Source organism: Sapajus apella, unplaced genomic scaffold (assembly GCF_009761245.1).
Source record: "Sapajus apella isolate SASKATOON/1434 unplaced genomic scaffold, GSC_monkey_1.0 scaffold184, whole genome shotgun sequence".
Taxonomy (NCBI): domain Eukaryota; kingdom Metazoa; phylum Chordata; class Mammalia; order Primates; family Cebidae; genus Sapajus; species Sapajus apella.
In genome coordinates, this window is record NW_022437124.1 from 515,545 (window position 1) to 659,723 (window position 144,179).

Here is a 144,179-nt window from a genome sequence, read left to right on the forward strand (position 1 = left end):
TTAGTCTGGAGAGACGAGATTTCTACATTTTTGAATGTTCCTGTTCATAAAAAATGTTATGTCTCTTTATTTAGTTCAACTTTAATACCTTTAAGTTTTACAATTTTCTATATAATAATCTTCCACATTTTTTGTTAGATTTATTCCTAAATTTTATATCCTTTTGTTGCTGTTACATTCTTTTATTGCCATTGTGAATTGTATCTCTTTTTATAATATCACTTTTTTTTGTTTGTTTTGGGCTGGTAATTAAAATGCAATTGGTCTTTGAATATCACTTTTCCATCTGTTAAACTTGCTAAACTCACATTAATTGTAGTAATTTATGTACAGTTGTTTTTTTAATGTAGACAATCATATCATGTTAATAAGAATAGTTTTACTTCTTTTCTAATTGCTTCACATTTCTTTCTTGTGTTATTGTGCTAGTTACCCCTTCTGATGAATAGATGTAGCAAACACCTCTTTTATGTATCCAATTGTAACAGGAAGATTCACCTTTGGAATATTTGTTGTAGGTTTTACAGATGCTGTTTTATTAAATACAGGGAATTTTATGTTATTCACTGTTTGCAGGGAATGCTTTCCCTTTACATTTTTTTTTGAATGCATATAGTATTTGCAAAACATCAATATTTTTTGACTGATGACTGCCTCCAACTTTTTAATTTAATTATATTTGATTATTTTGAATGAATTTGATTTTTAATTGCTTTATTTCAGTCATGAATATTACTCATAACATTTAGAGATGTTAATAGAAATAATAATGATGATAATTATGATAGATAACCTTCATTTATTGATTTTCTGTTTTATGCAAAGTATGGTGGGTGGTTTCATTTTGCTGCATGATTTATTCCTAATTTTTTTCAATCATCTCCAAGTGAGACTCAACAAAGTAATATACATTTGCTCCAAGTTCTAGGTAGTAAGTGAAGTTATCTTGATATGAATTCAGCATGGTATAATTATATAACTTGTGCTGGCTAAAGAATGCAACACTTAAAAAAATAAAAAATAAAAAGAATGCAACACTTTCTCACTTGAGAGTTATGACATCCTTTATGCTCTACAGATATCAACTTCATGTTTTTTACTATTCTATCCGAAAACACACAACACCTCAGCCCAAAAGCACTCCTGATTTTCTTTTGTGTATTCTCCTAAAGATTGTATTTGTCACACTTGTTCTTTTTTCTTTGCCATAGCCATTATCCTCAATATATGATTTTGCAGTTTTAGCTGTGCATTCCTGATACTATAGTTGCTGAAAGAAATGGTATTGAAACTGGAAAGTAGAGTAGAAAGCAGACATGTCTAAGGAAAAAAGTAAGATGTGCTTTCAGTATGACAATCTAAGACGTAAGTGAATGCATTGTGTAGATAACAAAAAATGCACCATTTTGCTCAGTGGACAAAAGGCAAAATAATAGAGATGCTGTGTTCCAATAGTGTTCCAGATGGACTGCACAGCCCATGACCAGCTGATGTCAGACTGATAACTAGAGTAACCAAACTGACCCCATTGGTCATAGAGACGGTATGGTACAACAGGAGTCTGATTATAAAAGGATTTACCAGAACCATGAAGATGTAAGGTTCTGAGCAGATATAACATCACATGTAGGTTCACTGTTTAGACCAGAGTGTGCATGAAAAACCAGCCAAGCTCCAGAGAATGACCACTGCCATTTAGTCAAGTCTTCTATTTTAAGACTTAGGCTTATTCGGTGTTTTTGCTTGACAGCTACCCCTGAGTCATCAGAATCCCTACTGGACGTTGTGAGCTTTGAGGGAGGGTGTGAATCTGAAAGACGCTTCCTCTGCCTAGCCCATCCTGGGCTTTCTGTAGGTAGGAAGACTAGAGACAGCTTTCCTATGACCACAGTAGGATTGTGCCCTGGAGTTCTCTGACATATAACCCAGAATCAGAGCCTGCATCCTGCTGAGTTGTCATGTGACTGATTATTAACAACATTGTTCATAGCCTTATGAAAACAAGTCTGAAAATAACGTTGTTTTTTTTTTTTTTTTTTTTTTTTGCTTGTTGTTTTGATTGAGAGAGAGTCTTGCTGTGTCATCCAGGCTGGAGTGTAGTGGCATGATCATAGCTCACTGTAACCTTGAACTCCTGGGCTCAAGGGATCCTCATCAGCCTCCTGAGTAATTAGGACTACAAATGCATGCCACCATCTCCAGCTAATTTAAAAAAAAAAAAAAAATTTGTAGAGAAGAGGTCTCACTTTGTTTCCCAAGCTTGTCTCAAATTCCTGGACTGAAGCAATCCTCTGGCCTTGGCCACCCAAACCACTGGGATTATAGGCGTGAAGCACCACGCCTGGCTAAGGATACTTGTTAAAGCAGAAATGTGTATCCTGCCTTCTCTGATGATTCCCATAGCTAAAACAAAGCAGTTTAAAAATCAATCTTATTCAAAAGGAAAATGTAAATTTTTTTTTAAAAGGTGGGTATTACAACCTAAGTCAAGGAAATATCTCAATTTATATTCAAGGGTTTAATCACAGAGGTGAAGAAAAGCTGGATTGTTATTCTTTCTACACAGAGACAACTTAGCATGTAAACAACTCATGAGCACTTTAAATAAAGTTAAACATTAAATTGCAAAACCAAGTAACATTTTCTGACTTGGATAATTCAGGGTCAGAAACATTTCCCGTGATACGTGAATCCTAAAGTTGATAATTATTTATCCCAGGGTCCAGAGTCCTTCAGAAATGACTCAGGGGAAAATCTTTTATATAGAAAGGTGAAATTGATACTACACCCACACCACAATGGACTTAAATTTCCCATACTTAAATTCTTAAAGTGCAGATAGAAGAAATCTGTTTTTTTCTTCTATTTTATAAAGAATATAAGAAAAGTTACCTGAAAGCATTGTAAGGATGACACGTAATAAATGCTCAGCAAATGGTAGCTCGGACTCCCCAGGACCCAGGCTCCTGCTTCTGAATTCTTGATCTGTGATATATCCTGCCAGACTCCCACTCTTCAGCCAGGGTGTTAAGAGGTTGTTTACTCACTCTCCTCTCACAATACAGATCAAATAGGTATAAAGAGTCAAACTGAGAATCTAAAGAAGATCTCCTGAGGGCCATAAGGTAAGTAAGAAAAGATTTATAGTCAAAGTAATGAATATGAGCTAAGGCCAGGAAAGTCGTGAGAGCACAGAACAAGGTTTAAATTTTCATGGTTGACTCTAATGCTCATATAAAGAAAGGAGTCTGGATTATGAACCCAGGGCATTCAGGGAGCTAGAAATAAACTACAGAAAGCTCGGAGTCTGAGGGCTTTGCCCCATCTATGAGACAAGGACAAGAAGAACTATATACAGGTTTGGAAAGCAGTGACAGTGTTGTTGACTTCATGGGTGTTAGCAAGAGTTAACCACAAGAAATAGAGAGAGTTTGGCCTTCACTGTGCACACACAGGTATACCAAAGTTATGTTACTTATTTTCCAAAGTGGTTATAGAATGACCCATAAATGCTACAAGGTAGCATGTGTGCAAATTTAGAAATAATACAAAGCATTATTATATATAGTTTGTGAATACTCATATAAATAATGGAGAAATAATATTATATTTATGTCAGGCTTGTTTTGTTTTTTTTTTTGATTTGATGAGGAAAGGACAAGGACCCAGGGAAAGAGAAAACAACAGATTGAATGAAGTTCAAGTTTATCCATAACATTACAATTTACATATTTCAAATAAAAACATTAACAAAATTTCAAAGAAGGGGAAAACAAAAATAGCAAAGAAAAAAACACAAAAAATACTGAACTCTTATATTTAATTATAATTTATCTGTTTTTAACCTTTTCAAAACAGACTAATGATATTAAACACACCACAAAGCAAAGCAAAATAACTACCTGCAAGTGTCAGCACCTTTGAGGTCCTGAGGAGACACTCACAAGGGTAAGGTGGAGAAGCTTACATCAGCCAAAAAGCAGAAAGAACTGCAGAGGGGGTTGGGCTGTATTTCTGAATGCTTCTTCAAAGGCTATTTGGCAAGAAGCCCTTCTCAGTCAATTCTGTGGTTCAATGACTTTTATTAATGATTAGCAATTTAAGCCCCTGATTGGCAAAGAATCCTCCACTCTCTGCTCCAAAAGGTCCAAGGGAGCAAGCTTGGAGGAAACGCTGGGTTCAACGTGAAGCCCTTCTGCAGACATTCAGTAGGTAAGTCACTTCTCTTGGTGTTGAGATGAAGACCTCCAAGACTCTTTTCTGCATAACAACTGACAATTTTTATATACCCCCAACCCAAAGTTTCCTCATATGATAAAAATATAAATGTAAAAATCCATATTAACAAGACCAACAAAAGTGAGGGAGAAGTGGCAGGAAGCTGAAGCTTTGTATCTGATCATCCATATGCTTTGAAACTAGTTAGTGGAGACAACAGCAGCTACGAAAGATAATTCCAAGAAACAGGCACTCTTATGAGGCATTTAAAAGCAAAATTTTGCAGGTGAAACTGGCTATGAACAAATATCATCTGTTTCATTTACCAACTGGGTGATCTGGAGGAAGAGGGTGAGTAATATCTCCATCTGGGATTGATGTAAACTGGCTGGTGCAGTAGTTTATAACAGTAGCTATAATAATTATTTCTATTATACCAAGGGCTAGGGTGGCTTTTGTCCAAGAAAGCACTGGGGAAATGCTGCATGAAAATCCTGTGAGTTGGTGTGAAATTTAACCAAACTGAAATAGTGAGGGATAGGAGAGGAAATGGAGAGATGAGGCAATGGGACAGTCACGAGTCAGCAGAAGATAGTAGGTAGTCTGAGGGCAGTGGGAAGGAGGGAATCGGGGGTCCTCAAGGTCAGAATGGAGAAGGTGCAACTTTTTGTGGCAGTTGCAACTTCACCGATGTGTGGGAGGATGCTATTAGTAGAACACTCCCTGCCTTTAAACTATCTCTACTGGAAGGTCCTTGTCCTTTCCTCACCAAACCAAACCAAGCAGAACAAAACAAGCCTGACATAAATATAAATGAGTCTTTCTGTCTCAGTGTGGTTCCCTATAAACACTGCTTTGGACAAGAAACTTCTCACAGTGCAATATATAGTTTCTGACCCAGATAACCAGCACAGTTTTCTAGTGGAAAATAAAGAGAGCTGTTTAAACAAAAGGGAGTTACGTGGAGTAAAGCCATGATGTAGAAAGGCCACCAGTCTGATTGGAAGGGCACATTTAAGAGAAGATAATGAGACTGCATTTCTTATGTTGTGCTACTTGAGCCTGTTCTTGGCTCACCCATGGGTGCCTTGGAATCTCCCTCTAGATTACTTCTCTTTCATCTACTCATAGCCCCAGGCTGTGGGAAGGGTCAGCAGGGCCTGAATCCAGTGTTTTAAGTCAGTGAAATGTTTTGAGGTTTCCATGGCAGTAGGCGTCTGTCATGGTGAGGTGGGTGGACAAGACCTTCTGGCAAGAGAAGATGTAACAACCTGGTTCATTTGGGGTGTCCAGGAGATAGATTTGTACAAGCTGTATGCAGATGATAGACTGTCATGTGAAGCCTTAGATAGCTTTGAAAAGTATTAATATTTTCAAAAGTCAGGAGACAAATGGGAAGATCAGCATGGAATCAGGGGACTCCTGTCTGTGGAAACTGGAGAGCATACTGATGAATAGAAGCAGTGGCAACACAAATGTAGGGCTGAATATGAAGGATGTCCATCTTAGCAAGAGTACCTACGCTTTGCAGAAGAAGTCGTATCATTGCAAAGGAAATCAGCGGGAAGTGAAGTCTGGCTCATGTTTCAGGGTTTTCATGCCTGGCTCATGTTTCTGGGTTTCATGTATATGTAGTATACATATGACATATCTATTTCTACATGTACATGTAAGTTTGCGTGTGGGGATATAGATATGTAGTGTGTATACAAACACACACGCATACACACACACTTAGATGAACACAGTGTGATAAATTTCTTAAGTTCAGGGAGTCCATAAAACAACAAATTAAGCCCTAATTTGTAGCCTTTGCCTTTTCTTTGGCCGGTGGTGGGGGGTGTTAAAGCTCCTATCATGGCCAATTCCAAGGTACCACCATGACATTACTGAATTTAGAGTTGGGGAGAGATATGCAATAACACATCTTTATACAGTATTCCCACCATATAGATACAAGAGATGTAAAAAGCCTCAAGAGCAGAGCTTACAGTAAAATGTCATGAAATAATTAAGTGATAAAGTAAAAATATGTGTTAGCTTTTAAAAATATAACTAGCTGAACTCTAAATTCATATCATTTAATAGTTAACAGCAGTGTTCAACAACTAGTTTGAAAAATGTCTAAAAACATTAATAATGAGCTCTTTTAACCCCAAGTGAGTTGTTTCCAGTACATCATTGCCCTACTGTGCAGTATTCTTTCTGAGAATAGTTTTAATTCTCTAGCTTAATTCAGGTTATTCCATGCCTTCATCTATTTAAAAAATGTTCCCCTTTGATACAACTTAATATAACTGGAGATGTCTGTTTGGTTGTCTCATTTCTCTTTTCAGGATCTTTATTTAACTGTAGAAAACAAAAAGCCAACCATTCTTCCCATCAAGCAGCTATTTAATTTCTTGGATTGAGACAACAGTCAGATGTCACATAGCCCCATCCAACTTATCTAAGGAAGAGGAAACTAAGAACCTATTCCAACATCAATAAATAGTTCAGAGAACTCAGTGTCTTAAGCCACCATTCTTGGCTGCTAACATGGAGTATATTCAAACATGTGGGCATCATTTCTGAACATCATGCTATGTGTCAGTTGAAAGCAAGTTTACAAACACAACAACCTGTTACTAAAATAAGAGGCTATAAATTTAACCAAACAGATCCTGTTTATGACAGAAATACGGTTCATTTCAGGGAGTCATCAGTCTATGTTGCAGGGGCCTCAGCTGACTATCGTTTTCTCACTAAGCACTTCTTCCTGGCCAGTGGTTGATGGTGCAGCACCCAGCCTTTCTGTCATTAACCAAGCTCAAGAATGCACAGGCTGATGTGCTATGAAGAAGCCATAGATCTGGGCATCTCCCTCTGCCACTTAATTCAGGATAATTTTGGGGTGGCTTCAGAATGGAAACCTGACATTTTAAAATGCTCCAGTCTAAGCAGAGCCCCATGATAGGGGTGTTAAAGTCTCAACGCCATAGAGTCACATTACATTGACATCATAAAGGAGCAGGGGAGTGAGAATAAACATCATTCAAAGGAGAAAAATTGTTAATGGAAACATCGAATTCCTGTGTAGCATTGCCATGTTGCACAAAACAGTGCAGGTTGACCCATCTTTGTCATTTGGTAAAATATCTCCTAGACAATCTTTGAGTAAAGAATCATGGCAATTTCCCTAGAAACAGAGACTTATTTTTGAAATGTCCCGGCCACACCATGGAATTAGAATACCCAATGCCAAGACTTGACGAGACATTAATACCACATTTATCATATGATCTAGATATTTCACTTCTAAGTATTTAAGAGAAATGAAAGCAGACATCTATACAAAGACCTGTACATAAGTGTTCACAGCAGCTTTATTTCTAATGGCGAAAATCTGTGACAATGCAATTTTTAATTAAAAATAAATGGATAAATTGTGATATAGTCATGGAATGGAATATTATTTAGTAATAAGCAGGAATGAACTATTGATATGTACAACAACAGGGATGAATTTCAAAATAATTATACTGAGTGAAGTAAACCAGGAGAAAAATGAGTTCCTACTTTATGATTCCTGATATGATTTGGCTGTGTCCCCACCCAGATCTCATCTTGAATTGTGGTCCCCATAATCCCCAAGTGTCAAACGTGGGGCCAGGTGGAAATAATTGAATCATTGGGGCAGTTTCCCCGATACTGTTCTCATGGTAATGAAGTCTCATGAAATCTGATGGTTTTATAAATGGGAGTTCCCCTGCACAAGCTCTCTTGCCTGCTACCATGTAAGATATATCTTTGCTCCTTCTTTTTGCCATGTGTGTGAGGCCCCCCCAGCCATGTGAAACTGTGGATCCATTAAATCCCTTTTTCTTTATAAATTACCCAGTCTTGGGTATGTCCTTATTAGAAGCATGAGAACAGACTAATACAGTAGCGTAAATTGGTTCCAGTAGAGTGGAGTGCTGCTCTAAAGATAACTGAAAATGTGGAAGCAACTTTGAAACTGGGTAACAGGCAGAGGATGGAACAGATTGGAGGGCTCAGAAGAATATAGAAAAATGTGGGAAAGTTTGGAACTTCCTAGAGACTTGTTGAATGGCATTTGACCAAAATGCTGACAGTGATATGGACAATAAAGTTCAGGCTGATGTGGTTTCTGTGCTTTCAGATGGAGATGAGAAACTTATTGCAACTGGAGCACAGGTGACTCTTGCTCTGCTTTAGCAAAGAGATGTGGCTTTTTGGCTGTGCTGTAGAGATATGTGGACCTTTGAACTTGAGAGGGATGATTTAGGGTATCTGGTGGAAGAAGGTTCAAAGCAGCAAAGCATTCATAAGGAAGCAGATCATAATAGTTTGGAAAATTTGCAACCTGACAATACAATAGGAAAGAAAAACTCATTTTCTGGGAAGAAATTCAAGCCTGCTGCAGAAATTTGTATAAGCAGCAAGGAGATGAATGTTAATGACTAAGACAATGGGGAAAAATACGTCCAGGGCATGTCAAGAGACCTTTGTGACAGCCCCTTCAATCACAGGAACAGAGGCCTAGGAGGAGAAAATGATTTCCTGGGCCTTGGCCCAGGGACCCCCTGCTGTGTGCAGCCTAGGGACGTGGTGCCCTGAGTCCCAGCCACTCCAGACAGCTCAGGCCGTGGCTTCCGAGGATGCAAGCTGCAAGACTGGGCAGCTTCCACATGGTGTCAAGCCTGGTGGTGCAAAGAAGTCAAGAATTGAGGTTTGGAAACCTCCACCTAGACTTCAGAGGATGTATGGAAACGCCTGGATGTCCAGGCAGAGTTTTGCTTTAGGGATGGAGTCACGGAGAACCTCTTCTAGAGCAGTGTGGAAGGAAAATGTGGGATTGGAAGCCCCATTGGGGCACTGCCTGGTGGAGCTGTAAGAAGAGGGCCACAAACCTCCAGACCGCGGAATGGTTTATTTACTGACAGCTTGCACTGTGCACCTGGAAAAGCTGCAGATACTCAATGCCAGCCCATGAAAGCAGCCAGGAGGGAGATGTACGCTGCAAAGCCACAGAGGCACAGCTGCCCAAGGCCATGGGAACCCACCTCTGGCATCAGTGTGCCCTGGATATGAGACATGGAGTCAAAGGAGTTCACTTTGGAGCTTTAAGATTTGACTGCCCTGCTGTATTTTGGACTTGCATGGGGCTTGTAGCCCCTTCATTTTGGCAAATTTCTCCCATTTAGAACATGTATATTTACCCAATACCTGTACCCCCATTGTATCTGGGAAATAACTAACTGGCTTTTCATTTTACACATTCATAGGCAGAAGGGACTTGCCTTGTTTCAGATGAGACTTTGGACTGTGGACTTTTGAGTGAATGCTAAAATGAATTAAGACTTTTGGAGACTGTTGGGAAGGCATGATTGGTTTTCAAATGTGAGGACATGAGATTTGGGAAGGGCCACGGGAAGAATGATATGGTTTGGTTGTGTCTCCACCCAAACCTCACCTTGAATTGTAGCTCCCATAATCCCCGAGTCTTATGGGAGGGACCCAACGGGAGGTGAATCATGGAGGTGGGTCTTTTCTGTGCTGTTCTCATAATAGTGAATAAGTCTCATGAAATCTGATAGTTTTATAAATGGGAGTTCCTCTGTACAAGCGCTCTTGCTTGATGCCATGTAAGGTGTATGTTTGCTTCTCCTCTGCATTATGCCGTGATTGTGAGGCCTCCCCAGCCATGTGAAACTGTGAGGCCATTAAGCCTCTTTTTCTTTATAAATTACCCAATCTCGGGTATGTCTTTTTTTAGCAGTATGAGAACAGATTCATACAATTCCATTTCTATAAAATTTCTAGAAAACATAAATTATATCAGAGAAAGTATATTATTGCTTGCCAGAGGTGGTGAGGCAGGATAAACGAGGGAAATACTAGGAGACTCTGCAGGAAGACATTACAAAAGAACACGAGGAAACCTTTGGGATCCACAGGGGACTGGTTCTAAGATGCCCTCAGATACCAAAATCCACAGATATTGAAGTCCCTGATATAAAGTGTCATATTTGCATATAACCTATATACATCCTCCAGATTTGCTTACCTGGTACAATGTAAATGCCAAGTAAATAGTTATTACACTGTTTTTTTTTTTTAGTATTATTTTTTATGATTGTATTGTTATTTTTATTTTTTTTCCCTCTGGATTTTTGATCCATGGTTGGTTGAATCTGCAGATGTGAACCTGAAGATACAGAGGGCCAATTGTATATTGTTCACTATTTTGATTGCATGAACCATCTCACAAGTATATACATCCTTCAAAACTTAGGAATTGTACACTTCAAATAAATGTGGTTCATTGTATGTCAGTTATATATCAATAATGCTATTTAAAGTTATTTTAAATGGCTAGACATAGGAGATATCCAAAGGCCACACTCTGAACCTGATCCCAAACCAAGTAGGATTATTTCAGCATTAAAAGAAAATATTAATCACATTTAAATTGAGCCATTTTAAAACCATGATCCCATAATGATTGTCTAAAAAGGAGACATTAATGTAAAAAGGTACTAATACAAGGAGGATGACATTACTAAGGATATTCTAAAAATAAATTTGAATATGTAGAGGAGAATAGAAGGATGTTCTGTGCTTTGTTTTAAAGTACACATGCCTATTTATAAAATTTATTTTCATAAAGAATGGATGGATTTGGGTTCTGGAGGTAGCGCAAGAAGTTGAGGAAAAGTAAGATCCAAGAAGAGAAAAGACCAACCACATATAGTAACCACACACTATTGTGAAGTGGCAAAGAGAAGCAACACTAATTGTTACAGCAGCCAGAGAGAGTTTAACTGCATGTCCTAACAAAGGGGCACACTGCACAGGATCAAGCCATCCTCTCTTGGTGAAACATACCTCTGAAAAATAAAATTTTTATTATAAAAACATATTTAAAAGTTATTCCTTAGTTTGCAACAATGATATCAGGCCAGTTCTGGTTAAGTACTAGTGTTTAGATTTTTTTTTTATTATTATACTTTAAGTTCTGGGGTACATGTACAGATCATACAGGATTGTTACATAGGTGTACACATGCCATGGTGGTTTGCTGCATCCATTGCTCTGTAACCTACATTAGGTATTTCTCCTAATGCTATCCCTCTCCAATCCCCTCACCCCCTTCTATCCCTCCCCTAATGCCCCCACCCGCCAACAGGGCCTGGTGTGTGATGTTCCCTTCCCCGTGTCCATGCGTTCTCATTGTTCAGCACTCACTTATGAGTGAGAACACGCAGTGTTTGGCTTTCTGTTCTCGTGTCAGTTTGCTGAGAATGATGGTTTCCAGCTTCATCCATGCCCCCGCAAAGGACATGAACTCATCCTTTTTTATGGCTGCATAGTATTCCGTGGTGTATATGTGCCACATTTTCTTTATCCAGTCTATCACTGATGGGCATTTGGGTTGGTTCCAAGTCTTTGCTATTGTAAACAATGCCACAATGAACATACGTGTGCATGTGTCTTTATAAGAGAATGAATTATAATCCTTTGGGTATACACCCAGTAATGAGATTGCTGGGTCAAATGGTATTTCTATTTCGAGATCCTTGAGGAATCACCACCTGGTCTTCCACAATGGTTGAACTAATTTACACTCCCACCAACAGTGTAAAAGTGTTCCTATTTCTCCATATCCTCTTCAGCATCTGTTGTCTCCAGGTTTTTTTTTTATGATCGCCATTCTAACTGGCGTGAGATGTGTTTAGATGTTTAAGAGGATTTAATTTACTAAGCCGAAAAGTTTGGTTTATTAGTGGTAGAAGCACTTATACATTTTGACACTTTTTCTTTAAGAGATCCATACATTTAATAATATGAGCATTAAACATAGCACAAATATTACAGCTCTACATATAGTAACACATAAAAATCTCCACTAAAGATCCTAGTATTGTAATGTAGTAATGGTTCTTTTTAGTTTTCTTATATGCAAAAAGGTTGCAACCTCCATGTTATTTCAAGAATTCTGTAGACACAATACCAACCAATGGACAATAATAATATGAGATTTGAATGTTATCTTCTCATTATGCAAATTTGGTTCCCAATTATGAGTGACACACATATCAGCAATACTCGCAGTGAGTCAAATGAGGAAGCAGTGTGGGAGTTGTCAAGGGCAGTAGAAGCCAGGTTCTCAGGTACAGGTAGAGGATTCCAGAGGAGCATAGCTCTGAGGTGACCCACTGTTGTGGTAGCTCCAGTGATGATGACAATCAACTGTGGGTATCTGTCAATGTTCTAGGCATGTGCAATCTGTTTAAGCCTACAGCAGCTTATTGATGAAGATGTTGTTATTAACAACAGATGAGGAAACTGAAACACACAAATGTGCTCCTAGTGCCACTTGGCACAGTAAATCATGAACCTGGATTTGAACTTGGGAATGCTTAACTCCAAAGCCAGTGCTCATAAGCTGGCACATTGAGAGCACTCTAGATCCTAATGAACAATTTCAAACCCTAGGTGCAGTATGCCTGTTGTGTTGAGCCAAGAGGGAATAATGAGCCTCCCTGTCCCCAACCAGACGGAATGGATCAGCTTTTGTTTTCTTGATACCCCTGTTTAAATATTTTAAAGGGGAGTCCTTTTCTCTCAACTGATGTGTGTGAACTATGTATTCCTCTGATAGGTGAAAACCATTCACCAATAGAGGAGAAACACAATGGCCACCAAGACAGAGTTGGGCCCCATAGCAAGGGAGAGGAAGTACGCCCAAGATAAGCAAGTGGATGAGGGACTCATACCCAGGAAAGGTAAATTCAACCTCAATTGCTTGGTTTTAGGGTTTTACAGTGAGTTCTTTTTGTCAACATATTACTATAAAAAATGAATTTGTAACTTTTAAGTTGTTTTAATTCTTTTTATAAATCCGGTAAAATTAACATATTTTACAAACATGAAGGAAATAAATATTACTAAAAAGTAGAGTTTTGTTTTTGACAGTTGCCTTTCAATCTTTATCTATATGCGTTTACATTCTTGATAATTGCTACTGAATTGTCTACACATAGTATTATGTGTCTTGCTTGTTATTGCATGTAATATTTTAAACATAATTGTATTGCTTAACTTAAAAAAGAAAAACTAATCACAGATACTTCAAAAAACAAGAAATAAAAAGATTTGAATAAGCTTAATTCAACTACTATAATTTAATGTTATTGCCTTTATTTCATATGCATATTTTGCATAGTTCTATACTTTATATATTGTGTTGTGTATTTTTTAACTTGACAGTATATACTTTTCCATATTGCTTTATAAGATTCACAAAGTGTGAATTTCTTTGTGAACCTTATAAAACAATATAGATTCTTAAAGGATACATATTATATTCCAACATATCCAATAGATTCCAACATATCCAGTAGATGAAGTATTATTTAGCTGAAAAATCTTCTTGTGGCTGGATATTTAATTTGTGAGGTTTTGTTTTGTTACTCGGTTATTATATCTATATATGGACTATATATGTTACTTGGTTATGAGATGTATATAAACTATGTATGTCAGTTATTATACAATCTATAAGTTGATAAGTGAACACTATTTAACATAACACTAGTCCACATTTGGAATTATTTCTTCAGAGTTTATCCCCAAGAAATGCAAATTGCAAGGTAAAGAGTTTACACATTTCATTTCCTTTGGCCACTACAGAGACCTCAGTTTTTAATCCAAAAATAGAATCACATGGAGGATTTTGAGCAGAAGAGGAGGTGATTTTATTTGTGGTATGATGAGAATACTCCAACTGCTGTATTGAAAACAGATTAAAAGCAAGGAACCAAAGCTAAAGGTTACTGCAGAAATTCAGGCAGGAGATATTGGTAGCCAAAACCACATGGAATCAGCTCCAAGCCAAAAAGTAACCGTGGCCCTTGTGAGAAGCTGTTGGATTCTACACACATTTTGAATATGAAGACAATGGTGCATTCCAGATCAAAAATTGCAAAGTGTTTGGAAGAATGAGATTTCCATCAATTGAATCGGGAAAGACTCTGGGCGGAAGTTTTGAGGTGGTAGAGCTCAAGAGCTTAGTTTCAGACCTATTCAGTTTGATGTGTTAATCAGTTGATTAATTGATTTTTAGTGGAACAAAAATAAATGTATCAATGGTGACTTAAATTTGACAAAATGCAGTATTATTGCATTATTATCTGTGCTTTCTTTTAATTTAAAACATGATATTGCTGCAATTTTATTTTCCATTTATGTCACCAATTATCTCAGCAGTACTAATTACATCATCTAGTTTTCTCCCATTAATTGCCACATCCTTTACACATTGCATGATTCTTTTGGATGTTTTTCCATTGTTCCTTAGATTTTTCTGAGTATTCTTATTCTTCAATACAATAATGTCTTATCTTTACTCTCACGATAAATTTTGTAATGCAAGCATTTTTCAATACTTACTCCCCGCCAAATTCTTGTATAGTCATCCAACTAGCCTTTATTATTTTTTGCCAACTGTATTCATTTTCTATTTCTGCATGCATATTACCATAAACATAGTAGCCTGAAACAACACACGTTTATTATCTTACAGTTTCTGTGGCTCAGAGCTCCAGGCACAGCTTGGCTTAACTGGTTCTACTTCTCTGGGTCTCACAAGGCTACAATTGGGTGGTTGATCAAGTTGTATTCTTTTATTAGTTTTTTATTTATTTATTTATTTTTGAGATGGAGCCTGCTCTTGTTGCCCAGGCTGGAGTGCAGTGGTGGGAATCTCAGCTCAGTGGAACCTCTACCTCCTGGGTTCAAGCGATTCTCCTGCCTTAGCCTCCCTAGTAGCTGGGGTTGCAGGCATGCATCGCCACGCCCAGCTAATTTTTTTGTGTTTTTAGTAGAGACGGGGTTTCACTGTGTTGGCCAGGCTGGTCTGAAACTCCTGACCTCAGGCAATCCACCCGCCTTGGCCTCCCAAAGTGTTAGGATTACAGGCGTGAGCCACGGCGCCCTGCCTCAGGTTGCAATGTTATCTGAAGGGTGGACTAGGGAAGAACCTACTTTCAGGCTTATTCGGGTTGTTAGAAAAATTCATTTTCTTATAGCTGTTTGACTGAGGGCTCTGGCTGTTGGCTGAAGGCCATTCTCAGGTCCTAGAGGATGTTCATGGTTCCTTATTATGTAAACCTCTCCAACTTTCTGCTTACTTCATTAAGCCCACATGAAGAGTGTTTATCTTTAGTCTGCTAAGATGGAGTCTTATATAACATCATGTAATCATGGGAGTGACATCTTGTCACCTTTGCCATATTCTGTTGGATACAAGCAAGTGAAATGTCCTGGCCCCATACAAGGAAAGGGAATTATATAAAGGTGAGAATACCATGATGTAGTAATCACTGGGGCCACGTTAAGGTCTGTCTGGCACATCAAGTTAAGAAACAAGCTTCCTGGATTCTGAGTACAGTAGTATTGAATTCATTAATATAACCTCTCAGGTTCAAAAATCTATGATTTCATGGTGTCAGTGACCTCTTCCAGTAGTTAAATAGAATACCCTTAGGTGCTTCTTAATTTACACTTTCTCACATGTATACAGACCCACACATTCTTGTATAGCTAGGAGTGACCACAAAAAATTGAACAGACAGCACATCACTGGCACCAATCTATTAGGGTAGGCATAACTGGTACAGTTCATTCAGAATGAACACAGGACACAAGTAACTTCTGAGGACAAAAATAGTCAACTGCAGGAAACACTTAATATCTAACAAGCACCAGGCTAAGCCTTTAAAATATACTCTCTAGTTAATCTTTCAGCACTTTTATGAGGCAAGTGTTCAACCTCCTCATTTGTAAGCCATTAGTCTGTTGGTTTTCTGATACCCTTTTTCGTAGCCTTTGGTACCTAGGATTCCAAAGGAACTTGGGAAAATCAGAGGCCACAAGAACTCACAAATTATTAGTCAATTCGATTGACAGAGGAAGTCACCAACAGTGCTAAATCAGATTTAAAAAAAAAAAAAAAAAAAACCTTACAAAGATATTATATCTGAGTTTATTCACTACAAAGACATGTACTTCTTCAATAGAAGATAGCATAGCCATAAGAGGAATCCTCCTTTGTTAATCTCAAGGAACCTCTTTATCCCACATCACAGAGCCACATAAACCCTACAGCTGAGTGCACTTGGGCTGTATTAATAGCAGAAGTATTCTCATGGAATCATCTTGGACAAAACAGAAGCCACCATATATATGTGGTACAGTGGTGAAAAGCACAGACACCTGAGCTACTTTGTGAGCTGGTCTCTGTGCCTGTGTTTCTTCATCCGTAAAATAGTAGTAATAGCTGCCTCATTGTGCGGATTTGACAGGCATCATCTTACATGACCTAACAGGAATATCTGAGGCACCTACTGACTCCCTCTTCCCTGAAACTCTTGTCCCTTGGCTTCCAGGACACTGCATCCTCCTCGTTTTCTTCTTACTCCACCATCAATTCCTTTTCATTTTCCTTTAAACAAAGGAAAGTCCAGGCTTGTTCTCCTCCATCTATCCAACCTCCAAACACTGGAGAGCCCCAGAGTTAGTCTTTGGTTCTCCTCTCTATTTATTTTCAGGCTTGCTCTCCCCCATCTATCCAACCTCCAAACACTGGAGAGCCTCAGAGTTAGTCTTTGGTTCTCTTCTCTATTTTCATTTCCCAATTTTTATGGCTTTAAGTACCCTCTATAGATTATTAGCTCTCAAAGTTATGCCTCAACTCCTACCTCTCTTCTAAACTTAAGAATTGTATATCCAACAAGCTCAACACCTTCTCTTTGGTGCCTAAGAGGCATCACTGTTCTAACATGTGCAGTAACAAGTTCTTGATCAACCGACCTCCCAAACCTGCTCCTTCCAAAGAGCTTTCTTCCTGGGAAAGTACAACTTCCTTCTTCTTGTTGTTTAGAACAAAAACCTCTCCAATTCCCTTTCTCCTTGTCTTTCATCCACCTGTAAAACTGAAACTCGTATTTGGTGTTTTTTCCATGCTAGGATTTATTTGCGGTCTGACCACATATTAGCTACTGCTATGACCCTAATCCTAGATAGCTTCACTTCTCTTCTGAATGATTACAATAGCTTCCTACCTGCACTTCCTCCCTATTGTTTTGTTCTTCTTTCTGCAGCCAATGAGATCCTTTCAAAATGTAAGTCATATCAGGTCTCACTCCTGCTGACAACCCTCCAGTGGCCCCCATCCCATTCAACATAAAAGCCAAAATACCTGCAATGGCCCATGTGTCTTGAACAATTCAGTCCCCGTGATCTAGCTTTCCTGACATCTCTTCTTGTACCCCTGGCTTACTCCATTCATCATAGTCGCCTTTGATTCTTTGAACATACCAGGCACTCTCCAACCAGCCTCAGGGCTGTTCCCTCTACTTTGTATGTTCTTTCTCCAGATGGCGGCATGACCACCTCTCTGGAATGTCATTACGACTTCCCCCTTTCTTGCTTTATTTTCTCTACAGCATTTATCACCTTCTAATACATTATTTGATTTAGTGTTTGTGTTGCATATTTTGTGCTTCTCTCTGGAATGTCAGGTTCCCAAACACAGGGCTATTTGTCTGCTATGTTTGCTGCTACACTTCCAAGGCCCAATATTGGAGGTGATTGATAAGTGTTTTCTTCAATAACTGAGAGAAGATGTAAAATCTGGACTAGAGGACATGGCCTAGAAGAGTGGTCAATCCAGCTCCCTGCTACTTCCCTTGCATTGAATAGATTTATTTCCCCAGGCATAAGGTGAACTGGACAAGTCCAGGCTTGCTCTGCTAAAGTAACTGCATGGCAGGAGAGTAGACAGCATAGCTTCCAGGCAGGCTGGAGAAGATACAGAGCTATACATCCTCGATTTATCTACCCAATCTCATTGGTCTAAATCCCTTTTCTTCCCATGCAGAAAAAAATGAAAGGGTGGAGAGAGTTCCAAAGGGCTATTCTGCCTGAAGTCCTTGAGTAAAAAATCTGAGCCCAGATAAATACAGCTTCTTGCTTCACACATTTTATTTGCTCTTCAAATTAGACTGTTAGCTGTGTTCTGCCAGGATACCTTCTACTCACTTAATATAATGCTCAAGACTTTTTAAGAAGCTGAGTAGAAACCACACCTTTGAAACTTTTGTACCATTCAATTTCATCTAACTGATTTTCCCCCAGATTTTAACTTCTGAAGAGTTCTTTAATTTCAACCACAAATGCAGACTGCTCTATGTTCTACATTTTTTGGACAGTTTAGCCAGGATCTGGAAGAAGGAGAATGAAATTTCTGCATTTAAACTGCCATCTCTCCTGGACGTACAAACACAGATTATTTGAATGCTTGCTCATTTCTTTTTCCACCATTTTTCACTTTATTTTTTCATAGTCTGTGGGTGTCAATTTCTCTAATGAGAGGATCTTCCTAAGAGTTTAATCTCAAAATTTAAATGAAAGTATATCTTCAATGCTTGAAGATATGAATGGAATACATCTATACCAATGGACAACTCTCTTCAAAGTGTAAATTACATTACATTAACATATATGAAATTTATACATATTATACATAATATATAGTACATTATGAATAGACATGTCATATATAAATTATATGCTATATATTTATACATAATTATACATACAAATTATATGTAATATAAATTACATGTAGCAATTAAATGTGTACATACTTATATGTATATATTTTCTTTTAATATATATGTGTTACATATATGTACACACACACATATGTATACATATTTACTTGTGAGTAATTTCATCAACTGTAGAACATAATGACCTAGGAATGAGAGAGACAAAATTCTGGGATGAACAGAATGGCCGAGACGAAGTCAGGCTCTATAAAGCTATGGTATAAAACATCCTTTTACTCAACTCAGTGATCTCCTTCTTTTGTATCTTCCTTTCCTAAAGCCAGTAGAAGTGTCATTTAAGTACTGATTTAAATCGTTAGGTGATCAGGTACTTTTAAAATTATATCTTGTGAAAAACTAATGTTAGCTCAATTTTAAAAAGTACTAACATGATGTCATAATATTTCCAGTTCCTATTGTATGTTCTACTCGCTTTGGAATAGCCCTCATCTTACATTTCTGCAACTTTATAATGATGGCACAAAATGTCATTATGAGCATCACCATCGTAGCCATGGTCAACAGCACAAGCCCTCAATCCCAGCTCAATGGCTCCCCTGAGGGGCTGCCTGTTGACTCATTTGGTGACCTAAATAAAGCCCCAAAGAGTCTTCCTGCAAAGGTAAGCAATACAAGATATAAATCTGTGCTTTTCTTTTTGCTTTTTGTTTGGATATTTATTTTTCTAGAGTATGCGTTTTTAAAAACTTTAGTAAAGGCAAAGCGTGGTGGCTCATGCCTGTAACCCCAGCACTTTGGGAAGCTGAGGTGGGTGGATCACCTGAGGTCAGGAGTTCAAGATCAGCCTGGCCAACATGGTGAAACCCAGTCTCTATCAAAAATACAAAAAAATTATCCAGGTGCAGTGGTGGGAACCTATAATCCCAGCTATTCTGGAGGCTGAGACAGGAGAATTGCTTGAACCTGGGAGGCAGAAGTTGCAGTGAACCAGGATTGTGCCATTGCACTCCAGCCTTGGCAACAAGAGTGAAGCTCCAACTCAAAAAAAAAAAAAAAAACACCAAAGAAGAAAAATAGAAAAACAAACAAACAAAAAACACCTTAATGGAGAAAATAGTGATTTGAAAGCAAGTAAAATGTCTAAAGAAGCTTCTTAGGGTATGTAAGAATCCTTCTATATAAGGTTTATGACAACATTCTCTGTTTCTCTAAGGCTCCTGTGTATGAGTGGTGTCCTCAAATCCAAGGCATCATCTTTGGTGCTGTCAGCTATGGTGCCATACTGACAATGGCTCTCAGTGGATACCTGGCTGGAAGAGTAGGAACAAAGCGAGTGGTTGGCGTTTCTTTGTTTGCAAATTCATTTCTCATTCTGTGCATCCCTCCAGCAGCTGACTTTGGAACAGCTTTCCTCATTGTAATTCGAATAGCCCAGGGCCTAAGCCAGGTACCCGATATTTTATAAATCTGAGCTGGATATGAATTTCTACATGGCACCACACATTAAGAACTCTAATCATTTTAATTTCAGGGCTCAATACTTGGGGGTCAGTTTGCAATTTGGGGGAAATGGGGCCTTCCGCATGAACAAAACAGACTCTACAGCATTGCCTTATCAGGTAAGGACATGTAATCCAAATGGGTACACTACAATCAAACATTCTCCCACTGGGTACTTCACAACTTTTCATTGCATGATTCTTCAACTGCTCAATGTCAATGAGGTATTTTTAAGTTAAAAAGACTAGTCCTTTGCCTGTAACATGACTTTCAGTTATTTTCCCTAGGTTGTCATTTGTGGCATGACTTTGCCTAGTCTATGACTTGGAGCATTTAAAAAATATTTTTATGTGGTCAAATTGATCATTTTTATGGCATCTGGATTTTGAGTTATAAATGGAAAGGTTATTAAAAAAAAACTCCATGTTTTTTTCTTCAGCTTGTATCGTTTTATCTTCATATGTTAATTCCTGACTTACAGGAGTTTATACTATTTTGCAATGGAAGGTAAAGATTCAACTTAATCTTCTTTGGATTTGCTCTCAATTGTCCTGAGAACTTCTTTCTGATAATGATCTGCCTGGACAGTGTGCTCTGGATGAATATTCTGGATGAAAAAGCCTAAGTTATAATGGAGAAGTGTGGAAAATGGACGGTGTAAGGTTAAGAAACAGGAGATTGCTAAAGTGGGTGCTGGATGAGGAAAAAAAGGGTAACTCTCCAAGTAATTAATGAGACCAAGAAGGCAGGGACCGTTCAAGTCCAGAAAATAAGCCACACCCACACCGTGACTGACAGCACGCTCTAAAGCCCTCACAACTCTGAAGGATTAGTCTTTGCCATTTGCAGTTTGGACTAAGAAAGTTCATTTCGTTTATTGCACTGAGGGATTATCTCAGAATACAGCACAAGAAAATCAGGAGATGGAAAGCATGAAAGAAAATTAAAAGACTTGGACTGAAGACAGTGACCTTGCAGAAAGTGGCAACTCCCTTTCCTCTCACTTCTGAGAATATAGAGACTGAACAACCAGAATTGGTCAAATGACAATATCTAGAGGAATCTCAGTAGCCTACAAGGTGCAAGTTCCAGTAGTTTTCTCATCTTTGGTGTTGATGGACTATTTCAGAGGCTCCAGGCAGGTGATCCTTTCTGGCCTCCAAACCTGGTTTAGAGATCACAGACCCCTTGGCTGTCTGAAGGCACCCAACAAAAAGCTACTGGAGAATCCCACCATCAGGTGGAGTGAGCTGAACCTGCCTGCTTTCCTCAGTAGGTCTTATAGAAATTGCCATTTTTGATGATGCTGGGGCTCCTCTGCAGGTTGTAGTGGTGGATGCAATTGCTCAGCTCATAAGATTAAAGTAGGAATACCCCAGAAGGCACCTACCTTTAGTGGAAGGGCTCAAGTACTGCCAGCCTCTAGGGCACACTGTACTGTATCTTCTTCTAAGGGAGCCTAAAAAGGTACACCTATTATAGATAGGAAACTCTGCAGCCAGTTATGGAGCTTAGTAACTTAAGGGACCGAGCAGACCAAACAGAACTGGTATTTAATATTTGAGGCAGGTTTAATAGGTGACGGGAAAAATTAATCCAAACACCTTTAATCTAAAAACAATATAATATCATACAGCAGTAAAAATGAAGAAAGTGTAGCTATATGAAACAACATAGATTAATCTTAGAAACACAAATGTTATATGAATAAAGCATGTCTATCACAGAGGAAAATGCTTTCATACCTTGGTAGCCTAGGTATGCTACCAGACAGCTGTCCCAGAGGTCATGGAATGATAGGATCACAGACCAAATTAGGTGCTGTAATTGCACAGTTACATCAATTTAAAACACAGAGTAAAAAGTAAGGGGGAGGAGTGGAAATGGGGTAAGTTAACTCATGTAAGATAGAGTATACACAGGTAGAAGGATCCCACGACCTGAATGAAGTATACAGAATGTTCAAGTGTTCAAACATTCTTCCTCTGTCTTTCTGCTGTACCACCCTTACCACTGATGGTGTGGTTCTGAGAACCAGAATTAAGGTTCAAACAGGAGTGTCCACAGAGGAGGCATCTGGGCCAATGACATGCACTTGCTGTATGGGAAAGACACAAGAGTGGGGACTGCTGGCCACTGCTCCATTCTCTGAAGAACTTGCTAACTGCCATTGCTTTGTGTTTCTTGAGCACATGGGGACAGGATGGGTATTTCCAGTAGGTGCTGAATTAGGCCCAGACAAATATTGAGTCAGCAGTGATGTGCTGTTAAATAGGCTTTTTAGGGGGAAAAATAAGCTCATTTATAGTATTTATCAGTTTCTGTGCTGTAAACACTCCCACCATGGCTGATTTCAAGATTCAGTCAAGTCACTGAACACAAGAGTTGGAAAGAGTTGGCCACACTGGAATTTCATGAACTTCAGCGCTCCCCTGATTGAATGCCTCTAAACCTTCATGAATGTTCAGAGACTCATGTTTAAAATCATTACCTAATATTATTTGTCTCTTAGTCTTTGTATCCTTTTATATCTATGTTCAAAGACAAACATGATATTCTTAGTAAATTACTTATCTTTAATTTACACAGCTTATAAATCCTGCCTATCAATATCTCACAACATTGTTTTAATCCAAACCCAACACATCTTATGATATTTGACTAATAGAAGGCGAATTCATTTATTTTCTATGGTAGAAATGAATATTCTCATATGCTAGAGCAAACACATTACAATGTCTTAGAAAAGGACATCCAGGCCGGGTGTGGTAGCTCAAGCCTGTAATCCCAGCACTTTGGGAGGCCAAAGTAGGCAGATCACGAGGTCAGGAGATCAAGACCAGCCTGATCAACATTGTGGAAGCCCATCTCTACTAAAAATACAAAAATAAGCCGAGTGTGGTGGCACGCGCCTGTAATCCAGCTACTCAGGAGGCTGAGGCAGGAGAATCGCTTGAACCTGGGTGGTGGAGGTTGCAGTGAGCCAAGATCACACCACTGCACTCCAGTCTGGGTGACAGAACAAGACTCTGTCTCAAAAAAAATAAAAGAAAAGGACATCCAGGATGATATAACTTTAATAAAGCCCAAAACATAAAAACAAAACAAATATACTTTAGATATGAACATATATATGATGCAGCACTCACACACAGGTTGATACATGTGATATCAACTTATAATAGATGCGAATGCATGTATATGTATTTGTGTGTATGTATTTAAGCATTAAATAAGCCAGTGTAAACCAAGTATTAGCCATGAACTACTAGGCATCTGAATGAAGACTGTTTTATAGTTTAGAATTTGGTAGCAATATAAGAAAAAACAGGACATACTCAAAATTCCTCAGTATTTCAACAGAAATAGTATTTAAAGCCCCTGTCCTAGACAAGACCACGTAGAGAAAGAGCATAGATGGAGAAGAGAAGAAAACCAAAGGAATAGCCAAGAAGCCTTCCAGTATTCAGGCCTCAGATAGAAGAGAATGACAGGCCAGCAAAGGTTCTGAGAAGCTTCCCATGAAGCAATGGGAAAACAAGGAAGGTGTGTGTGACAGATGCCAAGGAAAGAACAAGAAGAAAGAGAATGGAGGCAAGTGAGCACAGCCTTTTGAGAAGTTTTGCCTTGAAGAGAAGCAGAGAAATGAATAAGTACGTGGAGAGGGTTCTGAAGAGGTAGAAATGTTTGTTTGTTTTGTTTTGTTTTTGGCATGGGTCACAGGAAGCTATATTTGCATGTGGATGTGAAAGATTCATGAGTTGAGGAGGGAAGTGAGGATACAGAGAGAGAATGCGTACTCTTAGGATTCCAAGCCTGGGGTACAGTGGAGGAGATGGGGTCCAGAGGACAAGAAGGGACCTGGTTTTGGATGGATGCAGTGCAGGAACCTGTCCCCCACTATAATCAAAGCAAAGGCAGAGAGTTCAGGGAAAAGATGCAAATTTGGTGGACTTAGTGGTAGAAAAAGATGCTGTTTTCCATCTCCAGGTATCTGTGGCCTGGGGTCAGGCCATCTCCTTTCCAACACCACCTTCCCCTGTTAATGATGTGACCTTTGGCAAGTTATTTATTTTTTCTATTTACTCAATTATAAATCTAACTACTAGTGCTTAAATGAGGCAACACAAGTAAATAAGTGACTTTTTTTTTTTTTTTTTTTTTTTACATTGTTGGGTGGGAAAAGATCTAAATAAAAGAGTAAATGTAGAGGTCATTATAGAGTAGAAATATAGGTCTGGTTCCACACAAACTTACAGCTGAATTATAAAACACAACATTTAAAAAGTTAAAGATGGGAGGACAATTGCAGCCAGCACACCAGACAGAGGATCATTCACAATACATAAAGATTCTGTAAATTAAGACAAAATTAAACAAGCAAAATAAACAAAGACAAAAAGATTATGAACAGACAGTTCACAGAAGAAATAAAAATGATAGCTAAAGATAGGAAAAAATGTGCAACTTTACTATGAAAAAGGAAATTAAAATGCGATGCTCTTTATTATTTATTCTACTTTTTTTGAGATAAGGTATCTCTTTGCCGCCCAGCCTGGAGTACAGTGGCATGATTTCAGCTCACTGCAGCCTTGAACTCCTAGGCTCTAGTGATTCTCCTACTTCAGATTCCTGAGTAGCTGAAACTACAGTCAGGCACCACCATGCCTGGATAATTTTTTACTTTTTGTAGAGACAGGGTCTTGCTCTTTGCCCAGGCTGGACTTGAACTCCAGGCCTCAACTGATCTTCCTACCTCTGCCTCCCAAAGCACTAGGATTACAGGCATCAGCCACCACTCCCCACTCTCTTTTTCATTAATATTGGAAAGGCATTCTTTTTTCTTTTTTGAGACAGGGTCTCACTCTGCTGACTGGGCTGAAGTGCAGTGGCATTATCTCGGCTCACTGCAACCTCTGCCTCCTGGGTTCAAGTGATTCTCCTGCCTCAGCCTCCTAAGTAGCTGGGATTACAGGTACCCACCACTACACCCAGCTAATTTTTTGTATTTTTAGTAAAGATGGGGTTTCATCATGTTGGCCGAGCTGGTCTTGAAATCCTGACCTCGTAATCCACCCACCTCGGCCTCCCAAAGTGCTGGATTACAGGTGTGAGCCACTGTGCCCGGCTGGAAAGGCAATTTTTTAAAACTTCAAGGGGCTGGGCATGGTGGCTCATGCCTGTAATCCAGTGCTTTGGGAGGCCAAGATGGAAGGTCACTTAAGGCCAAGAGTTCCAGGCCAGCATGGGCAACATAACAAGATTCCCATCTCTATAAAGAATTTAAGTTAGCCAGTGTGGTGGCATGTACCTGTCATTCTGTTACTTGGCAGGTTGAGATGGAAGGATTGCTTGAGCCTGGGAGTTTGAGATTACAGTAAACTGTGATCACACTATTGTAATAAATCTCCAGGCTGAGTGACAGAGCAAGACTCTGTCTCAAACAACAAAAGAACAAGAAACAACAACAACAAGAAAATCTTTGAGGATATTAAATGCTGTCAAGGAGATGAGAAAATGTGTGTGTGTGTGTGTGTGTGTGTCTGTGTACATATATATATATATATATATATAGGCAATTTAATTTGGTACAGCTTCTAGTAAGGTACTTTGTCAGTATTTACCAAAATTTAAATGCACATAACCTTTGATCTTAGACTTTGACCTAGCAAGTCCACTTACGATATTCTATTGTGGAGAAATAAATAAATTATGTCTATGTTCAGAATAATTAGGTAGAATCTACAATGACATAAAAATGCTTACAAGACCAATTGCTGAATAAAAAATGGAGTCACAAAACAATAGAAACATTATGATCCTCTGTGTTTAAAAATGATAACTCCTATATACATATATAGAATTTGACAGGTTAATATTAATGTTCATCTGGAAAATAATAAAAAAAATACCTAGAAATGTTTGAAAAAGTGATAGAAAAGGGAACGTGCCCTACCATATTAGAACATTCTAAAAAGCTATAAAAAATATAACAGAGTTATTAGCACATTTATAGAAAAATCTAGCTTTCTGTCTACATATTACATAAATACATTTACCAAGAGGATGACTATGTGTAGATATATATTATTTATGTGTGCAGAAAAAAAGGTATGCAATTATATATTATATAATACATTGTTACTAATGGTTAATTTTAGAGAGAATAGTGAGAATGGCTGGGAAGGCACATGAGAGGAACTTTGGCTCTTTGCAGCAGTTTACTTTGACAGTAAGCATATAGGACTTGTGTAATTAAAAGAACATGAAAGGAAGTATGACAGTCATCTGCTATGTTATAGGGAACTGCCAGAAAAATATGTTCTTAAATCATAAATTTGAAGTTTGTGCATTCTAATATGCTCATCTCCTTATGGTTTAGAGTCACTGTTCTATAATATGTCATCTATCAATCTGTATGTATTTGTCAGGTGGAAGTCTAAAGTACCACAGCTTACTTTCTGTGTCTTTGCAGGAATATTGCTGGGATGCTTTACTGCCATCCTCATAAGTGGCTTTATCATTGATACCCTTGGGTGGCCTTTTGTCTTCTATGTCTTTGGTAAGCTACTGTCTCCCAGTTCCCAGATTTTCATATTCAGAAAGATTCTCCTCAGTAAGTATATTTGTGTATAGTTTTCCAAAGGCAATAAGTCAAGACAAATAAATATTAGAAAAACACCGTATCTTAATATAAGGAAATAATTAGCCAATGCCATCAAAAAAATTGGAAGTTCTTCTGCCTATTATAAAGTGCTAGTAACCCACCATAATGTGTTATCACAATGTAATCAGGCATACTCTGCTGCCATTGCAGGCAGTAGGGGACAGGTTTGCAAGTCAGTGGTTAAGACATAGAAGGAAGAAATCCAGAGAGATAGGTGCTGCTGTGGGTTTTGTCTCAGGTTAAGCACAGCAGCAAGGCATCCTGAGTAAGACTAAAGTTTCTTAGAGAGGAGAAAACACGAAACACCATGAATTTTGCCAACCTCAGCATCTGTCCCAGAGCCTTCCATTTAATTATTAGAAATCAAGAAACGGGCCCGGCACAGTGGCTGTAATCCAGCACTTTGGGAAGCCAAGCAGAGTAGATCACAAGGTCAGGAGTTCCAGACCAGCCTGGTCAATATGGTAAAACCCGTCTCTACTAAAAAATAAAAAAAATAGCCAGACATGGTGGCATGCGCCTGTAGTCCCAGCTAATCAGGAGGCTGAGGCAGGAGAATGTCTGGAACTTGGGAGGTGGAGGCTGCAGTGAGCCTAGATGGAGCCAGTGTACTCCAGCCTAGGCAACAGAGTAAGATTCCTTCTCAAAAAAAAAAAAAAAGAAAAGAAATCAAGAAACAACTGCTCCCTCCATAGCTTCCACTTCAGTAGCTTTTACATTCTACTCTCAAGCCTCTTAGCAGTTTGCATTTATTTGTTTATACATGTATATCCCCTTCTGGACAGTGAGCTCTTTTGAGGGCAGAGATAGAGTCTTGGTTCTTGGGACTGTACAGAGTCCAGGGAACAAAGATGTGCCATGAAAACATTAATCAAGAGAAAACTGAGTGGGTATATTAATATCAGACAAGAATGGCTTCAGAAAAGGAATATTACCAATTCACAAGAACACATAACAATCTGAAATGTATATGCACCTAACGACAGAGCTTCAAAATACATGAAGCAAAAACTGACAGAAGAGTAAGGAGAAATCGACAAATCTACAATTAAAGATGGAGGCCTTAATATTCTTCTCTCAATAATCAATAGAATAAGAACACAGATGAAGTACATTTTATTCAACAACAGTAGAGTACTTACTCTTTTGAAGTGTGCTTCATTCACCAGGATAGACAATTTATGGCCTAAAAAAATAAGATTTAACAAGTTTAAATGATTAAAATCACAGAAAATGTGTTCTTTGAACATAATAAAATTAAACTAGAAATCAGTAACAGAAAAGTCCCTGAAAATGCCCCCAAATTTTTAAAAATTTAGCAACATACTTCCGAGTTAAAGAAAAAGACAAAAGAGAAAAATTTTAATTGAACTGAATGAAAATCAAAAATCAATATCTCAAATTTTGTGGGATGCAACTAAAATAATGCTTAAAGAGAAATGTTAAACATTAAATGCTTATATTAGAAAACAAAGTTCTCAAATTAATGATCTAAGTTTATGCCTTAAAATAACTAGAAAAAAATATATAATTAAACCTAAATCAAGCAGAAGGAAGAAAATAACAAAAATGAATGCAGAAATGAATGGATTTTAACAAAAAAGAGATTTTGTTCAACGTAAAATTGGTTATTTGAAAAGATCGATAGCATTGACAAATCTTTAGCCAGATGGTGAGAGAGAGAGAAACAGAGAGAGAGAGAGGAAATACAAATAACCAATATCAAGAATGAAAAAGAGGACTTCAGTGCAGGTCCTACAAACACTAAAAATAATAGAGGAATAATACAGTATACTCTATGTCTATAAATTTGAACATTCAGATAAAATGAACAAACTCATTGAAAGACACCATGTAGCAAAGTTCACTCCAGAGGGAAGAGATAACCTGACTATTCCATATATTAAGAAACTGGTTTTTTTTAGCTTCAAGTTTTCCAATGAGGAAAACCCTGAGAACTACATGATTTCACTGGAAAATTTTACCAAATGGATAAATAAGGAATGATACCAGTTTTACACAAATTATTTCTGAAAATAGAAAAAGAGAAAATACTTCACGGCTCCTGTTATAAGGTTAGAATTATCTTGATATCAAAACCAAATAGAGATATTACAAAAAAGGAAAACTACAGACCAATATCTCTCATGAATCTAAACACACATATCCTAAAAAATATTAGCAAATTGAACCCATCAATATTTTAAAAACAAAATGTATCATGACTAGAAGAATGTACATTCAGAATACAAGGCATGGTCAGCATTCAAAATTCAATGTAATTCAGGGACTTCATGAGGCCTGCAGCAAGCATAAAAGTGTATTGAATGTCCACATTCACCTAACAGGAAACTCTAGATAAACTTTCTGGAATGAAGGAATTGGAAATAAAACAAAAACAGACTTTTTTGTTTTCTGGAAACAATGGTTGTCAAGACACTGGCTATCAGACGATGAAAAACAATGATCAGTGAGAAGTGAGCTCTACAGCATGGCACAGAAGACGGCACTTAGGCAAAGCCTAGCGCAAACTCTGGAGTTGGAGAGACAGAGCTAAGACTCTGGAAAGAATAAGACAGTTAGAGTTCAAAGGCTAGAGTACGTATGAGGGGACAGCTGCATGCAGAGAAAACCCGGCTAATCTGCAGTCCTCAGCAGAGTACTGATCAGGTTATATGTGTGAAGAAACTGTTGGAGGCTAGGCAAGGGAAATCATTGGTGAAAGACTGAGGACGGTGCCCGTACTCACAGAGAATCAGAGATAGTACCTGTTTTCATAAGACAGACTGAAAAAGTCATAATTCATGGGTCATTGGATGGAATATTCATAAACGTTGTTCTTCAGTAGTGCGAAATTATTAACCTTAGAGGGAGTACTGCTGTGGATCTCTCTAGCAAATGGTGATGGCAAGACCTAAAAGGGGCAAACTATTTCTACATAATTTAATCATATCCCAAAACAAAACTTAAAAATATTTACAGAAATACAAAACTATCTGGCACCCTGCTGGACATGATTCATAATGTTTGGCTACAACCATAGATTATTAGACATGAAGAAAAGGAGAAAAATACAACTTATAATGAATAATGAATTGAACAAAACCAACCCAGAGTTGACAGAGATTTTAGAATTAGCAAACAAGGGCATTAAAATAGTTACTGTAACTACATTATAGCATAAATCTATATGTTAAGTAAGTTAAGTGGAGACATAGTAAATATAAAGAAGACCCAATAAAACTTACAGAGATGAAAAGTATAATATGTGAGATGAAAAATGCACTGAATGGAGTTAATGACAATTTAGATACAATTACAGATTAATGAACTTAAAAACAACAACAGAAATCATCCAAAGTGCACCACACAGAGAAAAATAAAGCATTAATAAGAGAACATCAGTAAGTTGTGGAGTGCCTAAAATAGAGGAGTAGGATGGGAGAACAACAACAACATTTCTTCAAAAATATTTGAAGAATCAATTGCCAAAAGTTTTCCAAATCAGATGAAAACTATAAATTTACAGATCCAAAAAATTCAATGAACCTCAAACACAAGAAACATGAAGAAAACTACATCAAATTACATTCTAAATAAATGGCTCAAAACCAGAAATAAAGAGAAAATCTTAAAGTAGCCAAACCTAAAAAATGTATTACAGAGAGAGGAACAAAGATAATGCTGAACGCAGCATTCCTATCAGAAGTAGTGCAAGAGAGAAGCAGTGAAACAGTATCTTTAAAATAGTGCAAGAAAAAAACAAAAAACTGTCAACCTAGAATTCTAGGCACAGTGAAAAAAAAACTGTTTCAAAAACAAATGCAAAATAAAGATGTTTTTAGAACATACAAAAGCTGAAATAATTAGAAATGTCAATTAAAGAGAACAGTACCATTTTCAATAGCATAAAAACATGCAACATAGGGATAAATCTGCCAAAAGATATGTGAGGCCTGGGTACTGAAAACTGAATTTTTATAGAAATACAAAGATTCTAGAATAGCCAAACACCTTTGAAAACAAATTACAAAGTTGTAGGACTAACACTACCTGATGTCAAGACATACTGTAAAGTTATAAGCAAATGCATCAATAGAACAAAATAGAATCAAAAACTCATGGTTCTATTTACTTCATATAAAGTAAACTAAACTGACCTTTGAGAAAAATTCAGTAGCTAGAGAAAGGATAACCTCTTTAACAGAAGATGCTCAAAAGTTGGATATTCAGATGTAAAAAAAAAAAAAATGAACTTCCATCCATACCTTGTATCATACATAAAAACTATACCAAAATGAATCCCAGACCTAAATATAAAACTTGAAACTATTATCCTTCTAGGAAAAAATGTAGGAGATAATCTTTATTATTTAAGCAAAGATATCCTAAATATGACACCAAAAGCATGATTCATAAAATAAATTGATAAATTAGGATTTCATCAAAGTTAAAAATGTATCCTCATCAAAAGGCATAGTTAGGATAATAAAAAGACAAGTTGATCCCAGAGAGAAAATACTGGCAAAACACATATATTATAAGGACTTTTATTCAGAATTTGTAAATAATTCTCAAAGCTCAATAATACCAAAAAATTTAAAAATGGGCAAAGACACTTCACCAAAAAGAGAGAGAGGGAAAACAGGCACATGAAATGATGTAATGATAACTCATCCTTAGTTATTTAAGAAATACAAATAAAAATCATGAGACATCTCCACACATTTATCAGAATGGCTAATACTAAAAATATTGAGATATCAAATGTGATGTCACTTTTAGGCTCCGTGATTTACACACACACAAATAAACAGGAAATGTAAAATGGGTGAATTGTTTAAGAAAGGGAAAAGGGATATAATCAGCATGAGCTTTTCCTAGAACTAATACCAGAAAACATCCCAAAATAAAAGAAATCCACCCAAAAGGCAGAAAACAGCCCATTTACCAAATTTACCCTGTGCTTGCAGGAGGTGTTGGCTTTGTCTACTGCCTTATCTGGTTTGTTGTGATTTATGATGACCCTGTTTCCCACCCATGGATAAGCATCTCAGAAAAAGAATACATCATATCCTCCTTGAAACAACAGGTACATATAAAGATGCCAACAATTTCCTGAGGCCTTGTATTTGGATTTTTTCCTGTGACCTTAAATCTGGATTTTTAAGAGTGACTAAGTGTGTGTGAGCATCTCTCAGATCTTACTGTGCTGACCAGTAAATTTGTTTTCAGGTCAGGTCTTCTAAACAGCCTCTTCCCATCAAAGCTATGCTCAGATCTCTACCCATTTGGTCCATATGTTTATGCTCTTTCAGCCATCAGTGGTTAGTTAACACATTGACTGTATACATACCAACTTACATCAGCTCTGTGTACCATGTTAACATCAGAGATGTGAGTATGTTTTCTTCCCTCCCTTTCTCCTGTTTGCATGGCTTATCAATTACTCTGCCTTCACAAATCATTCCATCTAGAGAAATATATTTCTTATTACCAAAAATAATCTAATATTTAACACTGATGCCAGTGGCTTTTCTGGTGGTATGATTTAAGATGTTACTGATTTTTTTAAGAAAGTGTGATTTCAGAATGTCAGTATGTTTAGTAGTGATTTATCAATAGAAGTTGTGGTCTCACTGCCTTTATCATGGTAATTTACTCAATATTTTCTCTTTAGAACGGACTCCTATCTGCCCTTCCTTTTATTTTTGCCTACATCACGGGTGTGGTGGGAGGCTATCTGGCAGATTTCCTCCTAACCAAGAATTTTAGACTCATAACTGTGAGGAAACTTGCCACAATTTTAGGTAAGAACAGAGCCTGAGGGTCAGATAATTCGCAAAGTATACAACAGCCAAAGAAGGCTTCTCGCTGTTTAATGTTTGTTCTTCATTCCCTAGGAAATCTCCCCTCTTCAGTACTCATTGTGTCTCTGCCCTACCTCAGTTCCAGCTACGTCACAGCAACTGCCTTTCTGATGCTCTCATGTGGATTAAGTACATTGTGTCAGTCAGGGATTTATGTCAATGCCTTAGATATTGCTCCAAGGTAGGACTCTGATCTTCACTATCAGTTTCACATTTTCTTAAAAATATTTAGGTTTCAGCTTTCCAGAATCTCCAAACTTAGGAAATGAATAAACCATAGGGAAGGACCACAGATACACCAGTGGCCATTTTTTGCAGAGATGTTGAGGGAGGGCTATTGATTTGTCTTCATCTCTCTCTTTGAATATATATAATGAAAGTCCTTTTTGCTATAATTGTATAATTATATAGAATTATAAACTATAATTGAGTTATAGATTCATATATGGATCAGGGCTGAAGGAAGTACTGTTAAACATCTCTGGTTCTAGATTGGAACATTCCTGTCATCCACAGGCATTCCAGTTTTCTCATGGGAGCATCAAGGGCATTTTCAGGCATGGCACCTGTCATTGCACCCACTGTCAGTGGATTTCTTCTTAGTCAGGTACAATTTTCTTGTCATGAAGGACTCCAAAAATGCTCTGCTAAATCCATGTATAAAGGTGATAGCATGTATTCAAAGATTGAAAAATAAATTTAAATTGTGGGTAACTTTGTCATGAAGATGGACCTGATAAAGAAAAATACAGAATAATTTCTTTGGTGAGCTAAAGCCTGGTTCATTCTGAAGCAAAGAACTAAATAGTGATTGCCATCTTTGAAACTGATGCATAGGTATCTTGGGATAATGATTACATGCATAAATGCCAACCTGCTATGTTTTTGGCAATATTTTGAATTTGTATCCAGCATCTCTAAGGAACTTAAATTTACAAGAAAAAAACAAACCTTTTAAAGAGTGGGCAAAGAACATGAACAGATTGTTTTCAAGAGAAGACATAAATGTTCTTCTTTTGAGAATTGTCTATTCATGTCCATAGCTCACTTTCTGATGGGGACTGTTTATTTTTGTCTTGCTAATTTATTTGAGTTCATCATAGGTTCTGGATGTTGGTCCTTTGCCAGATGTATAGATTGTGAAGATCTTCCCCAACTCTGTGGGTTGTCTGTTTACTCTGATGACTGTTCCCTTTGCTGTGCAAAAGCTCTTTAGTTTAATTAAGTCCTAGCTATTTATCTTTGTTTTATTGCATTTGCTTTTGGGTTCTTGGTCATGAAATCCTTGCGAAGCCAATGTCTAGAAGTTTTTTTCCAATGTTATTTTCTAGAATTTTTATAGTTTCAGCTCTTAGATTTAAGTCCTTGATCCACCTTGGGTTGATTTTCGTATTAGATGACAGATGAGAATCCAGTTTCATTCTCCTACATGTGGCTTGCCAATTATCCCAGCCCCATTTGTTGAACAGGACATCCTTTCCTCACTAAATGTCCAACAAACATGAAAAAATGCTCAACATCACTAATGATGAGGGAAATGCTAATCAAAACCACAATACAATACCACCTTACTCCTGCAAGGTTGACCATAATCGAAAAATCAAAAAATAATAGATGTTGGCATGGATGTGTTAAACAGGGAACACTTCTACACTGCTGGCCGGAATGTAAAGTAGTACAACCACCAGGGAAAACAGTGTAGAGAGTCTTTAAATAACGAAAAGTAGAACTACCATTTGATTCAGCCATCCCACTACTGGGTATCTACCCAGAGAAAATAAGTCATTGTACGAAAAAGATATTTGCACACACATGTTTATAGCAGTACAATCTGCAAATGCAAAAATGTGTAACCAACCCAAACATCCATCAATCAATGGGTGGGGTGGATAAAGAAACTGTGGTGTATATATATACATGTGATGGAATACTACTCACAAAGGAACGAATTAATGGCATTCACAGCAATCTGGATGGAATTGGAGACTATTATTCTAGGTGAAGTAACCCAGGAATGGAAAACCAAACATCATACATTCTCACTCATAAGTGGGAACTAAACTATGAGGATGCAAAGGCACAAGAGTGACATAATGAACTTTGGGGACTCGGGGGAAGTTGTGGGAAGGGGGTGAGGGACAAAAGACTATAAATCAGATTCAGTGTATACTGCTTGGGTGATGGGTGAACGAAAATCTCACAAATCACCACTAAAGAAATTACTCAGGTAACCAAATATCACCTGTTCCCCAAAAATCTATGGAAATAACAACATTAAAAAATAATAAAATTAAATTTAAACAATTTAAAAAATAGCCATATATGCAACCAACAAATGTATGAAAAAATCTTAATATTACTGATGATTAGAGAAATTCAAATCAAAACTGCAATGAGATAATTTCACACCAGTCAGAATGTCTATTATTGAAAAGCAAAAAATAGCAGATGCTGGAGAGGTTACAGAGAAAAGGGAATGCTTATACACGGTTGGTGGGAGTGTAAATTAGTTCAACCATTGTGGAAAGCAGTGTGGCAATTCCTCAAAGAGCTAAAAACAGATCTTCCATTTCATCCAGCAATCCCATTAGTGGGTATATACCCCAAAGAATGTAAATTATTCTACTATAAAGACACATGAACACATATGTTCTTTGCAGCACTATTCACAATGGAAAAGACATGGAATCAACCTAAATACCCATCAATGACAGACTGGATAAAGAAAATATAGTACACATGCACCATGGAATATTATGCAGAATGAAATATCTTTTGCAGGAAAATGGATGGAGCTAGAGGCTATTATCCTTAGCAAACTAACACAAGAACAGAAATCCAAATACCACATGATCTTACTTATAAGTAGAAGCTAAAGGATGAGAATTCATGGACGCAAGGAGGGGATCAACGGACACTGAATCCTACTTGAGGGTGAAGGGTAGGAGAAGGAAAAGGGTCAGAAAAAATATTATTGGGGACTAGGCTTAGTACCTGCGTACTGACAAACCCCTATTACATGAGTTTACCTATGTAACACATCTGCACATGTGCCTCTGAACCTAAAAGGTTTTTTTAGAAACGAATATTTCCAGCAGGGTGCAGTGGCTCACACCTGTAATCTCAACACTTTGGGAGGCCAAGGCGGGTGGATCACCTGAGGTTGGGAGTTTGAGACCAGCCTGACCAACATGGAGAAACCCGGTCTCTACTAAAAATACAAAAATAGCCAGGCGTGGTGGCGCATGCTTGTAATCCCAGCTACTCGGGAGGCTGAGGCAGGAGAATTGCTTGAACCCAGGAGGCAGAGGTTGCGGTAAGCAGAGATTGCACTATTGCCTGGGCAACAAGAGCAAAACTGTGTCTCCAAAAAAAAAAGAAGAAGAAAATAAAAGAATATTTCCATCATCCAGATGGTTCTTTTATGCTCCTTTCCAATCAGTAGCCCTTCTAGTTGTAACTTTTACCTTGACTTCTGTTTTCATAGATTAGATTTTCCCATTCTTGCCTTTCATAGAAATGGAATCATATAGCACATACCCTAGCTTATTTCATCCATTGTGTGTTTGAGATTCATCCATTGGATGTTATATAATAGTTTATTCTTTTCCACTGCTGCGTAGTTTCTCATTTTGTGGCTACATCACAATTTATCTATTATACTTTTATGAACATTTGAGTTGTTTCCAGTTTTTGGCTATTATCAATAAGGCTGCTATGAATATTGTTTTCTTTTCACTATAATTTAATAACAGTGTTTTGCTTTCATTGCATTCATTATGGTTGCTTTTTATTGAAGGCAAGTAATTCTCTGGTTATCTATTTCAAATAGTGATAAAATAGTTCCTTTTAAAATTTAATTGATTTGAAAAACCCAAAATTTCTAGAAAATTGTAAATAACTATACATTTAAAAATTTTCATTTGCATCATCATGCCAAAAAGAAGATAATGAAAGTAAACATTAAGTGTGTGATGTATGCATAGGTATTTCATATGCAGTAAACTCATTTAACTATTGATTCTCACACCAGTTGTAAAAATGGAATATTATTTTCATTTTCTAAAAATTAAACTGAAAATCTGTTAGCATAAGTCTTTCCATTATGAGCATGAACAATCAGAATTCTTCAAACTTAAACATAGCTCAAAAGACCATAATCTTTTCACAACACCAGCACAACGTAATAAGAATCTTGAAAGTATTCTCAGCATAGCTTATGTAATCGAGATTCATGCAAAAGAGAAAATGTATGGCACTTGGATCAATAGTGACAAATGCATTTCTGTAGGTTAATCACAAAATTCCCAAAATTCCCTTTATTAAAAACATTCTGAATGTATTTCCACTTAACTACCGAGCCACTTTCAGGAGATGAATTTCTACATGGAAACCCACCAGTGAATGTTGTCATCTGAACTATTAATATAATGTTTCATAGAAAAGTATGAAGGGGACAATTTACACTTGGAGTTTTGTGTCTCCAGGACCCTGAGTTTGGGTGGAGGAATGTCTTCTTCTTGCTGTTTGCCATTAACCTGGCAGGAGTAATCTTCTACTTCATATTTGGAGAAGCAGATGTCCAAGACTGGGCTAAAGAGAGGAAACTGACTCGTTTATGAAGGTAAAGCATAATGATTTCATGTGTGGTTATAGCCATAGAAGCACTATTTGAAGTTTTTAATTCTATGTCATTTTCCTTTCTCAGTTATCCCACCTTGGATGGAAAAGTCATTAGGCATAGTATTTCATAAAATAGAAGGCTTCAGCGATGAAAATACCAGTGAAAAGAATTTTGTTTCCTGTGGCTCCTTTCAAATATGAGATCAGTTCCTTCTTTTATTCAGACTTCTTTTTCTAAGAGAAATAGATGAATAAAAATTCAAATAAAATAACTAAGAACACAGCTGTCATCTTCATAGAATAAATAATGAATTAACAGGGCTTCCTTTATGGGATCCAGTATGTTAGATTCTATTTCTGGATACAAGAACCAATGTTTTAAAAGTTTTAATCCAGGGTAGCAACCTCACTAAAGCAATGACATTTCTTGTTTGTGAAAATTAACATTAATTTCTATTTATTGGGTTGTATATCGTCCATGCGTTCTTCTCTGTATGGTCTCCATTTATTTCCATCCTGGTCAGGCCCCAGACGCTGACCCATATGGATTGCATCCTGTACTCCCTTGTCAATTGGCTTCTGCTAGATTTCTGAGGGAGATAGGTAGGGTTAGGGAGTATTTATCTCTGACAGTGTCTCCTTTGGGGTCTGCAGGTGGCTTTCTATTACAGTTCATAGCTCCTGAAAGGCAGCCCTTTCCACATGTTACAGTAACTTCTCTCTTCTCTGTCCCTTCAGCCATTTTTATTTGCATTTATTTTTCAAGCTGTGGGGTTCTCCAGAATCTCTTGTGGTTTCCCTACCACCTGCCTACTCCTGTGTAAATTGTGATTTTCAACACTGTCCACAAATTACCCAGTGTAAGTCTGTCATTCTTCTTCTTCTGAGATCCAAATAATTCAGTGGTTCAATCACTTAGTTCAAATATGAATGAATTTGTATTTTTGTAAAATGATGATTTGTGGGTGTTAGTGAGTTCAGGAACTGGGTTGTTCTGGGTTGACCACTGTTCTGATTTCTACCATGCAGAATAAAGATTAGAGCCATTGAGTCATTTCACATGGAGGCAATGTGATAGAAAATAGTTCTGAGTGAAAAATCAGGACAAGCATTTAGAGGGCTAAGCTTGAATAAACACATTAATTACTGAGATCTTGTTATTTTCCAGAATCTGTAATCTTGGGACATTGGGGTAAAGGAGGCACAGTCATTCTTCTCCATTCTAATGTGAAGGACAGACACAATAATTGATAGCAGTATACTGTTTTAGGTACACATGTAGGGCATCATGAAAGACCAGATGAGTTTTGATTCCAAGCTGAAGAACACAGAGGAGATCTCCTTCAGTAAGTAATTCCCAAGCTATATGTTGAGTGAATAGTATTATGGTAAGATTTTCTACACTGGAGCTCAAGGTGTAACTTACAAGCAATATGACAGGCATCATTGCAATACTGACATGGGCAGATTTTCTATCTAGATAGAACACTCTGACCTAATTTGAGAATCAAGAAGACTAGTTAAACGACCATCTGTGCAGTGGCCTACACAGCAGTGGTGAGGGCAGAAAAAGCTGAGATGAAGACAAGAAGAGAGACATAAAAAATGTCATAAGACAGAACTGGAAGATCATGATATTTGACTAGATGGATGCAGGAGAAGAAAGATGTCAAGGAGTCCTGGGTCTCTAACCTGAGAGAATGAATAGAGAGTGGTCTGAAGAACTAAGCCAGGGAATGTAGCAAAATGAGCCCTTTTCAGGGGGTAGATCATGATTTGACTTTGGGACATGTTGACTTAGTGGTAATAGTGGGATAATCACGTGAGCATGTGTATTAGCTTCCTGGGGTTGCTCTAACAACGTGCCACCAACTAAGTTGCTCAAACAAAGTAATTTATTATCTTAAATCTCTAGAAGTTCAAAATCAAGGTGTTGGCAGGGCTGGTTCCTTTTAAGAACTTTGAAGATGAATCTGTTCTATGTCTTTTTTTATTCTTTCAGCTTCTGGTAGCCTCAAACACTTTTTGGCTTGTAGTTGGCCTTCTCCCTGAGTCCTCACATCATCTCTTCTCTGTACACATCTGTCTCTGTATCCAAATGTCCTGTTTGTATAAGTACATCAGTCACATTACATCAAGGTCTGTTCTAGTGACGTCATCTTAACTTGATCATCTGCAAAGACCCTATTTTCTTTTTTCTTCCCATTTATTTATTTTATTGCATTTTAGGTTTTAGGGTACATGTGAAGAACATGCAAGATTGTTGCATAGGTACACATGTGGCAGTGTGATTTGCTGCCTTCCTCCCCATCACCTACATCTGGCATCTCTCCCTTTGCTATCTCTCCCCAGCTCCCCACACCCCACCGTCCCTCCCTTATTTCCCCCCAACTGACCCCAGTGTGTGGTGCTCCCCTCCCTGTGTCCATGTGTTCTCATTGTTCAACACCCGCCTATGAGTGAGAACAGGCGGTGTTTGATGATCTGCTCTTCTGTCAGTTTGCTGAGAATGATGGTTTCCAGGTTCATCCATGTCCCTACAAAGGACACAAACTCATCATTTTTGATGGCTGCATAATATTCCATGGTGTATATGTGCCACATTTTCCTTGTCCAGTCTATCATCAATGGGCCTTTGGGTTGGTTCCAGGTCTTTGCTATTGTAAACAGTGCTGCAGTGAACATTCGTGTGCATGTGTCCTTATAGTAGAACGATTTATAATCCTTTGGATATATACCCAGTAATGGGATTGCTGGGTCAAATGGAAGTTCTATTTCTAGGTCCTTGAGGAATTGCCACACTGTCTTCCACAATGGTTGAACTAATTTACACTCCCACCAACAGTGTAAAAGTGTTCCTATTTCTCCACATCCTCTCCAGCATCTGTTGTCTCCAGATTTTTTAATGATTGCCATTCTAACTGGCGTGAGATGGCATTTCAATGTAGTTTTGATTTGCATTTCTCTGATGACCAGTGATGAGCATTTTTTCACGTTTGTTGGCCTCATGAATGTCTTCTTTTGTAAAGTATCTGTTCATATCCTTTGCTCACTTTTGAATGGGCTTGTTAGTTTTTTTCTTGTAAATCTGTTTTGGTTCTTTGTAAATTCTGGATATCAGCCCTTTGTCAGATGGGTAAACAGCAAAAATTTTTTCCCATTCTGTTGGTTGCCGATTCACTCTAATGACTGTTTCTTTTGCTGTGCAGAAGCTATGGAGTTTGATTAGGTCCCATTCATCTATTTTGGCTTTTGTTGTCAATGCTTTTGGTGTTTTGGTCATGAAGTCCTTGCCTACGCCTATGTCCTGAATGGTTTTGCCTAGATTTTCTTCTAGGGTTTTTATGGTGTTAGGTCTTATGTTTAAGTCTTTAATCCATCTGGAGTTAATTTTAGTGTAAGGTGTCAGGAAGGGGTCCAGTTTCTGCTTTCTGCACATAGCTAGCCAGTTTTCCCAACACCATTTATTAAACAGGGAATCCTTTCCCCATTGCTTATTTTTGTCTGGTTTGTCAAAGATCAGATGGTTGTAGATATGTTGTGTTGCCTCCGAGACATCTGTTCTGTTCCATTGGTCTATATCTCTGTTTTGGTACCAGTACCATGCTGTTTTGATTACCGTAGCCTTGCAGCATAGTTTGAAGTCCGGTAGTGTGATGCCTCCCGCTTTGTTCTTTTTGCTTAGAATTGACTTGGCTATGTGGGCTCTCTTTTGGTTCCATATGAAGACCCTATTTTCAAATACAGTCACATTCACAGACACTGAGGATTAGGACTTCAACATATTTTGAGGGAACATAATTGAAGCTATACAGCAAGCTCAACAAGTGGCCAGATCATTAATCTGAAACTTACAGAAAGAGAGTGAACTGGAGAAAAAGATATAGGAGAAAATGCATATCTTCAGTATTGAAGACCTGAGTTTAGACCAAATGGCTCAAGAAGAGCCTGTGAATGGAAAAGCACAAGCCAAGCTAAGACAGAATGCCAACATCCAAGGAGGGGCAAAAAAAACAAATGTCCACAAATATCAGAGATGAAAGAATCAGGTATGTAAGTGTGAAAAATAACAGGAGAGTTCAATTCTCATTGAAAACTCCTGGACATGCCTTTTTTTTTTTTTTTTTTTTTTTTTAGATGGAGTCTCTTTCTGTTGCCTAGGCTGGAGTGCAATGGTGCATTCTCAGCTGATTGCAACTTCCACCTCCTAGGTTCAAGAAGTTCTCCTGCCCCGGCCTCTCAAGTAGCTGGGATTATAGGTATGCACCACCATGCTAGGCTACTTTTTGTATTTTTAGTAGAGATGGGGTTTCACCATATTGGTCAGGCTAGTCTTGAACTCCTGACCTCATGATCCACCTGTCTCAGCCTCCCAAAGTGCTGGGATTACAGTTGTGAGCCATCGTGCCCAGCCAACATGGCCTTTTAAGAAAGGCAACTGATCAGCAATAACAAGTGTAGTAAAAAAGTTCAAGGAGATGAGGTCAGAAAAGGAACTTAGTCACCTGTGATTAGGAATTCCTGGTGGCTTTTTCATGGTACATTTAGCAGATAAATGAGTGTATAGGTAAGTTTGCAGTTTGTTGGTGAGTGAAGGGGAATGAGAGGGTAGAGAAAGTAAGAGAAATATTTTCACAAAATTTGGTAAAGGTAATGAGAATATAGCAGAAAGGGATGCATATTTCATAAGCTGGTATTTCGCCACGCCATCGGAGTGTAGAATCCTGAAGGAAGGAGGGCACTTCAGGGTCAGCCATTAAGGTCTGACTCGACATCTTGAGAATGTTCTCTCAAAGTGTGGGTCTCACCTCATTTTTTTAAATTGTGCTTTAAGTTCTGGGGTACATGTGCAGATCTTGCAGGATTGTTACATAGGTACACTCATCTCATTGTTGTTCTAACCAAGGGCAAGGGAGCGTTCCCCTTCTGCTCTTCATATGTGCTCACCTTCATCACATTTCAGTTTCTCCATTTTGGGATGTTTGTCAAGAAGTGACCAGTTTCTTTCATTAAAGATCCAGTTACCTGGCCTCCCTGCTTGAGTACACATATGACCAGAGATGTACCAACTTAGTATGGATTTCTCCTTGTTCTTTTCTCTACTGGGCGTATACACAGCTTCTAGTACAACATCTTTCATCTACTCATTTTTAATGTGAATTTTTAAATAGGTAAAATCCACATGATACTGAGAGTAAACTGTTTAAAGGTAAAACTTGTGAGCTATTTTATTAAGACAGGAAAATTTTAGGTGATATTCAAAAACAATGACATGTATTGTGAAACCTTTGTTTCCCCAGTCAATACCAACCTTGGACAGGGATGGGGGAATGATTCACATTTAGAGGGGGAAAAATTGTCTTTATGTGACTCGAGTCACAGTTTGCTTCTGTCAAATCTTCAGCCTCCAATGAAGCTCAAATATTTTGGGGAATCCTAACAAAGGACTTATTTTTACGAGTTTTGTGTTATCATTGCAATGTCAAGATTGTGTGTAAAGTCAATACAAAATTTAAAACCAGTTCCAATATGTTCACTTGATTTACTCTTTTCCATTATTTGGATATCCCATTACACAGGCACAGTGGATGATTTAAGTATTCCAGGAAGTTGTTCCTATGCCAAGGTAGCTAGCAATAATAATAATAAACCACATAAATGTATCCCAAATTTTAGTCCAAATGAATTACATTCCCACTGCAGCTTTCCCTTCACCATTATCAAGAAATTCCAAGAACCATTCCGTCAACATAGTATCCAATAGGATGGAGACACTAACTTTAAACAATTGTGGTTAAAATACCTTACTTCTGGAAATTTTCAAAAATATGAGACTATGTAAACACATCAGTAGTGCCCTCTTCCCCACCAGGACCTTGGAAATGGTCCACGCAAATGAAAGATCTTTAACCTTGTCAATCAGCTGAAATCCTGATGTTCCTGGGCTGAGCTGTGCTTCTCTGAGCCTTCAGTGTCAGTATTTAATGAATATCTGGTGAACTAAATTGAAGCACTGGCATCTTCCAATTTTCTCTCTTCAGTTTCCTGCATGAGTTTCCAAGCAGAACTGCTTTGTCTATAATGTCTTGGAGAGGTTTTTGGTAAAGCCACTCCTTTAGTTCTTACCCACCGGCCTCTCTCTTCCATGAGATCCTAAGGTCTGAACCATACACTCACTTTTACTCTTCCATTTTCTATTTACTGTACCATTGTTACTAGATCGTTAATAGTGAAATTGTGTATCTGCCTTCATTATTCCTTCGGGTAACTTTCTTAGGGATTTTCCTAACTCCCAGGGACTCTCTAGTCACTAATGAAGAAGTTCCTAGTGACTCCTATTCTACTGGACTTCTCCATACACCAGGCATGTATAGATGTTATTGAATATTAGAGATGAAAACAGCTGGGTTCAACCTAGACAATCCCCACATTAACTATATGTTCAGTATATGTGCAGAAGTGCAGAAATAAATCAGTCTAGAGGTTCTTTCCCATCAAAATTTAAAAATACTCAGTTGGATTCAGTTATTATAGCACACACTCAATATTCCACCCATATCCCCTCAGTTCCTTTTACCATTTTGCTACGTACCAGCTCCTGCTGAGGTTTCTTTTGTTCCCAACACCTGGAACCTATTTTTTCTGTTAGTGGGCTCCCTCAGACTGCAGGAGCCATTTTGCCTGCCAACTGGGCGTGCCTGGGAATTTGTATCTGCCTGAGAATAGCCCTTAGCCATGTCATTACTACACAGATATAAATGATCTAACTCCTTTGCTTCTGCTTGGCAAGCAAGGTCCACACTATCTCCAAAATCCCCTAAGAATTGAACTGGACCTTACTTTATATCCTTTCCAGATCTACTTATGCTTTCCCCAGCCAGGTTTTTCTGGAAATATATCCTAATAAATCATTTTTACAGGAATCCTCATCTCAAGGTCTGCTTCTAAAGAATCTGACAAAAGCCAGTTGTTTCCACAAGAAGACCTAGGATGCAGATTCTTAGAATATCTTCCAGAATTGTAACACTGACAAGCAAAATGGCCCAGGGACCCCCTTGATGTTTTTAAAAGCATTGGTAATAACCTGGGCCTGCTGTAGTATTACAATTACTGACTCTCTCCTGTGGTACATTGGAATGAAAGATAGGGTACAGGTGTAAGGGAAGGCACTGGCCTGGGCAATACCTCTAGTATTTGAGAAATGTGTCAAAATGGCATTAGAACAACTTTGAAGTTGGCTGTTTGATGGTGGTCATGACCACTGATGTACTCAAGAAGGCCAATTAACATCAGAATATGGTATGAAAGTCAGAAAATCTCCCTGGCAGCATTTAAAGATATCCTGATCTCCAACAGCAAAACGCAGACATGTTCTGAAGATCAGACTCAGGATCTGATTATCAGAGTAGCAGAAAAAACAAAGACAAACACTTGACTTAAAAGTCAAGTCCTAGAAGTCTCATGCTAAAGTCAAGGCCTGAAATTTACCCTAAAACTTCTTGGTATCCTTATCCCAGTACTCCATCCTGGGGGATGGCATCATCCCTTTTCCTGAAGATCCCTATGCAGAAAACACAGCTGATACAGACGACTTACAATACTTGCTTAGACAAATTCTTTTTTTTTTTTGAGACAGAGTCTTGCTCTGTTGCCAGGCTGGATTGCAGTGGAATGATCTCAGCTCACTGCAACCTCTTCCTCCTGGGTTCAAGCAACTCTCCTGCCTTGGCCTCCTGAGTAGCTAGGAATACAGGTGTGGGCCACCATGCCTAGCTAATTTTTATATTTTTAGTAGAGACAGGTTTCACCATGTTGGCCAGGATTGCATCAATCTCTTGACCTCATGATCCACCCGCCTTGGCCTCCCAAAGTGTTGGAATTACAGGCATGAACCACCGTGCCTGATCTGCATAGTCAAATTTTATCCTCACTTTATCTAATACCTTAACAAATAGTAAACCTAAATACTTGACAAATAGTTAGGTCAGGTCTTAGGATGGTCCAAATGGTGTAGCGCTGGCCCTGCTAAAGTGGAAGGGACAAGGAGAGCATGACTAGAATATGGGACCAGGGTTTTGGGGGCAGAAAATAAGTCCAGATAAGGGAGAGCTTGTTAATATGAGGGCACACTGCTGTGACTCAGGATTTAATATCATTGAAGCTTAAATGAAAATGCTTGGCCGGGCATGGTGGCTCATGCCTGTAATCCAAGCACTTTGGAGGCCAAGACGAGTGGATCACCCGAGGTCGGGAGTTCAAGACCAGCCGGACCAACATGGTGAAACCCCATCTTATAAAAAAAATAATAATAAAATTAAAAAAAAAAAAGAAGAAGAAAATGCTCAAAACAGTGCAATCCTGCCAAATTAGTAATTCAGATGCAATACCACATCCCAGGTGGAACAGCAGACAGTAATGCCATTTGTAAAGACTTAGCAGATGCTAGAGCAATGATCTCTGTTGTATTCCCATTGGACTCGCCAGCGTGGCCCCAGAATAAATAGATTGTGGCAGATAGCGGGGGACCACCACAGATGGGCTCCAGTGGTAATCTTAATTGCATATGGTGTGCCAAATGGAACACATCAACAGAGGCTCTGTTACTTCCTATACAGGTATTGATATGGCGAGTGTGTTCTTTGGAAGAGCCACTGGAAAGGAGGATTATAAGTAGTTTACATTAACTTGGGATAGACAACAGTATTCTTTTCACAGTTTTGTCAAGGAATACGTTAACTCACCAGCCTCTTTCACAACATAATCTGAAAGGATCTTGATTATCTGCAACATCACATTGTTTCACTATAAGCATGTAGTCATATTAACTAAAGTTGAACAGCAAGAAGGAGCAAGGACGCTGGATGCCCTGCAGAAATACATACACTACCAAGTGGGGGAAGAGGGAGAGAGAAAGTCTACAAAGTGTCAGTGACTAGCCATATAAGTGAAGTTTTCAGTGATCCAGTAGTCTCAAATATGCCAGAATATCATCTCCAAGGTAAAGGACAACTTATATCTCGAAACTCCTACCACTAAGAAAAAAATCACAAAACTTGGCAAAAAAAAAAAAAAAGGTGTAAAACTCATCACATTTTAGAGGCAATATATATCACACATCTAATAAGACAGTATGCTAACACTCACTTGCCCCAGCCTCAAAGTTCATTCTCAAAATACTCTTCACTGCCCCTATGACCATGGGACTGGGTCTGGATCACAGACTCCTCCACCCCTCTCCAACCTAAGTGTTCGGGCAGTTATCCTAGCTATTCCCACGGCGGCAAAGCTTAACATCCTTTCCATACTGGACACACCATTCCAAATTAAAAAGAACACCAGATCCACATCCAGAAATTTCCTCTTCCCCAAAATATTCTTCCTCCCTCACAGGACCAACTTCACTGCACTTAACAAAAATTCCAGAAGTTGCCAATCCAGGAGGCCCTAGTCCATAACACTATCCATCTCAAATTTTAAATCTTTTATCTCACATCTTGTTTCTGATCCTTCCTGGTATTCCCTCCCACATCCTGAATAGTCAACTCCAGTTCTTCACATTCATCTAGGAGCTATGGCTGTAGGGCCTTCTAAAAGTTCAGGCTTTCACATCTCCTTTTTCTCCTTTTGTCTTCTTTGCCTGTGGAATACTTTAAGTCCCTGCCCCCAACCTCTGGCAGTTGGGCCTGTTGTCAGCTTCACAGACAGCCCCTCTTTCTTCCAACTGTTCAATTTGTTTGTCCACACAAATCCAGCAGTTCACAGCCCTTTCTGTTAACCTAACTACATAAACCTAGTCTGAAATAAACCTGCATCTTACGTACTTGACCAATCCATTCCTGAAACCTGCTCATAATCTTTCTCAGCTAAACACCTTTCTCACCAACCCATCAAATCCACCCACATCATCATACACAGGGCTGTCAGCCTCCTTTGCCTTATAACCTCTAAACTAAACATGTTACAATCCCGTTTCCATAAAACACCTCTTACCAACTCTTCCCTGCTCTGCTGGCACAGCTTTCCATGATCCAACCTAAGGATGTTCCCTGGAAAAAATGCACATACAATTCCTTCAACTGCAATCTATATCCTTCTGCCCTATCAGGACTACAGTGGCTATTAGTTAAGAAAAACCCATTTCTCTCTCTCTCCAAAACCAAACAACATTTACCTCCTCCCCCACCAACTTTCCCTACCAGACCCTCGCAGGGGCTACTGTTGCTAAAATCTATTCAACCTGGAGAAATAAAATGTTGGAACAAAAAGCTTGTCCAGGATTCTACCCCCATCTTCTCATAGCTCGCTACCTTTACTTACAACTTTTGCCTGTAAACCCCCGGTCTTTTCTTTCTGTGTGGCACAAACTTATCTTTGCCTGCCGGCAATTTGGTCAAGAACATACACCCTGGTTTTAATCTCCAAACATTAGCATTTTGCCAAACAACAAGACCATCCAGGTTCCTTTGGTAGCTTCTGTCTCATCTTCCTCCACCTGTACTAAATGGGCTCTACATCTCATTCTTCTGGTGGTAGGATTAAGCATTTCTGCTGCACTTGGCACTGGAATAGCAAGTGTATCAACTTCTCTATATTAAAAAAAATCTACAGTCCTCTATAATGCTGTAGAAAACACGCATACTTCCATCACAAGGCTCCAAAGGCAGAAAGACTCCCTTGAGGGGGTCATTCTCCAAATCCAAAGGGTCTTAGACCTGCTAACCATTGAAAAGGGGGACATGTGTATAACTCCAAGAAGAATGCTTTTTTTATGTTAATTGATCTGGCATTGTTCGCAGAGCCCATGGCCTCCGTAACAGGGCTGCAGAAATCCAACATCAAGCTACTAACTCTTGGAAACGGGGACCATCCCTCCTAAAGTGCATGCCTTGGGTAACCCATTTCTTAGGGCCCCTAATCTCCCTCCTCTAAATACTAACAACTGGCCCATGTGTACTCACCTTCATATCCTGCTTTATCCCTCAAAGGCTGAACTCCCTTGTCCAGGCAACCACCCAGAAACACACTGATGCCATTCTTCTCCTCCACCAAGTTCCATAACAGTGCCTCCAGGAAAACAACTCTGAAGTTGGACACCCACTACTTCAAAACCCCAACCCCGATAACAGCACCCCTATTCAGCAGGAAGCAGCCAGATAATCAACAATGCCCCCTTTTCCTTTTATATTAAAATAGAAAGCAAGAATGTTAGTCCAAACAACACCACTTTGTAAGCCTACCCCATCACCATTTCTCAGAGCTTGGTCAAAGTGAGACATTCCATGGGGGGTTTGGGCCATAAGAAATAGCCTGCCTCTTATCATATCCTGCTGGGAGAAAGTACAAAAGTGCAAGGAACATCACATTCAGCCGGAACAACAGCTAGAACAACTTCGCCTGTGAATGCATAATCAGCATTTTCCCAGGCAGCAGGCTATCCCCCCACCAGACTCCTCCTGCACAGGCCTATAAACTGCCCCAGGCTGTAAGCAGCAGTAGGCCCTGGCATTAAGCTTGTCTCCCACCTCTGTGGGTCTACTGCTAGGCATAAAGCCTTCATTTGCTCTTAAGCCTCTCTCTCTCTCTCTCTCTCTCTCTCTCTCTCTCTCCATCTTTAACCCTTGCCTTCCCTTCAAAACCTGACACCCTGTAGACAACCACTGATGGGTACTGGCATATAAATACTCTAACTTCTGTGCCTTTGGTCATGACAAATCTGAGGTGCGGCCTACACTGTTCCCACTGCTCTCTTGTAGGATTAGTACAAATTTACCTTCCTCCAGACTTGGCTTGTTATCGTATCCTTCTTTGGTCTCCTTTCTTTCCCTGCCCACTTCCCAAGCTCCTTCCTATTTTTGTTGTTAGTTTGTTTTCCTAAAAATACCATTACATCACTTTAACATCAATCTTCATCTCAGGATCTGTTTCTGGGGAAGGCAGCAGTTATTTTGGCAATACTATTAGTATTATTTTCATGTTAATATAGGTAGGCTATAAGAAAGCAAAAAGGTATGTTCATTGGGAACAATGATGTTCAACAAAAGACAAATATGTGAGACTATAAAATCAAAAAAAATTTGAAAATAACCCTAATCCTAAATTTAAATTCGAAATATACGCAAAAAAATTATAATTTCTTTTCAAAAAATATGTTTTTCAAGTTATTCCATTGAAAAGGTCTAAAAGCAATGTGACCCAGGAACGATGAGCACTTAGTTCTCAGAGTGTGGTCTCTAAAAGTTATTTTCTGCTGAAAGGAGCCAGCGCTTCTTAAGAAAGCCCATATCTGAGAATAGAAAATATATAGGAGGAAGCTGGAAAGTTTTTTATGTATTGGAAGACAAGGAAGCTATTCAAGACCATAAGTCCTATCATAATGACATGGAAACCAGCTTGAAGGGATGCCCACTGGCTAAAGAAGGAACAACTGGAGCATCAAAAAGGAGTAAGAACTGCAATAGATTGTAACACATCAAATAAAATTCATGAGGTCATAATAGTACTTGGTCATCCTTGCTAAGACACTTATTCTAGAACTTTGTCAAGTAATTATGGTAACTTTCCTATTAAATCTGTATTACCAGCTTACCAAATGTATGATAAGGTTAATTTCCTTTTTTATAAAAAAATTCTAGCTTGTAAATGAAAGAGACATGATAGAATTAGAAAATCATCATTTTATAACTTCTAATCAAATGACGGATCTAGGCAACATTTACTAACTGTATCTAAAAGCCATAGATGAAAAGATGATGAAAACTTTATTAATGAATAAGTCAGGCCAAGAATATCTGAACCTACTGATTAATCTTACTACCACCAAAAGTGAGACAACCTGCTACTGCTACTATGTGCCTCCCAGCAGGGTGCAATAGTACCCTGTATCATCCAGTATCCCTGAGAAGTGTTTTTGTGCTGAATCTAACCGAGCCTCTATATATACCTCACAGTTTGCAGGATGTAAGGAAATAAAAAAACATATCAAATGATCCAAATGATCCAAAAAGAGAGCTATTAGCCAAACCAATTATGACAGACACTCTGCAAGGGACCTCTCCTTTTTTTTTTTTTTTTAATTGTTGTTTTTAAGTAATAGCAAATGTAAACTGGGAGAGGAGATCATTATAAAATAAGAGACATGAGAGCCTTAACAATTAAATGCCATTATGTAGATCCTATTTTAATCTTCATTTAAATCAAGCAAATATAAAGGACACAACTTTGAAGCAATTGGGAAATTTGTCATAATGTTTGGATATTAGATGCTGTTAAGGGATTATTATTTATTTACTAGATGGGCTGATAGCATGTTAGTTATATTTTTTAAAATCCTAACGAATTAGATAGCCATGCTGAATGTTTTATAGAAGAAATGACATAATGTCTGAAATTTACTTTAAAATGCTACAAAAAACAACCATTGAATGTGGAAACTCAAATAGCCAAATACTGATAATTCTTGAAGTGGGTTAACATGTACATGGTTATCTTAAACTGTTCTACATTTTTTGTATGCTTAAACATTTCTGTAAGGTGATAAATTTTAAAACTCAATACATAAAACACAGAATCCAGAAGAAACAATTTCAAAGAATCTCACAGAGCAGCAGAAAGTTTTGCGGCCAGCAAACAGAAAGATGGTTTTCCTTTAGGTAATCACTACCCAGAACTGGGATATTGATGGCAATTGGGAGTGTTATTTTTTTAACACATCGACATTAAACAACTGCTAACCTAAGGCTTTCAATTACCAAAAGGGACCCTTTTTCAGAAAATTCCAGAAATTGTCAAGTATGATACAAAATAAATAGTACAAACATTCTGTAGCACACAGAAGAGAACGAGCAGAATCTGGACTTGTGAAAAATAATAAAAATCTCACTGAATAACAACATCAAAGTCTCCTGGGCAAAGGGGTTAAAGATTTACAACATTTCTTTAGAGGAAAAAAAATAACTGATTCAATTTACAGAGCATCTGCTAGGTGCCAAACATTTAATGGGCACTTTAAAAGCATAATAAAAAAAATACTTGTTAAGTAGGTAACAAATTATCTATAATGCAAAATCACTGATTTTAGGGCTTAAATTTTTTAACTAATCAGCAGATTGATTTCAAAGAGTTCTAAGTTAAAAGTATTAGGGCCAGGCCTGATATCTCACTCCTGTCGTTCCAACAATTTGGGAGGCCAAGGCATGAGGATTGCTTGAGGCAAGAAGTTTGAAATCAACCTCGGCAACACAGCCAGACCCTGTCTCTACCAATTAGCTGGGTACAGTGTTGCACACCTGTAATCCCAGCTACTCAGGGGGCTGAAGTGGAAGGATCCCTTGAGCTCCGGAGTTCAAGTCTCCAGTGAGCTATAATCATATCATAGCACTCCAGCCTGGGTGACAGAATGAGATCCTATCTCTCTATTTTTTAAAAATATTTCTGGATTTTGCTATAACCAAGTAGCTGAACCAGCACCTACAGTCATTGCAGGAAGAGCCATGAGAGAAGCCACACCTTCCAGAGGACATGCCTCAGTAAAATGTACCTCTTTCTGAGTATGCTTAATGTCGAACAGATGTGCCCTTTGGAGAGGAGTGTGGAGGGGACAGGGTGAGGTGAAGGGGGAAGGAAGGAAGGAGGGAGAAGGAGGAAGGGAAGGGAAGGGGAGGGGAGGGGAGGGAAGACAGAAAGAAAGAGAGAGAGAGAAAGAAAGAAGAAAGCAAGAAAAGAAAGAAAAAAAAAGGAGGGAGAAAGGAAAAGAGGGAGACAAGAAGGAAAGGAATTAAAGGTAAAAATTTAATAGGGCATTTATGGAGAATTTAGAAAGCCACAACATTCCCGTTAGAACAGCATTATACACCCAGAGCCACCCTTAATAAAGAAATCTTGAGAGCACGTATGGCAGGCAAGCTCTACCTCCTGGACAGGGAGAGAGACTAGGGGTGTCTGCTTATTATGCCATAAAATTGCTGGCAAATTCCCAGATTTCTAGTCCACTGGATGATTTTGAGTCACACTCCTTCCCTGAAGCTTTAAGAAAAAGGTAAAAGTAAAGTTAAAAATTTAGCTTTTAGCTTTGACATAGTGATGTCAAAAGAATTGGTGAATGATGTATGGGGGCTAAACTTGGTAATACTGGCAAGTCGACACTATGTAAAATTGAGAGAAAAGTCTTGACAACAGAAGAAGTCACTTTTTTGTGCTGAATCAGGTTAGTCTCACTTTTAAAAGAGGCTCATTAAATAAGCAATCAGTTAACTCCCCAGAGGGCCATTAAGGGGGCCTTCCCTGGCAAAGATATGATTGAAAGTACTTAGCAATAGGGGAAAATTTGGGGAAGGGTGGAATATGCCTTGTCTTCTAAGGCATTTCACAAGAGAAAGAAAAAAGAACATATTTTTAGCAATCAGTGTGAGGGTCACAGGGACACAATGAAAGAGTCGTATGTTTTGTACAATGTGTGATGCTTGTATAGCTGTGGTGTGCTCTGTCTGTAATGTGTGTGGCACACTGTGTGTGCCTGGTGTGTATGTGTCCATCGTTTGTGTGTGTGTGTGGTGCTTGTAGCTTGTCCTTCCGTTTTGAGGATGTAGTATTATAACATGTTTATATGTTTGGTTTGCATGTATGTGTGCAGTATATGTGTGGAGAACATAAGGGGAGTTTATACCATGTGTTTATGTTGTATGTATGTATGTGGTGCATATGTATGGGTGGTTTGTGTGTGTGGTGTTTATGTATATGTGTTATGAAATAAAGAGTGGCCCCAGAAGAGGTTCCAATGTGTGATAATGATGGTTGACAAATTGCTCATTCAAAAATATTTTGCAAACCCAATCTCAGGACTTAGGTATCTTTGGAGCACTAGGTATCATATAATCTGATATGATAAAATCCTGAGGTCTAGACTGACTAGCACAGATTGGTGCTGAATTCTGACTATAAAGGTTTGCCTGATAGGAGACTGTTCCATCCTGATTTATCCGCTGAGCTTCCTGCCATAAGTGACTGCTCTATCCATGGAAACTGAAGATATGGACAGGGACATGTGGAAGTATAAAGAACAATTAGCATCTGCTTGAGTTGGTGGTATTAATGAGACAGTATCTTTTAGCTCTATTAAAGATACAGGAGGAAAAAAGAATTTATTTCACCTTTGCTTGCTCCTTCTCTGACATTCTTCCTTTCTTTTTGTACTGCCAAGTTTCTGACCTATAAAAATCTCCTCCTGCCTGAAGGGCTTCTTTTAATGTTCCTTATAGGGGAGGTCTACTGGCAATGGATTCTTTTCATTTCTCACTCTGGAGAAATATTATCATTGGATTTAGAATTCTGGATTGGCAGGGTTATCTGTTTGTTTTCTGTAGTTTTCAGGTCTTCCATATATTTTTAATCAACCAAAATGATCACAAAAGTGAAATAAACATCAAGGGGAGCACATAATGTAGATGAATGAGCACTGCTGTGATGGAACAAGTTTCTCTCTGAAGCAGTTTTAAACCAGAGAGGAGTACTGGGTAGCGTCTACATCATGCTGACATTACTGTGTTTTGCACTCAATAGTAAATGGAGGCCAAACCCCTCAGCAAGAAGAGAAGCAACTTCAGCCCTGTATGCAAATGGGTAACCAGTTGCCTCCCAAAAAAGGTAGCACTTTATTCTGTTCCACTGTATAGGCTTTCTCTTTCTTAAATATTACATCACAGATTATACATGGAAGAATATTTCTGTGAAATACATATGAGGTCTCAAAAATATTCAGAAAAGAAGGGAGAAGAAACCAGTCCTACTATGGTTTTCAATCAGAAAATCCCAAGTAAAAAGTTTCTACATACTATGGTTGCTCACACTTTATTTTCATTTTTGGATACTTGTCAGTTTATCATTTGGTAGAAAATATCAGAAAATAACTGGGCTATTTTGGTTCCATCTCCAAGAGAAGAAGAGATAGACCTGTAAGAGGAAGTAAGACAGGATGAATATTCTTGAGTCCCTGCATTCTTGGACATCAACAGATAAATGTGTACTGAATATTTTTTGAGATAAACTGTTTATTTTAGGTAGGGTAGGGTATCAACAATAAAGAATTACTGCTATTGGCTTAGCGTTGTGTCCATGTCATAGGGGACAAAATCCCAAAAAACGAGATAAGCAATAGATTGTATATTTTTTGAACTTATGTAAAAGTTACTGTATATTAAATTATATATTTCTTCTTATATCAATTTTGATATTTATTTTGCTTGTTTAAGTTGTCCATTTCATCTGCATTCAAAGTTTATATATACATACATATATTTTTTTTTTCTATATTTCTGCCCTTATGCATTTAATTCCTTTTAGATCCTTTGGGTTTGTTCCTTTGTTCAGTTTCCAAGTTTTTAAATTCTTTCTCCTCTTTTTGATAAATATATTTACAGATGCACATTTTACCATGTCCCTGAGTTTGATATGCAGTATTCTTACTGTTACTCACTCCCAAACTCTTTAGAATTCCCCTTATGGTCTTCTTTTTGACTCAAAACTTATTTAGACATAATTTATGTACTTCCTGGAGAAATGTGAAGGAGAGAAATGAGTAAAACTCAAAAGGGCACCCCTAAATGACTAAGACAATGAGCCCCTCTCTGACATGGTGACAATGACTTCACTGTTACCACATAGAGGCTTTCTTCTCTCCTGCAGGGGTGTTTTTGTACAAGGTTTCTGATAGCTTTCTAGATCCATTCACCTCCCTAAGATTATGAGTTTAGGCTGCAAATCAAAGAAAGCACTGGCTGATGATTAAATTTCTCAGGGGTATTCTTTTGCCCCCTTCTATCCAGCTCTTAAGATCATATGGCACAAAATTTCTTGGCAGTCCACTAACAATGTTCGGGAGCAATGTGTTCATCCTTCATTGATCTTGTAAGTCTTTAGCATCTAAGCATTTTAGAAGAGGGTCTCCTACTACATACTATTCCATTCTAGGGCCTTGGTATTTCATTCCTGTGGTCTCCGTATTGTGGAAGGCAAAAAAATCCCAAGATCAAAACTGCACAGTGAAAAATCTGACTTTAATGCTCAACTTATGTTTTGAGGCTCCCACCTTCACTAAGCCCTTGGCCTGAATATTTCACCTTTCCTTTTATTTTTTTATTTATTTTTTTGAGACGGAGTTTCGCTCTTGTTACCCAGGCTGGACTGCAATGGCGGGATCTCGGCTCACCGCAACCTCCGCCTCCTGGGCTCAGGCAATTGTCCTGCCTCAGCCTCCTGAGTAGCTGGGATTACAGGCACGCGCCACCATGCCCAGCTAATGTTTTGTATTTTTAGTAGAGACGGGGTTTCACCATGTTGACCAGGATGGTCTCGATCTCTTGACCTCGTGATCCACCCGCCTCGGCCTCCCAAAGTGCTGAGATTACAGGCTTGAGCCACTGCGCCCGGCCCTCATCTTTCCTTTTAGATCACCCATGCTTTTAATGAAATGGTTTATTTTAAATATATTTTATCTAATATTCTTATCTTTTAATAATGGAGGCTCAGGCTAGTCAAGAAAACTAGCCAACTATTTATTGGGTACTAATGCTTTTTTTCATTTAACAGTTTATCTAAAGAGTATGCCACAATTTTAGGCAGAGATTTTTCCTCATTTTTAGAGCTGAAGTATGGATGGATATATTATAATTTATTTAAATGGTCACTAATTTATAGACATCTAATTTGTTTACAATATTTTACTAATTCAAACAATTCTATATGAATGCTATAAAATGATATGAAATTCAATTCAATAGGATGATATAAAATACTTATACATCTAATAAAATAGTTTCCAATATATAAAGCAAAAAAGCCCTATGAAAATTATGAAGATACAAAATCCTAAATAAAATATTAACAGAACAAATCTAAGAATTTATAAAAACATTAAAAAAGCAACCAAGTCAGGTTTATCCTCAAAATGAAAGAGTAATTTAATGTTAGAAAATGTATACATGTCACTCCACAAAAGTTAAAAGAGAAAAACTGTATGATTATCTCATTAGATATAAAAAATTTATTTATGAAGTTAATATTTATTTGCAATAAAAAATTATTAGTTAACTATGAATGTGCAGTAGACAGAATTCCAAGATGACTCCCAAGCTTCCTGGCTCCTGTTTTATTCTTGGGTGGAACCATGAGCACAGAAATTACAGCCCAGAGCCCAGAGGGTAGAGCCAAGAGCCACAAGAATTATCTCCAGACCTCATGAAAAATCCAACACTAGCCTTGAACTTCAGAACCTTCATGGATCAATGACTCCTTTTCTCCTCTGTTATTCCCCACCCCACCCCCTTGTCTATAGCTTTATCCTACACCTGTTCCACCATTACATGCTAAGAGTGTTAGGGGCATTTAACTTGCCTCTTTAGTTTCACAAGCCCACAGAAAGAAATTGTGCCCTAGGATGGATTAATCATAGGTGTCTCTTTCACAACTGGATTTAGATGATGAGATTTTGGACTAATGACATTTTGATGAGGTTTTGAACTTGAGCTGATAATGTAATAACATTAAGAATTTGGGAAGCTTGAAATGGGGTGAATATGTTTTGCATGTAGGAGGAACAAGGCTCTTTAAAGGCCAGATGGTGTCCTGTAGTAGGAAGAATTCTAAGTTTACTCCCAACACTCCCAGCCCCTGGTGTATACACACTTTCTCCCAGTAATGTTCCCAAATCAGTTGATCTTAAATAGGGAAATTATGCACGCAGGACAGATCTAATCACATGAGCACTTTAAATCTGGTTGTACATGTCAGAGACAGAGTAGGTAGATTCAAAGTGTGAGAGGGATTCAACATAAAGTAGATTCCCATTGCTGATTTTGAAGATGGAGGGGCCACATAGATTAACTTTGCCTGTTTTTGAACTTCGTAAAACTAGATTCCTATAGTATATACTGTCTGGTCTCTAGTTTCGTTAACTGAGCATGTTTTTGTTGAAATGCATCCAGATTTATGCAGATTGTTGTGTATAAGCAGTTTCTTTTATTTCTGAGTAATATGCATTGTATTAACATACCATGGTATGTCCACTCTTTTCAAACATTCTTCTATTTTGAATAAAGCTGCTATAAACATTTCTGTACATATTGTTTTGTAGACATATACCTATATTTCTCTTGGAAAAAAATGTCATTTGTTGAAAAATACTTTACTTTTCTCCAATGAATTACATTAGTACATTTATTTTTAAAAAGTTAACCATATATGTGTATTTGTTTCTGGACTTCCTACTTTCTTCCATCAGTGAACTTGTAATCAGCTGTACACCAGCTGATCAGCTTATATCAGCAAGTAATTACATTTTTTTAAAGTGCCATTTTTCTCCACATTGAGCATATATGAGTCTTTCAACCAGAGTATTCTTTAAACAGTGGAAAAGGAATAGTTTTCTTGACAGAAAATGTCTTCATTGTTATTAAGGGGACTTACTTTCAAGAGTAACACAGAGTATTTTTAAAGCGTTTTTTAAAAAGTAGACATGAGCCTGTCCTTTGCAGGGACATGGATAAAGCTGGAAAGCATCATTCTCAGCAAACTGACACAAGAACAGAAAATCAGACACTGCATGTTCTCACTCATAAGTGGGTGTTGAACAATGAGAACACATGGACACACGGAGGGAAACATCACAAACCAGGGCCTGTCAGGGGGTCGGGGACTAGGAGAGGGATAGCAGGGGGTAAAGGGTTTGGGAAGAGATAGCAGTAGGAGAAATATCTAATGTAGATGACAGGGTGATGAATACAGCAAACCACCATGGCACGTGTGTACCTATGGAAGAAACCCGCATGTTCTACACATGTACTCCAGAACTTAAAGTATAATGAATAAATTTTTTTAAAAATAGACATGAACCAAAGAACTTGGAAGACTGGCTTAATTTTCTTGGAATTTCTAGTTGGCATTATAATTTTAAGGAGAATATGATATCACTATATCAGTCACACATCTTCCTATTATGTAGTAATTCACAAAGGCCATTAAGTACAATAAAATTTTAAATTAATATCATGGGCTCCAAATTTCTGAATAGCCCTTCTATAGTTAAAGTATGTTTTTATCTCAGCTGTGTCAACAATTGAGACTTTCTGTTCTACTTTGTAGCTCCAGGTTTCTGTTCCTTTCGCTATGGATTGTCTTTCCTTTTGCACTGTTGTAATGTTACAAGAATGGCACAATGTACATGCCTGAACCTCACAATGGTAGTCATGGTGAACAGTACAGATCCACATGGTTTGCCCAACACCTCCACAAAGAAGCTCCTGGATAATATAAAGGTATATCTATAATTTTCCCCATAGTCAAATGTTTACAAGCCTGTCTTTTTAACTAATTTGTGTAGAGATTGAATTGTATGGATATAACAATATAATTGAAAAAGAAGCTCAAGTCTTCATCTACTTTGCCAGTAGTGGCCTAAATAAAATATTCCATGATTAAAGGATGGCTCAACACTTCCGAAGAGCTTGTTGTGTAAATCCTTCTATATGAGGGAGAATAAAACCCAAGAGTTAGGGCTTCTTTACAATCAAGAAATTTGGACAAGAGGAAAAAAATGGAAAGCATTTTAAACCAGAAGTGGAAGATGAAGACACATTACATTTTTTATTTAAGTTTTGGACATGCAGGACATTTAAATGTTTCATTAATTTCATCTTGGGAAGACAATCAGTTGTTATCTGCCAGAAGATGCAGATGCAAGAAAAATAAAAGCAAGATAGGTAATGTCAGTCAAGAGATGGAAACAACAAAAAGAAGAAAAAATCAATACTAGAAATCAAAGAAACTATAACAAAGAATGCCTTTGACAGACTCATCAGTAGACTTCACATCACTGAGGAAATAATTAGTGAACATGAAGATAGATCAAAAGAAATTTCCCAAGCTGAAATGCAAAGAGAAAGGGAATGAAAAAAAAAAATTAACAGATCATTCCCAAATTGTAGACAGTATCAAACAGTGTAACGTGTGCATGGTTGGAATGCCAGAGAGAATAGGAAACAAGAAATTTTTTTTAAATGGCTGAGAACTTTTCATAATTAATGACAGACAACAAACCACAGATCCAAGAAGCTCAGAGAACACCAAGTAAGATAAAAAGCAAAAAGATAAACTATCAAAAAAAAGCCACCTAGGCATATCATATTTAAATTGCAGAAAACCAAGACAAAAAGAACATTTCAGTAAAACCAGAGGAAGAAAATACCTACAGAGGAACAAGTAGAATTACAGTTGACTTCTTATCAGAAACCATGCAAACAAGGAGAGAAAAGTGAACTCTTTAATGTGTTGAAAGAAAGAAAACCCCTGCCAATCTAGAATTCTATATTCAATAAAATTATTGACAAAATTGAAAGACTATAAAATTTCAAGCTATAGTTATAGCTTGAGAAAGCCTTTATTGTCTTTTAATTTCTAAATGTCCATCAGTAGGTGACATATATATGTGGAGGGAATTTATTGCCAGCAAGCTTACCACAAAAGGAATGTTAAAAGATGGTAGATTTTAATCTGACTACACTGATAATCACTTTAAATGTCAATGTTCTAAACACACCAGCTAAAAGACAGAAATTGTTAGAATTGATAACAAATAAATATCCTCAAATACGCTATCTACAAGAAATCCTGTTAAAATACAAAGACTCAGATAGAAGTAAAGAGATGAAAAACTATGCAACCATGAAAACATGAATCAAAAGAGAACTGAAGTAGCTATATTAATTTTAGAAAAAGCAGAATTTATAGCAATGAAAATAACCAAAGAGAGGGCATTACTCCAAAAACAAATGATTCTAAATACTTGTATCCGTAACAACAGAGCAGCACAATTTGTAGGAGGCAAACACTGTGAGAACTCAAAGGTGGAACAGACAAATACACACTTGGTAACTATTTTCTATTTGTTAAATCTATTCTTTGTTAAACTTTTTTTTTCATTCACATTTTCCCTTCTCTGGGTTTAACTGAGCATTTTATATGACTGAATTTTATCTTCTCTCTTGATATATTATTTACACTTAAAAAACTGTTTTAATAGTTTCCATAGGTTTTTAAATATACATTTTTAATAATATAAATCTACCTCCAGATAACACTATACTATTTCATGTATCATGAAGGCTTCATGTAACAGAATATTTCTGATTCCACTCTCCCATCTCTTGTGACTACTGTTATTCATTTTATGTATCTATATGTTATAAACCCTCAAAACATTCCTTCAACAAAAAGTTATCTTTTAGATTAATTCAAAACAAAATATTTACCACTTTCATTTATTCTTTTCTAATGGTCTTACTTCTTAATTGTAGACTTACATTTTTTAGCTATATCACTTTTCTTCTGCCTGAAGAACTTTTTTTTGACTCTTTTTTGTGGATTGGGCTTTTGTTATTGCATATAAGAAATCTCTGCATAACCCAAGATCAAAAGAATTCTTCTATGTTTTAGAAGTTTTATAATTTTTCATTTTACAGTTTAATCTATGATTCATTTTAAATTACTTTTTGTATATTTGCATTAAAAATCTTTTTTTACATATGGATATACAATTTTTTTCCAGCATAATTTGTTGAGAAAACTATTCTTTCTCTACTGAATTGCCTCAATGTTCGTTGAAAATTAGTAGTTGGAAAACTAATACTACCTACTGCTAATTTCGAGACAGTTATAGTAATCAAGACAGTGTAGAATTAATGTAAAGACAGAAAATAGATCAATGAAATACAATAGAGAGACTAACACAAATATGAACAACTGATTTTTCAATATATAAAAAATAACAAACATAAAACTGGACTTCATCAGATTTTAAGATACTGTTAATTTAATAAAAAAACAAGCCAGCAGTAGGGGTACATATTTGCAAATCATATCTTATAACAAACTTCTATCAAAACTCAATTTAAAAACACAACCCAATACAAAAAATAGAAAGAAGATATGAACAGATATTTCACCAAAGGATATACACAGAGGGAAAATATTCACATGAAAAGATGCTTTATATCATTTGCCATTGGAGACAAACATTAACTACAAAGATAAACTACTACACACTGATTCAAATGGCTAAAATTATAATGATTGCACATACAAAGTGTTGGCAGGAATGTAGTGGAACGAGAATTCTCCTACAGTGCTAGTGAGAATGCAATGTGGTACAACCACTTTGGAATACACTTATTCATTTCATAAAAAATTAAGCATACACCTATTATATGATACAGTCATTCCACTGCTAGTTATTTACTGAAGAGAAATAAAAGCATATGTCCATTCAGGGACTTGTACATAAATGTTCTATGAACATTGTTGTCTAGCTTTATTTCTGATAGCTAAACAACTGGAAATAACCTAAATGTCCTTCAGCAGGTGAATGAATGAACAAGCTATGGCACATCCATAAAATGGAGTACTCCTTAGCAGTATAACAGAATGAACTACTGACATAAAGAACAATATAAATAAAACTTAAGATAATTATGTCAAGTGAAATAAGCTAGACAGTCAAAAAGAGTACATACATAGGACTCCCTCAATATAAAACTTCTAGAAAATGTAAACTAAGTTAAGAAACAGGCAGCAGATCCGTGGTGGGAGAGAGCAGGAGGGAAGAATTACAAAAAAAGTAAGGGGAAGCTTTTGGAGATAAAATATATGTTCATGGTCTTAATTGTGGTTACACTTCACAAGTATATATATACGGATAAAGTTTATTGTACTGATTATCAAAAATCTGTTAAAATCTATTTTATGTATGTGTTTTGAACTACATTCTTAAATATTTGTGGTATTCCAGTGCTTTGGTTTAAATACTCAGAACCTCATATTCTAAAGAAATGGTTTCTCATAGGAGTTGTATTTTAGAGCCTTCACTATAGCTCTAAAAGAGGAGGAAGATCATGAGCTATGGAATTTGGAAGATTTCTCTAGGACATGCATCAACCTGCCACTCCACAAAACCTTTTGTCATCCCATGAAACTTCCTGTCACAATTCAGTTTCCTGCTATATATAAGGTACTACATTTAAAAGTGAAGAAATAGAATGCATACTTATTCTAAATAGAAAGACACACCAGAAAATTATTCCTCAAAGCAGATCCAAATTGTAGTCTAATATTACAAAATAACCTAAAAATTAGTAAAGCAATTACAGCTATGAAAGGAGCACCACAGTGCAGTACCTGCAAGAACTCAAGGTAGACATGGCCAGACCACAGGAGGCTATGCTCACACAACAGATGTATGAAAAAAAGGAAATCGACAGGAAAGTATTATGAAAGTCAGAAAGAATATTTTAGAAAAAAACACGAAATAACAAGAAAAACAAGGAAGAATAGACACACACAGATATTTAAACCCAGTAAGAAATACTGAGTATAGAAAAGAAGATAAGAAAGAAGATAAACGAGGAATATTCTGTAGTCAATCTTCCCTCTTCCATCAAAGTCAAGGAGAATGTGTCATTATTCTTTTTAAAGTTTACCAACCTGACAGAAATTCTGCCATAACTTTAAAGTAGATATTCTTTCATACTAATGGGATTACACATTTGTATATTTCTGTGATCTATGTTTATTGATCATTTCCATTTTGTCCTCTTATAAATTATCTATTGATACCCTTGATATATTTTCCTCATTGAAGCATTGCATATTTCTTATTCATTTATATGACCCATACAAATGTGTATATATATTTCTTTTTAAGATTTATATAGAGTCATTTATACATTTATATGTGGAATACTTTCTTCAATGGCAACCAGTTAATGCATTGAATAGAAAAATATAAACTGAGGTTTTACGCTCTGAGCTCAAGGTTTTTAAACCAATTCTGGTGAACTTTTTTTACTTTCTACATTCTGCTATGGAGAGTGATAGCTTTAAGCCATAAGAAAAACTATCCACGATTTTAAGTGATCTGTTCACATGCACAGGGAGAGTGGAACAAATGCCTCCTGGCCCACCTGATATGGGTAAGGGTGGGTACTGTCTTCCTAAGTGCTGCCTGTGATTAAAAAGAAGAAAAACAAACAAAACCTCCTTCATCTTCTGGGTAGCCCCCTTCCCCTCAATGGAAAAGATCTGGAAATTCCCTGGCACCCTAGCTACAACATGGATATGTCTTACTGGTTATTATTTTGTACCCTTGGAGAGTCACTCCTCCCAGATTTCTCCTTGGAGGTCATTTTCCAGCCAAGAGAAATATTACACTCTAGAGGCCACAGCTACAGGGTGACAGGGACTTGAAAAGGAAAGAAAAAAAGAGGAATGGTGGGATAAAATAATACTGATGACAACAAACATATGGATTCCTACCTATTATATTTAATATTCAAACAAAAATAACACCAGCACATTCACTGTTTATTCAGGAAACCCTTCATTACTTAATACGTTCCTCCTAATTATGAAACTGACAGAGAAACTTCAGAGAATGCAACTATCTTAGACATTTTCAAATAAACTTTATCCTATCCTCCCCTACTACCATTAAAATTTCTTTCTGTTCGGTGGGTCCAAAAACATGTGCAACCTGCTCCCTCGTAATCTCAACAATAAATTCAATATTAGAATTTTCTTTTATCGTTCCTTTAATAATGTAAAAAACAACTATAGATGGCCCTCTAACTTAGGAATGGACAAACAAATATACTCCTGGAAAAAATACGTCACATCAGAGCCAAGTGCAAGAATAGAAATGGCCTTTTCCTTTTAACTGTCCTGTGTAGTTATTTTTACAGCTCAGGCTGAGATCTCTTCATGATTTTATCTTCTCTCTATCATAACTTTTCTCTCTGGGAGCACTATGTATATGTAGAAAAGTGGTTTTGTGAATGAGCTTAAATTAATGGACGCCTTAGAGAAAGAGAACAGGCAAGAGGAAATTCACAACTGTAGTGTAAGCAGTGCTATGAAATACAGGAAATTAACTATTTTAATGTATGTATGCTATGCAGGAGGAGTTTACATGCAGTTTAGCAACATTCAAGAAACAAACATTAAATGTCTGTGCTGTGGAAGGTACTGAAGGGAGGTACAGATAGTGTCCTTGGCTGTGAGGACTTTACTCCAACAGTAAAATGTAAATAAGTAGAGAAAATGGTGTGATAAAAGAATAAAGAAGGTCCTGGGTTAAAGAATACTAGGTAAGAGGGGAGCTACCTTACATGAGGTGAGCTACCTTACATGAGGTGAGCCAGAAGAACAGTTTCCCTAAATCCCTAAATACCACAGTAAATGTATGATATGCAGAGTGACTCAAGGTATCCCTGCTTGTCTTTTAGAACCCTGTGTATAATTGGGGCCCAGATATCCAGGGAATCATCTTGAGTTCCACCTTCTATGGTTTCATCATCATCCAAGTTCCTATTGGATACTTCTCTAGAATATATTTTGTAAAGAAAATAATTGGCTTTGCATTATGCCTTAGCTCTGTGTTAAGCCTGCTCATCCCACCAGCAGCTGGAATTGGAGAAGCTTGGCTCATTGCATGTCGAACAGTTCAGGCAGTAGCCCAGGTATTAAAATAATGCTAAAACTGAACGGAGTTTAAATTCATAGGAAGTGTTAGAGATTAAATGTCAAAACTTTCTTTTTTCAGGGGATAGTTGGAACAGCCCAATCTGAAATACATGTCAAATGGGCTCCTCCCGTGGAATGAGGTCGACTTACTTCTATGAGTGCATCAGGTAAAGACTTAGAGCCTAGAATGTTTGAATCCCATTTTCGTCTCATTGTATTATGTTCTTTCCTTGAGTCGTAAGAAACGTGTGTTTTGAACTGTCAAGGGCTTTGGAAATCATCTATTTCAGCATTTTGGCTTTGAAGATGAGAAAATTGTATAGAATGGAGAAGAGGCATTCTTATTTCAAACAATAGAGAAAAAGAGAGAAAAGCAAATATTTTGTTATTTTCTTCTGATCAGTGTTATGCTACACAAATTTATTTCACAGGAAATTGGTCTTTGCTACAGTGAGGTTACATTATCTATACTTTCAGATGCCTGCATTAATTAGAAGTGTTCTTTGTACTTTCTGATTAGGGTTTTTATTGGGACTCTTTATTGTCCTGGTTGTGACTGGAGTTATTTGTCAATCTCTGGGCTGGCCCATGGTCTTATATATTTTTGGTGAGTCTCTTTCTGTAAAATTCTGGTTATTACACAGAATCTAAGAAAAATTTAAACATTAAAACCCAATATAAAATAATAAAATTCATATAAAATTGTATAAAAATCATATAAAACTAACATTAAAAATCACGAACCCCGCTGAGTGAAAGAGAAAAGACAATATTCATTAAGTTTCTGTCACAAGCAAGGCATTATGATGCTTATAACTATACATGTATTTTTGTACATAACTTTTATAATTCTATAATGTAGGTGCTATAGATGAATATGCTTTGATGTGAAACTCTCCCAGAAAAAGACGATCAAAACAAATAACTTTACAGATTTCAGAAAGATATTACCTTTTATACTTAACATTCAAAGCATGATGTGGAGCACAACCCCATAATCAAACACATTAATTTCCACAGCAAAAAATGAAATTTGTGCAAACTAGAACATACAAAAAAAACTGTACAGAAATAAGATTTACAAATAAGTGATAAAATCATTTTTGGCTCTTCGATGCAAAAGTTTTCAGGTTTGTGAATAAGAAAATATGGATAGGTTCTATTATGGCCATTTGACATGAGAGGAAACTTCAAAAGGCTTAGGTAACTCGCCCAAAGATATACTTAAGGCAAAATCAGAATAATTTATTTACAAAGTGATCACTTAAAAAGGTAGGTATGAGATAAGGTAGAATCCCAGGGATAGTGGAGTTACCTGGGCTAGCAATACAGGAGCCAGTAGCATCTAGCATCCCCAGATTCAAAGGGATCAAGCAAGGGAGTAGTTACCAGAATCCATTAGGGGAGAGTCCTACAGAGCAGGATGCCTTAAAAGAACTCATGATTTTTTATAAAAGGACATATAGATTGAGGCAATCGTAGGATGGAGATAACTAGGGTTTGAAAAGGCACCTGGATTACACTCAATTCTCTCCCTCTCATCTCTATCTGGAATTTCTGTTGGCCAAATCCAGGTGGAAGCAGAGGACATGGGGGCCTACTGACGTTGATTCAAGTCAGTCATCTGTAGCCAAGGCAAAGTAAAGAAGGATGAGGAGTACACTAGGGGGACAAACAGAAGACATCCAATACACACAGTGAGCAGACGACAGAGCCATAATCTGAAAACACATCTTCCATACTCAAAATTCCATTGCTGTTAATGACTGTGTTAGTCTTCAGTAGCAAACAATGGTCAGTATAGTGATGAAACATAGCCCCTTATCAGGAAAGGGGCTGAAAAAACTGAGAATGTCTAGCCTGAAGAAGAGAAAACTTGAGAGATGATACCTTGTAGGATTGTGACACAAATAAAATGCAGACCTGTTTTGAATTATAAAACTAACCCAAATATGTAGAAATTGCGGGGGTGGGGGTGTGAGGTTTCAGCTCTATGTTTCAGCTCAGTTTCAATAAATAATGCTGCGCAGGATTGCTGATCAACGGTTAGATGGTATCTAATATTTATGTTGTATTCCTATAAGATCATGTAAAGTAATATATGCCACTTACAGTTATCATGGGTGGCTCCATGATATAACTAGAAATTACATGATAGCCACATATGTCAAATGACCTTTCCAAGTTAGTGGCAAAGGAAAAACTAAAACCAAGATTGTTTAAAATTCCATTTGAATATTCTTGCCAAAAAAGTTAAACAAATCTGAATAAATACTGTTTTAAAGAATAAGACAATGACTATATTTAAGCAGCTGAAAATTGCTAGAAATTACGAAATAGAGCAAATTGAGTCACAGACTTACATTTGCACTCCAAATGGCCTGCCATCGTGCTATATTTGTCTCCTAAAGACTATTTCAAACTACTTAACTCTTCTCAAATCTATAAAAGGATGCCCTTTCCCCTGTCCTCCATCTCAAGTAAACTCCCTTTGACCATTGAAATTATTTTGCATAATCTGTCTGTACCCATTGCCTACATTTCCCAGCCTCTCACACTCTCCTTAACTCACATCTGACCAGTGTTTGTACCATCAAACACAGCTGTTGCCAAGATGATTTATGGCTTCTGTCAGAGCTGACCTGAGGCCCAGGCAAAAGGGCCCTTGTCCTGGATTCCACACTGTAGAGAGCCCATTCTAGCTAGGTTCTCTTCATAGGCCAGGTGCCAAGACAGTGGCCTCAGTAGAGCCCATGACTCTCCTTCTAATAATCATAACTGGAATGTCTTGATTACATAGAACCAAGGTTATTGGTTATACTGGAAAAGACCAGCAGAGCTCTTCCCAATATTCATTGAATTGGGTAGTGACCAAGGGAGGAAGGAGGCACTACTTGCAGAAGATATGAGTGATGCACAATGGGGAAAGCAAGGATTTCCACACATATCCATTCAAAGTACCTAGTGATGTGGGGATGGATCTGGGTAGGAACAGGTCAAGCTTCCAACTAGTCGCCAGAGATTTGTCTTCAGAATTCTAAATTTAAACCTGACTCTTCAGGCCATTGTTTTTCCCTTTGGCATCTTTCAAAATTGTCCTTGATTTACTGAAGTTGAATATTATATTGTAACTGAAAATCATGTTTGTTGCTTACTATTTGTAGAGTGCAATTAACGAGAGTTGGGCCTGGTACAAGGAAAGTGGATTTATTCCAAAATTAGCTTGGGGAAGGAACACGAAGTTACTTGCTTAAATGTGCCACTTCACCTTTGGAGCTGAAGTGGTGAAAAAAAAAAGTGAAAGAATATGGGTCCCCTTGCTACCAGGCAGTTATTGACTGCACAGTTGAGGTGGCACTTTTCATGGGCAGAAGTAGGTTGAAAAAGTGACCAAAAAAGCATGCTTTCCATATGCCCTCCTGGTGGAACAAAGTTCCAAAGCCACTCCTGGAGAGTGGAAGTTCCTAGGCCATACCCTAGAGATGAAAGTTCCCCGGCAATTTGGTGCGCAATTGACTGTCACCTCTGGACCAGAGCTATGTCTTGGAGTACATAGTTAGAAGAATTTTCCCTATAGAGAATGTCTGGTGAGGGGAGGAGGTGAAAGGTTATATTTAAATTTCTGAAGGGCTAATTTGGAAATGAGAAGCAAGAGGAAAAAGGGAAAAGAGAGAAGAAGAGAAAATTTTTAAAACAATCCCTTTTTCTTAAAAAACTGGGGGCATTTGGTTTCACTATGTCAGGTTGTAACTTTTTCTGTATTTACTCTTCTTGGCATTCTTTAGGCTTCCAATATCTGTGGTTTGAGGTTTATTACTAACTTTAAGAAATTCTCCATTATTATTGCTTTAAGTGTTTTTCTGATTTTTTCTTGCCCTTCCTTCCTTTCTTCTTGCTTGCTTTTCTTGCTCTCTTTCTCTCTTTTTCTTTCTTTCCCTCTTCCTTTCTTTCTTGTTTTTTGTCTTTTTTTTTTTTGAAACAGAGTCTTGCTCTTGTCACCCAGGCTAGAGTGCAATGGTGTGATCTCAGCTTACCACAACCTTCACCCCCTGAGTTTAAATGATTCTCCTGCCTCAGCCTCCTGAGTAGCTGGGATTACAGGCGTGCGCCACTATGCCCAGATAAATGTTTTGTATTTTTAGTTGAGATGGAGTTTTACCATTTTGGCCAGGCTGGTCACAAACTCCTGACCTCAGGTGATCCACCCACCTCAGCCTCCCAAAGTACTGGGATTACAGGCACGAGCCACCGTGCCCAGCCCATTCTGTCTTTTTAGTTCTTTTTCTGTCTTTGCAATCCAGTTTTGGAAATTTCTATTGCCATTTTATCAAGCTCACTGATTTTCTTGGTCAAGTCTAGTCTACCGATGAGTCCATCAAAGGCATTCTTTATTTCTACTATACTATTTTTATTTCCAGCATTTTCTTTTGATTCTTTATAAACTTTCCAGACCATTCCTTTTCATCTCAGTTTCTTTGACTCTACCCTCTCTACATTGGACTTCATCCTTATGGCCATTTTTTTTTTCTCAGTCTCTTCTGCCAACTTATCCTCTTCTACCTGCCATTAACTCTTATCTTTCATCAGAGTTCCACCCCAGCCTCCCCATCTAGGGCTGTAATTTCTCTCTGGACAAGATAATTCATGCTTAAGGGTAAACTACCACTCACTAACATTTGTGTCCCACAAATAATTTGATCTTTCCTTGCCTCAGTTTGCTCATTTTGAAAAAGAGACAAACAGTATTGTATGAATTTTGGGGCAGTTGATTGAATAATCTTTTTCTTTTTTATCCACTACAAAGTCAACTCCATAAAGGCAGAGATTTTTGTCCATTTTATTCACTGCTATATCCCCAGTACTTAAAACAGGTGCATGGTATGTAATCAGCACTTAATCAATATTTGTCAAATGAATGCAAGTCTTCTGGAAGACTGACTGGTGAGCACTATATACATCCTGTCCCAAAAGAGAATTCCTCATGGTCAAGTTATTAATATAAAAAACTCAAAGAAACAATTTGTCAAACTCTTATGGAACTCCAATAATCCCTGAAGCCTGGGCTGTATCTCAGGAACATGGCTGAGGCTAAGCTGTCAAAACTGGCTGATAATAGCAAAGACAGGGAATTAACCTAAATGCCCATCAATGATAGACTGGATAAAGAAAATGTGGTACATATATACCATTGAATACTATGCAGCCATAATAAGAATGAGATCGTGTCCTTTGCAGGGACATGGATGGAGCTGAAGGTCATTATCCTTAGCAAACTAACACAATAACAAAACTACCGCATGTTCTCATTTATAAGTGGGAGCTAAATGATGTGAACATATGGACACATAGAAGGGAACAATACACACTGGGGCCTATAGGAAGGTGGAGGGTGGAAGGAGGGAGAAGATCAGGAAAAATAACTAATGGGTACTAGGCTTAACACCTGGGTGATGAAATAATCTGTACAGCAAACCCCCATGACACAAGTTTACCTATATAACAAACCTGCACATGTATCCCTGAACTTAAACGTTAAAAAAAAAAATGGGCAATGTCAAGCCCTGTGCAGGCTCAGCTGTACCATACTCTTATGGTGGAACACATGAAGAATTTGAAAGGAAGAGGGCCTGAGGGCAGGGAGGCCCAGCTGTCATGCGTGGAGGGATGCAGAGGATAGGAGATCAGGAAAGGGCATAGGGCTTACCACCATTTCTGTAAAACTCATCTAGTAGGGAGAGGTCCCTGTAGATAAAAGGAGAACTGTGAAAAATATAAGCCTTGTTGCAAAGTTTCATAAAAGATAAAGGAGGTATAGTTTCTCAGACTAATACATTGAAAAATCCCAACTTGACAAAGATCCACTACAAACAGAAACTTCCAATTCTACTTATTCTTCTTTGATAGGTGCTTGTGACTGTGCTCTATGTCTTCTCTGGCTCTTTCTGTTTTACGATGACCCCAAGGACCACCCATGCATAAGCATCAGTGAAAAGGAATACATCACATCCTCCCTGGTCCAGCAGGTAAAACACAGTTCTCCATATTGGCATCTCCAAGATTCTACTCCAAACTAAACATGTTCCAGTTTGTTCTAATGTGCTAATGATTAATGAATTTCTTTCCAGGTCAGCTCAAGTAGACAATCTCTGCCTATCAAGGCTATGCTTAAATCACTTCCAGTCTGGGCTATTTCCATTGGTAGTTTTACTTTTTTCTGGTCAAATAACATCACGACAGTGTACACTCCAATTTTCATTGACTCCATGCTTCATGTTAATATAAAAGAGGTAAGTATACCATTTGTTCTGTTTTTTTTTTTTAACTTCATGAAAGATTTTGTGTTCATTTTTCTGTCTCTAATGACCCTAGTCTCAGCTCTTGTCAGCTCCTTACACTATTTGTATACTGCTCTTCACATGGAAACTCACTGTTTCTGCTTTTTATACGAACACTGCCCAGAACAGAAGGCGATGATGTAGACATAAGTGACTAGCACTCCAGCAACAGCACACATGCATCTATGTTTCCACACATTCCCTGTCTCCCATTCACTGTGTGACTCCCTTTGTATATTACTTAAGGCTCAACATCACCCTTCCCTACAGGGACTGGGGGCCTCCCCTGAAAATCACTTAGCCACACCCTGCCACTCTGCCAACCTTTTACCAATCCTCTCTCCAAGATAAGGCAATGAATTTTGGTTATAAAGCCAAGACTCAAGTCTTGCTTTGGAAGAACTGGCATACCCACTGCTTATGTGGCTTGGAGAATCACTGTTACAGGCAACCTCCTATTGTTTGATACCATAATAACCAGACAAGACTCATTTAGAAATGGAGACTATCTGGGCTTGCCACTTTGCGGCATTCTGTATTGAACTTCCAACCAGCCTAGAGGCCAGCATTACAGTAAGGTCTCATAAAGCCTCTCTGACTCAGTATTATACTTCATGAAACCATGAAGTTGTCGCAAGGATTAGTAGCAGCTGGTCCAGTGTAAGCACATACGTATGTCCATAATTGTCATCTTTATCCTCTCTATTATTTTCCCCAGGGCCAGTATTTCTCATTCCCAATGTAGTCTTCCTTCTCTATTATCCAGTGCTTTTAGGTTTCATGATACTGAAATTGGAAGATTTGACAGATTATGACAAATGTTACTGACATCAAAACTATTTTTCTCTTTCTTTTGGGTAGTGTGGTCCCAGCAGTAATTCTGGTGTTGTATATTGATGGTGTTGTATATTGTTGTATATTGATGTTGTATATTGATGTATATTGATGATGACTTTTTTAGCTACTTATAAGTGTGTTTTTCCACATTAGACTTATAAGTCTATATTATTTTTAATATTACATTTTAAATGTTATAAAACAAAAAACCGAGAGCAATAATTTACAATTACTTTGAATTTTAATCCCTCAGGATCCAGAATCTGCCTGGTTTAAAATCTTCATCTTGAAGGCAGCCATTAATGTGATTGGCCTAATTTTCTACCTTATAGCTGGTGAAGCAGAAATTCAGGACTGGGCTAAAGAAAAACACCACACACATCTCTTAGGTGAGAAATGATCAGATTAAAGTTAATTTTTTGAAACCAGGAATATGGGAGAGAGAGGAGTTAAGGATGACTCCTCAGATGGGGATGATAATGAGTACAGGTTTGGAGGAGAAGAGGAGACCATGTTAAGCCTGAGAATATTAGACATCCTGATGGAAATGGCTATGGGACTCTTGGGGGGATGCTGAGGCTGGAGATATAAATTTGGGATGCTGGGCCTCTTTAATATTAAAAGGTGAGGAACAGAAAGAGAAGTTTGCAAGAAAGACTGGGAAAGGCCTTCAATGAAGTAGGAAGAACAGTTGTAAAATGGAGTCTTGAAGTGAAAAAAGTTGGGAGCAGGGACCTTTGGCAAGTGCTATAATATCAAGGTGTTAAATTATATAAGGTCTAAGAATTTACAAATGGGTTAGGCAAGAGAAACTTTAAAGGTGACCCTGACTAAAATGATTTTCAAATGAATGATGGCGACAGAGTCCATTAAGGTGTATTGAAAGCATGATACTGTGCTTTTCTTATGTAAACTCTATCGGTGGTAAATAAATGGTAGCAGAAACGTCTCTTTGTAGAATAATTTTAGCAAATGCATAAATAAGAATTGATAGATGTGGAATACCCCTATTTTGTAACCCTCAATAAATTAAGAGATCTAGGTGTTGAATATCAATGGCCGTTAGTTACCTTCTGATGAAAGAACATACTACCACTAATGTCTTGCTAATCAAACTGAATCTCATTAAGCCTTGTAAATAGCTACTGTTTTGGAAGAAGTACAGAGAACAGAGAATATGTTGAACTAAATCCAAGTGTATCATTAGCAAATCTAAACTGTAGGAGATTTTATAGGTCAAAAGGCTCGGCTCTTTGTTGTAAGCAGAATTTTCAATGCCACAAAAGATGTAGCACTCCAATATAAATTTCCTCAGCAAGGCAATTTACTTCTATAGAAGGGTGTGGCTTACAGATGGAACAATGGTGACCTCACACCTGGACAAGGAGGGGAAGGGGTACTTATTATGCCTGATGGAGGTTGCCCCTACTGCAGTGTCATTCCCCTGTTGGCTAGGGTTCGGCTGCACTGTCTAGTCTAATTACAATTGGCTATTAAAGGGAGCAGGGGTACCAGCCGGAATGGCGGGGTGCTTAGTTTGGCAGGAAGGACAGTTACAAGCAGGTCAGAGCAGATAAGCAGGGGTCAAAGCAGGTGACCAAAGTAGGTGACAGGGATGAGTCAGGACCAGGGCACGGTACTGGGGGAACAGATGTGAACCACTAATTAGAACTGGTGGAAAAGGTTGTTTACTGAAACTACAAGGAAGTTAAACTTTAAAATAGATAATTAAAGAATAAAAGAGCTGAGCACACTAACATACTGATTCCTTGAAGAGAAACTTGGGATTCACAATATCTAACAATCCCCCATCTTGAATTTTTAGTTTTGTTTTTTTCTCTTCTAACTTCCTTTACGTATCTTGCCTTAGTAGTTCTGCTATCCCTTTGACAGCATCCTGGTGTAATTAATGTACTGCTGCTGATCGTAATAGATGTAATTTATTTTACTTAAATTTTTATTAATTGTCATCTATGAAAATATTGATTTAAATCCTGCAGCTATTTGATCTTGGGTTTTAAATTTATTTGGTAACTCCAATAGTGTTTATGTAAACATGGGGGTTAAAGGACCCATGTGGGGCACTTCTTTTTTTCTATGATTTTTTTTTTTCTTTCTTTTTTTTATCATGTTGACAGAATGCTAGGGTGAAAGGGATAGCCAATTGGAGTAGAGTACGGGTGCTACTCTAATTACTTGGCAGAGTACCCGGCAATACTCCCTTGCAATACTACCACACATTTGCTTGGGGATTAACAAGGGCAGATTGATTGGAAAGCTCTTGCAAAGGCTTGGCTTTACTGCACCCCGTTAAGTCTTCAAGGAATGCCAACTTTTTCCCCTGCCATGAAAGGCAAGAGGTGAAGTTAACATTAGGGGCTGGAGGCCAGATGATCCTCAGGGGCTGATCCGCAGGGCTCTTAACCTCAGGGAACAGTAGTGAAAGAGTCTTGCATGACCCAGAGCCCCAGCCTGTGGGGTTCTGGAAGAGAGGTACCATACAGCTCGTGCCCGGTTAGTGAGAGGACCACTCAGTGGAAAGGGGACAATCTGGTTATCTAGCCTGCCTGTCACACAAGCATAACAGCTTGCAAACAGAATATCTAATCCATTCCAGCCAAGCATTTAATCCTGATACCCTGTTTCAATTGCTATAGTTTGTTTTAAATCTTTAACCTCTACAATTACTTTGGTTTTATCCTTGGATAGATGGTGAGAGAAGGTCCGGTTACCAGAAAACTTAGGAGAGGGAGAAGGGGGTGCAAGAGATGAGGAGGCAATAAAGCGCATTTTAAAGGATCCTATGGGATCCTTCCCTGAGTATTCTGCTCCTATACCATAGAAATGACTTGGCGAACGGGAAGAACTCTGGAGAGCAGAGATGGTAATCTGTCTGACAATGGGGAGGGGTAACTCCTTTAGTAAAATGAATATATGGTTTTAAGAAACTGCAAGTACTAGTTGGGGCTGTCCATCCTTGCTGTTTAGTGGTCCACAGCACGTTGGACCAACTATGGCATAAAAGCTCTGTATCGAGGGGACAAGACTCGTGGTTGACACTGGGGTCTTCATCAAAATTTTCCCAGACTAAATGGTCCCAATTCAGTAATGTCCAGTCTGAGTAGAGCCTGGAAGGACAGAGGTATTTTTCTGAAATGAAGGGCTGTCTTTGACTTGGCAAGTCCCCACAGGGTATAAAAATGCAAGCATCAAATGTAATAGCTTGAGGCAAAATTGACTTGGTTACATTAATAACTAGATGGTCAGCAATAGTGCAAAGAAAGAATAAAGAGTAATAGAACAGATTAAAGAGTGTTAAATTTTTCTTAGCTTTAGTATAGTAGGGTTCTCCCCTTGGACTATGGTCCATGACTCCGGGGACAGGGGTGGGAGGGGAGGTGGGGGCGGTGCCTTTTTACTTGGGTGTAGTGATTGGTCCATTCTTTTTCTGCTGTCCAGACTGCGGTTTCAGTAGTTAGGAACAACAGGTAAGGTCCTTCCTTCCTAAGGCTGATTTGAGCTTTTCCTTCTCTCCACATTTTGACAAGGACATGGTCCCCAGGCTAATGCTGGTGTGCTGGAAATTCCGGGGGTGGCATCTGCACTAAAAGACCTTTAGTTCTGAGGGAAGGGAAAGTGGAAGATAAAACAAGCATATAAACTGATTTTTTGTTTCAAATATAGGGAGATCAGTAGTAGAGTGTCTTTTTGTAGAGCAGTTCCGACTCAACATGGTAATAGGTCTTCCTACTTTCCCTAATTGTTGTAACCTAGCAAGTACAGAATCACCACTGAGACCAAAGTAAGCCAATTCAGAGGGTCATTTATTGCCGGCGACTATGGAGGACTAGTGTCTCTCCAACCCGTGGCCCCGAGCTCAGGGGGAGTAAGGGTTTTAAGCAAAAACCCACATCCTGGTGGGGCACAGCGTTCTTTTTTTGCAATCAGCGTTATGCAGAGCAAGCTAGCTATTTTTCATAGAAGCCAAGGTCAGCAGTTATTTCAAGGAAAACAGGGCAGCAAGGAATTATCACAAAGGAAGCAGGGCAGCAGTTACAACTTATTTTTGGAAAAACCATTTTCCTTGGTGCTTGCAGGGTGCAGGGTTTAAGATGGCATTGCTTAGGTTCTAACTCTGGGTCAGCAATGGCACATAATGAAGGTGTGTGCCAGGGAGTACGATATTTCCATGTTATATGCAGTACTTGCGCTAATTCCCCAATGACATGTGTGATAAAATGAGTCCTATTATCTGAATCAATAAATACTTTAGACAACCAATTGGAGGCCTCTTTCTGTAATTAATCTGGATACTTCAGAATGGCCTTAAGCCTGGATTCCTTCCCCGGAGGGTTAATTCGTTTATTAGTTTTCTTACATACTAAGCAACTCTCTGTAACTTGTTTGACCAGGATATAAATTTCTATGTACCCATAAACTCTGAGGACCACATCACACATGGCTTGAAACCCCAATGGGTGCAGTTGGAAGTAGATTCCACTCATAAGAAGTTTGGAAAACATTTTTCTCTGGTCTGGCAATAGCCATTTTCCTTCTGAATTCTCTGTAGCACCTATTTTTATTAGATTTTAGACAAAAGAAAGCCAAACACCATTTTATATTTGACAATGCTTCCTGTATGATTTTATACCAGTAAGTTTCACCTTTATATTAGTGTTCTATTAATATTAAACTTAATAAAATGTTGTGGACATATTTATCCAAATTTAATGTCTGACCATAAGGTAAGATATTTATATACTCTTTTTAATTCTGCATAATTTTTGTTAAAGAGCAGCTTAGTGCTTTTTAAAAAACAAAAACAAAAAACTGTTGTGCTTTTAATAAGGTCTAGTTCACAGAAAAACTGGATGATATCCCTTTAACATTACCCAATATGTTTACACACAGAATTTCCTTTATGATTAACATTTTAAAACTTGCTTAAACCTTCAAAACATAATCTTGTGTGTGTGTGTGCATGTGTGTGTTTTCAAGTTTATTATCTTTGAATCTGTATTATTTTTACTGTTTTATCGTTGCCATAAACTGGAGCAATAAGAATAAGGTATTTGAGAGGCAGATGTGGGCGTTGGTGGGGTTAAGGTATGGGAAAGAGCATGGTGACAGAATGGTAACCTCTTCTAGTTACTGGAGAGCAGGCTCTGTTTAGAGCCCTTCGTCTGCCTCTGCAATGTCAAAGCTTTCATCTTTTTTTTAAATTGCATTTTAGGTTTTGGGGTACATGTGAAGAACATGTAAGATGATTGCGTAGGTACACACATGGCAGTGTGGTTTGCTGCCTTCCTCCCCATCCCCTATATCTGGCATTTCTCCAAAACATAATCTTTTTTTACATGAAGGTAGAAATCCACGTTCTATACCTCCTTATAATCCTTTTACCAAAAGTATATTTTACTTTCCTCACACACCTTGTACATAAACTGTTTCTTCAATAGTTTTATATTCAGGAGGCCTAATTACTTTTAAAGTGTACATTTCTTGCATAAATCCCCTTTTATAACATTTTTCATGACTTTCACAGACAATCTTCAACTTTCTGACTTGTAAACATCTTTCTTTAAACAGCCCGTTATTTTCTTTCAGGACAAGAATTTACCATTTAAGATTCTTTTTACATGATAACCGTTCTTTTCCAAAGCAAACTTCTTTCATAAAGGTCAGTAGACTAGGCTGCCTAAGGCCACAAGATTAGTAGTTAGGATGATACATGCTACACTGTTAACTTTTAGCAAACTTCAAAAATAAGCATGTCCCCTAAAGCATTTGGGCCATCCGCAGGTTACTAGGTTAAGGATTTTTGATAGGAGGGCTACCGGTTGTCAGTGGCCTCTATGCCTTTCAGCAAGTATTTCTAAGTCTACGCCCTTCTTTGACAAAAAGACGAAATGGCTGCTTAAGGAGGAAACCTTTCCTTCTGGTCATTGCCAAATGAGGGGGTTTAGCCTGCCTTGTGTGAGCTTTTTGCGTAAGGGCTTTATTTTTAGGGCATTAGAGTCTATCTATAGACTTAGACGCCGCAAATCCTTGGGGTAAGACTGTCCACTGGTATTGCTATTTGCCACCTGAGTGAGGGTCTTCTCACTCAAAGGCAAATAGGTCCCGGCTGTCCTCTGCCAACGGACAAGCCCTGAAGGCATCTTTTAAACCTATTACTGCAAACTACTGGTGATTGTAATAGTATAAAGATTGGGAACAATAGGGTTTAAGAAGCCCATCATGGAGAAGACCTTCAATTACCAATTATAGGTTTTAAATTTATCCTGGCTTTTAAAAGAATAGGGCACGTTGCTTTCTCTCTACTACTTCTATCTCTTCCTTTCTCTCTCTCTCTAACTTCCTCTGTTCCCTCTGTTAGTCTTTCTCCTCTAGGATTTTTTTGTCTCTCTCTCTTTTAGAAGGTCTTTTACAGGTTTATCTTTCTAGTTCTCTATTTTTTGTAATTTCTTAATATTTGGCCAATTGTTAGCGACAAAATGAAGAGGATCCTCCAGATCTATACCAGAATATTTTCCTGCATGTTTTCTCGGTGGGCCGCATTGCTATTGTCCCACCAGGTGTCTTGGGCAGGAAATTTTCGATCTGTAGGAACGTTTTGGCCAGGTGGATATTTATGTTCCTAGCTCCCATAGCAGCTCTACGGATCATACCTCTTTTCCCGAGAAGAGGGGAAAGGGAAGTTCTGAATATCTTTTCTTTTTCTTTCTTTTTTTTTTTTTTTTTTTTTACACTGCTCTATCTCACGTTGAAGTCCATTTAGGGAAGGGTACTCAGGCTAGTAGTGAGTGCTCTTGGGACGATTCCCAAGAGGCAGGGTTAGGAGGAGGGGGACAAAAAGGATAGAAGGCTCTGGGACAGCAGCTGCTTTTTGTTTTTGGTTCTGTAGTTATTCTTCTAATAGTTTAACAATAGGCCTGGGGGAATATTGTTGTTGCTAGCTTTATCCTTTTTAGCCCTTGCCCTACTTGCGGTATTTCTCATTTTGGAGTGAAGCTCATTTCCCTTACCGGAAATGTCTCACCTTTTATTGTTGCTGTTGTTTTAACCCCAGAGACACCCCAACCAAGGAATACTTCACAGCCCCCTCACGGCTTCTCTTACCTTGGTCTGTCTCAACCAAGAAATCACTCCCTTCCCCCCACCCCCACCGCCCCCACCCCCACCCCCACCCCGTGGCTTCTCTTACTTTGATCTGTCCGGACAATCAAGGAAATACTTTGCCGGTGGCGTTTCCTTCCTTGGTCTGTCCCCACCAGCAAGGAAATACTTTGCTAGCTCCCGGGTATTTCCTTTCTTGGCCTGTGCACAGATTTGCTGAGGATCCTTCACCTCAGGTCGCCGGCTGGTTTCCGCGTTGCTGAGAGTAATGGCGTCTTTTTCGCACCTGGTCAGTCCTGACTTTTTACTCCTGAGGCCGCCGCAGTGAAGCCGGAGGACGCCCCTCTCAGGAGGGAGGACCAGAGGCTGCCCCCAGAGGGGAATGGGGTCCCCGAATGGGCCACCAAGATTGTTAGACGCAGAATTTTTGATGCTACAAAAGAAGTAGCACTCGAATACAAATTTCCTCAACAAGGCAATTTACTTCTACAGAAGGGTGCGGCTCACAGATGGAACAATGGCGGGCGCACACCTGAACTAGGAGGGGAAGGGTACTCAGGCACGATGGGCCCTTCTGCTGTGGCGTTCCCCTATTGGCTAGGGTTAGACCGCACAACCTAGTCTAATTCTGATTGGCTATTTTAAATGGAGCCGGGTACCAGCTGGAGTGGCGGGGTCGGTAGTGTGGCGGCAAGGACGGTTGAGGACAGGTAAGCCGGGGTCAAAGCAGGTGACTGGGATGAGTCAGGATGGGGGCAGGGGACCGGAGGAACAGATATGAACTACTGATTAGAGCTGGTGGAGAAGGTTGTTTACTGAAACTACGAGGAAGTTAAAGTTTAAAATAGAGAAAGAATGAGAGCTGAACATACTGACGTACTGATTCTTTGAAGAGAAATTTGGGGTTCACTATATCTAACATTCTTTAATAAATTATATATAAAAAATAGGGGATAGATGTGGATGCTCTACTTTAGAAAGAACTTAAATGGCAAAACAAAATTTTAAATGTTGGTGAAGTGAAACACTATAATGGTATACATGTGGGTGATAAGCCTATAAAGTAATACAGAAAAAGAGATTATTATAAATTTCATGGTAGTTGTTACATTTAGGGGCAGGGAGAGACCACTGGAAAAACTTCTGGAATCCTAGCAATATTCTGTTTTTCGTGTCCAGGCTAGTGATTACAAACATTTATCCTATGATAACTCATTGAGCCAAACATTTGTGCAAGTTTCTGTGTCTCTGAGTTTTATTTTACAGCATGGAGAGAGAGAGAGAGAGAAAATGAATACAGGCTGAGGAAATTTAGACAGCCAGGATAGGCATTCCTATAAAGGAATTCAGAGAAATGGTGTGGTAGCTGTAGAGGGATGTAGAACCAAGGAGGGTTTTGTATATTTGGTTTTTGTTTGTTTCAGAAGATAGATGCAATAGCATATAAAGTAATGGTATAATTCAATAATGAAGTTCCACAAAGTAGGCGAGAAGGCACAAGGACAGAATTAAAAAGTACTTGATCATCTCAAGGGGATGAAATTCAATCACCACAGCTGGAGTTGGCCTTGGGTAGGAACCTAGAGCTTATCCACAGTGGCAGAGAGAAGGCAGTGTTGTGTATGTAATGGGTTGGTATACAGGTTGGCGTCTTCTCTGTGCAATAAGCAATGAGGTTCTCATTTAAGAGGGAGGGTCAAGGAAACAGAGAAAATACACATGGCTAAAGAAGGTAAAATTACCATTATGAGACGATTATATGATTGTTTACTTAGAAAATCCACATGGGTTGCCTGGAAAACTATAGAAACAATAATGAATTCAGTTAGTTTCCTGGAAAATTTATTAATAAATAAATTTTTCACCTTAAACCAAAATAGCCAGTTAACAAATTTATTGGAAGAAATGATCCAAATGATGTCTGAAGGAAACTTATTTAAAAAATAGGATCTCACTCTGTTTCCTAGGCTGGAGTATAGTGGTGCAGTTATAGCTTACTGTAGCCTCAACATCCTAGGCTCAAGTGATCCTCATGCCTCAGCCTCCCAAGTAGCTGAGACTATAGGCCACATACCATCACACCCAGCTAAAGGAGGAATATTGACAGTGTCACTCAAAAATGAAATTGAGTCAGTATGATATTGACTTCGTATTGCAAGTACTAAAAATTTCCATAATGGCATACTCACAAAAATTTGCCAAGATGCAAGCATAGCTCAAGATTGATGATTTAGAAATGGCAAAAACCTAGATAGGAAATTAACCACATTTGTCAATGCAGCCTTAGTTAATACTTTTTGTTTAAGTGAATGGAGTATAACCAGCAGTTTAAAAATACAAAAGCTTATCTGAATATTTTAATGTAGAAGTGACTGAGATTTTCTTTACAAATAAGCATATAGTAGCACTAGGAAACATCCCACAGGCATTAGTAAAAGTTTATCCTCTATTTCCAAGGCACAGAGAGGGGCACAGCTATGGGAACAATCACCTTACTTTATTCAGATTCCATAAATCTTATTTCTTGTTATATATTTGACCTATTAAATACTAAAAGTTATACCAAAGTTTTCCATTATTATTTCTATCCATTTTTCTTTTTATGTGTGCTTTGGCAGTTACTATTGAATACTATATTCTGATATTATAATTTCAAAAAGATTTTGATGAGTATATCTTAATTTGAAATTTACTTTTGACTTTATAAATTTATGAGTCCTTTCCATTTCATAATTTTTACTTTTAATATACTTTCTGATACTGATATGGCAACCTTAAATTGTGGGTGTGGGTATGTGCTTATTTTAGATTCCCTGGAATACTTTTGCATAGCATTTAAATTCAACCTTCTTGAGTCATTTTATTTAATGTTTTTTCCTGCAGATTGTATATAGCTGGATTCAATTATTTTACCCACTTTGAGAGCTGTCTCCTTTGTATAGATGACTTTAATTCAACTGTGTTTATTGTCATTACAAATATACTTCATTTCCTGGCATCTTAATCTGTTAAAAGTCCTTCTTATATTTTTGGTGCTTTTCCTCCCCCCGCCTCCTTGCCTGCTTCTAGTAATTTGGGTTTGTAGAATATTTTAAATTTTCATTGTGATTATGCTCTCTAAATCTTCTTTGAAAATGTATTCATTTTTTTCACCTAAATGCAATATTCCTTTCCTGCTTTCCCCCCCCGCCCCCCGCTTTCAAAATATCAAACACATTCAATTTTTCTAATATTTTTTCTTGGTTCTAGGCCAATTCTGTGTAAGCCTGTAATTCCCAAACATGATGTGGGTAGAATTTCCTCTATTCTCCTTTCTGTTGATCTGATTGCCCTTGCCATCTTTCCATCAGGCTGGCAGTGGAAGTTTTAAACTTGCATTTTAGATATTAGGCTAGGTGACAAAGGGGCTCTGGGAACACTAGTATAGACAGTGCCATAGTGCAGGAGATATTCTGGGCCTTGCTGTTTGTCTTGCTGTACTGATGGTTGTTTCTTCAACAACCTGCATCCTCAGGGCTGTCAGCCAGTCATGCCTGTTCACGGAATCAGCAATATTTTACCTGTGACTCTCAAACTGACACATTGCTGCAAAGTTTGTTACCTTACAACTTTGCCATTTAATTTTAGAAGTTGGAAGAAAATAAGAAAAGGCAGAATTATGGCCTTGTGTTTCTCCTGTAGCCTAGAAGCCATTGCCAATATGCCTGAGGCACCAGGATTACAAAGATCCTTTGGTTTCCAGATGTCTGGCCCCCTACCCAGCCTCACCAAGGAGGAAGTCGCTTTGCAGCCCTGGAACTTCTGTTTTCATCTCTCTCTTCCCTCTGAATTTACTGAGTTTGTGAGTTTAGTAGGCAGCTGTGAGTAGATTTCAAATATCACCCTTTCTTTTGGCCCTCAGTGTTTTGAATTTATTATAGCAAATGGTCCTTATTGATATGGGTATGAGGTAGTTCTCTAGGTTTTATAATATTCTATTCTTGCTTCTTTAAATTTATTTTAGTGGATCCCAGGGACAATAGTTGTATAAAGGGGCATGCATTCTGCTTTTGGTAGTTCCATTACAGCAGTCTTCTCAATCTCTTTTGTGTAATGGACACAACTCAGCATATAATGCAGAGGATTCTAAAGGAGACTAATTATGTTGAAATAGTTATCAAGATACTAAAACGCATGTTTATGATAACATAAGCTTTTTAATTAGTGCTTTAGTTTTAAAATAATATTGAACAATACAAAGTATTTTGAGATATTAGTAATAATTCTGTGAATAAAAGTTCCCTGAAAAGAAATTTGGAGGAAAGAGACTATTCCAGTGAACAGTTTGTGAATTAGGGAGAGGCAGATTTAAGGTGCAGTCCAAAGAACAAAAGGAGAGTTTATGGTGTATAAAGAAAGTTCCTGCCCAGGTTCCCACTCAGGTTCATTTATGCAAATGTAGGATTCAGACTTGCTTAGTTCTGAGAGGATACTTGCTGAGTTCTGATTGATCAACTCAGGCCACAGTCTGTTTGTTGGTTCAGCCACATAAACCAACAAGCAGCTATGAACACCCCAAAGTTAAGAAGGTGTGTGGGTATTATAAGAACTCATAGTACGTGTGTGACCTCTAGTCAGCAAATGACTGCTTGGCTTTATTTTGAATTTAGGACCAGTTAGCCAATCAGCATCCATCTTGAAGGATTTGTTCTTTCACGGTTCACACTTGTAATGTCAGAGGAAAATACCTGTGATTTTTATTGATATCAAAGTACTACCACTGCTGTAGTGTGTGGCCTACATTCATAATGGAAGGAAATGTTACATTTTACACAGATGTTAAGGAAAGAAAGATGTAATTTTTTTCTATGTAAATTTACAGCCCCTAGATTAAGAATCCCTGCTTTCTAATATTCATTCAGATAGTAAATAAACATATTTAAGCACTTTTGTAGATGCTGAGATAGAGCAGTGAGCAACATTGTCAGGACTTAAGTAGCTAAAAGAGCTTCACATTTTGGTGGGAGGAAACAAATAGCTATATTTAAACAGAATAATTTGAATAGACATATTTAAGCAGACACTGATAACATGAAATAGTGTGATAGAGTGTGTTCAGGAGAACTGTTTTTGCTGGAGGTCAGTGAGTACTCCAAGCATAAAAAATAATGTGCCTCTCTTTCTCTCACTGAAGTCTCAACCCAAATGTCACCTACAGGGAGGAATTTGCTCTCACTTGAACCCAACTCTCACTGCTCTATCCCAGCACCTGTAAAAGTGTTTAAATATATTCTCTACTGTCTGAATGAATATTAGAAAGCAGGGATTCTTAATCTAGGGGCTGTGAATTTGCATATTCTGGGAAAGAGTATTCCAAGCATAAAAATAACCAAGGAAAGTAATCTGGGATTACTTTCCCAGTGAGTCAGTATTCCTAAGAGGGAGAATGGAGGGCGGGGTATTTGGAATCTCATGAGTAAAGAGAGATGAAATGTGTAAGTAGTTAAGGTTAAGAGGTTAATGCAGTGCCTGCAAGTCATGGCAAAAGCTTGGTTTGAATTCAATTCTGTTTATAATCAAACCCATTGGATACTTGTGAGAAGAGTGACTTTCATGATCAATTATTTATAAAGATCATTCTTGCCACCTTCTAGAGAAAGGAGTTTAGGGAAGCAAGAGTGGAGGCTGGGAGACCAGGACAGAGGCTGTTTCAGAGGATCAAGTGAGAGATATTGACAGTGTGGACTAGGATGGAGGCAGAAAAGATGGTGAGAAGCAGCCAGATTCAGATGAGTTCTGGAGGCAGAACAGGCCAGACAAGGCAAGAGATTGTAAACTATGCAGAAAGAGAAGAAACAAGGATAGGACCTAGATTTTGGCTTTAGCAACTGAAGAGTGTTTTTTACCGAGATTAGAAGGCTTGACAGGGAAGAGGGTGGGATAGGATTTTGTCCACGTTAAATTGGAGATGCTTTAGAAAACCCATGAAAACATCCCATAGACAGCCATACAAATCTGAACACAGTAAAGAGGTCCAAGGGAGAGAGAAACAGTTTGGGATTCTCAGCACGTAGTTGAGACAACCTAGGGAAAATGTGTATACACAGAAGGAAGGACCCAGTTACCAAGCCCTAGGACAAGCTGCCATTTAAGGACCTGATAGAGAAGGTGGAAACAAAAGGAGGCAAGAAAGTGACCAGTAAGGTAGGAAGAAAGCCAGGCAAGTGGGAGCTCTCAGGAAGCCTGTAGCAGAACTTGCACCAAGAAGGAGCATGTTCTGCTCAGTGTGCAGTTCGTCTGAGATATCAAGTAAGAGGAAGCTCAGAGTTGAACACTGACTTTGGCAGTTGGTGCCCACTGCAGAGCTGAGACGTAATTCTGTACATTACGTATGCTTCTCAGCATTTCACTTCATGCGTCTACCATAGTTTGGAGGTAGAGGAACAAGATCATCTTTCATTACAGAAAATGAGAATTTGTGCATTGTGTAGTTGTCAGAGGATCTGTTGTGCTGGAATAAGGCTATTCGGTAGTTTATATAATGAAGATATAAAAACTTACTTGGTTAGAAGTTATGTAAATGAAGAGGTGTAGATATGTGGTCATAAATTCTTTTAAATTTGTGTGTTACATTGTATTAGTATTGTGAACAAAAGCTTTCTAAAAGGCATTTGGAGGAGAGAGACTTTTTCTGTAGTGAACAGTTTGCAAACCAGAGAAATGAAGCCTCTAGTGTAAAATTAAGATGGGTTTCAGAGATCAAAAAAAAGGCTCTGGTTTTATAGCAAACGTTCCTGCTCAGGTTCTCATCTGGTTCCTTTATGCAAATGAAGGATGTTGGGTAAACATGATCCGGATGGAGGTCTCTTGCAGACAGTTGTTAGAACAACTGTTTTAACAACTGTAGAACAATTTTAAAGGAGAGTCAAATGTATAGCCCAAATATGTGGAAGATCATTGACTTGTAGAGTAGAACACAGAAGGGATCCTATCCTGAGGGAAGCTGGCTGAAAAGATCTAGAAATTGGAAATTTCACCCAGTCAGTCCAGCCAGTAGACTTTATAGGGATATGCTTTTCAAAGATTTGAGGATCGTAGATGTTTCTAATTCGGCCTGACTGGAAGTATGTGTTCAGGTGCAGATGAGTGTTAGTGACAGCCCAAACACCATCTTGCGCAGTGAGAAGATAGGCTGAAGCACTGCGGTTGTCCAGGACCACACAAGCAAGGGAGTCTCAGGACCTGTTACGCCCTTATTTCTCAGGCAGTGGAGTGGGCAATTCTATAAACAGTGCAAGAAATGTTTTTCTTTATATATTCATTCCAAGCAGAGCCTAGTCCAAACCACGATCCCAGAAACCTTCCTAATCTAGCTCCTTCACTAAGGTTAACCTTCCCAGGTAAATCACTTCCTTGAGAGTGTCTACAGCTATCATTTTTACAATCTGAGGGGTTGTCATTAGGGTAGTAATCAATAATTGATAGAGCTCTCTTACACCTGGGAGGCAAACATAATGCTTCCGGGGGTTTTAATAATTGTGATGGGAGCAATGATTTGATCCAGAAGGCAAATGCCTGCATTTTTTTCATGTCCCAAGACAGGGATAGGAAAATTCTTGACTATGGTAACTGGAGCCAAAAACAGTCTTCGTGGCAGCACAATTTCCTAAGAGGTCAAGAAAATTCAAAGACCCATTTACAGACGAGAGACAGAGAATGTGGTCAAAGCAAGTGCTAGTCTTAGGTAATAACAGAGTGATATGATCAAACTGACAGACTTGGAAAACCATGGGAAAGATACTGGCTGTCAGGATGTACAGGTATACTGAAGAAGGCACTAGCAAGGTCAATAGCTGAAAGGTACTGGCTGTCAGGATGTACAGGTATACTGAAGAAGGCACTAGCAATGTCAGCAGCTGAAGAGTATTGGCTTTCAGGGGAACATTAGAGAGTAAGGTATGAAAGTCAGGAACTACTGGGTATTGAGGAATGACTATGTTATTGATAGCCCTAGGATCCTGGAAAGATTGCTATACTCTACCGTTGGGTTTACAGATGGAGAGACTAGGAGTATTGTAAAGCCTGGTGCAAGGGAAAAGTTTCTTTCGTGTAAAGTTGTCCATTCTAGTCTGTACACAAGTCTGGGCCTCGGATTCAGGGTGTATTGCTTAATGGTGGACGAGGGCTTATTCGGTTTACCTGAATCTTGATCAGAGGTGCTGAATGCATGTGACCAACATCAGTTTTGGATTGTGCCCTAAGACTCTCAGGTACCTCTTGGAGAGCAGGATGGGTAGCATTGATGAGGTTAACTAAATAGATGGGAATTTGGGTAAAAGCTGTTTCTGTGGCAAAGTCTCCAGGTGAGGATAGCTCAAACATATTTACTCTTTTTGAGAGAAGGAAATACGGGTCTAGTAGGTTTCTAAGAAGTCTCTTCCTGGGAATTTTAGAGAGGCCAATGGGACAAGTAAATAAACAATGACTGCCAGGGAACTGTCCTAGTTGGAAGGGGATAGGCAAAGATTTAGAGACCATGATAGGCTGGTTGGCTACCCCAAACATCTGAAGGAAGTCAGGGCTGCAGGAAGGGAACACTGACAGCATACCAGGGCTAAGGATAGATAGAGTAGCCCCAGTGTTGGCCAGTGCTCTAACTTTTCAGACAACCAGGTGAACAAGCAAAAGAGGAAGGAGGGAGTGAAAGATAAAGCAGAGGTGGCAAAAAAAAAAAAAAAAAAAAAAAAAAAACGGTGCAGAAGACAGGCAGAACAACAGGAAAGAGGGCCCAGGAGAAGGTTTTTCCAGAGGATTTTTTGCAGCTTTGGTCTGTCTTGCGGGCACTAATCTCGCTTTCCAATTATATTAAGGTACTCACTCAATTTGGAATTATTTTCTTTAAGAGAGACAATGGTGGCCTCTTGATTCTGCTTACAAGTTTCAAAGTGCCAACTGATAAAGGCTGCCCAATGTCTCTGAGAGGTTCAGTATTTTCTTTGTGTGCACAGAGAGGCAAGCTTTGGAATTTCAGAGGAGCCCTGTCTGGTCCAGCAAAGTTGAAGATTATCGTGGGTAATTTTTGTTCAGAGACCTAGCCAATTACAACTGAGCAGACCATAAATTTTGCTTATAAAGCCATCTGGAGTCCCAGCAGGTGGTTGATCAGCAGGGAAAAACTTACAACACAGGCTACCCATTGTACTCACCTGATGAAGTCATCCCTTCCATTACCCTTAGTGCCTGTGTCCCCACAAAACCTTATAGACTGGAGAAGTCATAATGGGAAGGCCCCCCACAAAACCCAGGGCCAGCTGGGAAGCTCTCTAGAGTTGGATGGTCAGAGGAAGGCAACTTGAAAAGCCTCCAGCAAACTTGGAGCCAATCTGGAGCCAATCCCTGAGAGGGAATGTCCTCTCAGGGGTCTGGTTGGAGGAAACTGATTGAAACTGGAAAGATCCCCCCACTAAACTTGAGGTCAAAAGGGAATGTCCCATCTGGGGTCTGGGTAGAGGGAATTTCTAAGGCTAGGAAACTGCTCCCCTCCTCCAAACTGGGGCCAACAGGTAATAATGTCCTCTCTGGAGTCCAGATGGAGGGGCCTACAGGGAAAGAATAAAGTCTCCGAGACTTCAACCAAAGCATGGGAGGTCTGAATTTGAGAGGACTTATCCAACCCTTCCCTCCCCACTGGCACCACTGAGAAGACAACTGAGTTCAAGGGACTCTTGCTGGTACCCACCCATGATTTGGCTCAGGACAGGGCTTCAAATCTCACTTTTGATGCCAAGAATGTGAACAACAGTTTTCTGAATAGGAATTTGGAGGAAAGAGACTTTATTCCAGCGAATTGTTTGCAGACTGTGGAGAGGAAACCCAGGGTACAAAATGAAAGTGGATTCCAAAGAATGAAGGGAAGGCTCAGTTTTCTATTTTGTTTTGTTTTCGAGTCAGTCTTGTTCTGTTGCCCAGGCTGGAGGGCAGTGGTACCATCACAGCTCACTGCAGCTTTGAATTTCTGAGCTCAAGTGATCCTCCCACCTCAACCTCCTGAGTAGCTGGGACTAGGCACACGCCACCATGCCCTGCTGCTTTTTTTAATATTATTTATATAGAAATGGGATCTTTATGTTTCCCAGGTTGGTCACAAACTCTCAGCCTCAAGCAGTCCTCTGCCTAGGTCTCTCAAAGTTTCAGGATTTAAGACTGAGCCACCACGCCAAGCCAGGCCCAGTTTTTTACAGCAAATGTTCCCTCCCACCCATGTTTTTTGTTTGTTTGTTTGTTTGTTTTGGAGACGGAGACTCGCTCTGTCACCTGGGCTGGAGTGCAGTGGCATGATCTTGGCTCACTGCAACCTCCTTCTCCAGGGTTCAAGTGATTCTCCTGGCTCAGCCTCCCTAGTAGCTGGGATTACAAGCGCTTGCCACCACACTTGGCTAGTTTTTCTATTTTTAGTAGTAGTTTTAGTAGTATTTTTAGTAGAGACGGAGGTTTCACCATATTGGCCACACTGGTCTCTAACTCCTCACCTCAAGTGATCACCTTCCTTGGCCTACCAAAGTGCTGGTATTATAGGGATTATAGGGATGAGCCACTGGGTCTGGCCCCACCTGTCTTTTTAATCAGGTTCATTTATGTAAATAAAAGCTTGAAAGAAATTTAGTTGAGATTAGTCAGCATAGTTGATTTCTGATTGGTTGGCAAAACTGAGTTCTGGTTGGTCAATACAGCTGAACCCTGATTGATTGACTGAAGCTGCTGAGCTCCGATTGCTTGGTTCAGGTGAATGCTGGAAGTCCCAAATATGAATGGATGCAGGTTTTCAGGGAATTGAGAGTATGTGTGTGACTCCTACCTGGTCAGAAAATTGCTTCTTGGCTCTATTTTAAATTTAGGCCCAATTAGCCACCTGAGATCCATCTTGAAGAATTGTCTTGAAGGATTCACATTTGTTTACTATGTAAATAGATGTTAACAGTAGATTTAGGTGAATGTGTTTGGGTTTGTAAAGAGAAATAGACAATGCAGTTCTATTCCTCAAAGACAGAGACAGAGCATAGACACGTGACTAGTAGGAAATGTTCCCTCCACTTTTGCACCTGTGAGTAGACTCAGTCACTTCATAGGCCTGTTTCTCCCTTCAGACACCATCACAGCCACATGGGCATTGGGCAGGAAAGAATTTCAGGACTGTGACAGTATTTTAACCTCCTGTAGGTCTTTTTCTGTGTCAACCAATTAAAGCATTCAGTGGCCTTGGAGTCACTCTACATAGGCCCCTGGATTGACACCCCAGTTTAGAACCTTGGCCAGTCCCCATTTTCAGGTTTTGGAGAATATGACATCGAAGGAGCTAATCTGGACACCGACTAACTAGGTAAAGCCTAGTTTCACCCTAACTTGCCAGAGTCCACTATCCCAGTAAACATAGACGACAGCAATTGTTCTTTGAAAGGACTGGTGACAGTTTTGGGTAGGGTCCAAAAAAAAAGTGTGGTGGGTGCAGGACCACAAAGGAGGGCTTTATTTTCATTTTCTTAGTAACAAGTTTGTTTACAAAGAATAAGAATTTGGTAACAGTACAAAAGGTATGCCTTATTATGACTGTGGGTAAAATATATAGGGAGAGCAGCAATATCAAACTACCAGAGTGTTAAACCCCACTGGTATGCACTGTGTTTTTCGCTTTGTTTTGATTTGTTTTGTTCTCAGGATACAACATAGATATAGAGCAACTGATGGATGGTTTCATACCATGTGCCTGCCCCTAGCAAAATGTTAGAATTGTTTGGATCTTTTACATAAAGACTGTTGAGAATAGGGAAGAGGAAGGATGATAAACTTGCATAGATAGCCATATTTATTTTTACGTCTAGAGGGGAGATGTGTAAAAGAATGCCTAGGATAACCTATCACTTATGGAAGGAAGACAACTTGAGAAAAATATAATAGACCAGAACATCTTTTTGAAATGCTGAAAAGCTTTCTTATGTCCTCTGGGTACAAGGACTCACCAATGACATTTGTGTGCACTATTTTTTTCTTTGTTTACCAATCTTAGTGTGAAACAGAGCACTTGCAGAGCCTGGGACCAACCTTCTTACTGAAGGGAAGAGGGACCAGCACACAAAGCTGAGGCTGTGGGGCCATCACCAGCATCAGGACGAAGGTGGTAGGAGTCCTAGGAGCCTGTTTTACACTCCCACATATCCTGTGAGCATCGTTTTTTAACATGTATTGTCTGTAACATGTAACATATCTGAATTTTAAATGGGGGTGGTGGTTTACCTCTGTCTTTCTCTCTGCATCAGTTGCTTTATAAATGATTGTTAAACTAATAAACACACACAAGATAAAATTTTATTCTAAGACTTCATGAAAGACTTTTTCCACAATTTTCAACTTTTAGTGTCCCTCATTGTAGATGTGTGAACCAGTGCAAAATTTTAGATTTCCATAATTTAAGGATGGCCCATTTTAGAGGAAACAGCACAAATTAGCTCCTTCTCTGGTGGGCCCAGGGAGAAATGTAACTCATTTTCAGAAATAGCTAAAAGTGACAGATCAGAAAGAAAGAACAGGATCCAGAGAAGGCAAAAGAGATGGATAAATGCAGACACGGAGTGGCTCAGAAACAAGCAAGTGATCTTGTGCCCTGGTGGACAGCATCTTAATTGTCACTGAGAGCCTGGGATTGGCTTGATGACTGCTGGAGAAATGATATGGAGCAGACCCAATCTGTCAACATCTTAATTTTAGATTAAAAAAAAAAAAAGATAATCCATACGTTTAGATGATTAGATGCTCAGAAAACAAATGGAATTAAATAAAAATGTGGCCTCTTTTCTTCCTATCCATTTCTTCCCTAATAGTTCTCCCCCTACTCTGGAGTTGTTCATTCGTTGATTCATACTGTGTCAGTTGTCAGTAGCTTTTACTGTGTATGATACTGTTGTTCTTTGTATTAAAGATGTTACAAAATAATGTATGTCATGGTTCCTGAGCTTTAGAAGTTTCCATTCAGGATATGTAGAGGAAACTGAAGCAGCTAAGGAACAGTGTGGTGATAGTCCTGCCAGGAAATATGCAGGGCCTCTCTCCTCTGGTCTGACAAGAGCACTTCAGATCTTTTTCTTTCTCCACTTACTGCCTCCCTTCCAAGTAGGAAGAAAGATATAAAAATGAGACCCTCCCTGGATCTCACACTAGTGGATGAAGACACGATCTTGGGCTGTCGGGTGAAAAGGCAGGAGCTGTCCTCACACCATCTCTCATCATTTTCATAACTGGGCTTCAGGTCACAAAATTCCTCCTTGTCCCAACCTTTTCAGGAACTTTCCATTAGTGCTTTGTGTTTTTGTGCATAGGCAACTTTTCTGTGTCGCCAGGACCTTCTCACAATCTTAAACATGTTTGTTTTGAGCTCCTTCTTTGAGCCCAACTCTATCATTTGTTATTAGGTCTGTCAGGTTTATTCGCTGAATCAAATAACCCATTCACCTCTCACCATGTCTATTCCCTTCATGCCAGGGGCCATCGTGGCTCCTAGACTACACTGTAACCTCCTACTTCAACCTGATCTTTCATGCAGAGTAGCCTTTGAAAACCAGGACACTTCCCACTGATTTCAAAATAAAGACCAATGCACTTCACTGAGCCCACAGAATCCTGTGTGCGCCTGACCTTAATTCTTCTACAGCCTCCTCACAAACCATACTTCCATTATTCGCTGTACTCTGGCCATACCTGGTTGCTGCCTCCTGCCATGAAACTTTTGCTTATGCTGTTCTTTCTTCCTAGAATGTTCTCCCCTCAGCCTCCCACACCAGTTAACTATTGTCCTTCAGATCCCAACTCAGCTGGAACTTTGTAGGGGTGGTCCTCCCTTACACTCAGATTAGTGCACTTATCATCCACTTTCATACGCCATGTAACCACTCATTATTTCTACAGTTGTTATTACATATTCACGTGTTTGATACTTTGATTAAAGTTATCTGCTGCTTAATACTGTGTATGGTTTTAATTTCTGCCATCCCCACAAGGTGTGTGTGCATTAATTCTCTCAGTGTTGAAATGGTTTTGCTATCTTATGATCCCCCATGCTGCCCATATAGGGGCTTTAACAAAAGCACTACACACATTTCTCCAGACATTTTGTGTGAGGTCAAGGCAGTGTGTGTCTTACACACATCTTTGGAAGATATTTTAGGTTAAGGAGGTGAATGTTGAATGGTTCCACATTGAATTGAATCCTACTGAATGCTGCGTGGGACTCCAATAGTCAAAGGGGCAGATGAAGGCTGACATCATGGGTCAGTGTCCAGCAGCAGTAACACATGAAGAACTGTTGGAGGGGCTAGAAGAGACACTGGGCAACGTCCATTCACTAAGATGTCAAAGATCTGCACCAAGCCAAAAAGCAGATGTGGGCCAGAAGAAGATGGCCTGAAAGACGGTAACTGTCCAAAAGCTGGTTCTACAAGTAGAGATATTCCAGAAGCGACTCTGATTCCAGAGCTGGTATCCACAGAATGCAAGCTGTCTGAAAAAGTTAAAGCGTCCTGTCTCACTCCCATTAGTTGCAGGCACGTTCTTTTTCCTTGTCATGATAGAAGCATTATTGTTCTTTCCTCCTTGGCATTTTTCACCAACAATGGAAAACACTATGCTTTCTGTTGTTTGGGGCTTTCTTTTGATGACAGCTCAGAGGATTCATCTTCTGCATGTTGGGCACAACACCCTTGTGATTCTCAGTTCTTGGTCCCAAGGTCTGGCTTCCTCTTTTGCTTGAAAGAAATTGTCCCCAGCCCCTGATTCTTTTACCAGGATAACAGTGGAAGAGTGGAGAACATATGGAAATCTCAACACACCTATGCTTTTGGTAGCTTACAGTTAAATAGCCTATTTTCTTCCCCTGTAAAATCTCCAGGCATGCTAAAATCTTTAGGATTACATAGTCAGGGTCTGGCTAATGGCTTATCAGTCACGCAGGCATGAAAGGGAAATGTCTGTGAGGGAAAACAAAAAGCAACAAAGCACCGGGATCTAACACATCTCTCGGTTTGCTCAGAGGTGGGTGACTGTCTGCTCTTTAGCCCAGTCCTGCACATCTGCTCGGCCAAAGATGAGGTAGAAAGCCAGGCCTGATATGTTAACAGCAGCTGAAAGCAAGAAGACATTTCTCCAACCAAACTCTGAATCCTGTAGGTAGAAAATTACAAGTTATTAACGTTAACCCAGTTCTTGTCCCTCTTGCTTCAGAAAGGCTTTGGCTCCGTGTCCTATTGCTCCCTCCCCTACCTCCACTCTGACTCCTGTGGGCTTCCTGGTTGGTCCTGGAATACTCAGGTACATTTCTGCCATGAGGGCCAGAGTACTGGGCATTTCCTTGGCTGGAATGCTCCTCCCCCAGAAATCTATTTGTCTCACACCTTCACTTCCTTTCACTCCTTGCTTAAATGTTCCTTTTTCAGTGAGTCCTTCCTGGATCACCGTAATTAAAATAGAAATTCAACCCCCTTTTATGTACTCTATTCTCTTTTCTTAGCATTTGCTACCATTCAATATATATTTTACTTTCATAGATTACTTTCTGTTTCTTTTCTACGATATAGGTTTCACAAGAGAAGGAATTGTGTTTTATTCACTTAAATAGTGCATGGCACATACTAATGTCAAATATTTATTGAATGAATGAGTCAATAAATGACAGGAGAAACAAGATCAGTTTGAGAGTTTGCATTTTAAGCAACCATTTCCCGACAGTGTGTGTGTTAGTGCCTAGAAGGGAATCGAAGCTTCAAAAAAGATAAGGGACTTGATTTCATAAAGAATACTCTTTCTTTGTTATTATTCATTTATTTTTCTGACTTACTGGTGCAAAACCACAGGAAAGTCATCCTTCAACTTGCATGTGGTTTTTCACCAGTAAATGAATGGTATATGGCAGTAAGTGCTTTTCACAAGTAAATGAAGTATATGGCAGAAAAGAAGAATGCCATACACTTCTTTATTCATGTAAAGTTTATACCAATAAGATTCTTAGGAAATGCTTAAGTCATGATGTAAGTTGGTTTATTTTGACTACTTTAAATGCATCTTCTAGGATAGAAGCCTGGGCAAATGTGAAAACACCATGCTTCTATAGGTTTCTCTTATGAATATTCATCAGAACATTTGACCTCACCTGATTGATGAAAAATCCAGCAACAGTGGGAGAGATGGCTCCAGCTATGTGTGCAAAGACTTGCAATAGTCCTTTGAGAAAGCCCGTGTACCTGAGAGAGAGAGATGGTACTCTACTATACCCAAGTATACCTATGTTTAAAAGTCTCAGTACCTGAGAGAGGGAGGGAAACATTCCTGTGCAAACAAAGGGTTAATCTCTGCTGGTCTGTTGCAACTCTGTACTTATCTCTGTGGATGGCTGGAATGGTGTAAGCCTTGGTGAAACCAGAATGAAATGTACTGATTAATTATTAGTGTAATCCTGTGCTAGGGATTGGTACTCCCAAGGGGGTAACCTCTATGAACTTGTCAACATTGTTTATGCAAGATAGTCACATGGATGGTCTGCACCTGGCTTATAAGGATTTTGTTGTGTTGTTTTGGCTTCTACTGTTGAGTCTGATCTTGTAACTTTTATACCTTCTGTGGGTATAAAAGATCCCTCATCGAATGAGATGTTGGCTCCCCTGAGACGACATTTCTTGGTGGTTCATTATCTGAAGATGAAGGATGTCCTGTTGACTGGAACAGGACCCTGGGAGCTATGATTGGAAGTCTCAGTGAACTCTGTTTTTACTGTATCAGAGACAGATCTTTCTCCTGCAATCCTGTGTCCTTTGTCTTTATTAAAGAAGATTTTCATGAGCATACCCTATGGAATCACAAGAATTCTTTCAGTGATCCCACCCTGGGCAACTGCTGCAATCCACAACAGAGAGAGATGTGTGTGAGTCTCCCTCAGTTGATTGTGAGCATGGCCACTGACTCCTCTTGTTCACACCTGGAAAAACTAAGTTCACAATGGTTGACCAGCTTTGCATCCCTTCCTGGGATTATTTAGATGTAGGGTGTAGAGCTGGTGCTGACACTTCCGGCGACCAGTTGTACCTGCCACATTTTACTTGTGCATCAGAGCAGGTTTAGGGCTGATAGACTTGAACTGAGTTTCTAAGAGGATGAGGCAAAAGAGGTCCCTACCGAGGAGCAATATCCAAGAAGTTAACAAGGGCTCCTGATTCACAGAAGCTGCTGATGGCAGAAGACAGCACCAAGAAGGTCATGGTCATGCTGTGGCTGGATCTGACCCAGGGTAGACACACGAGGATCACAGATGGAAAGAGAACCCCTGGAGTAGGAGGATAAACAGAGTAAAATTGGAGGCTGCTCTGAGCTTCCCACGTTCACCCATGTCCAGCCTCGCCCTTACCAATGGCAGTGAAGAGTTTCCTGATGGTGATGAGTCTGAGGATTTTTCTGGAAAGAAGAAAGTCTGCCAATAGACCTCCAAGGATAATGCAGATACATCCAACAACAAACGGCAAGGCAGACAGGATCCCACTCTGAGGACCAGAGATTAGGTCAGGTGCATGTGCCCTTACCACCCCCACCATGACAAAGACGGCCTTGGACAGATTGTACACATTTGGGGCTTTTCTTTATATACGCATCACTTTTAATACAAATACCATGTTACTGGAATGAGCCAATATAGTTTTAGTATGTATATGTTTATAGCTCAGCTTGCAAAAAAAAAAAAAAGAACTAATGCTCTCCTTATACATAAAAATCACGTGGAAGGAAATAAATATTTAAAAAACCCAAACCTAGTTAAAAAAAAAATAGGCAAAGAATAACGACAGACAATTTACAGAAAAAAGAAAAATAAGTGGCTCCTAAACATGTTAAAAGGTTTCCAATCTTACTCATAATGAAAGAAATACAAAATAAAACTATGGTGAGATACTATTTTTCATGGATCAAATTGGCAAAAACCTCCCCCACACACACACTTTTTGTTTACATACTCTGTGCTAACACTGTGGAGAATCAGGTTCTCACAAATATTACCGGTGCTCTATTGAGGGCAATTTGACAACAAATATAAAAGTTTATAGTGTGTTTACCCTTTGACTCAATAATCTCATATGCAGAAATTTTCTCCACAGAGAGTTGCACAAATGTATGACAAATGAACAAGGTTTTCACTGCAGCATTGCTCAAAGATGAAAAACAATCCAAATATTGCTCAGCAAGGTTCTCATGTACTGATATGAAAAGATTCCCATGATATATTAAGTGGCAAAAACCTAGTATATAAGCATAGTGGCATATTACAGAGTATACTGTTTTGTATTTTAAAAAGTTGAGAAAATAAGAATATACATTCATGTATGCTTGCATTCTCATAAGGAAAGAATGTAAAAGAAATTAGGCCAGGCATGGTGGCTCACACCTGTAATCACAGCACTTTGGGAGTTTGAGGTGCGAGGATCACTTGAGCTCAGGAGTTTGAGACCAGCCTGGGCAATATAGCAAGACCTCATCGCCACAAAAAAATAAATAATTTAGCCAGTCATGGTGGTACACACCTGTGGTCCCAGCTACTAGCTACTCAGGAGACTGAGGTCAGAGGACTGCTTGAACCTAGGAAATTGAAGCTTTAGTGACCCAAGATTGCACCACTGCACTCCAGCCTGGGCAACAGAGCAAGACACTATTTCAAAAGGAAAAAGGGAAAAGAAAAAAGAAATTTACAGAGTTATCACTGGAATGGGCTGGGAGAAAAGGGCAGATTAGGAAAAGTAAGGTAATAAAGATTTCTCACTGTTTTTTTTTTTTTAGATGGAGTTTCACTCTTGTCACCCAGGCTGGAGTGCAATGGCCCTATCTCAGCTCACTGCCACCTCTGCCTCCCCAGATCAAGCAATTCTCATACCTCAGCCTCCAGAGTAGCTGGGCCTATCGGCACCCACCACCATGCCCAGCTAATTTTTGTAAAATTTTAGTAGAGATGGGACTTTCATCATGTTGGCCAGGCTGGTCTCAAACTCCTGACCTCAGATGATCCACCTGCCTTGGCCTCCCAAAGTGCTGGGATTACAGACATGAGCCACTGTGCCCAGCCCACTCTATTTTTTAATATAGTTTTTAAAATGTTGAACCTTGTTGTTATCAATTAAACTAAATTAAGATTCTATAAAATAAAACACAATGAAAAAGAGTCTCTTCTGTTGTATATAATCCAAACAATGGAAAGGATTTAGCTTTTACCTGGTTCAAGTAGTTCATTTTGCAGATGAGTAAGCCAAGGCTGTCCAGGTTACATGACTTAGTGAGAAAATACCCTGAGGGCAATGAGCATCCAGGTCTCTTGACTTCCTAGCCTGGGAAGCTCTGCTTTCTCGTCACAACTTGTCTTTTCCATTCATCCTCCCGTCTTCCTCTTCCTCATTGTTGGCCTCTGTGGTTCAAGCCCACCCAGCCTTACACCAGAGACAAATCGTTCCCAACAGCCAACCTCAGGAAGTCTACCGCCCAGCACTGACATCTTGCTTATCTGGTCTCTGATCCCCTGGATTAAGGTTCTGGTTTAATTGTCTGCTGCTGGCCCTCCTCCTCTTCGAAAAGACCCAGAGCCACTCCCTCCTGGGGCTTTCTAATCTCAGTGCCTGCAGCCTACTTGCATGCAGATGCTGACCACTGCTAAGAAGGTCAGCTCTCTGTTGGCTAGTTAGCATATTTTCAACAGAGGAACCCAATCAATATGAGAAAGCTTCTTCCTGAGTACAGAGTGAGAATAAAAGAGTAACAATGGCTTTGTTAACTGTCACTAACAGGTTATGAAATCTGATATACTCTTAGCCACTTTTAAGACATCCATCTAGCAGAAATTGAAAGGCTCCCATCAGCCAATCAGAACATCTGCTTATTTTGTGAAAAATCAGAGAGCTGTACACATATATGCACTTTTCTTTCTATATGTTATACCTGAATAAAAATGACTTTTTGAAACAAACGTTATTCCACAAATTTTTTGTAGGTCTTATTTGGGACTTTATGTGCTATTAATGTCTTATTTTCAGCATATGTTGTTTATGTTTCTCTGTCACAATTTTCTCAAAGGCAAAATTTTGTTTTGTTAATCTTTATTATTTATGCTGCCAGCAGAGCATCTTGTTTGCAAATTTTGATTGGATTGAGTATAAAATTTCTGCACAGGGCCCTTAAAATATGTTAGTATATGAATATCAAGCTGACCTAGAACCATATGTATCATCCTGCTGTAGTAAGTAGTAAACCATATTGAGATCAATCAGAATCCAAATTAACTAGATTGCATTTCCTCTGTGGAGGTCCTGGTCCTAATCCCCTGATTTTGATCATGGGAGAGACAGGATTATATATGAGCTCTATTTATTTAAGCATTTAAGCAAACAGAAGATCAGAATGAGCTTTCTCTGTACTTACATCTCTTAGGTTTGCTTGAAGTACCGAGCTGATGTACGTTGGTGTGTATGCCATAATGGTATAAAAAAGCCAATATTCACAGAAATAAGAGACTAAAATGGCCCAGAGTGGTAAGGATTTGATCATAGCCCTAATGGGAAGAGACCAGCCTGGTGAACAATCCTGGAAGAAAGCACACATCAATGTCCCCTCCATCAGAAGACAGCTCTCTCTACTGCACTCTTCATCTCTGAGACATATAGAGGGACACAGAGAAATGTCAGAGGAATTCCTCAATGTACCTGCTGAGCCAATGAACACACAATGTATCTCTTCTCACCAGCACTGATAAAGGGATGATTCACAGGATCATCATAAATGAGAGGAAACCAGAGAAGACAACAGGCACAGCCAATTCCTCCTAGGACAAGAGGATCCAGTTAGCACTAGATTGATTGAAGTTATTCTTTCAGTTTGACGCTAAGATGAATCCTGTGGTTGACAGAATGGCTGGCCTCAGTACTACACTCTTTCTGCCATCTATCCCTTGCATGGCCCTATCACAGGGGGAGGGTACTTCCCCACCACTTGACTTTGGTCTCGGCCATACAACTTGCTTTTGCCAATAGCATGGAGGAGTTTCAAGCCTAAGCATTAAAAAGCATGTTTTTTAAAATCCCAATACTATTGGAAGACCATTCTCAAGAATGGAGCTGGCCAGCTGTCCCACAAAGAACCACAGGAATAAATGATTATTGTTTTAAGCCACTGAATTTTGGGAGGTTTTGAAATGCACTGTTATTTAAGCTATAGCACACTGTTACAAGTTAGTAGCGTGTTTGCCCCACGTGCTTGAAAATGCCCTCACTGTTCATGTACCTGTCAGCATCCCTCCTGCTAGTCATGCTTTGCAGAGTTCCTTTCATCACTAAACCTTTCCGTAGCTATCTCTTATCTTCCTCAAAGCACGTAAGAGTGAGCAGTAGTACATTATTATGTGAAATTGATTACCCAATTTCTAGACATGAAATGAAATTAATCCTCAGCAAAGAAATTTTTTCTAATACATATATTATTACAGAGTTGAAAATTTAACATTATCAGTATTGAGTGGAAATATGGCCCATCTTCAGATTCCCTTTTTAGAATCTTAAGAAATCTTATGGGCTCTCTTTATTTGGCTAGCATGTCATTTACAAATTCCTTCACAAGCATCATACAGCAGCCACCATACACCAGGCATTTTGCTAAATTTTGAGAATATAAAATGACAAAGAAACAATTTTGCCATCAAGGAAATTAATCAAGTGGGGAGGGATAGATATGAAAATTATAATGTTACCCATTGTGGTTGGAGGATGTTAATATTTATTCAACAAATATGAAATGGGTTTCTATTGTGTATATGTTCCTTACTGTTTCTCAAAACCATAAGCACAGTAAGATTTTCTCATTGTTTGAATAATTTTTGTAAACTGCCCTTCCAAAATTTTCATAATAGAAACTTTGAAGGTTGGTGTGCTGTGCTAAGGAATAATTACATATGTTTTTTGGTGAATATATTGACATGATGTTACAGAAACCCTTGATCAAAGATGCCTGTCCTCTAATGAACACACTAGTGGGACTAGAAGGAATTACCATAGACAATTTAGGGGTGGGATTTTGGAGAATGTTTCAAAAATTAAACAAACTTTAGCTGACAGCAGCTAGGTGGATTCCAACCACAGCTCCATGAAAGTAAAACTGTAATGTAGTAAAATACTGCCTCTGGAACTTCCCATGTGTCTTTGGAACCTTTCTGCCGTGTCTGTCTGTGTATTATGTCCACTCTGAACCTCACATCATCTGCCCTTCCCTGTAGGCTCCACTGGTTGATTCTCCACTCTAAAAAGTATTTTACCTATGATTAAGTCACAGTCACACAATTTTCTGGCTATCATATTAGGTTGGTTGAAAAGTAATTGTGGTTTTTGCCATAATAGTAACTGGAGAAATTTAAAAGAATCTGTTAAATTAAAAAGCATGACTAAAATGTAGTACGACTAAGATAACATTTTCTTTTCTTTTCCTTGAGACAAGGTCTCACTCTGTCGCCCATGCTGGAGTGCAGTGGTGTGATCTCAGCCCACTGTAACCTCCGCCTCCTGGGTTCAAGCGATTCTCCCACCTCAGCCTCCTGAGTAGCTGGGATTACAGGCATATACCATCACGCCCAGCTAATTTTTGTATTCCTACTAAAGATGGGGTTTCACCATGTTGGCCAAGCTGGTCTCAAACTCCTGACCTCATGTGATTCACCCATCTCAGCCTCCGAAAGTGCTGGGTTTATAGGCATGAGCCACTGCACTCACCCTAAGATAACATTTTCAACATCTTATGAAATTGTTTGCTCTGAGGTCCTTTAGGTTAAATTTAGAAGCAATAAGGAATGTTATGACGCCTCTAATGTCATAAAATTATTCTAACTATAAACTCAGGCTGCTGAAACATAAATGTTAAACATAGTTGGCTCTGAACACTACCAGCTTTAGCTATATCAATATCCATATCTATTAGGATTTAGTTAACTATAGATAAATTGCATCACAGAATTTTCTGTCATAAAAATTTGAGATTTGGAAAGCACACTCACCAAAGATATAGAAGACGTAAGGCCATCCTATGGTCTGGGAGAGGAGACCACCGACAAGTAGAACAACGAAGGACCCCAGCATTGACCCTGAACAGAGGAGGCAAGGATGTTCTGGTGAGAGGACCCATCTTGGGGCTCTATGTGCTTTCTTCAGTGCCGAGTTGCACAGTGATTGAAGGTATGAGCTTCAATCCAAACTATCTAGGTTCAAATCCTGCTCCTTCACTTGGTAACTATGTGATGTTGGGCAAGTTATTAGTCTATTTTTATCTGAAAGTCCTTATGCGTGAAATGGAAGTAATTATATATAGCTGACTTATAAAATTGTTTTGAGGATAAGATGAAAATATGTGCAAACACAAGAATATTTGGTGCATAGTAAACATTCGGGTCATTCAGTTATGATCAAGAAAGGCAGCATGGGGTAGTGCTTTAAAGCAAGGACTAGGAAGATAGAGTGATTGATAGATAAGATCTTGGTTCTGTTGAGAGGACTTTGCAGAGTTCTCTTGGACAGTATATATAAGGTGGGGATTAGGGTATCAGTTACCTGATCCAGCAATGGTGGTGAGTTGACTCCTTTCCAGTGGGGGAGCCCATTTGACCCAAATTGAATACTGACCAGTTAATACCATAACCTGGGGGGAGGGGAAATTTCATTCTTGGAGATCTGAGGTCATTCTGGAACCTATATTTCACTTATACCTGGAAAATATCTTGGTACCTGGGTTATGCCTTGTATAATCCGGAGGACAATGAGCAAGGCCACTCCGGCATTAGCTGCCAGTGGAATGAAGAGGGTCAGGACTGAGGAAATAAACAAGCCAGCACCAACCACATACTTTGCTCCAAATATTCCAGCCACATAACCACTGGGGATTGGGGCCAAGAATGAGCCATAGTTGAGGGAGCTGAGGATGATTCCCTGGATTTCAGGACTCCAGTCATATGCAGGGGCCTAGATGACAAAGAGAGTTACTGTTTGTCTTTAGCTGAAGAATTGACAGTTTTTATTGTCTGGACTTGAGAAGCAAAAAATAATTGGCAGTTCTTTCCTTTTACATCTCTCCAGTTCCTCCAATATACCAGTATCACATATTTAAAGCCCCTAAATATATGCCCAACATACTCTTTCTGCTCACCCTGACACAATTAACCAAAAAATAAAAATATAAGAGGGCCTGTAAAGAAACAAAGGCTATAAAGAAAAATGCATCATAAGTAAGGTACTAAAATATGTGGAAGGAAGAGAAAGCAGACAAATCTGTGAAACATATTTTGTAGTGATTTTCATCATTGTAGGGGAAGAATTTATGTCCATTAAATGGTAAAATGTTTCCTTCATTCTATCTTAGTCTCTGGTTATACTCATAGACACTAAGTAGGGATGCAATCCCCTTAGATACTTACTATAGTTTTAATTTTTTTTAATTTTCTTTTCTTTTTTTTAAGACAGAGTCTCGCTCTGTCGCCCAGGCTGGAGTGCAGTGGCACTATCTCCGCTCACTGCAAATTCCACCTCCACAGTTCAAGCAATTCTCCTGCCTCAGCCTCTGGAGTAGCTGGGATTACAGGTGCCTACCACCATGCCTGACTGATTGTCATATTTTTAGTAAAGATGTCTTGGCCTCCCAAAGTGCTAGGATTACAGGTGTGAGCCACCATGCTCGGCCTGATACTTATCTACTTGTGCCATTCCTGACACATGGTACATGTTCAGTAGATCTTAGTGGATAAATGAATCTCACTCTTTTATAAGATAACTCTTTAAGTCAAATTATTTGAGTCAAAGAAAGAGTCCAGAGTCTCATTAAACTTACCATTGCTTTAAATTGTTTTAGCGTTTCATTCCAGTAGTCCTGGGAGTCAGTGGAGAGCCATTCTGCGGAGGCATTGGGCTCGCTGGGAGGGGCTGTGTTGTTCACCATAGCTGGGATGGCAATGCTTAAATTCATTTGTTGGGTACATATTGAAAAATTACACAGCTGCAAGATGAAGGCCAGTCCATGTCGGATTGAACAAAAGCCTGAGAGGAGAAGGGCATGCAAAGTCACAATCAGAATGCTTTTCTCCCACTCTTCCTAAGTCTGGAATGCAGAAATATAGGGAGACCAGACATTCCTCTGTAGGTGTGTCGTGGACATCTGTCCCCCTGGGAGGTAATGGGGGAGGTGGCTCCCTCAGAAGCATTCCTCAGAGACTTGAAGAATGTGGGGAATTGGTCAGAACAAGCATTAAGTGAGAGCTTTTCAGGCAGGACTCTGGGATAAGAAGATTAGAATGGGAATGGGAAGAAATTGATTTACAGAAAAAATTGGCTGGGAGCAGTGACTGGATATGGGCAGTGAGAGAGAGGAAATTGCTGGAAATGACTCCCAAGTTCCCTGCTTGGGCAGCTGGGAAAGCTGAAAGTGCTATTTATAACCAGGAAACATGGAAGATTAGTTTGTCTGAGACTGGAGAGAGATGAAACTTGAAAGATAGGCGATGGTTAGCTCATAGAATCATTTAAACTTCATCTTAATACTTCAATTTAATACTTAATGGAAGTAAACTTCTATTCTATGCTTACACAAAATTTGCTAGTGTTCCATAGGAGCTCTGGGGATATCCCTGTGGTTGAGTCCAAATACATTAGTTTGAAACAGAGTTCATCCACTCTCCCTGTAGAAAAATCCCAGAGGTAATGTATAATCACAAGGTATGAAGATGTCATTTTCCTGACTCCTGAAAGGGAGCAAATGCTATTGGAATGGACAGCATGGCTTCCTTTTGTGTGGTAGTGCTCTTGCTAAGTTCCAGAAATTGACAGATCTCATCTTTGGTTCAACTTTAAGAGCATTTTGTTTCCCACCCCCAAGCCGGCCAATGCACCATCCACAAAAAATCTACAATGGAATTTTGATCAGTCATATTGATATGACAGATTAAATTAAGAATGACTGCCACATTTATAGTATTGTCTTCTAGCCTACCCATGTATGAGTATTGGTCTTTTAATCTGTCCAAGGTGGAATTTTATAGTTAAGGCCTTCACAAATTTTGTAAAGTACTTTTTCTTTTTGTGTAACTGAGTTTTTTTCCCCATCATTTTCATCAGTTTTTCCCCCATTGGGTTTTGATTCAATAAAGAAATAAAGACAAATCATATGTATATGATGGGAAAATATAGTTGATTATGCTTACTATTTGCAACACATATTTCATTTTCCTGGGTAATTTAATTCACTGTCATTTTCAAAAAATGGACTAAATAGAAATGGTAAGAAAGGACACCTCAGCTATATTTGCATTTACTGAGAGTGCTTCAAAACATTACATCATTAGGTATGCCTCTAGTTGTTGGTGTGACATGTACTTTAATTATATTAAACTATTCTGTTCCTACTTTTAAATATTTTTTATGGGAATAAATAGGTTTGACAAACTGTGTTTTAATCCTGGAATCAGATACCTGCATTCCAATTCCAACGTGTGTGTTCTACTTATAGCTCTGTGCTCTGGGCAAGGTACTGAGCTCTCTGTGGCTCCAAATTTTGCCTGAAAAATGAGATTCATAATAGAGTCTACCTCAAGGCACTGTGATAACAATTGAATAAGTTTATGTAAGTTCATTATAGTTATAATAGCCTACTATCTTTGTACTATTGGGATGATCTCTTCTTATTCTTAATAGGCTATTTAAAATTTTTAAAATATGATGTATTTTGCTAATGCTTTAGCTAGAATTTTATTTAGTATATATAGTTGATCTTAATATGTTGTTTATGTATATAGGTGTGTGTTATTTTTTGGTATTCTAGCTTTGTTTTTATTTATTTATTTATTTATTTATTTATTTTAAAAGTTATGGCTGGGTATGGTAGCTCACACCTGTAATCCCAGCACTTTAGGAGGCTGAGGCAGGTATATCACCAGGTCAGGAGTTCAAGACCAGCTTGGCCAAGATGGTGAAACTCCATCTCTACTAAAAATACAAAAATTAGTCTAGCACGGTGGCAGGCACCTGTAATCCCCACCTCTGCAACTTCTGCCCACCACCAATTCTCCTGCCTTAGCCTCCCCAGTAGCTGCCACTGGGGAGGCCAAGATCACGCCACTGCACTCCAGCCTGGGAAACAGAGTGAGGCTCTGTCTCAAAAAAAAAAAGTTATAAGCTTCCATGTCAATCTATGATCTGAGATGTTTTAGGCACGTAGCCATTTTTTCTTAATAAATTTTTAATTTTAGAACAGTTTTAGATGTATAGAATTATGGAGTTTCTCTATATCTCACACAAAATTTCCTCTGTAATTAACATCTTATGGTGCATTTGTTGCAATGAATAAGCCTACATTGATATATTATTAACAACTAAAGTCCACAGTTTGTTCACATTTCTTAGTTTTTACCTAATGTCCTTTTTTCTGTTCCAGAACCCTATATAGAGAAACACATTACATTTAGTTGTCACGTCTCCTTGGAATCTTCTTGGGTATGACACTTTTTCAGACTTACCTTGTTTTTAAAATGTATTCTAAATACCTTGTATTCTAAAATGTCTAAAGACCTTGACAGTTTTGAAGCATACCAGTAAGGTATTTTGTGGAGTGTCCCTTAATTGAAATTTGTCTGATATTTTTCTCATGATTAGACTGAGGTTATGTGTTTTTTAGAGGAAGGCCATGGAAGTAAACTGCCATGCTTATCACATCATCTTAAGGCCACACACTGTCATCAAGACTTCTTAGAGTTGATCTTGGTCCCTGGCTTCAGGTAGTGTTTTCCAGGTTGCTCCACTGTAAAATTACTTTTTTCTTTTTATCTTTTTAATTTTTTGTATGAATTAATATGTACAAATGTACTCTGGAGGAAGTCACACACACCAGTCACACTTAAGTATTAAGGAGCTCAGCTCCATCTTCAGAAGGTGGGGTGCTATATAAATTATTTGGAATTCTTTTGCACAGGATAAATAGGCATTTTCTGCTCCTTAAAAATCTTATATAATTTTTCTAGTGAAATTACCAGATATATTTGTTTGTTTCTGTGTTTGTTTTAAAAGGAATAACTTTTAGACAATTTTCTTCATTTGTGTTTTTTGACATGTATAATTTTTTCTTTATCCAAATTTATAAATTATAAAAATAAAATGTATAATTCCTAGAAACCATAATTTCTAGAAAATTATAATATAATTAAATTATATTTAAAATGTTAAATTTTCATAAATAATGATAATTGAAGTTTTTATCATTATAAATTATAATTCCTAGAAAATCATTTACTTAGGTACTTTTCATATAATTATTATCTTATACATTTTCAAGACTTCTGTCTCCTATTTTCTGATAATTACTTTTATTTAATCGCTCTGCCTGATTAATCTGAGTAGTGGATTGTTTGTTTTGTTACCATGAGTGGCATATTTTTTAATCAAAGACCCAGCTCTCAGATACATTTTTTAATCCAAATTTTTCATGATTTGAGTTCACATTATTTTCTACATTAATGTTGTCTATTTCATTTTCCTACATAATTTCCTTGAAGTTGTAGGCTCAGTGAATTGGATGTTTAATTAACTAGTTTTTATTTATTATTACATAATCTGTTTTCTTTTCTTTTTCAAATCTGTCTTCTCCTTGCCACTGCCAATTCCATTTTAATTCCACAGTGACATTTTTTTCCTCCTTAGTTTTGTTTCTCATCTCTGTTAGGGACTTCTTCCATATTCTTCTGTTGATTTACTTCCTACACTGTATGCTTAATTATTGTTATTATTGTCATTATTGAAAACTTTAAGAAATTGAAGATGAAAATATTCCTCAATTTCCCCATAATAACATAGGCATAGCAGTGTGATGTAATGGGTAACAATAGCTGTTTTGAATCTAGCTGCTACCTTTTTGTGCCTCTGAGCCTGAGTGCAGGCTCCTATAAAATGGAGATGATGCTAGTAGTACCTTCTCTGAAGGATTGTTGTGAGAAGTCAGTGAATTAATACATACAGACTGCTTAGAACAGTGCTTGATGTAGGGCATGCACTCATGTGACAGCTATTACAATGAACTATTATCTTTCATAAGTGTGTCTGTCAATTTCTCTTTTATTTAACACATGCCTTACCTTATCCTTTCCTTTGTGCAAGCATATTTCTGTAAGTCCCCTGTAGTCACCCCTACAGCTTTGAACTATAAAGGCCAGTTGTGCGTGACTTTGTTCTCACATTTTAAAACCCCTGCACAGGGTCACCTATGCTGGTTTGAGGCCCAGCTATGATGCGGTGGTTTATGTGGGTGGCCTGGTGGCAGCAGGCGGCAGGGAGGAGGAGGTAGGAAATTCCCTCACCAATTCAAGGGAAGCTAACTACTGTACCATTTTAATTCTGCAATAACATTGCAGAATTTGAGAGAAACCATTGCAAATTTCCAAATTGATTTCTCCAATCACTCATATTTTCCACTGCTTTGTAGCACTGGCCCTCTGATGCTAAATTGCAGATCAGAAAGGCCAGTGAAGTGCAAGGGGAAAGCCACAGGATGTGGGCCCATGCACGATTCATCCGGCACATCCCAGCACTGCAGACCCTTGAGGGGCTCATGGTGCCTATGGTCTGCCCTGCTTCTGGACACTGCTGCTCCAAGCTGGGGAGCACAGGCTGAAGCTCCACAGCATCCTCTGTTATTCCTCTAACACTGCCCCATGCCTCAAGGATGGGAGTTTTATCAGCTCTTGGTTCCTCTCTCAGTTTCTTCCAAATTGTATTAAATCTGTCTGTGAGACTTGGAGTTTGTAGTGTGTCATTGGTAGGAACAATTCCTTGATTTCAACCTAGATGGAGGTACTTTCTCAAAGTGTTGTATTTGTTTTATTCATTTCCATGGCTTTCAGAAAGGGATGCTATTATAAATTGGCCTTCAGATGGCATTCTTCCCCGTGGAGGTGAGCAGTGTATCTTCCCTGCAGGCTTTTGATATGGAGAAAGGATACTGTCCCTGATATCATTCTCAGTGCCTTTCCCACCCTTCTGTGGCCTTCACAGTAACAAAGGGACAAATATCTGGAAGCTACAGTCATCAGACTACCGTGCAAAAAGATTCCATTCAGATTCCATAAATGAGGGCATTCTGGCACAATATGGCAGGCTGAACTCAGTGAGAAACTACTATGCTCTGGAGGCAGCTGCAGGTGGGTGAGCAAGGATCAGTCATGTTAAACATGGGATTTCGGCCTGTGACTTTGGGGCATCCTGAAAATCACGCACTTTGTGATGCACATGGCTCAGACCATTGGCAGTGTCATGTCCTGGATTTTCTGAAAGTTAACCAACCTGACTTTTGCTTCCCTAACCTTCCAACATCTGTGGAATCTTCTAGTCCCCTATATTAATCTTCTTTCTTCTCAGAAATGCCAAATTTGCTTTTGGTTTTGTGATATAGCCCAGACTGATACAGAAGCCCATGGACCTCTAGGGGAAAAGGGGATCAGAAGGTCAAAGTGATGTCTGTCTTCCGCCCAGCTCCAGAAATCCCTAACTGAGCCTGATAGAGAAAAACTACTGATCTTTAGGCAGAACCTGAAGGCCCAGCTTTTTTCACTCAAGGTTTCTGGGTTATTGGAGCAGTTCCTTTGTGTAACGAGGTGACCAGATAACGCGGGAGAGGGCATTTCTCCACATCCCATGGAATACCTGGATTCAGCTCTCTGAGTATCTTAGAAGCACAGCAAAGACATCAGTAGCCTTTGGGGACTGGTACCCAGAGAAAGCCCCAGCAGTGCCCTGGGAGTCTGATATAGAAGATCCAGCCATGCCTAGTGACCATGAGCCAGAGAAGGAGATGAGAGGAAAAGTGATATAGGACACCAACTGACGAGGCAATCAGCAAGGTTTATTCCTAAGCATTTGTGAGAAATACTTGGATACACAACAAAATAACTAGGTAAGGCTTGAAGGAGTAGCTGGGGTTCTGCCTTATTAGGTAGGCTGAGACTGCCAAACAGGGATGAATGTTAGTAGCATGATGCTGTTTGAAACAACAGGCTGGGGTAAAGTAAGTTACAAAGGTGTTGTCCGATATAGCTATAGCTCCCGGGTGGTCACCAGAGAACTGGGTGGCATGGTGGGCCAGATGTTTTAGGAGACTATAGAAGGAACCAGAAAGACCACAGGAGCTCCACGTTAGACAAATTATAAATGAACTTTCCAATGATTGCCAAAAGGTGGACTGAGGAAGGGACATCATGTGAGTGGTAGTAATGAGCTCATAAATGGCAGAATCAGGATGGCAAACTCAAGTATTCTGATTTCTGACCTGAGCTTTCACCCAGTAGGCTATACTGCACCTTAGTAAATTTTTACACGTAAGTTCTTCATATTACTGATTTTGAGGGAGAGACAGAATGATAGGATAAAATAATTTGGCCAATGGTATAGTCTAGTAGACTCTGAAATTCTTAGAAACAAATGAGACCTTCGGCCAAGACTACTGGAATAGTATTTATTCTGGGACAAATGTTAGCTAGTTGTAGGGTGAGTACTAACGTTCACATTTCCTGATTTCTTCTGTGATGGGTGAGATCAGGAGAAATCTCTTTTCTTGAAGACATACATAATTCTTAACAGACAAACTGGCTAAAATGTTGAGTCTTACAAAGCATTCGACAGTGGTTAGTGATTTTCTTTCTAAAGGCATTATCTTATGAAATGACTATATCCTTAAAAGAATTAATGAATAACATAGTTATAAGTCATTAAGCATTTAGGGTAAAGTAAAATGTTCTACAGTTCCCCTTAATGCATATGATAAAAAGCATAATGTTGTAATATAGATAAGAGCAAGGAAGAAAGATGACTTCTATGACATAGTAGAAAGGAAAAGCCCATTTTGGGGTCGGGGCAGGTCTGGATTTAACAGAGCAAAGAGATCTAATGCTGCATGCCTTGGACTTAGAATCAGACAAGCCAAGGTTGATGTCTCTATTTCCTACTTAGAATCTGCTCTGATTTTCTTCCTTCATTTCTAAATAATGTCATGATACCTGCCTGTCTTATATACCTTCAAAGTTTCCTGTTAGAAATGAAATAATTATCAATAACAATTTATAGCTATATAGAATTCTTGGCAATTGGTGACAGCAAGAAAAATGATGTGTATCAACAAAAGAGAAGTCAAGGTGCCATAGATCCTAGTTTTATTTACTACCAGATTACTGTGCATGATTTACCTTTCCCGGAGCACTCCTCTTGAGTCATGTTTAAATTGCCATCATTGGGAATGTCCCCCACTGTAGCCTTGATATCTGCTCCGGTAGACATTTCGGTTCTCTCTTCCCAGGGACTGGCATTTACTTACTGAAATAAAAGAACGCAAAAGTAAATACAGAGAGAATTTTATATGATGCTGCCCCAGTTCTTTCTAAGAATTAGGAGCAAATGTTGCTCTGTAAGAAAAGTTCTACATTATGCTTCATTAAAACTAATTTATCATCCTGGCTCTATCACTAACCAATTGGCTGGCCTTGGAAAGGTCGCAGTTTACCCTGGTTCTTAGTATCTGTATCTCCAAAGTGAGGAATGTGACCTGGATTGCCTTGATAAATTGTAAGATCCTTTCTAGTTCTGTGTTCCCATGTCTCTAAATTGATATTAGTATCAAATGAACATGAAAGCTTGACAATTTTATTTGAAATTTCATTTAGAAGGTTCCAGTGGATTAAATTGCCCAAAAAACTATTATAAATACCTATATATATTACCTAAAATATAGCAAACATCCTTTTACATAGCTGCAAAGACAATAAGAGATATCTCTATTGAGTTAAATGTCTGCACTAACTCCAGTGACCATGAGATTGGGGCACAGAAGCATCAATTTCGGTGATGCGGGGGCCTGAGATCTAAGGCCCTGTGGGGATGAAGGATGAAGGCTTAGGCCCATGCCAGTAAGGCAGTTTTGTAAGGGAGATCCTAATATAGAGTCAGATGCCTCAAAGGGGTTCAAAACTTGGTTAAAGAGGCTCTTCCCATTTAAACAATAAGACAGTGACAAATCTCTTTGTCCTGAGTTGTGGTTTGAAAATAAAGAGGCTCCCCTGAAAATTGTGAAAGTTCATAACTAGGTTATGGAGAATTGAGGTTTGGAATTGATATTGTCTTCATTGTCTAAGAACTCATCCCCAGCTAAAAAACTGGGCGAAGAATCAAGCCCAGTCTGATTTGCTCAAAACAGGTAACATTGAATTACTGCAGATGAAGCTCTATATATTATGAGCTCAAAATAAAAAATTATAAACACTCAAGGAAGTGATCCATCCAAAACAAGTTTTTAGACTCAATACATGGCAAAATTAAACTGCTGAGAGCTTCCAAAAATAGAATAAACTGACAAAGACATTATCTAAGCATGCTTTAAATAATTGAAGAAATAAAATATGGACTCTAAAACATAAAAAGATACCAGAAAGAATAGGCAGATTTAAGAAAGAGGCTACCTGAAATACAAAAAAAACAATTAGGCATTAAAATTTGAAACTAAGTGACTAGACATAGCTAATGAAAGAATTAGTAAAATGAAAGGTAAAGAGTAAATTATACAGAATAAAGCTCAGTGAGAAGATGAGGGATGACAGCAAAGTTAAGAACCTGAAAAATTGAGTGAAAAGGTCCAATAGATGTTGAATTGAATAGGACTTCTAGGAGAAGAAAATTAAGAGAATTGAGAAAAAGGAATACTTTAGAAAATAACAAATAGGATTTTTCAGAATAGATGAAACCGCAAGATTTCTCAGATTCAGGAATCATAATGAATCTTAAGCTAGAGAAATGAAATGAAAGCTACACCTAAACATATTTAAGGATACTACAGGACACAAAAAGAACAAAACTTATTTATAATAAAAGATCATTGATAGAAGAAGAGAAATAAATTATAGCAGTCTATCAAATATGGAGTAGTATTTTTACAACTTCTTCAAGCTAATTTAAAAAAGACAGTAAATTGGTAAAAAGTAGGAAACTATTGGAACAATATATGAGTATAGATGAAGAACAAACATGGGGAAATGTGCTTCACTTCACTATCAAGAACATAGATATTCAAAGAATCCAGCCAGGCATGGTGGCTCACTCCTGTAATCCCAACACTTTGGGAGACTGAGGTGGGCGGATCATGAAGTCAGGATATCGAGACCATCCTGGCCAACATGGTGAAACCGCATCTTTACTAAAAATACAAAAATTAGCTGGGGGTGGTGGCATGTGCCTGTAATCCCAGCTACTCGGCAGGCTGAGGCAGCAGAATCGCTTGAACCCGGGAGTCAGAGGTTGCGGCGAATCGAGATCACTCCATTGCTCTCCAGACTAGTGACAGAGCGAGACTCCGTCTCAAAAAAGAAAAAGAAAAAAAAAAAAACCAGGATCCTATTCTTTCTTGCCTATCAGTTTTCATCAACATTTTAAGACTGTTAGCACCAAGCTTAGGCAAAAATGTGGGGAAATCAGTTATTGTTTGAGGGAGGCAAGCTGCACCCTTCCACTTGGTATTGCTGCTTCATGGTGTGTACCAGAGACTAATGGGCACAGCCACACAGAATAGTATGTTCCAGGACACTCCTTAAAGCAATATTTGTGAAAGCAAAAAGTCAGGAGCTAACTAATGATTATTTAATATTTGCATAGTTAAATGCAGATATTTTCTGTAATACTATACAGTCATCAAAGAATTGGATACATATATTAAAGCATATAAAGATTTAAAAGACAGGTAAACAACCAAGTATCTATAGTCTTCAAGAGATTCACCTAACACATAAGGATTCACATAAACTTAAGGCAGAAAGGTGGGAAAAGATATTCCATACAAATGGACACCAAAAGCAAGCAGGAATAGCTATTCTTATATCAGACAAAACAAACTTAAAAGCAACAGCAGTTGAAAAAGATGAAGAGAGACATTATATAATGACAAAAGGACTAGTCCAACTGGAAAATATCACAATTCTAAATATATATGCACCTAACACTGGAGCTCTTAAATTTATAAAACAATTACTACTAGACCTAAGAAATGAGATAGACAGCAACACAATAATAATGGGGGACTTCACTGATAGCACTAGACAGGTCATCAAGACAGAAAGTCAACAAAGAAACAATGGACTTAAACTATACCCTAGAACAAATGGACTTAACATAATTACAGAACAATCTACCCAACAACTGTAGAATATACACTCTATTCATCAGCGAATAGAACATTCTCCAAGACAGACCATATAATAGGCCACAAAATAAATCTCAACAAATTTAAGGCAATCAAAATTTGATTTTGATTGTACTACCTCAGCACAGAGGAATAAAACTGGAAATCAATCCCAAAAGGAACTCTTAAAGCAGTGCAAATACATGGAAATTAAATAACCTGCTCCTGAATGATTATAGGCTCAACAATGAAATCAAGATGAAAATTTAAAAATTCTTTGAACTGAACTACAACAGTGACACAACCTATTAAAACCTTTGGGATACAACAAAAGCAGTGCTCAGAGCAAAGTTCATGCTATCAAATGCCTACATGAAAAAGTCTGAAAGAGCACAAATAGACAATCTAAGTTCACACCTCAAGGAACTAGAAAAACAAGAACAGCTCTTCCCTTTTGCAGCCATCACCTAAGCGGGAGCTGCCAAAATGAAGTTCAATCCCTTTGTGACTTCTGACTGAAGCAAGAATCGCAAAAGGCATTTCAATGCACCTACCCACATTCGCAGGAAGATTATGTCCTCCCCTGTTTCCAAAGAGCTGAGACAGAAGTACAACCTGCGATCCATGCCCATCCGAAAGGATGATGAAGTTCAGGTTGTACGAGGACAGTATAAAGGTCAGCAGATTGGCAAAGTAGTCCAGGTTTACAGGAAGAAATATGTAAACTATATTGAACGGGTGCAGCAGGAAAAGGCTAATGGCACAACTGTCCATGTAAGCATTCACCCAAGCAAGGTGGTTATCACTAGGCTAAAACTGGAGAAAGACTGCAAAAAGATCCTTGAACGGAAAGCCAAATCTCGCCAAGTAGGAAAGGAAAAGGGCAAATACAAGGAAGAAACAATTGAGAGAAGATGTAGGAATAAAGTAACCTTATATACAAGCTTTGATTAAAACTTGAAACGAGGAAAAAAAAAGAAAAACAAGAACAGACCAAATGCAAACCCAGCAGAAGAAATAACCAAGATCAGAGCAGAACTAAGTGGAAATTGAAACAAACAAAAAATACAAAGATAAATGAAACAAAAAGCTGGTTCTTTAAAAGGTAAATAAAACTGACAGACCATCAGTGAGATTAACCAAGGAAAAAAAAGAGAAGGTCCAAATAAGCTCAGTTAGAAACAAAATGGGAGATTTTATAACTGATACCACAGAAATAAAAAGATCATTCAAGACTACTACAAACACCTTTATGTGCATAAACTAGAAAACCTAGAGGAGATGGATAATATATTCCTAGAATTATGAAACCCTCCTAGATGAAACCAGGCAGAAATAGAGACTATCTGCGCAAAGGAATGGGGAGGGCAGGAATGGCCATTCTTTTGAACTTTGTCTTTAGCGTTTAAATGTGTTACAACAATAGCGTAATTTGAATTATTACTATAGTTAAAAATAAAGTTCAGGGACATAAATAGGCTGAGATAAAGAAGGTGAGAATTTCTTTAGAGATAGTTGCTGATATTCTGCATCAGGTATCACACTCACTCCAGGAAAGAAAGGAGGAGGGCACTGTCCTGTCACTTCAAGTCAAATGATAGGAGCTGCCTGCAAGGGGGTCCTTCAGGGAGCTTGACACATGTCCCCTATGTGTATGTGAGTGTGTGTAAAGGTGAGTGACGCATGCCTCAGAATCTAAGGGCACGAAGCATTGACTCTTGGTCTGAGGCTGCAGAGCACAGCAGACATTGACGCCACACTGGAGGTTGTCATGCCTCCCATAGCAGCATGGCTGAAGATGCCCAGGTGGAGATCAGCAGGCCCCTTGTGAACCAGATATGGATGATTCAGGTGAAATCCAGTTTATAATCTCTTAAAATGAGAACTGCCTGGAGAGGCCACATGAGCCCAAAAGCAGGGGCTGACTGCCTGATGCCCAACACCTGAGAAAGGAACGCTAACTGCTGAGTTAGCGAACACAAATCATCCATGACATGGGAGGACTGGTGGATATTCCCAGTGGGGTACAATAAAGGATTCAGCACTGAACATCCATCCAACCCAGAGACCACCAATTCCAGGTCACCAGAGCTCCAGCTAAGACAGACACTCCCTGCCTCTTATTTGTAAGTCCCTACCCACCAACCCTGGAAAGATCAGAAGTCACAGCTAGCAAGAGAGGTGAGAGGAGGAGCTCACAGAGAAAGGGAACAAGATGACAACCAAATGACCCCTTCCCTCCCCAGACCCAAGTTGGAGCAGTAGTACAGGGGCAAGGGGAGACCATTTACTTTTAGATCAAGTTTGGAATGCTCTGGTTTTCATTGGACTGGACCTATTAATTACAAAATGAGATTATTTGGAGGCTACAAATCAGCAGTAAACCTGTTACTATCTGAAAATGATCAGAGAAGTTACAGCACCAAGCAGATGTAAAGGGATAAGATATAAAGGGATAAGCAGTAGGTGCCAGTGAAATGAAATCATTTTCCACTTGCTCTCTGTGAAGTACTATTCCTATTAATATAAAAGAAAGCAGAGCTGATTGTGTTTAAAGATAAGTGGAAATGTTACATAATGTCACCACTAAAGTTGGTAAGTGAGCAACTGACAAAGATGCCTCAATGATGTCATTCAACACCACAGATCTTAGATCATGGAGCCCTCTAGTCTGCACTGGAATTCAAAAACACACTCAAAATTAAACGGAAATCCAAACAAATTCTCACTGGCAAATGGAATGATTTTGGTAACTCTGAAAATAAACTTGGTAAAATGAGGGGACTGAATAGTCTACTGGAAAAATAATTTGCTTATCATTTCTGTTCACACCTCAGGGCAATGAGTTGAATGAAAAAATAATATCAGTCATAAGAACTAAAGACATAGCTTTCAGGGAATATGTTTTCCCACAGCCTATACCCATACTCTTCTAGCATTTCAATGCCTAAGAGTTCACTGGCCACCAGTTCATTCATTGATTCAGGAAACATTTATTGAATCAGTGAATGCAATTTTGTGGCTTCATAGCTCCTTCTCTTGCATTACTGAAGGACCTAGTACTCATTAAATTGTCCTCTCCTTGTACTTATTATAGTCCAAAATCAATTGCCAGTTTTTTCAGTAACGGGCGATGATGGTCTTTGCTGGCGTTAATGAGAGCAGTGGGAACAGCCAGCTGAGGGTGAAGGGAGGACAGCACGTGTTGTGGGGCAAGGGATGCAGGCACAGACGGCACACCCGCGAGAAAGTTACATCCCAGGAGGGGCACATAGGAAAAGGAAGAAGTAGGAATGCCACATGGTATGAGAAAAACAAAAGAGTAGCATTGACAGCAACTAGGTCACTAGCATCAGGAGAGGAGGGCAAGCACTCTGCTGAGCCTAACCACTTTACCTCATGTGATTGTGAGAAATGGTTATATCTGAGCTGAAATGGGAACACTGAGAAGGAGGCAGTGCTGGGCAAAGGAACCAGCAAGTTTGTCACATTTTTCGAGGCAGAAGGTAGTCCAACATGGCAGTGCAGAGTGAACAAGGAGGTGGTTGGTAGGAGATGAGATCAAAGGGGTGGCCAGGGGCCAGAGGCCTGATAAGGAGACTGGATTTACTGTGGCCACTGTGTGGCACATGGGCTATAAAGGACAATATTGAGAACTAAGAGACTCAACAAGAAGCTGTTTCTTCACCTGTGCACGTGTAGATGGTGGATGGGCTAGGCTGGCTGTGGTGAAAAAGACCACATTCAGGACCTGTTTTACAGATAAGCTACTAAGACTTGCTAATGAGGTGGATGGGGGAGGAGAGAAAAGGGAGAAACATCAGAGACTTCTAGACTCATGGCTTGAGCAAATAAGTAAATGGTGTTGCACTCAAAGAAGCTGGGGAAATGAGCAGGAAAGGCAAGTTTCAGAGGAAAAGCAAGAACTTTATTTTGGACAGATGGGGTTGAGATTCCTGTTAGACCCAGAAGGGAAGATTGCCAGGTAGGTTTTGTGCGTGTGGATCTATTGCTAAGAACAGAAGTGCCTTGGTAGAAATAAAAACCCGGAAGTCATCAGCCTTATCTATTTATTTTGAAACCAGGTAAATGAGGAAAAACCAGCAAAGAAGTTGGGTCAGCCATTCTTATAACAGTCTCTCATCAGTTTTTTCTTGCTAAGACTGCTTGTGTCTGTTCTTTTTGGATTCTGGTATCATCAGTTTACTGTAGAATGAGACTTTTCCTTAAGGTGCTGTGCAGAGCTATTAATATCTCAAGTGTCATCGTATGTGGTCTCAGCACTGAATATTTTTCCTCCTTACGAGAAGCAGCCCATGGCTCTTATTCACAGCTCACAAATAAAGTCCTCTGCCCTAAACTCTTCACCATTAACTATTTCCCAAAGCCATATGAAATTTCATTTATTTTGCTTTCCCATAAATTCATTGGAACCAAAACAGAACAGTTTGTTTTTGATTAATTTTTTAGGCCTGATGAAAATCTTCCTCTGTGAGAATTCAGTATTGGCACTTACTGTCTCATTGTAGATTTGATCAATGTTTTAAAAAATTAATGTATTTCACAAAAACAGTCCAAATAGATCATTTAGTTTCTCTCTCTCTCTCTCTCTCACACTCTCTCTCTGTCTCTCTCTGCGTGTGTGTGTGTGTGTGTGTGTGTGTGTGTGTCTGTCTGTCTGTCTGTGAGTCTGTGTGTCTGTCTGTCTGTTTCTGTTCAGCTATACTTTTAGTAAATTTTATTCTCTTGAGTTTATTCCCTGTAGTTCCTGGACTCTTAAGGCAACATCCTTTCTCACTTACCAGAATTATTTCAAGACACAGGCATTCTCTTCTCCACTCCCACAATCTCTGCCCCCAAACAGTAAATTAAGCTGCTCTCTAAGGGAAAATGACCCATCCCCATCATCTGAAAAGCAGAATATTGAGGGTAAAAGATAGAAAGTCAACGAACCTGAGGGAGGAAGAATGCAGGATCCTCATTCTTTTCAAATAAATTTCTCTCAGCTCTTTGCAGTTGTCTAATTCCAGGAGATAAATGATTACCCAAAACCTTTAGCCCTTATGTTACCAGCTGGAAGGATTTTATTAGCTCAGTGGTTTAATTTTTAACTTTACATTTTATTCTTTGATTGATAAGCAAACCAAGCTCATTAAATCTTCCTCATGCTTCAAGTCAGCTGAGGTCACCTATGTCTTCCTTCATCCTTAATCAGAATCAATTTCCCTTCTTATAAAGATCCCCACACCCCACAAGCCTTACTGATAGCACTGTCCTCTTCTGGAGCCTCTCAGAGTTACTATAATCTTCATGGAGATGGGGTACATTTTGTCCCTTTTGAGTCACTTTTCTACCATGTTCCTGTTTAATAGAACTGAGCTTTCCACAGAGGAGAGATTTAATACATTTTGGTTAACTTGAGTGATTTTTGTGGTTTTCTGATTGTAAGTTTTTGCAAACAGGCCATTGAGTTTTCTGCGAAAATTAACTACTCCCTTGTGTGGCAAAACATTTGAGAAGACTCATACATATTCGCATTCTGTTTCCCTACCTCTAATTTTCTCATGAATCCATCAGCAACAAGACAGCTCTTAGCAAAGCCATCACAGGCCTCTCTGCCAGCAAATCCAGTGGCCACTTCCCAGGCCTCATCTGTCGGTGCTTGACAGATTCCATAACTCGTTCCTTCTTGATGCCTTGTTTCATTTGATTCATTGAGACCTGATTTTCCTCATGTCTCATTGGTTGTTCCTTCTCAATATGCTTTGCCAAATCTTTATCTTTTCTCTGGTGTCTAATGTTGGTGTGCCCAAGACTCTGTTCTTGAACTTCCTCCCTATCTAAACTCACTCCCAAGGAGATCCCAAAGAGTCCCCTTTCCTTACATGCCCAATTCTGACCTCTTCTCTGAGCTGCAGCTTCCTCCATCTCTCCTTGAATATCCATTAGGTATCTCAGTCTTATGACTGAAAGCAGAACTCCTGAATCTCCCTCCAACCCTACTCCAGCCCCAAGAATCCCCATCTTGGTTAATGGCATCACCATTACCCTGTTAATCTTGCCAAAAACAGCCTTCATTCTATACTTTCCCTCAACATTCATCTCAACAGCATGTTCTATCAGTTCCACCTTCATCTCTTGTCATTATTAGTATTTCCTCCATTCTTATCACATTCATCTATCACCAGGGTAAATAAAATGATTATTTACCTGGCCCCGCTGTTTCCACTCTCTCTCTTTTAATCCATCTACACATAGTGGGCAGAATGTTGGAAATGTACATATGATCATGTTACTTACTGGTGTAAAAGTCTTCCAGAGCCTTCCCAGAGAACTGAGGACAAAGGAAAGAAAACTGACCTTCCTGAAGGTGCTCCGATACCCTACATCACCTTGGACATGCCAACCTTACTGACCTCTGCCCTCCTGCTACTCCCTCACTAAATCCACCCAGTTCTGCGTTCTCCCAGAAGTTCAAGGCCTTTACACTTGCAATTCCTCCCATCAGTGACACCCAACTCCCCAAGTTGATTACAAGTGTTTTGTCAATGTTATTAGAAAAGTAAAACACTTGAAAATATATTTTCCAAGAAGCCTCTAATATGGTCTTGATTTTGTGTCAGTGTTGGCTAACTTGTGTATTTGTGTCCTAGTTTTAATAATATTTTTTGATTTTAAAAACTAAAAATAGATCAAAGCTTATAGAATAAGGGTATAAAGAAAATATTTTTGTACAGCACTACAGTGTGTTTGTGTTTCAACTTGTTATTACAGGAGTCAACAAGTTCAAAAATATTTGAAAGTTTATAAAGTAACAATAAAATAGTAAGCTAGAATTTATTATTGAAGAAAGACAAATTTTTTTATAAACTTAATGTAGCTTAACTGCAGTGTTTACAAAGTCTACAGCAGTGTACAGGCATGTCCTGGGCCTTCACATTCACTCACTGCCTCACCCAGAGTAACTTCTAGTTCTGCAAGCTCCATTTATGATAAGTGTCCTAGACGTATTACTTTTTTATCTTTTTCTTTTCTTTTTCTTTTTTTTATTGCATTTTAGGTTTTGGGGTACATGTGAAGAACATGCAAGATTGTTGCATAGGTACATACGTGGCAGTGTGATTTGCTGCCTTCCTCCCCTTCACCTATATCTGGCATTTTTCCCCATGCTATGTCTCCCCAACTCCCCACCCCCTGCTGTCCCTCCCCTATTTCCCCCCAATAGACCCCAGTATGTAGTGCTCCCCTCCCTGTGTCCATGTATTCTCATTGTTCAACACCCGCCTATGAGTGAGAACATGTGGTATTTGATTTTCTGCTCTTGTGTCAGTTTGCTGGCTGAGAATGATGGTTTCTAGGTTCATCCGTGTCCCTACAAAGGATACGAACTCATCGTTTTTGATGGCTGCATAATATTCCATGGTGTATATGTGCCACATTTTCCCTGTCCAGCCTATCATCGATGGGCATTTGGGTTGGTTCGAGGTCTTTGCTATTGTAAACTGTGCTGCAATGAACATTCATGTGCATGTATCCTTATAGAAGAACAATTTATAATCCTTTGGATATATACCCAGTAATGTACTTTTTCTGTTTAGATATGTTGAGATTCTCAAATATCGCTTTGTTTTAATTGCTTGCCATATTCAGTACAGTAACGTGGTACAGGTTTGTAGCCTAGGAACAATAGGCTAGACCACGTAACCTAGGTGTACAGCAGGCTGTACCATCTAGGTCTGTGTAAGTGTGCTCTATGATATCCACACAACAATTGCTGAAAGGCACATTCCTCAGAACTTATTCCCATCGCTAAGCATCGCTTGATTGTATTATAGCCAATAAACAGCACATGCTCTGTGGGGAGAAGCAGCAGTAGATGTGGCAGGCACTATTAATTGGCCAACTCAAACTACATTTCCAAATTTCTGTGCCCTAGCTTGGATCTACTATAAGGAATATAGAAACAAAAACTTCATTGTTGTGGCTTCCTTGAAACAAATGGGGCCTACACATTTCTGGCCACTGATGCATAAAAAGAAGTAGACCTCTGTCTCATCTTTTTTTCTTTTTTTTTTTCCCTGGCTTAAGAGTGGATATCAGATCTAGAGGTGTGGCAAGTGTCTGATGCTCATGAGACAACAGTCAAGATGAAAATTAAGAAACCAGTGATGACTGTATCAGTCAGGATAAGCTAAGTTATACTGCAATAACAAATGACCCAAAAATCTCAGTTGCTTATAAAAACAAAGTTTTATGTACTGTTCATAATTCATGACCATCGTGTCTTGGCAACATCTTCTCACCATGTTTTCCTCACTTCAGGGCCCAGTTTGACAAATCAGGCTTTATTTGGAACACAGATGGTCTTGTGGAAGAAGTAAAAGGGAAATCATGGTGAGCCAAGTGCTGGCTCTTAAAGATTTTGCCTAGGTGTGACCTCCACTCTTATTTCATTGGGCAGAGCAAGTCAGATGGCCAAGCCCAACAGAGCCAAGATAGAGAAATATAATTAATTCCATTCTCTGTTTAATAAATGGTGTTGGGAAAACTGGCTAGCAGTGTGCAGAAAGTAGAAACTGGACCCCTTCCTGACACCTTACACTAAAATTAACTCCAGATGGATTAAAGACTTAAACCTAAGACCTAACACTATAAAAACTCTAGAAGAAAACCTAGGCAAAACCATTCAGGACATAGGCATAGGCAAGGACTTCAAGACTAAAACACCAAAAGCATTGGCAACAAAAGCCAAAATAGACAAATGAGACCTAATCAAAGTCCACAGCTTCTGCACAGCAAAAGAAACAGTCATTAGAGTGAATCGGCAACCAACAGAATGGAAAATAATTTTTGCAATCTACCCATCTGACAAAGGGTTAATATCCGCAATCTACAACTAACTAAAATAGATTTAAAAGAAAAAAACAAACAAACCCATCCATGGATGCAGCAAACCACCATGGCACGTGTATACCTATGTAACAAACCTGCACATTCTGCACCTGTACCTCAGAGCTTAAAGTATAATAAATAAATTTTTAAAAATAAAAAAAAGAACATAATTCTTTCCAAGGGAGGGCCAGGGAAAATTTTTGAACAGTAAAGCCATCATTGTCCAATCTTCAGTTCAAAATTATTTAGTTAACTATCCTTTCTGCACACAAAATATACTTACTCCCATCCTATGAAAAGCCAACTCTAAGTCTCATTTAATTACAGCTTCAGGCCTGATGGTGACAATTTTATGATATTATCTCATCAGGTTGAATATGGCTTTTCTTGCTCCAGAAACTCATGAACTAACAAGACAAGGTGTCTGCTTCCCCTACACACCTATGCACACCCAATGGGTCATGCTAGGACACAGAAAAGATAATTGCAGATAAAAGAACCACACAGTGTTTGTAGTTCCAAGAAATCTGAAATCATGTGGGTAGATATTATAGTCTTCCTTCTATCTACCCACATGAGATAGTCCCTAATTAATCTGTGGCTCTGCACACCATGAGTAATGACCCCAGGATATTATTTTTTATGGGTCTTGGCTCCCTGCTCTGGCCAGTCCTTCCTTTTCACCCCCTCCCCTCAAAGTGGCATAACACTTGATGAGTCACAGCTTCCTTTATCCAGGTTAGTCGTCCTGTCCTATTATGTCACTTGAAATCTTAACCAGTTTCCTATGTAAGTGCTTACTTGTGCCAATAATTATACCCACTGCTCTTTTTGAGATTTGATATTTCTCTCTCTCTCTCTCTCTCTCTCTCTCTCTCTGACTTGAGTTAATTTGAGCCTATCAGCCTTCAATAGAAAAGCCATCACCTTTGCATCATTATTTTGAGCCATTTGCCAACTGAAGTTATTTATAGAACATTATCTTAGTCCATTCAGGTATTTGTTTAACAATTTATGGATGGTTACCACCTTGATTTGATACTTGCACAAGGCCAAGCTTTAAAAGGACTTTCTTACTTAAATCATTTCTCAGTTTTATCTTTAACTGTTTGTAGCTGAGAAATAGTGTCTTTCAACTCAGTATGTCTAGAGTTTTTAGTTTCTCTCAATTTCCTTCATTCTGATTTTCAAACCAGCTAATTACTTTTTGAGATTATATCTTGTTTTATTATACTTTGTGAAATATAGTCAATAGTAAATCACACAATTTGCATTGATTATGCCAAGAACTTCACCAAAAATAATAAGCTCAATAGGGAAATTACCTATAAATTAATTTCTAAAGTTTTCTAAATGTTTCACCTGTGAAAATTGAGTACTACTGCCCTTCTAAACTCTAATAATGGTTTCTTTTTTGCTCCTATCCCGTCCCTGAAGCCAATGCCCAAGAAAAGGCAGTGCCTTGTTTTATTTTGTTTTTAGTCTGTGGCAACACCCTATGCTATGCCTTGCATTAATTTCTGTTTTGGTTATAAAAGGCAAAGTTATGCTGTGGTAAGAGATGAAGACTTCATTAGTGGCATACAATGTAATTTTATTTCCTGCTTTAAGATACATATTTAACACAAGCCAGCAGCAGCTCTGATCCACAACATCTTCATGTCGATACCAGGCGTATGGGCCACTTCCATCTGAAACATTGCTGACAGTCTCATGGCACAGCAAAGAGAGAATATGTGGGAAAACTTATGTCTGGAAACATGTTATTTTTGGTTGAATTACATTGATCAAAGTAAGTCACATGATCCAGATGGACATTAATGCAGCCAAGAAGCATGATCCTCCCTGTGAGGAAGGCAGCAAGTATCTTTGAACGATATTCTACCATGGGATCAGGTAGAAAAATTTAAAAAACTTGGGTCCTTCTGGCTTTATTGAACTGGTATACCAGTTCTGAACTGCCTATAAATTGGAAAAATAAAATTCTATTTGTTTAAGCCATTACGTGTATAAAGTTCAAGAACTAAGCAGTGTCTAATTTGGTAGTAAACTCACTTGTATTGAGTTTTATTTTCAATGACTCCATTTTTTTAGATTTTATTTGTCCCCTCCCGTTTTTCCCCTTTTCTGTCTAGGCCCTATAAATAGTTTATTGGTGTTTTATGTATCTATTTTCCTAGTTTCTATAATTTCTTACCATATTCTATTATCTGAAAATCTGGGGAAAGATGTCCAATCATGTTATGTTCTCCTGACTCTTGCTCACATGAGATTGTTTCAGATGTATTGTGTAGTTTCAGATTGTGAGCTCATATTTAATGAGTTTTATTTCAGCTATCCCTGCCATGGATTGAGAGATTGTTTCTCCAGAGAGATTTTGTGTTTGCCCCTCTTCAGTAACACCAATCTGAGACCTTTTGTGTTCCTGACTGTCATGGACATGGTACTGACATTTCACCATCAAACAAGACATTGGGGTTTAGGTTAAGGGATATTTGGCCATATATTAAGAATAATGTTATTCTTGTTTTACTAAGCATTTTAAAATAAGTAACAAATATACACATATGCCCATCTAGCAAATTTTGAATTTTTTGAATTCACTTTTTTGAATCTTTTGGCTTGGAATTATAAATTCCAGATTATAGATTTCCAAATGTCAATATATCCTTGGCATGTTAGTCAATTTGGGCTGCTATAACAGAATACCATAGACTGGGTGGCTTAAACAGCAGAAATGTATTTCTCACAATTCTGAAGTCCGAGAAGCTCAAAATAGCACCAGACTCAGTATCTGATGAGGGCCCACTTCCTGGTTTGCAAACATCTGTCTTCTCCAACTGCAGAAAGTTGTATCCTCCAGTGGTGAAGAACAGAGAAAACATGCCTTCATATCTCTTCTTCTAAGGGCACTATTCCCATTCATGAGCAATCCAGCCTCATGACCTAATCACCTCCTAATCTCATCACATTAGGGGTTAGGATTTTAACATATTAATTTGAGGGAGACTCAAACATTCTGTCCGTAACAGTGGGTTTCTTGGAAGAATATTTCTGGCTGGAAGATACTGGAAGAATTTGTGCAGCTTTGGAGGTGTACTGTTACTTGCTGTCTGATTTACTAATATCCTAGAGTCAGACTTTCCAACCAGACAGTTGAGCTGGAGGCTGCAAGTTTACATACTTCCTTTCATTGTTTCTAATCCAACCAGCATTTAAGTCTACTCTTAAATTGTTGAAATGGAAGCCCTAAAATAAGATTTCCCCATGGATCTACCATGATCTACATATTTATTCTTCTTGTTCAGGAACTGTGTTGTTATCAGAATGCCACAACAATTGCGCTTTGCTCCTTTACCCTAGAATAGCTCCCTGAATGCCCTAACCCAAAAGAATGGCAATGTTGCTGCAGAAGTACACTGGGTTGGTTGCTCTGCTACCTGTAGGAGGTGCCAAAGTAGACTCACTTTGATATTGGCATCCTCTCTGCAGCCTCAAACATCTTAAGTTTCTCTGTTTGTGATATTCTTGGTGAACTGCTTGGAGAGGCCCCTGTCATTACAATCAAAGATACTTTTTAGCATACTGTGAACTTGTAAAATAAGAGTTGTGATGATAAAGTATCTCTTTTTATTGTCAGTCTATAGCTGTCAGTTGCTTTGTTGGCTCTGCTTCCTATTTTGTGACTAAAAGAAGTTGCATTACGTCTTATAACCTAACCTCCCAAATGGCATACTATCAATTCTGCCATACTGTTTTTTACTGGTTACTCAGCTCAACCCTTGTTGATATTTGTCTATTATTCCACCACAAGGCATATGGTGGTGATAAAAATTTGATTTTTTTTTTGCAGGTTTCTGATTCTAATGGCAATAAAACTATCTTACTACTGAACTTAGGATGCTGGGCCTTCTTTTGGGATGTATCCATTCAACAGTTTTTAGAATTTATCCCATTATTCCCAGTTTATTAAGAGTTTTCACCCAAATCTAGCATTTGTAATGCATTTTAGCAGCTATTGTCAGGAATGTAATATTTTATCTCTATTGACTTACTTGGTTAATTACCTTTATAAATGTTGTTATACTGGAATCATGGACATCCATGCACTCTGAAGAGGAGCTCCATGAGGCAGTCATCAAAGATTCCACCTGAAAATAAGCTGTTTAAGGATCATCAAAACCAAAGATTTTTCAGAGCAACTAAGTTTTAAAAATAAGAGCTGTGATTAACTATGGTTTCCATATTTATATGCTTTCCATATATATATGCTATTTATGAATCATACAGTTAATCTGATAACAGTTAATATAGATAAGACATATTTTGTTGTTTGCATCATGTCTTATATGTATTTTTGTTGAATTCATTCATTTTTGATTCATTTTTGTTGAATTTATTATTTGAAGCTACAGTAAACACTTAAGTTCACTAGACTGATAACAGCTAATGCTATTGTTAGGATTGTTAAAATCTGCTCATGAGCTATTCTCTCTGTCTTTTAAGTCAAATAAGTGAATTTACTTCCAAGTATATCTTTAAAGACTTCTGAAGCAATCTTGTGCAATAGTACTTTTTCTAGAAAGCCTATGAGGATTTGTTGGCTGAACTTTACAGATGAAATATGATGGAACCAATTTTTCATATAAGGGAGAAGCTCTAAAGAGACAACTAATAAACGCCCTGACGATGCCCTCATGGTTTTGGTCCCTCAGACCTTTCAGCCACAATATCAGAGTATTGTGAATAATGGATTAGTCCTATCTAGAAAGAGGCCAGATCATCTGTTTTTGTTACTTTGATGTTTCATTATTCTGCAAGTCTGAAATAGACAGACCTGAAGCCTAAGAAAAGGCCTCCAACTTAGGAAAGTCTGTAGCACAAAGATTGAGCAAGTTTTACTTTTTCTCTATCTTTTTTAGTGAAGGGAAAAGGTGTTCTTGCCATGATCTGGCCTTACTCTCATCAGGAAACATGTTTGAATTTTGGACCAAAGACCAAGTAAATGTTAATATATTGCAAGTATTTCTTTCTCTCTCATTGTCCTCTGTACATGTATTTTATCTGGAGGCCTTTCTCAAATGTATAGTTTGTAGATAGTTATGTGCCGGTACATTTTTCACAACTGTCTCTAAGAGAAAAGTGAATATACATATATACACACACAAAACATTTACACATCTATATCCATACATATATATGTTAATAAAATCCATGGAACCACTTGCAGGCTAATGTAAAAACGTCTGTTAAAATTTCTGTATATAATTTGAGAAATAAATTTTAAGCTAAACTGCTTTCTTGATTTTCAATTTAGTCCTGTAACTTTAGAAGAATTACTATTTCTTATAAATTTTATCCATTTTTATATTTTATTGCCAACAATAGTGTCACAAAATCAGAATGAAAACTGCTTGATTACTATCTGTTTGATCACAGAAGTCACTCACACATTAACTAATGGGTGTAGTCCTGACATAAATGTTGGTTATGTTCTTTTATTTCATGTTTCAAAAAAAAAATTGAAGGAAAATGAAAGTATGTCAAAACTTTGCTGAGATGTCAGTGGCATGTGCAGCTACTTGCTGAATTGGCTAATAATTTTTGAATACTGAAATAATATTTCCTTAATATTTGGGGCTATTCAGAATGTAATAGTTACAGATATGTCACACTTTTAAGTTTAATCTATATTATTAACATTTTCTTGAAGATTTTCTTACATCAAGATAATCAACAATAAAGTCCTAGTTTATAGTGTTTGTTGATTTCATGATGTGAGAATGTCCACCAGGCTGATTTCCAACTACCCACACGTTGGTGAATGCAGAGCTGGAAAGAGATGCACAATAGCATACCATTAAATAGCATTTCTACCATTCAAATAGAATTGACACAAATAACCTCAAGAGCATGGAGAGCAAATAGTAAAATATACTGTATTTTCGCCTTTCTAACTTTAACTTAATTGTAATTTCATATAATTTAATTTTTAATAATGGTGGTGTTTAACAATCAGCTTGCAAAATTCCTGCAATTTTAACACTTGGTCCTCGTTTGTAAGTCTACATTGGTGACTGCTTATAGAGATTAAGATTAAGCCTCTTAAGTGACAACTTAAGAGAATCCCAAATTTCTGTCTCAAGCAAACTGGATTGGTGTGTTTCCTTTTGCTTCCCCACTTCCCCATTACAATCCATCCACATTGATGCCACCAGTTTCTTGATTACTCACACTTCTGACCACTTCACTCCTGTACTCAGAAGCCCTGGATGTCTACTTTAATCAGAGGTTCCAATCTCCTTGGCATGCCACACAGAGGTTTGTGTCAACTGACCTCAAGCTGCCATCCAGTCATATCTCCCCACTGTATGTCCATGTTCTCTGGTCATAATAGATTAGTCTGTATTACTCAAAGAAGCCATGGCTGGCCACGCCTTAGTGCATTTGATGACTCTCTTCTATCTTCCTGAATGGACCTTGCCCTTTTTTCTGCATGGCACTTAGTGACACCCTTTTCCATATCTGACTCAAAACATTCTTCTCCTTGGGAATCTTTTCTCACCCTCTTCTCCCTCCAGTCAGAACCATACGCTCAACCCAGTAGTTCTCATGAACTTTTGTATATATATCTGCTATAGCAACAGCTTTCTTTCACACTTATGATTTTCTGAAAGTATCTGGGTTTTTTGTCCATTTTATTACACATAAACTCCTTGAAACACTACCTAATTTTCTCAGGCCAGGAGCGGTAGTTGTCACATGTGCGTGCTCAGTAGCACTTGTTTAACGTGGATGACATTTAAGACCTTAAGTATACTGGCATTGCAAGCATAAACCAAGTACTTTCACAATATATATTTTTCTTAATAAACTACCTAATTTAATTTTATGTTATTCTGTTTAGGACTTGTGCATCTACTCTGGTGGTTGAGATTAACTTCAGGTTGTCTTGCGTTTCCTTCATCTAGTTTTGATTTCATGGTAACACTAGCTCATAGAATTACATAGAAGATGCAATTTTTCTATGCTTTGAATTGGTTTACAAAACCTAGAACTTTTTTTTTTTTTTAAGTTTCTGGAAGAAATAGAAGGCATCTCATAAATAATGTATCATCAGAGAACTGTATTCAAAAGTTGTCGGAAATAATCTATTCTCTGTGTAATCATGTTATCAATACAAAATACAATTTGTTTTATTCATTTCAGTTTGCTTTCAGTGTCAGAGTTTGCTTATTTTCCTTGTGATTTAATTTTATTTCTTGAATCTCTAAATCATTAACATGGTTTAAATTGTTCCTCCTCTTTACAAAAAAGTAGTACTTAAAAAAAATACAGCTTTTTCATCTTTTTTTAAAAAAACTTCAAATATATCATGGAGACTTCTGTAGCAACACATGAAGATGATTCTCATTCATTTTCATGGCTTCCCAGGTGTTCTGCTGTGAGTCTGTTCTAGACATTACTCAACCTTTCCCCTGTGGATAGACCTTAACATTATTTCCAGTTTTTTATATTAGAAATAATTTGCATGTACAACCTTAAACATCTTTTTTGTTTCATATAGGTGGATTTTCAAGGTAGATTATTAGAATTCCTAAGTCCATGGTTAAGACATACATTATTTTGTTAGGTTTTACTAAATTCCCCACAAAATGTATACTTTATGTTTTTATTTTATTATTTTTTGAGAAATGGGGTTTCCCTCTGTTGCCCAGTGCAGTGGCAGGATCACAGCTAACTGAAGCCTTGAACTCCTGGGCTCAAGGAATTCTGCCACCTCAGCCTCTTGAGTATCTAGGACTACAGGTGTGTGCCACCATACTTAGCTAATTTCCTACCATATGTGTTATATCATTGTACACTTCCACCAGCAGCTGTACGAGTGAGCCTATTTCTCTTTCAGCCTTGGCCTCCCAGGTAACTAGGATTACAGTCACATGCCACCACACCGAGCTATTTTTTTTTTTAAACAGCATTTCAGTATGTTCAGCAGGCTGGTCCTCAACTCCTGGTCTAAAGCCATCCTCCCTCCTTGACCTCCCTAAGTGATGGGATTATAGGCATGAATCACCATGTCCCAGTAGGTTTAGATTTCATAACAAAAGTTTCCTGCCCAGGTTCCTAGTCAGGCCTACTCATGCAAATAAAGAATTTAAATCTTCACTTAGTTCTGATTGGTCAATGTAACTGAGTTTTGTTTAGTCAATACAGTCAAGCCCTGATACAGCTGAACTCTGATTGGCTACGAGAGCTGAACACTGATTGTTTGGCTTCCAAGCCAAGAAGTCTGTCATGATGCTTTCACCCTTGGGAGTGGTTTCAGAGAGGCTATGGCTATAGTTTTATCTCGGCACCAACAATGACTGGTTTGGCCTGATTATAGAAAAGGAGGTTTGTAACAATTTTATAACAGTTTTCTGAGAACACAGAGTACTTGAACACTCCCTCACCCAGCTATGGCCCTTTGGTTCTGTTTGAGGTTTAAGAGCCTCAGTTTGTTACAGGGAGTCCATTTTGTCTGTTGGCCAAGTGCATACTTCAACAATGTGATATTTTGAATACTTTTTTTGTTGTTGTTGAAACAGAGTCTCACTCTGTTGTGGCATGATCTCCATTCACTGCAACCTCTCCCTCCCAGGTTCAAAGGATTCTCATGCCTCAGCCACTAGAGTAGCTAGGATTACAGGAGTGCACAACCATGCTGGGCTAATTTTTTAAATTTTGTATTTTTGTACTTTTGTTGTTCTTGTTGTTGAGACTGTCTTGCTCTGTCACCCAGAATGGAGTGCAGTGGTGTGATCTGGACTCATGGCAACCTCCACCTCGTGGGTTCAAGCGATTCTCCTGCCTCAGCCTCCCAAGTAGCTAGGATTATAGGTGCCCATCACCACACCCAGTTAGTTTTTCTATTTTCAGTAAAGGCAGGATTTCACCATGTTGGCCAGACTGGTCTCATACTCCTGATCTTAGATTATCCACCTGCCTCAGCCTCCTAAAGTGCTGGATGTGTGACCCACAGTGCCCAGCCATATTTTGTATACTTTAACAATGGGATATTTTGATACATGAATTCAATGCATAATGATCAAATCAGGGTAATTAGGATATCCATCACCTCAAATGTTTATCATTTCTCTGTGTTGGGAACATTACAAATCTTCTAGCTATTTTGAAGTATATAATAAGTGATTGTTAACTGTAGTCACCCTACTGTGCTATCAAACACTAGAACTTATTCCTTCTATTTTCTATCCATTAACCAATCTCACTTCATTCCCCCCCACCTCCCCAATGTCGGAAAGGAAAATAAATAAAAGGTTCCTTTTCAAAGCTTTCCTCTTAGTTCATTATGAATAAATAACAGTTTCTTCAAAGGTTAATTTACTTTAAAGCTTTTGCCAATAATCTTTAAGTAGCTGTTAATCATAATAAATCAATAAGTGCATCCCGTTTTCTTAGTTCTTACACTTTAACCTAGATATTTGCCCTGACATGCCTGGACAAGCCCAGGCAAGTCTTAGGTCATAGCTTATTCTCCTTCCTTATTTGGAAATGTTTTTGTTTCTCTAAGCATTCCTCAAGTTATTTCCTCTTTTCCTTTATTCTCTTCTGCCTTTACTTGTTCAGAAAATTTCCAAGTTTTAGAAAATTTCCAACTTTTTAGCCAATCGGGTCAAGCATAGAATATGAGGTCCCATTCTGGCCAATGGAAGCTGGACACAGTAGTAGGGTGACTGCATCTGGTTATGAAAGTTATAAATGTCCCTGTCTCCTTTGTTCAGGTGTGCTCTCATGGCAAGACTCCTGGCGAGTTGCACCCTTCCCGCAGGAAGTAAACTAGCCTTGCTGAGTCATCCATTGTCTCGGTGTGGATTTTTCCTGACGTTACAAACCCATTTCCAACACCAACTTTTCACAGTTGCTGGTAAATATAATTTTACTGTCTATGTCCATGAGATCAACTTTTTTAACTCCCACATATGACTGATAACGTGATATTTTTGTATGTCTGTCTTATGTCACTTAACATCCTCCTGGTTCATCTATGTTGTTGCTAATGACTGGATTTCCTTTTTTAAGGCTGAACAGTATTTCACTGTGTATATATAGTGTATTTTTCAAATTCAGTCATACACTGATGGACACTTAAGTTTATTCCATATCTTAGCTATTGTGAGTAATGCTATAATTAACATGGAAGTGCAGATATCTTATATATTTTCTTAATGTGTTAGAATTGGCCAGGCGCGGTGGCTCAAGCCTGTAATCCCAGCACTTTGGGAGGCCAAGGCGGGTGGATCACGAGGTCAAGAGATCGAGACCATCCTGGTCAACACGGTGAAACCCCGTCTCTACTAAAAATACAAAACATTAGCTGGGCATGGTGGTGCGTGCCTGTAATCCCAGCTACTCAGGAGGCTGAGGCAGGAGAATTGCCTGAACCCAGGAGGCAGAGGTTGCGGTGAGCCGAGATCGCGCCATTGCACTCCAGCCTGGGTAAGGAGAGCGAAACTCCATCAAAAAAAAAAAAAAAAAAAAATGTGTTAGAATTGAGATTCATTTTTTGAGCCATTTCATTTGCAGAATTATCTTTATAAAAATCTGAGAATAAACTCACTTTTTTGTGAAAGGAGCTAATCAATAACATCAGTATCTTGCATCCATATAGTCCAGTCTTTGGTGGTTAAATTTTTTGCAACTTGTATTTTCTTGTAATGTTAAACCATTCCCATGGTTATTTATTCTTTTCCTAATGAAGTTAGAAGTTCAGTATAACTGTTTTAATCCAACAAATAATATATATTAATCAATAATTTCTAATATTTGAGAAACCCAAAATTTTTTTAAAAATGACTTTGTAGATGCTTAACATTGTTATACCTTGTTATAAACGTCCAGGTGTGTTGTTTGTTTGTTTTTTGCATTGTCTGGACAATGTGGCTCATATGTTAGTTTTTCAAGTAACTGAGGTTTAGGATCATTGTCTTCCCTTATGTCAGTCAGTTCCTGCTCCAGCCTGTGACTTTACATTTCTCTTCATAAAATTTTAATTTATTTGTATAATGTTATTTGATCCCAAATTTCTCCAGCTCTGGCTTTTTTACATAGTAACTAACAGATATGAGTTATACTGTCACCTCATAGCTAAAAGGGACTGGTTTGCTTTAACTTTTTGCTTTGAAATAATTATAGATTCACAGGAAGTAGCAAGGCTGGTATACAGAGGTGCCCTATATCCTTCATTAATTTTATCCTGATGACCATATTTTAATTACTATAGCACAATATCAAAACCAGGCATGTGACATTGATACAATGTGTGAATAGTTCCATGTAATTTTATCATGTGTAGATTTGTGTAACTGTAAGACCGGCTGCCTCACAGAGGGTTAAACGGACACATCCATCTCTCTCCATGCCTGATAACTACGTCATCACCCAAGCTCTTTATCTAGCCTCGCAGCATAGCTTCCCCACACCCGCCTCCGCATACCAGACCCAAACCCACATTCAGCACTAAATTATGCATTTAACCCCCAGCCCGCTGTTAAAAAACCATGCAGAAAAGTTTTTTAAAGAAGCCCCATCAAACCCTGCCCAGTAGCAGTCTGCCCTGTACAACCCCAGCAAGCCCACTTACCCAAAGTCCCGCCCGCCTACATAACAACTAGCTCCAGGTATTTCCTGCTTCTTAACAGCCAATAAGATTGCCTTCACTTTGTTTCCCCAATAGCCAGTCAAGGCCCACTTACCCAAGGTCCTGCCCACCTACCAATAGCAGCTAGTTCTGAGTATTTCCTGCTTCTTAACAGCCAATAAGATTGCCTTTGCTTTGTTTCCCCAATAGCCAATCAAGGCCCACTTACCCAAAGTCCTGCCTGCCTACCAAGGGCAGCTAGTTCTAGGTATTTCCTTCTTCTTAACAGCCAATAAAATTACCGTTGCTTTGTTTCCTCAATAGCCAATCAATTGCTTTTCCTCCCTATAAAACCCCACTCCCTAAACAGCTGGGCTCGGCTTCTTTGGCCCCTTCCAAGACCACAGAACCTCCCCTGAGAGCTGAATAAATTAGCTTCTCATTTTCTTATACTTGCCTCAGTTTCCTCATTTTACCTCAGCAATAAATCTTACAGTAACCATCACCACAATCAAAGTACAGAACAATTCCATCATCACAAAGGTCTCCTTAATGTTACACTTTGATAACCACATTTCATGCTATCCCTGCCACCTCACCATCCCAGACTCCTGGCAACCATTAAATAATTCTTCATCCCTATGACTTTATTTTGAAATGCTATACAAATGAAAGCATACAGTATGTAATCTTTTGATATTTGCTTTATTTTCACTCAACTTCCTGGGAGTCCATTTTACTTGCTCTGTTTACCAATAGCTTTTCTTTTTGGTTGCTGAGTAGTATTTCAGGTTATAAATATACCACAGTGTGTTTAAACATTCATTCATTAAAGGACATTTTAATTGTTTCTAAGGTTTAACTATTAAAAAACAATCTGCTATGGATATGTCCATAAAGATTTTTGTGTGACTATAACATTTTAGACTGAAGGTTTGTGTCCCTTAGTTCATTTGTTCCTGTCCCCTCAATTCATATATTGAAATTCTAACTTCCTGTGTGATGGTATTAAGAGGTGGCATTTTGGGAATGTAATTATGTCATAAGTGTAGAGCCCTCATGAATGAGATTAGTGCCTTTATGAAAAGAGAATCCAGAAAGCTTGCTTTCTATCTGTCTTCCCTGTTTGCCATATGAGGATACAAGAAGGCTATCCACAAACCAGGAAGAATGCCGTCATCAGTGACCAAGTCTGCCAGCCCCCTGATCTTAGACTTCCCAGATTTAGATCTGTGAAAAATACTTTTGTTTATTTAAGTCACTCACTCTATAGCATTTTTGTTGTAGCAACCCAAACTGACTAAAGCACATACATTTTCATTTCTTTGGATGAATGTTCCATAGTGGGTGTGGGAAGTAAAAAAGTTCCTCTTTAAAGTTTTCTTGCTTGTTAAAGAATAAGTGTGTTAAAGAATAAGAATTTTTGTTAAAGATCAACTTTGTTAAGCCCTATCCTACATAGCTGTTAGACATGCCATGCTTATAGGCACGTAGTACATTCTCTGTCCTCGTTAACCAAGGTATCTGTGCTGGACATGCTCACAGGCATGTCCCAGCTTTCCATTGCTTTTACTTGTTTAGAAAAGTTTTAAGATTGTGAGGTCTGGCTCCAGCCAATGGAGATGAGACACAGCAGTAAGGACGACCCCAAATGCATAGCAGATAAATTTGTGTGTTTTCCTTTGTTCATTGTACTCTTGTTGGCAAGATGGCTAGCAAGACTACCCTTCCTGCAGTCCAGGAAGTAAAAATTGTGTTGCTGAAAGCGCCTTTGTCTCAATGCTAATTTTTCTTTGCAGTATCAAGTAGCTATTTCTTTTTTTTTTTTTTTTTTTGAGACGGAGTTTCACTCATGTTACCCAGGCTGGAGTGCAATGGCGCGATCTCGGCTCACCACAACCTCCGCCTCCTGGGTTCAGGCAATTCTCCTGCCTCAACCTCCTGAGTAGCTGGGATTACAGGCACGCACCACCATGCCCAGCTAATGTTTTGTATTTTTAGTAGAGACAGGGTTTCACCATGTTGACCAGGATGGTCTCAATCTCTTGACCTCGTGATCCACCCGCCTCGGCCTCCCAAAGTGCTGGGATTACAGGCTTGAGCCACCGCGCCCGGCTAAGTAGCTATTTCTAACAGTGGGAATACTAGATCACATAGTAAGTACATATTTTGATTTTTCACAAACTGCAAAATATTTCCCAAGGTGATCTGTCCATTTTATAGTTTTACCAGCACTGTATGGGAGATCAAATTTTTCCATATTCATGCCATCATATAATGTTGATAACTTTTTTTTTTAGTTGCCCAATAGGTGTGTAGTGATATCTCATCCTAGTCTTAATTTATACTTTCCTAATAAGCATTAATGTTAAACATCTCCTCATGTGTTTGTCTTTTTTATCTCCTTGGCGGTGAAATGTTTCTTCATGAATATTGTCCATTTTTTACTGGGATAGCTCGGTTTTTTACTATTGAGATTTGAAAATTCTTTATATTAATGTAGATCAAGTATTTTGTCATATATGTGGTTTACAAATATATTCTGTAAGTCTGCAGCTTGTCTTTTTTTCTTCATGGAGACTTTCACAGAACAAAACCTTTTACTTTTTTTTCTTTTCCAGATTGTTTTGATTTCACATCTAAGAACTTTTTGTATACTTCTAGAATCAAAAGACTTTTCTCCTAGATATTTTTTCTAAAAGGTTTATAGTTTTACATTTTTCATGTTTAAATGTATTATCTATATGACTTAATTTTGTGCAAGGTGTAAGGTTTAAGTAAAGATACATATTTTCGCCTATTGTTCTAGCATCAGCTATTGAGAAAGCATCTTTCCTTCATTAAATTGCTTTTTAATCTTTGTCAAAACTCAGTTGATCATACTTGTGTAGAGCTATCTGTGTGTTCTCTCTTCTGTTCCATTCATCTAACCTGTCATTACTACACAGTATTGATTACTACATTATATAATAAGTACTGAATTTGGTTACAGTGATCCCTACCACTTTATTCTTTTTCAAAATAATTTTAGATATTCTAGTTCCTCTATCTGGCACTTTTTAAAAAGATTTCTTGTGATTTTTCACATAAACAATCATGTCATGTCATGTCATGTCATCTGTGAATGTAGGGAGTTTTATTTTCTCCCAGATCCCTATGCCTTTATTTTTCTTGCCTTATTGTACTAGCAAGTACTTCTAATATACAGTTGAATTTAATTGTGACTTAACAGTTTGCCTTTCTCCTGATTTTAGATACTAATCTAGAATCTGAGTAGCATCTGTATGGCTAGGATTAAGGAAAATCAGAAGAAACATGTTAGAAATAAAACACTTTATATAATGTAGGACTTGCATTTCTCTGAAGTAACAAGAGTAGAGAAGACTCTTTTGAAGGAATTCCTAATTTTGCTATCATAATTTTAAAGGGAGAAATTGTCAGTGACCTGTAACATTGTTATATTTCATTGGAAGGCAGTAACTTATATTTCCAAAATCACATTATTTGGGTGCCATATGATGGGCATATATTACTGGTTGTAATAGCAGTTTTAACCACCCAGTAAGTTATTTTTGCTTGCTGCAAGATAAAGCCAACTTATCAATACAAGGAAATTGCAATAAACTGTTTAATACATGTAAAGTAGGCTAGAAGGGAAACCAGAGTTTTATTATTACTCTGGTCTAACCTCCCTGAAAATTTGGAGGCCAGGGTTTTTCAAAGGTAGTTTGGCAAGCAGGGGGCTAGGGAATGGGTGCAGCTTACTGGCTGAGGATACAATCATAGAGGTGGGGAAAATGGTGAAGCTGAGTCCACTTCTGAGCGGTGGCTATAGGACCAGTTGAGTTGGGTCATGGGTCTGGTGGGGACATCCAGTCATGCAAAAGCCTGAAAAGACATCTCAAAAAGCTAATCTTAGATTCTACACTAATGACATTATTCACAAATTTGAGAAGTTGTACATCTTGTCACCTATAGAATAATGACTGGTAATGGAATAATGCTTTAACTACAAATTCAGACCCTTCTCATCCTTCTAACCTTGTAGGCTTTCATTGGTTTTACAAAGGTGGTTTAGTTTCTTGAGAAGGGCTATTATAATTTAAACTATAAACTAAATTTCTCCCAAAGGTAGCTTGGCCTATACCCAGAAATGACCCAGGGCAGCTTGGAGGTTATTAGGTAAGATCTAACAAGATCTAGCAAGATAAAATTGGTTAGGTCAGATTTCTTCCACTGTCATAATTTTCTCACTGCTATAATTTTTGCAAAGGTGATTTCATAATGAGTTCAGCTGGATCATGTAATTTTGTACAACTTAAGATGGAAAAGATAATAAGGATTAATTTTATTTTTACTGTATAGAAAGACCTTGAGAACAAATTTATATAAAATATAGTCCAGTTCTGATAAATTTCAGGATTTCAAAAGAATTGTAGTATAACAGAAGAAACAGAATCAGACCTGCCCATCCCACTGGTTTGATATGGGTTCTGTTTTAACAGCAGAAGGAAAGAATGGGTTAATGACCTCATGGAAGGAAGTTAAAATGTTCTGAGGATCCAAAAATCTTCTCAGAGTACCAGCCATACCCCTTGTTTGGCTTTAAATTTGTCTTTTAATTCCTTTACAGTATTAGAGGAAAAAGAAAAATTCCATCTTTTAACTTAATTTCATGCTTCTTCCTTATTCTTCATTTATCCCTTATGGCACACCCTTAAGAACAAGGCCATTTAATCTCATCAAAAAGAGTACTGGGATATGGGGCCATGGTTAAAGACCAAACACATTTAATTGACTATGATTTTGAGATGGGGTTTTTATTGTGTCAAGTTGAAAATTTTTGCTTAGATTTGTCAGACAGGTATGCTTACAAAAGAAACTCACTATTGAGATAAATTAAGGGGGAAAGGGTGGAGCCCATTAACAGTCCTCTTCTGAGATAACCATAGACTAGAAAAAAAAGCTGCTGAGACTGAAGTCCTCAGAGTGTGGAATCAGACATTCCTCCTACCACCCCATCGCACCTTCTTTTCAAACAGCCACAGAAATATTTACTTCTGATGTCACCTTTATTTTTTAAAGTGCTCTAAGAGCAGAAGATTCAGCCACTGCCAGCTCTGGATTAACTTTCTAAAACTTTCTATTTGTCCTGCATCCCTATTAATGTGTCTCTTCAATCCCCAGGGCTGAAAATATCAGGAAAGATTCTTACTGGCTCAGCTTGGGTGGTGCTCCCACCCTTTGAACCAATCATGGTACTCCAGTGAGTGCAGTCCCTGTATTGACTAAACCTGAGTGCAGAATGGACTGCCCTGATTGACCATTTCCATCATCCCAATCTTGTTCTGAAGAGCAGTCATGAACCATTTGTGAAACAGAACACACAAGAAAACCACAGAATACAACACAATAATTCAGAAAGTAATCTCAGAATGCTTCCACCATAGCATATTGTTCTTGGAAACTTTTGTTTTAGCTCTTGGTGTATGCATGTTTCCCTAACTGTGACTTTGGTCATGCAATAAAAGGTATTTCTTAATGTTTGATGTAGTAAAAAAAAAAAAAAAAAAAAAAAAAAAAGTGAAAAAGCTTTTAGCTCTACCGTACAGTTGGGGTACTTGAATTCTGTCAATGCTGATGTTTCCAGATTAGGCATTTGTAATATGTTACAGCAGTAAGACGGGTCCGTTGTTTGATCTTTTGCAGAACAGACTGCATTAGAGCCTCATTGCTCACTTAATTCCTCTGCTCCTCATTCACCCACTTTAGAGAGTAATCAGATGTACTTATTTCCCTTCTGGATTTTAACACAAAGATTAAGTGTCCTTCCTCACTCTCAATTTCATTTGTCTTTTATCCCCCTACATTCCCCTCCCTTCCACAGTATAATCACTGTAGAATATTGTCATTTCCTTTAGTAAATGTTTACTATGGCTTTCTGAATTTGCAAATTAAAAACAGCTAACACCAAAAATGTTCTGTTTCACTTATTAAAACCCGTTCTCATATAATACAGTTTTCATGAACTGAGGATGACAGATTAATGCCATCATTTTGAATCAGCTGCAAGTACTATACTGAACATAAATGAGTTACTGAAATGATATGTTTTGAAACTTATAGCTCCTTCCCTGAAAGGGTGGATGGCTCTGAGAACTGTTGATTTCCAATATAATTATTTTTCAGTTAATTATGGCATTATCCTGCAGACGTTACTTACAACTGATTTTATTTTCTTTCTACTAGTGTAGGAGAATCTTTTTACTATCCTGTCCCCCCACTTTATTTTTGAGATGGAGTCTCACTCTGTCACCAGGCTAGGGTGCAGTGGCACAATCTCAGCTCAGTGCAACCTCTGCTTCAAGTGATTCTCCTGCCTCAGCCTCTTGAGTAGCTGGGACTATAGGAAAATACCACCACGCACGGCTAATTTTTGTATTTTTAGTAGAGACAGTGTTTCACCATGCTGGCCAGGATGGTCTCCATCTACTGACCTCATGATCTGCCCTCCTCGGCTCCCCAATTGCTGGGATTACAGGTGCGAGACACCACGCCCAGCCTTTAATACACTTTTTAAAGATTTGTCTAATCATCAAGAACTTTTTCAAGATTTGTCTAATCATCAAGAACATTATTAAATAACAGTGATTTTAAAAGTTCTCTAACAATAACTACTAGTGTTCCACTAAGAAACAAAGATTATCCATCAAAACATATGAACAAATGCCTTTTAAGCATCTACTCCATTAAGACTTATTTTTCCTTTAGTCAATAGGTTTGCATGTTACTCCACTCATAGATGGATCCTGGTTTATCATTTTTGACTTTTTAATTGGCTACCAGAGTTGGTTGTTCATATTTAATGGAAGATGTGTGTATAATTTCCTATAACTGAGAATGTGCTGAACTTAGTAGTATAAGTGGGTGCTGAATAATGAGAGCATGGACACAGGGAGGGGAGCATCACACACCAGAGCCTGCCGAGGGGTGGAGAGGTAGGGGAGGGATAGCAGGGGATGGGGGGGTTGGGAAAGGATAGCATTAGGAGAAACATCTAATGTAGATGACAGGGGATGGATGCAGCAAACCACCATGGCACGTGTATACCTATGTAACAAACACGCACGTTCTGCACACGTACCCCAGAACTTAAATATAGTAAATACATAAAATTTATAAAGAATATATTTTCTTAAATATTAAAAAAAGATTTCTGTAATAATTTGAAACCATTTCATTAGCTATAGATTTATCTTTTTCTTAAATGTCTAAAAAGAAGCTGATATTTGAAGATGTTAGCTCACTGGTGACCTCATTTTTTTCCCCCATGTATCTTAGTACTCACTGTTTTCTAGGTTTAATTTAAGCACTTTCTATTTTTACAGAAACGCTTACACTTTTTCAATATTTTCAAATATGTTAACATAGGTTTTTTTTTTGTTTTGGTTTTTTTTTTTTGAGACAGAGTTTCGCTCTTGTTACCCAGGCCGGAGTGCAATGGTGCGATCTCGGCTCACCGCAACCTCCGCCTCCTGGGTTCAGGCAATTCTCCTGCCTCAGCCTCCTGAGTAGCTGGGATTACAGGCACGCGCCACCATGCCCAACTAATTTTTTGCAGTTTTAGTAGAGACGGGGGTTTCACCGTGTTGACCAGGATGGTCTCGATCTCTTGACCTCGTGATCCACCCGCCTCGGCCTCCCAAAGTGCTGGGATTACAGCCTTGAGCCACCGCGCCCGGCCTTAACATAGGTTTTTTTAAACTATGCCCTTGAAACCTTAAAACAATCCGTATATATTTCTATCTAAATTAAGTTCCCAGGAAGTTTAATAATTGTTTTCAACAAATGGCTCTTCTATCTATTTAATTCTATAGGTTTAGGTAATAATTTTCTGGACACAAGCATTATGAAGAAAATAATTTTTGGCTGGGGGAAGAGGCTCACACTTGTAATCCCAGCACTTTGGGAGCCCCAGGCGGGCAAATCACCTGAGATCAGGAGTTCCAGATCAGCCTGACCAACATGGTGAAACCCCATCTCTACTAAAAATACAAAATTAGCTGGGTGTGGTGGCAGGCACCTGTAATCTCAGCTACTTGGGAGGCTGAGGCAGGAGAATCGCTTGAACCTGAGAGGTGGAGGTTGCAGTGAGCCGAGAAGGTGCCATTGCACAAAAATGAAACTCTGTCTTAAAAAAAATTTTTTTTTAACTTTGTGGATTTTAAATGGATTTTTGTAGCTATAAATGTGCAGATTTTGGGTTTGCTTTGTGTTTGGAGAATTTTGGCAAGTTCATTTTTGTACTGTAATTTTGTATTTGGCTGCTTTACTATTTTTCATTGTACTGTGGGTATGTACTAACAGGCAGTATACTAAAGGAGCAACAAGATATTTTAATTCATATTCAATGGTTAGAATTCAGTGCTTACTACTTCTGAATAATTGATGAAAGAAAGGTACCTTGTCACAGTACTCTGTATTTCACCATCAAAATGATATGAGGCCAGGTGCGGTGATTCACACCTATTATCCCAGTGCTTTGGGACCCCGAGGCAGGCAGATCACCTGAGATCAGGAGTTCAAAACCAGCTTGGCCAACATGGCAAAACCCCGTCTCTACTGAAAATACAAAAATTAGCCTGGTGTGGTGGTGGGCACCTGTAATCCCAGCTACTAGGGAGGCTGAGGCAGGAGAATTACTTGATCCAAGGAGACAGAAGTTGCAGCGAGCCGAGATTGTGCCACTGCACTCCAGCCTGGGTGACAGGGCAAGACTCTGACACACACACACACACACACACACACACACACACACACACACACGGTATTAGGCTTTGGTTTGAGATATAACCCACATACTAAAAAATTAATATTTATATCTTTATACTCACAAACTTAAGTATTTACATCATAATGTGTCCTTTATATTTCAAACCAAAGCCTACTTATAGGTTTGTATCTTAGTGTGTGAGTTATAAACATTATAAGCTTTAATATAGCGTATTAAACACTTTAACATAAATA

The 144,179-nt window shown here is 38.4% G+C and overlaps 3 protein-coding genes, 1 long non-coding RNA gene and 1 pseudogene across 9 annotated transcripts; 3 read left to right on the forward strand and 2 right to left on the reverse strand.

Annotated features, from left to right (window-relative positions):
• Nucleotides 1-1,239: 1,239 nt before the first annotated feature.
• Nucleotides 1,240-37,799, forward strand: SLC17A3 (solute carrier family 17 member 3). 4 transcript variants are annotated; one of them, XM_032268626.1, is made up of 14 exons: nucleotides 4,077-4,212; nucleotides 4,505-4,569; nucleotides 12,887-13,010; nucleotides 19,310-19,521; nucleotides 20,074-20,307; nucleotides 20,392-20,479; nucleotides 26,836-26,922; nucleotides 32,001-32,119; nucleotides 32,263-32,424; nucleotides 32,708-32,837; nucleotides 32,931-33,078; nucleotides 33,414-33,504; nucleotides 37,385-37,521; nucleotides 37,606-37,799. In XM_032268626.1, exons 3-13 carry the CDS (start codon nucleotides 12,920-12,922, stop codon nucleotides 37,517-37,519), a joined length of 1,497 nt encoding a protein of 498 aa, XP_032124517.1. In that variant the 5' UTR covers nucleotides 4,077-4,212; nucleotides 4,505-4,569; nucleotides 12,887-12,919; the 3' UTR covers nucleotides 37,520-37,521; nucleotides 37,606-37,799. The 4 variants fall into 4 exon arrangements, with proteins under 4 accessions (XP_032124519.1, XP_032124517.1, XP_032124516.1 ...); XM_032268628.1 differs by lacking the exons at nucleotides 4,077-4,212; nucleotides 4,505-4,569 and adding an exon at nucleotides 1,240-1,332; XM_032268625.1 differs by lacking the exon at nucleotides 4,505-4,569 and having other exon boundaries at nucleotides 4,079-4,212.
• A 9,641-nt stretch (nucleotides 37,800-47,440) lies between these two features.
• On the reverse strand, nucleotides 47,441-49,076 carry LOC116543217. The gene is made up of 3 exons (XR_004265511.1): nucleotides 48,461-49,076; nucleotides 48,103-48,106; nucleotides 47,441-47,503 (listed from the first exon to the last, which is right to left on the reverse strand). It is a non-coding gene; the product is annotated as an uncharacterized LOC116543217 (long non-coding RNA).
• A 3,575-nt stretch (nucleotides 49,077-52,651) lies between these two features.
• On the forward strand, nucleotides 52,652-91,711 carry LOC116543215 (sodium-dependent phosphate transport protein 1-like). Its single transcript, XM_032268639.1, is given in 9 exon segments — nucleotides 52,652-52,722; nucleotides 54,075-54,158; nucleotides 58,650-58,822; nucleotides 64,841-65,074; nucleotides 65,158-65,245; nucleotides 65,599-65,685; nucleotides 70,983-71,101; nucleotides 71,204-71,365; nucleotides 91,410-91,711. Coding segments are annotated over 8 exon segments (972 nt in total). The 5' UTR covers nucleotides 52,652-52,722; nucleotides 54,075-54,124; the 3' UTR covers nucleotides 91,485-91,711.
• On the reverse strand, nucleotides 91,704-119,660 carry SLC17A4 (solute carrier family 17 member 4). 3 transcript variants are annotated; one of them, XM_032268623.1, is made up of 12 exons: nucleotides 119,573-119,660; nucleotides 111,645-111,771; nucleotides 104,261-104,466; nucleotides 103,165-103,398; nucleotides 102,991-103,078; nucleotides 102,441-102,527; nucleotides 100,108-100,226; nucleotides 99,827-99,988; nucleotides 96,786-96,918; nucleotides 96,557-96,704; nucleotides 95,538-95,628; nucleotides 91,704-94,552 (listed from the first exon to the last, which is right to left on the reverse strand). In XM_032268623.1, the coding sequence occupies exons 2-12, from the start codon at nucleotides 111,733-111,735 to the stop codon at nucleotides 94,418-94,420; spliced, it is 1,494 nt and encodes a 497-aa protein (XP_032124514.1). In that variant the 5' UTR covers nucleotides 111,736-111,771; nucleotides 119,573-119,660; the 3' UTR covers nucleotides 91,704-94,417. The 3 variants fall into 3 exon arrangements, with proteins under 3 accessions (XP_032124514.1, XP_032124513.1, XP_032124515.1); XM_032268622.1 differs by lacking the exon at nucleotides 95,538-95,628; XM_032268624.1 differs by lacking the exons at nucleotides 95,538-95,628; nucleotides 99,827-99,988.
• LOC116543216 lies at nucleotides 107,171-115,596 on the forward strand (annotated as a pseudogene).
• Nucleotides 119,661-144,179: the final 24,519 nt, after the last annotated feature.

Excerpts from the sequence above, each read along its gene's own strand:
- SLC17A3 (XM_032268628.1), top strand. The coding sequence starts at position 12,920 with ATGGCCACCAAGACAGAGTTGGGCCCCATAGCAAGGGAGAGGAAGTAC. Across the intron at positions 19,522-20,073 it reads CAAAGAGTCTTCCTGCAAAG|GCTCCTGTGTATGAGTGGTG; the intron begins GTAAGCAATACA and ends TGTTTCTCTAAG. Across the intron at positions 32,838-32,930 it reads GAAACTTGCCACAATTTTAG|GAAATCTCCCCTCTTCAGTA; the intron begins GTAAGAACAGAG and ends TTCATTCCCTAG.
- SLC17A4 (XM_032268622.1), bottom strand. The coding sequence starts at position 111,735 with ATGTCTACCGGAGCAGATATCAAGGCTACAGTGGGGGACATTCCCAAT. Across the intron at positions 102,528-102,990 it reads CACCACCATTGCTGGATCAG|GGTCAATGCTGGGGTCCTTC; the intron begins GTAACTGATACC and ends TCCTCTGTTCAG. Across the intron at positions 96,705-96,785 it reads GAAACTCTTCACTGCCATTG|GGGTTCTCTTTCCATCTGTG; the intron begins GTAAGGGCGAGG and ends CTCCTACTCCAG.